The sequence below is a fragment of the Vigna umbellata genome, chromosome 1 (genome assembly GCF_029865625.1).
Source record: "Vigna umbellata cultivar VRB3 chromosome 1, Vumbellata_1.0, whole genome shotgun sequence".
Lineage (NCBI taxonomy): Eukaryota > Viridiplantae > Streptophyta > Magnoliopsida > Fabales > Fabaceae > Vigna > Vigna umbellata.
Genome location: NC_142165.1, coordinates 104,681,269 through 104,824,382, shown reverse-complemented (window position 1 = coordinate 104,824,382; position 143,114 = coordinate 104,681,269). Strand labels below are relative to the sequence as shown.

Sequence of the window (143,114 nt, the reverse complement as noted above, 5' to 3'; positions counted from 1 at the left end):
CCGGGGCAATTCCAATGCTTTTAAGCTCCAAGAGAATCTTATCATTTATACCCAAACTATCATATTGCATCTCTGAACCGGTAAAGCTAGACATTGATGCTTTATCGTGGAGAAAACCATTTACAGATTTACCAAAGCTTGAATTCAACCCAGTTGGAGGAATACCAATGATATCACTATGAGTTACATCATGTTGTGGCTTGTCTATAATCCTATAACCATTAGAAGCAGAATTACAAGCAAACTGAAAATTTGTTCCCGAGTGGTAATCCAAACCACTCAATTCTGATTGCCCGTCAGGGTCAAATTCAGGATCGAAAGCATCAAACTTGAATTGTTCACTTCCACCACTACACTCCTCCTCTGAGATTAAAGCAGCTATAAGCCTATGACACAGAGGAATCATATTATGACCTCCCTTAGATAGTTGCAACTGTTCTGAAATAACGCCAGCATTCCATTGAGCATCAGATCCAGAATCTCTTTCACAGGCCGTCAACCCATATCCATTGACAATGGTTTCGCAGCCATCTATATTTGAAGGAATGGGAGTTGGCATAGGCGTGCTTGATTCAAGATTTATCTGAAGGAAAGTAAAGTATCAATAAATGTTTAAATAATCTATTCCTATTCTAGGCAGGTGAAATTTTCAAATTAATTTCCTTTTTGCTTTAAATAATTTTTTTTTCAAATTAACTTTTATAGAAGCTCTTATCTTATCCGAGAGCTAAGATGTATAAGTTGATATTTTAGCTTATGGAAAAGCTCAATGCGTTCTACCTTCTTTTTTTCTACAAGTGTTTATGAAAGTACTTATTTAAATAATATTTTATATATGCAGAAAAATTTAAAAAAAAAAAAAAAAAAAAAAAACTCCCCACCGGTTCTCAGATATGAGCCTAATCAGCCAACTACAACAAGCATTTTCATATTCTGGCTTAGCTTAACCTGAACAAAACAGTAAGTGCAGCCAGCTAATATAGTTATTGTTAGGAAGTCCGATATCGTGTGCCTCAATTCTTAGAGTGCAAATTAATATCTGTTGAGTAACTAGACTTAATGTCAATTGGTTCTAAAATGAAATTTATCATATGAAGATGACAATGTCAGACTTCATTGTCTGCCTTAATTCTTGAATTGTGGCTTTATGTATTTATTGCACAACTTCACTTGTTGTCAATTGGTTTCAAGATGACATATGACAGTTATGAAATTACCTTTGGATGCATACAGAACTGATCAGTGTCAATGTCACATTAAACTATAACAGTAAATGACTGCACTGTATTTCATCTTCTATATCATACCTATGACACCACATAAATATCTATACCAAAAGGAAACATTGCATGCTTCATCTGGTCGACATTTGATATTTCTTAGTAATAATACTGATGTATTCTATAGGCATCATTGCATATAATAGAACTAATAAAAAGATCTAACAAAATAAATAAACCTGCAAGTATTCAACAATAGCACACAGGTATGGTATCCTGATTAATAAGTACTATTGCTGAATAAAAATATATTGCTGAAATGTACTTTTTTCTGAAATTATAGGCTAAAAGAGTCAGCATTACAACAAATCCAACACAGAAGAAAATGTTCAAGTTAAAAACTTGGTCCGTACACTCTGAATATTTTTTGTTTTCATCCGTACATGAATAAACTTCACATATTCATCACTATATTAAAAAATTCACGAAATATGTCTATTGTAACGACCAAAATATAGTATTTTTATACAAGACCAAAATGAACAAAGGAATTGTAAAATTTCTTCATGAAAAACTATAACAGAAACATTGCCAACTGCCATGCACAGGAACCAAATCTAATATCAATTTATCAACAATAGTGATGTCTGCTAAATTTTGAATGTTGATCATTTTGTTAAAAATGTTCACTAAATGTGTCTAGTGTAAGGGAAAAAACATAATGCTTTTTTCTTTTCATTTGAAGACAAAATCAAGTAATGAAGAGTTAAATTTCTTCATCTAAGAACTAAAGCGGAAAACATTGTCAACTGAGAAGTATAGGGACCAAATCTGACACCGGTAATGAACAATAAGAACTTATCCACATGCAGTTGATTTCATATAAGGACCAAAGTATAGAGTTTTTCATGTGGGAGTAACAACAAAAGAGGTGTCACTAGGGACCGATTAATTAATTTCACAAAAATAGTTGTCATTTGTAACCGTTAAGAAGGTAAAGATTACCTTTTGCTTCCAGTAAGAAATATCCTCCTCAGTTATCAAACTGAAGAAAGGCTCCATCTGCCTCCAGAAGGGGCTGGAAAAAGTATGAGCTGCAGTAACAAGAAAATACAAAAGAACTCCATGAGGGAGAAATTTTTAGGCTGCAAATATATAAAAAAGTATTCAATGAGATTCATACCAGAGTTGATAAGACCCTTTACAGCAGCCAGCAGCTCTTCATGTCCATCTTCTGACCCAACTAAACCAAATAAACCAAAAGTGAATAACAATATACTTGTACTGCAGTTAAAAATTTAGTCCATTAATCTCTCCTAGAAGAATGAACTAGTACCAAAAAAATCTGTGGCTGCATTAATAGTAGGCTTTTGACGTGCATAGGCCTTGCGATCAGAAAGTTTCCTGGATGGTGGACGACCTGCCTTGCTGCAAGGATTTCATCAAGTCATGGACTTTAATCCATCTGCCCAAATAAATTGTCAAACAACTTAAACAAATTTCTCAGATAGAAGGATGGAACCTTTCATTCTTATCAGATAGTCTTGCACTTCTAAGTTGCTTTGCAGTTCCAATATTCCCAAGCTTCTCAGATGTCATTGGCATTAGTGACCTTGTGGCAGTAAGACTGCGTCCAGTCCTCCCTTGCCTCCTAACACCATCTCCATGTTCTTCAGAAACAAGCTTATTCTTTCTTGTCGGTAATACCAAGTTAGACACCTTTTGAACGTTTTGTCCAGATTTCTGATCTATCTCTTCCGGCTTCCTACCCTTTTCTTTTGGTTTAGTGTCAGCCACCCCTGACTCTTCACTTTCAGATAAGGCAGCTGAAGATGAAGGATCAGCTTTTAATTTAATTTGCTGGGTAGAACTGCCAGCCAAGCGTCTGGAAAATCCTAACCCCAGATCATTACCAGCCACATCAGATGCAGTATCTAAAGCTGGAGCTTCATCATTGTTTGAAACAATAGACATGAAATTTGTTCTTCTGGCAGTGCGAGAGCTCTTTTGTGGCCTCTGCCAGGGTACAACAGGTGGAGAAGATGACCTTGCAGAAGCCACACGCTTGCGATTGTTAGCAGCAGCAGGTGGCTTCGTAGCACAGTGAGAGAGTTCCCAATCGTTAGGAACAGCTGCTCTATGGACAACTGGTGACAACTTGGGGGCAACTCCTGAACCAGACCGTGGAGCCCGAATAGCCGTATTCATTTTTGCACTAGCAGTAGGACTGGCTGAATTAAACTCATCACGTGCAGTTGCCCTGGGCATCCATATAACATAAATACTTAATAAATCATCCATTACATAAAAAATATCACTCAGACAAAGAGACATTTGAACTATAATCAATTGAACAACCACACCTAACAAAATGAAAATAAGGAGACAATGAGAAAGCGACATGAAGCAAAATTGTAAAGGACAATTATTATTCCTAAAAGCAAGAAAGAAAATAAAGAAGATATAGGATCCACGGCTTGTGTTTACTTGTTTACAGCTCTGAAATTCACCCTTTCCTTGTCTGAACCAACAGGGCGACCTCGCCTATCATTGACAGGGGAATTGTTATCTTGGTTGTTTCTGGGGGTAGAGGCTCGTATGCCCAACCCAGCTTGTTGAGAGACACCATCTGATTTTCCAGCCCCAACAGTTCCATTGGAAACTCCTGACCTGTAAGAAAATAGTGAAATTATTATATTTATAAGCTAGGTTAGAGCACTATAATCAGTTAGAATTGCTTATAAATATAAATATAAACTGTTATATCATACATGTTATCATCCATCAGAGATTTTAAAGACATTGTTCTTAAATCAATAAAATCCCTCACAACTGTATTCTCTTTCTTAGACAAAAGTCATTTCACTATTAATACTCGGACAGTTATTGTCTATAATTTATTTTCATTCTCCATTTAAAGCATATAGCAGGAAACAGGAGGCCAGAATTCATGAAACTGAGCAATTTATACAATTATCAGGTAGTTGATTAAAGAGATTCAACATCATTGTTTTATATGATTCGCTCTTGGGATATAACATTTCTTTCATATTTTCCCTTTTGTGAGGGAAAACTGTTGTAGGCTCAGATTTGAATATTTGTTCTTTCTTTTATATAGAGTAACCTTTCAGATCAATATGGCATACAATAAAACCTTTTGAGCAACACTAACATGTCTTTTTTTAAAGGATGTTTTCATTATCTTCAATTCTCCCACATATAACAAAATAAAAATATGTAACACGTTCGTACCTAAAAGAATGAGAATCATTACTCAATTTTGACCGAGAATCAGTAACAAGTCTTTGTTGCATTCCCTGTTTAGTTTCTTGGAAGGTGTTAACAGGTTTAGTCAATGTTGTACTTGGAGAACCATCTAGTTTGATGCAGGAACGCTTCTTCTTCATTTTTGTCTTTTCCCAACCATCACCAACAATAGGTAAGGTTCGTTCTTCACTCTGAACTGCACCATTGCTGGTAATCCGTGACTTTTCCTTGTCTCTGTCAACTGGGCCTGATGGCCTGACAAGAGAATTAGTCCTCACATCCATCTGAAATTTATCAAGACATGTTAGTGTTGCTCAAAAGGTTTTATTGCATGCCATATTGATCTGAAAGGTTACTCTATATAAAAGAAAGAACAAATATTCAAATCTGAGCCTACAACAGTTTTCCCTCACAAAAACCTAAAAACTAAAATGTAGAATATACTATATTTCACTCCTTTCACAGAAAAAAAAATGAGAAGGCATAAGCAAACATAATGCTGTTGGAAACCTACTTACAAACTTCAGGAAGAACACATAATGTATACAGATAAATAAATACATATATATATATATATATATATGTGTGTGTGTGTGTGTGTGTGTGTGTGTGTGTGTAGTTTTATAATTCCAGACATAAAGTGATATCCACAAAAATGTCACTGGAGAAATGTTCTAGCAGGCACATTTAAGCTAAAGCAGTTTCAAGGTAAATCACAGTTAGGAACAAATGTTGCAAAATAAAAAATATACAACTGGTAGATATATAACATTGTATGTGACTACAGTATTTATTTTAAATATCCAGACAGTATGAAAATGAATATGCAATTATAGGAAGAATTAAAGAAGAGTGAAATTGAGCATGTTAACACTTGCAAACAAGAATGGGGAAAATCACCTAAGACACATACCCTAACATCAACCATAGAAGTTCGAGTACGCTTGTTTGGAACAACACTTTTGGTTCGTTCTTCTGACTTTTGCTGCTCAAGTTCAAAACCACCTGTCACAGGATGACCTTGAACACCACCCTTACCCATGTTTGACCCCAAGACTGGGCGATCACTTGACATGACATTAGAACGGTCATTAGAGAAACTTTCAGCTCGAGATCTTTTCTTTAAAGTTATAGTTGGGAAAACTTCATGAAATACTGATAAAGCTTCGCTAAACATTTTCACACGATCCCTGTTGAATACAGCATATAATGAAATGTTATAAACTTAATTACACACATCCAACTACAATGTATGTAACAAAACCTACAAAGAACTACCTCGCCCTCATTGCGCTTGCTCCCAAAATATCCTTGAGTCGTTTCATGTCTTCTGGTACTGGCGATGGCAGTAGCTTGCCTTTTGAAGAACTAGATGGAGATTCATCGGGTGAAATTCCAAGAGCAGCATTGACATGTCGCTTATATTCCACTTGACGATTAGACTTATGATCTAGTGTTAAGTACTTTGGATCAAAATGCACATAATTGAAGAAGTTCTCTACTTCCCCACGTGTTGCTGGAGAACTGCTTCTTAACATGTTAGGAAGAGAAGACAGAGCTGAATTTTCCATGCTTTCCCGAAAGCTACCTGATCTATCTAATGAAGCAGTTATGTGGGATCCACGTTGCCCAGGGTACAATGGTCTATCTGGGCTACTAGAAGGTGGATCAAACTTGCCAGATGCCATTGCCCTAGTTCCCATACATCCTTTGAGTTAAAAATAGAGAACAGAGAGTGGTGCATGACAAAGATGCGGCACTATGGCACATAAAGGGCAAATTTGAATAACAAAAGAACAACTGGCCAAAGCACCTGAAAGGGCAAAATAATCACAGAAAAGTTAAATTCTTCTTTGGCAAAGATATGGGACATTTATGTAAACCCCAATTCATCATAGGTATGATTTGGGATAGCAAATAAGTACTCATACTCAAGTGCAACACAATCAGGTATGACAAAAAAAAACTTAAAGGAATTCATAGGTAAAAGTTTGTAATATGTACAAGGCTTATCTGAATGGTTAAGATTGTATTATATTCTCATTACAAATCTCTCAGGATTCTGTAGTAAAAAAGACAAAATATATGATACATATTCGAATAATTTCCACATATGATGCAAAAAATCAACTTAAATGTCAAAAATTGATATACATAAAATCAACTGCCAGTGCCAGCACTCTAATAGAAAGCTACTCAAAGAGATACTCTCAAAAAATCATAGCTATTCGTATCTAAAACTCCATTCTACTAGACAAATCTCATAAAAAGTGGATTAAATTGCATCATATATTTGACAGAATCTACTCTGTATAAGACTAGGTCCTCATCCTTATATTACTAATTAATCATTTTTCCATATAGTATACCATTTCAACAAATAAAAACAAAATAGAAGGCCTGTTTGTTGGTGAATTTATTAAAGAAAAATATTTTAAAAATACAATATTAATATTCTTTTGAAAAGGAAAAATAAACAAAATAAGTCATTTTAGTGGTTTCTTTAGGAGAAATAATTACTCCAGGAAAAAAAATACTTAAAAAACTATAGTATAGAATCACTTTATTTTATACCATAAATCTGAAAAATAAAATCTCACTTTATTTAGTAATATACATACACCACCACAACAAGTCCTTGCAGCACTTGAATCTCCTCCTAAATAAATTTAACAATCAATGTTACGGTTGAAGTGAGACTAAGGGTTGAAAATTGTTTAAAAAAGGTTTGTACAGTCAGGTGTGTTTTGGTGGTGCAAATTACAGAACAAAGGAATATTACCATGAAGTGTACGTTTGTATTTCGGTTCAGTTGATGAACATGGATCCCACACACTATCTCTTTCTCAGTTTACTATCAGAAAGTGGGAAACTACTTCCGTTCAACTGAGTTGTAGCGGATTTCCCAACAAACCCTAAGTTGTTAACAGACACTCGCATTCAATAATGGGGTAAAACGATCCATATGAGAATGAATACGAATTTTTCCAACTCCACAACAGTCAACACTAATTCCGACCGTAGAACATACTAGCAAGCTCAAAATATGCAGGTCAGACTGCACATACTTTACCAAGCAACGTGACCATATAAAAAATATATATTTAACTTTACAGAAATAAATGTTTAATTGGCTTCATGGTGAATTCTTACAAGTTACAACAAATGCTACGAAGATTTGTCAACAATACCCTACACACGTAAACCACTAGCCAGAACAATTTATGCTGACTAGACTTCAAACACCAATCTAAGCCATTAATTAGACTGTTTTTATCCCACTCACGAGACAAAACAGAATGTCAATCTTTACAAATAATGGACATAGTTTCCGAATAAAACAGTTTCAAGTCCCGCCCACCAAATGTGCCAAGCAGAAGCAAACATCAGACAAACACTTTAGTTTACAATCTTTCCTTCCTATACTCCTGCCCATCTTCTCTCGCTCTTAAGTATACTTCCCCAGTTCAATGTACTACCTATCTATAAGCAATGACGGCGCATTAAAATTTATCGTGTAGTCTTTACTTTTGAATATATGATAAAAACACAATGCAATAAAAAAGGCAATTTTGGTCAATTAATATCCCCAGTGGTAAACTATTTGTCATAGAAAACAACAGAAAAAAAAAATGCATGAATCAACAAGATAGCTCGCGTTGCCTATGCGGGAGCAAGTCCATTCAAGTAGATACCCCTTCTGTAGCTCTCCCCTGTTGCCTCCATCTAAATTCGGTCGAAAGCACGATTTTAATTTCAATTATCTTTTCAAGCAAGAAGACGAAACCCTAGCGTTGAATCAACGGAAAACGACAAAAGGAGAATAACGAACTACCTTGGTTTTGCAGTAAAAGCATTACGAATTGCATAAAAGGAAAACCCTAGAAGTTGAATCAAGAGAATTGAAAAGAAGAAAAAAAAAATAGAGCGAAGTTCAAATTTGAAGACCTTGAATGTGGCAACGAGGAGAGAGTGGAATTGACGATTGAAGGAATCGAAGAGAAGTTGGAATTAGGAGGATTTGAGTTGCCCGACGCTGAGTTGGAGCTCCAAATTCGTACGAGGCGAAGCCATGGAGTCCGGTGTTTTGATCATGATCGCCAACAATTGGACCGACTTCAAATTACCCTTTTCTCCATCTTTTCTCCTTTTCCCAAACTAGGATCTTCGCTAAAGTAAGGGTATTTTAGTAATATCATTCTTCAACATCGTATAACTGGCATTGTGTTACAATACATGTGCCATGATTATTATGGCATCATGTAAATTATTGTAATCAGCTATATTACAATTAGTTAAGATTCAGCTCTTTTTTATTCCAAAACAAAATCACTGCCCAGAATAATAAATTACAAGATCAACATAAAAATTACAATAAACTTTTGTATCACCTCTTACATATGATGAGTAATACATAATATTATAAATAATATATATATATGATATATATTTGTTTAAATTATTAAGAAGCAGTGTATATATATTGTCTCATCTTATAATTAAAAGTAGATATGATAATATATTGGCTAAGACTCTTCAAAATTAACTTTTGATGTGTTCTTGCTTTGATATATTGTTTTTTTTAATTATTACAAGTAGAAAAGTAATAAATCAGATATATAATTAATATTAAATGTTTTATAATAAGAAATATGAACACACACATCTATATATATTATATAAAATATTTTCATATCTTATTGAACTAAACTATTTTGAAATTCTCTTCTTGTCTATTGGAAGACTTTTAGATTGTGTAATTTAGGTTGATTATTTGTAGACCAACATATGATTGACTATTTTTGTTCCATATACATAGTATGAATGGTCTTTTTCTATCCTTAAGACTATTGAAGAGTTTAATTTTAAAAATTATAACGTTTTTACTATTATTTTCTCTCCAATTATTAATTATCTAGACATAATTTTGAAAAAATATATAATTACAAGCAAATTTAAGGTTATTAATTTAGTTAATCTTTTCTTAACAAAGTGTAATTTAATTATAAGTGTCTTATGTTTAATAACGGAATAAGTAATGTCATTTATTAATCTAACTAATTTTGCAAGGATTGTATATTAGACTAATGTGATAAGATAAACACTCAAATAAAATAATAATGCTCATATGTTTTATTTTAACAAAATAAGTCCATTTGAGTGTTTAAACTTGAGTAATGATGTAACATATGTCAATCCTGAATATGTAATTGTAAATCATTTTTGAAGAAGAAACGAAAAGAAATTAAAGTAGAATAAAAAATTATATATAAATTTCAGGGCTTAACTCTTCTAAAAGGAAGATGATGCACTTTAAAATAAAGTGCAACGATAGTCGACTATTGTAAATATCATTAGTTTTAGATTTTGCTTTAATCGTGTAATAATTTTGAACTGTATACTTCATAATCAGTTACTATTATTGCATTTTGGCTGTCTTTCGATTTTTTCATATTCTTTTAAATATTTGGTAATTACATAATTTACACTGTATGAATTTAGTTGATAACGAATATTGTATAATTATAACTTGTACTCGAGTTTGTATGGACATTTTGTCTTAATTTTAAATTTTAATAAAATCACTATTAATAGGATGATTTCTAGGGGTTCTTTTTATATTCTTTTATCTTATTTATGGGATTTTTTATTTTTCAAAAATATTTCTTATTTTAATCTTTGAATTTTATCATCATATTTTCTTATTTTTGAATGTTATGTAGTGAGGGTCGAGTTCACAGTCCATGTATGATCATGAACACGAAAGAAATTAATCTGAACAGGTGATGATAATCTTTTAAGGGCTTTAGTTTTAAAGAGCTTAGAAATTACTTATTTATATTTTTTTTATAATGATTATTTTATTAATATGAACATATCAATGTACAATTTTATACAATTTTATAGATATATTTAGAGGACGAGAACCATAAATTACAATAGTAGGAAGTTTTTGAAAATATTAGTAATAATTAATCTTTATATAGAGTTTTGTTAGTTTAATATGATTATATAAAAATCATATTTTTATAGTATCAAGCTTTTAAAATAAACTAACATTTTAAAGGATAATTTTCTAAACTCGTACTAATTAAGTTGTAGCACTCCAAATTAGATTGTTAGAAGCAAAAACAATTTTTTTTCTTTCTGTTTCCATACACAGTTAAAGTGTTTAAATTAAATGTTTGGAACTCCAATTATGTGTTACACAAGTAGGCAAGTAAAAAAGAAATCATATAAAAAAAATAGTGCATATCTGCAGCTTCAATAGCCTTTTTGACCCATATGTACTTTAAAGTTTTGCGAAAGAAAAAGAAAATGAAGATATTAACACGTTACGATGAATGGTAGTTTTTTTCTTTTTTCAAAATAATCTTTCTATTAACTCAGTACCATATTATATTTTTTTTTTGTTTATTTTCTTCTCCATTTCAAACTATATGAAAATCATTCTTCAACGCTTTAGAGAGGGAAGTAGAATTCGAGATTTTTGTTTTATAGAACATTTCTGCAATGAAAGTTAAATTTCTATTTTGAGTTTCGTATATTTATTTTTACTTTAATTTTTTGTGATGGTATCATGAGTTTAAGTTTTACCTATTAAATAAAAATAATAATAATAATAATAATAACTCATAAATTAAAGACTTACCGGTAAAGATTCTAGAAATGTCTCTAGCAGCATTGTCCTATCAATTTTTGTGTTTGATTGTTAACATTTTTATACCAGAATCTAAATTATTTGTTGTTGTTTTTATTGTACTGTGTTGAACATTAAAAATATATTAATATTGATATATTAACTTTTTAAAAATATCAAAATTAATGTCCATATTGATGTATTTTAAATTAATAAAAATATAATAAAGAATTGAAATTACACTCGAATCCACTGTTTCAAGTCCCCTAATGTTAATATTTCCTAAATCTTTTAATTAGACCAAATTATATACTAGAAAAAAAAAACATACAATGAGAAACCATTTCTCAAGATGTTACCAAGATCTTTCTAGAAGGTAAATAACTTAAAGGCAAAATCTTTTAGTTTTTTAAGGTTATGTTCAATATAGAGGTCCAATTTGAAAGAAAAAAATGGATGAATTTGAGGAGATTTAAAAGTGAATTAATGATTTTTTAAAGCATTTAAAAATGAATGAGAATAAATTCTTAAATAAAGTTTGTGAAAATTAGTGTTAGATTTGATCGATATAATAAATAAAGAAAATGATTTAATTGATATAAATTAAATATTAGCAAAATACTCTGAGTAGTAAAAGTAATATTAAATGATAATTGTTAATGATATATATAATTGTTAAAATTATTATAAGGAGAAAAAAAATATTTTTTTAAATGAAAAAGAAATTGTATTAAGTAACGTGGTAATCAAATAAGGGAGCTTTGAACCTAATAACTACTTTTGGAACCGAATAAGGGACATTGTATTTTAATACACCCCTTATAAGAGAGGCTCTAATCAAATACACCCCTGTAAGAGAGGCTCTGATTGGATACACCCCGTGTGAAATCGAATATAAGTGCTTCATTCCTTGCTAGAACGGAATACACTTGCTTGTGGAATCAGATACAACTCCTTCCTTTTATGCAAATGGCTTGGAATCAAATAAGCCTCCATGGAAGCGATTCCAACAACAACATTTACATCCTCCCACCCACGTTCATCTGCAACCTCCGTCAAAACAACATTTATCATAATATATGAAATTTTGTCATTTCATCTTTAATCAACGTAAATTCGAGTAACATGCAAAGATATTCAAATCTATGCAATTTCTCAAATTTGCACTCTCACTTGTTTTTAAATCAATATAAGTGAATACAGTAAACCTCACAAATCAATAATCACGGATCACGTTAATAAGAACATCCACAACACAACATAAAAGTTTTAACTGCTTTTACATAAATTATACTATAATTGAATTCTTAACTGTTTCACGGACAATAATTTGGTTAACTTAATTAAGAAAAACACTTAAAAGTCTATAAATTTTACAACTAGCAGTAAGAACGAGATACATATATCACATCAATAGAGTAATTGCTTTACATTTAGCTTGAAAAATCATCTAGAGATTGTATCAAGCTAGACTAAAAATAAAATTGCATAAAGTGAATGGTAATGTTATGTCATGTAAACTAACCTTATTATTAAATTGGTTTATTTAATTTTTCTGTTTAATTTAAAATATTAAAACATACATATTTGAATGTACAATAAATCAATGAATGAAATATATTTTAAGATACTGATAGCTTATTTCTTTTAATAATTTAAAAATCTTATAGTTTTAATTCATTGGAAAGTATTTTAGTAATTATATTTGAATTTCATACATGTAGAGATCCTTTCTACAAGAGTTGGATTTGGATGGAGAGATTAATAATCTCTAAAGTTTGAATTACTCGTATAGAAACCTAACACCAATTTTTATATAAAATCTTAAAACTAAATGTATATGAACTTTATTTTTTAAAAACATGACACTCGTTTTTTTTATGCTCAAAAACTTAAAGTTTTAATTATCTTATATTATATTAAAAATGGTTTCAATATTTCATTTTCATGCAAGTTTTGCATGGAAGAGAATATATATATATATATATATATATATATATATATATATATATAGGGGTTTGTTAACGCACGTCCGCCTATTTTTCAGTTGGTACATTTTAGCAATGTGTACCGGATTTTAATAGACAAAAATACCCTTATATATCATGGATTTTACGTTTTAAGGTTAAGGGTATTTTAATAATTTTCATTCTCAAAACTTAAAAAAAAAAAGAAACCCCCAAACCCTTAGTCACCTCTCTCATTCCTCTCAATCCTTTCTCTTTCATCTCTCTCACTCCAACCTTTTCTCTGTTATCCCTACTGTAGGCCCAATTGAAAAAATCAGAAACACTTGCCTTTAAACAATTTGTCTTTCTAAAGAGTTAAGTTGAGTCATTGACATATTCACCTTGAAGCAAAGGTTCATTCAAGATTTCTTCAATTTCACCATCTTCACTAATTTATCTAATTTCATCATCTGCATATGTTGAATCATCATCTCTAAAAAAACCCTCCAGGCCAATTACCAATTCTTTCGGATGTCATTATGCTTGTGAAAATTAGATAAAATTAGATAAGACAAAAATTATAAAATAAAAACTCATTATAAAATCATTTTTTGTAAGAAATTGTTTAACAATAAGTATTTCTGATTTTTTTCCAGGTCAATTATCAATTCCTTTATACTTGTGAAAATTGGATAAAATTAGATAAGACAAAAATTATAAGATCAAAACTCATTATAAAATCATTTTTTTGTAAGATTGTTTAACGGCTGATTTTTTCAATTGGGGCTACAGTAGGGATGATAAAGAAAAGATTGGAGTGAGAAAGATGAAAGAGAAAGGGTTAACAAGAACGAGAGAGGTCAGTAAGGGTTTGAGGGTTTCTTTTTTTTTTTTTAGTTTTGAGAATGAAAATTATTAAAATACCCTTAACCTTAGAACTTATAATCCATGGTATATAAGGATATTTTTGTCTACTAAAATCCGATACACATTGCTAAAATGTACCAACTGAAAAACAGGCGTACGCGCGTTAGCAAACCCCTATATTTATATATATATATATATATATATATATATATATATATATATATATATATATATATATATATATATATATATATATATATATATATATATATATATATATATATATATATATAAATATAGGGGTTTGCTAACGCGCGTACGCCTGTTTTTCAGTTGGTACATTTTAGCAATGTGTACCGGATTCTAGTAGACAAAAATACCCTTATATATCATGGATTCTAAGTTTTAAGGAAGGGTATTTTAATAATTTTTATTCTCAAAACTTAAAAAAAAAAAAAGAAACCCCGAAACCCTTACTCACCTCTCTCATTCCTCTCAATCCTTTCTCTTTCATCTCTCCCACTCCAACTTTTTCTCTGTCATCCCTACTGTAACTCCAATTGAAAAAATTAGAAACACTTGCCTTTAAACAATTTAATATCTCTTCAATTTCACCATCTTCACTAATTTCTCTAATTTCATCATCTGCATATGTTGAATCATCATCTCTAAAAAAACCCTCGAGGCCAATTACCAATTCTTTCGGATGTCATTATGCTTGTGAAAATTAGATAAAATTATATACGACAAAAATTATAAAACAAAAACTCATTATAAAGTCATTTTTTTGTAAGAAATTGTTTAACAACGAATGTTTCTGATTTTTTCCAGGCCAATTACCAATTCCTCTGATGTCATTATGCTTGTGAAAATTACATAAAATTAGATAAGACAAAAATTATAAAATAAAAAATCATTATAAAATTATTTTTTGTAAGAAATTGTTTAACTTTATGTTTGTGAAAATTGGATAAAATTAGATGAGACAGAAATTATAAGATCAAAACTCATTATAAAATCATTTTTTTGTAAGATTGTTTAACGGCAAGTGTTTCTGATTTTTTCAATTGGGGCTACAGGGTGTTTCTGATTTTTTTCAATTGAGACTACAGTAGGGATGACAGAGAAAAGATTGGAGTGAAAAAGATCAAAGAAAAAGGGTTGAGAGGAATGAGAGAGGTGAGTAAGGGTTCGGGGGGTTTCTTTTTTTTTTTTTAGTTTTGATTATGAAAATTATTAAAATACCCTTAACCTTAAAACTTAGAATCCATGGTATATAAGGATATTTTTGTCTACTAAAATCCGGTACACATTGCTAAAATGTACCAACTGAAAAACAGACGTACGCGCGTTAGCAAACCCCATATATATATATATATATATATATATATATATATATATATATATATATATATATATATATATATATATATATATATATATATATATATATATATATATATATATATAAGGTAAAGATGGTAAAAAAGCTCATACATTTATTATTTTAATGTTTGTTGGATCAGAATAGTTGTCATATCTTTAATTTATAGGAAATTAGTGAAATTAATCTTTATTTTTTAGATGACAATAAAAGTTATTTTGATATTGAAAATTTATAATACCGTACTTGAATAAACGTAATCAATTGTAATTATCGTGGAGAACCAATTTTCCCAAAAGCGTAAATTGTTAAAGTGAAAGCTCGCGATGGTTAATTCTATATTCGACAACCCAGGTCTACTTTACATTGTTCTCAAATTTACCAAAATTTAAATATTTTTAGTAGAGCTATTAATGAGGTAGAATCTCTAGTTGACTTTCAAGTTAACAAGTAAATAAGAGAATAAGAAAATGAATTGAAGTCCGAATTTATGTTTGAAATGTGTCTTTATATAAATTTTATTATCTTTATCAATGATAAGATTATATTTATTTATAGGAGTTTGTTAATTTGTCTATGTTTATATCGGATTTTAGTAGACAAAAATATATTCATATATTATATATTCTGAGTTTTAAGGTCAATGGTATTTGAATAATTTTCATTCTCAAAACGACAAAAAAACAAACATTTACTCACCTCCCTCCTTCCTCTCAACCTTTTCTCTTTCATCTCTCTCACTCCAACATTTTGTCTGTCATCCTATGTTAACCCTAACTGAAAAAAATCAGAAACACGGGTGGTTTAAACAATCTTACAAAAAATAATTTTATAATGAGTTTTCATTTTATAATTTTTGTCTTATCTAATTTTAACAAGCATAATGACATATGAAGGAATTGGTAATTGACCTAAAAAAAATCAGAAATACTTGTTGTTAAACAATTTCTTACAAAAAATGATTTTATAATGAGTTTTCATTTTATAATTTTTGTCTTATCTAATTTAATCTAATTTTCACAAGCATAACGACATCAAAGGAATTGGTAATTGACTTGGAAAAAATCAGAAACACTTTGTTAAACAATTTCTTACAAAACATGATTTTATAATAAGTTTTCGTTTTATAATCTTTGTCTCGTGTGATTTTATCTAATTTTCACAAACATAATGACATCCAAAGGAATTGGTAATTGGCCTTGATGGTTTTTTTTAGAAATGATGATTTAATATCTGCAGATGATGAAATTAGAGAGATTAGTGAAGATGATGAAATTGAAGAGATCTTGAATAACCTTTATCTGAAGGTGAATATGTGAATGACTAAACTCTTTAAAAAGACAAATTGTTTAACGACGAATGTTTCTGATTTTTTCACTTGGGGCTATAGTAGGGATGACAGAGAAAATGTTAGAGTGAGAGATGAAATAGAAAGGGTTGAGAGAAATGAGGGAGGTGAGTAAGAGGTGAGTAAGAGTTTGGGGGTTTCTTGTTTTTTTTTTTAATTTTGAAAATAAAATTATTCAAATATTCTTGATCTTAAAACTTAAAATCCATAATATACGAGGGTATTTTTGTCTACTAAAACCCGATACACATTGCTAAAATGTACCAACTGAAAAACAAGCGTATGCAAGTTAGCAAACTCCTTATTTATTGTTATATTAATGTTGTATTGAAATAATACAATATATGTACTTTACGGTCTCTGAGCACCACCAAGTCGATCATCCAGGCCAACCACCTAGGGCCAACCATTAGGCTAATAATCTAGGCCAATTGTTCGGTCGACCATCTAGGCCAACAACCTAGGGCTAACCACCAGGCCAATCATCCAAGTTGACCACCTAGGCCAACCACCCAACCGATCATCCAGGCTTACCACCCAGGTGGACCACATGGTTAGATCATAAACAATACTAACTCATTAGCCCTTAATGCAAATTAAGGTGTGATTGGACCATCATTAGGTCGGCGAAAGATAAAATCCCATCACAACTAGTATAAATGAAGGTCTCAGGTATGATTTTATGATCATGATGCATAATATATGCATTACTTGTTGTGCCAACCGCTCGGTTACGTTACTAACTTGAGCGTCAGAGTGACTTTGACAAATACCCGTCCACACGGCTTAGACAAGAAGGAGGAAGAACAGACAACATAACATAAAGGATCACTAGAGAGCCAGTCCGGCCTACAAAACAACTGGAGTATCACTAGGGAGTCCGATATTTACAAGACAACTTAGAGTGCTTTAATTAGGAGACTTCCGCTCCATACCCGAAACAATATATATTAAAAGATAATTGAATTGTTAGGTAATATACTAGCGATGTTGGCTTTAGGTTTCATCTTTTTCGCTTACCATTACGTTGACTTCTTATTTATCAGTATAAGAGATATAGGAAAGTGAGAGTTGTAAAAGGAGACATCATGTGAGACATACTAAGTAAAGTAATGCGCGACAAAGAAAAAAAAACGCATGAATGTTACTAAAATCTAGCAGTAAAACAAAATGGATGCCGCAATAAATATGGAAAAGAAAAGACCTTGAAAACATCGAAGTACATAGAAACCCAACAACAGAATCTGAAGGAAAAATTAGAACTTTTATGATCCTCCATTCTCTTTTTCTCGCCCAACAAACAAAAAGAGAGGTAGCTATGTCGTTTTCTAACGTTCCCACTGCTGCTCGATATGCGGTTGTTAACATAAAGTTCGCGAACAGTGTATAGTTTGAAAACCGGGACATGTCGAGGTAGAAGGAAACATCAGCTATTTTTCTGTATATAATATTCTTCACCATCCTAAATGTGAGAAGAGTGAAAGTATAGTTTCGGGGTGGGATTTCAGGGCATGAAGCAGAGAAGAGGAAAAAATAATTACAGGGCTTAAACAGACAAAAAGTATTTCAAAATCCATTGAATCACCAGTAGCGTTAGAAGGAAAAACAACCAAAATATTCCACTGCTATTCTCTGTAAGCAGAAGCTCGGAGGCAGACACGTATGCCCTTGTCCTATATGTGCAGTATTTAAGTCCTTTTTTCAATAGAGAAGAAAAAAAAGTGATTCACTTCTCCGAGTACGACCGCGTAGATACAAGTCAAAACTGACAAAACGCAAAAGCACACTAATGATATTTCTGGGTTGCAGAGCTAATATTTTAGGGTCAAAATTTGTGGGACAGGATGAACGTAATTACATTACGTCACTATACACAGAAAAATGAAATCAAATAAGAAAAACAAGCCGCGGTTTCAGGCTGACGTTAATTTCAATCAAACTCGAATCCCAGCCCTTTGTTTCAACTAGAAGCGGGAACTAACACAATTTCTGAAATCTCAAGGACACACTCGAAAGCCTTCTTTATATAAGAAAATCAAAATAAATTTCATTCCTTTTTTCAACTGGGCAGAAGATATATCTACACAACAATTTGATATATACCCACACCCATATCGTCACTGCTAACATCGATCACAACTTATTATAATTATTGGCTATAATATATAATAATAATAATAATGATTATTATTATTGAGCCATATATAGCCAAAAGAATTTGACAAAATGAGAAAACAAAGTACAAGACATCATCATCATCAGCATGCCTGAAAAGATAGAGATTTGATCCGTGTCTACAAAAAATTGGTGCCGGCGCGGCCATGGTGCAGCAAATAATGCGCTATCTGATCTCTGGCCTGCTCTGCAGCACTTGAGCGAATGCCATTCTCCGCCACCATTTCATCATCAAAGATCTCAAATTTCCAGTTGGGGTCAATTTCCTCATTCCTCATCTCGCAAATATTATGCAAAACACAACAGGCACCGAGAAGCACCGGCAAATCCTCAAGCTTCACTTCGGTTCTCTTCTGCAAGCAAGACCACCTCCCTTTGAGTCTCGCAAATGCCTCCTTAGCGATTCCCTGAATCTCCCCCACCTTCTGATTAAACGCATGCTGGGTCCAAGTAAGGTTCTGGTGCGTGTAGGGTACCAAAACACCCTCCATCAGAGGGTGCCCCGAATTTCCCACCACCCACACGTCCTTCAAGCTTCCCCTACTCGCTCTCTGGTACAACGCGCTCTTCTCCAAGACCTGATCATCGGAGAGAGAACCGGGCCAGCCGATACAAACGTCGTTGAAGACCCCTTTGGGATCAACCACGCCCTGAACCGTTATTGAGTAACACGTCTTCTGGTTCCGCTCGGTGTGACGCTTGTTGAAGTAAGCGTTCACGTTGGACTTGGGTGCAATGATGGGAATGTGAGTGGTGTACATTGACCCTCCAACGTTGGGGATTCCGGAGAGAGACTCAAACTCTTCTTTCACGACATTCATTTCGGCTTCATTCGGCCAATGAAGGAACTTGGGCATCAGGACGGTTTTGATGGCGGCGCAGACCTCGAGAACGAGCTTGTGACAGGTGGAGATTCCCAACCCGAAGCGCTTCGAAACCTCGCGGAGAGGGTCACCGGTGGCCAGCCGCCAGATGCAGACGGCCACGCGCTGCCGCACCGGGATGGCATCGCGGAGCATGGTGTTTTTTTTGGTGACGGCGGAGTCGAGATGCTGGCAGATGGTGTCGAAGGTGGCCTTGCTCATTCGGAAGCAGCGGCGGAATTCATTCTCCGGGAAGTCCGGTCGGTTGCAGCGCTCCCACCAGTCCTTGGAACGGTCCTTGACCCAGAGGCGGCGCTGCTGCGGTGGTGCGGTGGAAGAGGTAGCAGTGTCGACATCTTCTACGGCAGCACGGCGAGGTCTTTTGGTGGGAGAGGAGTCGAAATCGAGTTGGAATTGGATTGATTTAGGTTGTTGGAATTGGTTAGAATCCATGATGGGTTGGACGAGGGAATTGAGAAGGTCGTTGAATGCGGTATCGTTTAAGTCGCATTGGGATCGCTTCTTGGGGTTGGGAACGAAGGTGGAATTAGGGTCCATATTGGTTGTATCAGGAAGGAAGAAGGAAGAATAGTCTTCGAGGGTAAGGAAGGAAGGGGAACCAATTTCCATGTGAAATGAACAATGTGTGAAAAGCTTGTGTGAACGGTGAAGAATTTGGGAAAGAGAGACCAGTGTTGTGGCCTTTATAGTTTTGTCCAACGAAACAACTGAAGGAGAAAGAAGCGTAGGCGTGTGCACAAATGAGAACGCGGTACCTTTGACCCTGACTATGACTAATCACTGCTCTATTATATCTTTTTTTTCTTCTTCTTTTTTTAACTAAAGCAAAACGTGGGAATTTTGTTGAACGCGGTCCCAGATGTAAAACGTTCCAATTGTTGTGGAAAATTGCCAGAAGTTTCCCTAAACATGGAATCATCTTCGGGATTAGGTTAGGACACAGGTGAAGCCGAAAAGCGAATAGGAATTTTTTTCATATCTTTCTCGTCCCCTCTTTTACTCACACGTTAATTTTTCTCTCCCTTCTCAATCTTGTTCATTAAGAAAAATATTAAAAACTTTCAAATCAAGTACAAATTAATTGTGTTGATTAAGTTAATTCTTTATAACCTTTTCCTTAATGAGAAAGTTAAATTAATATGCTTCTTTACTATGGAAAGTAAAAGAGACTTTATTGTTTTTAACTCTTTCAACACAGGTCAGTGTGTTCGTGAGTGCATTCGTGATTTCGCATACTATTAAATTATCGTGTTAATAGTCTATTGCCAAGTGAAGTTTCTATATTTTTTAATTATTTTATTTAGTGAATACTCAACTCAACAATGCAATTTTTTTTATCGCATAAAGATTTGAGAATCAAATAATTTGGTTTAAAAAATTAAAAAACCTTAATTTTTATTTTTTTAGATGGTTGAATTATTTAAAAGCAATGATTTGAAAAATTTTGTGATTAGTAAAACTATAAATTAAATTAACCAATTTTTAACAAATATACTTTAATTATTAATGTTTTGAATTTTGGGAGGAGTGAAGTATGGGGGAAATTAGGAACGTCGCTATCAGAGGGGAACTTACATAGTCTTAACATTAATTAGCTACAGTAAATAAGTTCATTGAATGAGACTCCATTTACACCAATGGTGTTAACATTAATTAGCTACTCACCTTTTAGGTACATCTATTAAATATTTTTAATTTTTAATACTAAAACAGAATATATTTGTATTGTACTCGCTTATGTCTTTAATATAAAATATTTTAACATAATAATTATTTCAATTTACTTTATTTTAAAAAAATGTTACTAGCATATTAAACTTATCTTTGCTATTATAATATTTTTAATAAGAAAATATGTTTATAATATTTGATAAAAAAACAAAATTTAGTTATTCACATAAACGACAGTGTCTGATAAAAAAAATTCAAAAATTCTTTTAAACTATGTATTATATTAAAGACCAGAGGAAGTATTTTATTATATATCGTATTAGATATTTACTTTTCTATATCATATTGTATTATATAGAATATAGAATCTTTTATCTTTTATTTTATAGAATAGAATATTGCATGCATTACCTGCCATGTTATATTATACTATGTATTAAATATTTTACTTTTTAATATGATATATACAATACAATATTCCATGCATTAATTAATTATATTATATTACTGGAAATATATGTCTCTTGGGTATATTTTTTGTAATAATAATAAATAAAAATATAATTAAAAATTATAATAATTATTAAAAAAATTACGAGAACTGCATGATATTATAATTATACAGTATTTGAAAATAACTATTAAAATGAGTTATATTTGAAAAAGTAAATTTGAGAATTAATTATGGGTAAAAGTTGATAATAAATTATGTACACTAAAAACATAGAGATCATAAAGAAAAATTTTCTATCTTAATTAATAGTTACATATTTCATGTATTCAATATTTATATTTATATAATACACATGCCGGCTCAAAGTTTAGGTAAAGTCCTTATTATATGACTCAGAAAGAGATTTCAAATATATTTTTTAGTTGTAATTGTTTTAAGATTCAAAGACAAAAAAAAATGTTTCAAATAATTTTATTTAGTACTGATTACTTTAAACCTTTAAGAAAAAAAACTTTTAAAAAATATCATTTTTGTTTTAGGACTTTGAACATTTTTTCTTCTTATTTTAGTTTCTAAATTCTTACTTTTTTTTTCTCTGTTTTTAATTTTTAAAACTTAAATCTTTCAACTTAGAAAGAATGACTCATGTGTATTCTCTTCATTATATAGAAAAAACTTTGACCTTTTGTCGAAGCTTTCTTGATCATTTTCATAGTATTGATTGAACCAGTCTTCTTGTTAATACTCAAAATATCTTTTTTTTTATATAAAACTTAAAATAATATTATATATTTTATCAAATATTTATGATCTAATTCATATTAAATTTAGACTTAATACCTCTTTTTGGTCCCTTGAGGAAATGTTCAAATTCGTCCTACATTTTTTAAAAAGTTTAAAATATCAACTTGTGAAAAGACTGTTCAAGTTAATTTTTAACGATGCAGTTGCCACCCTGGACAAAACATAATGATGTATTTAGTTTATGTCATTGTGTGGCAGTGTGAGGTTAAATGACGTGTAAAATTTAAATTTAAAAAAATATTTTGACAGAGGGTAGGGCCTGCTTTGTCTGCGTTAAAGAAGATGCAGATGTTGATGGCGTGAGAAGACTGGCGATGAAGGGTTTGCTTGCAGGTTCAAAGAGTTTGATGTGCTGATGGCGAATCTTGGTTGGGTGATTTTCGCAAGAGGGTTTGACGTTTTTTATTCGCGATGAACTCGCAATTAGGGTTCCTAATTTGGGATTTTCTGTCCTGCAAAATTTCTTAAAGTTTATTTTCTATCTATTCTCGGTGTAATTAGAAATTCTTGTAAAAAAGGATTAATTTATCATACGATTTTCATAGTGCATAACCTGTTTATTTACTTCAGCCACCATTAAGGAGGTTTGCAATTTGAAATTTGCTGAAAAAGTAGAATTGATTGGTTATTTGTTTGACTTGCCAGTCTTCATCGCGCCATCAACATCTGCATTCTCTTCAACGCAAAGCAGCCCTTACCCTCCATCAATTTTTTTTAATTTAAATTTTACACGTCATTTAACCTCACACTGCCACGCAATGACATAAACTAGACACGTCATTATGTTTTATCTAGAGTGGCAGCTGCACCGTTAAAAATTTGACGTCGAAACAAAATATGATTAACTTCAACATTTTTATCATAAGTTGGGATCCTTTTTAACTTTTTAAAAAAGTAGGACGAATTTGAATATTTTCTCTCTTTCGAGGATAAAAGAGGTATTAAACCTTAAATTTATTATTTATACGTATAAAAAAATTAATTAAACTATTAACATATTAATTATTTAGAAATCATTTCAATTAAATTATCATTTACTTGCATTCTTTATTTTAACTAAATTATTATTTAGTTGAATAAAACGGTTTTGATAAATTTTTATCTAGTTAAGTCTCTTATGTTTAGATATTATTTAGTCAAACAAACTATTTGACTAAATCATTAACATATTTTCTATCAAATATAACCTTATGACAAAATTATTAAGTTTCATCTCGACTAAGCTATAAAGCTGTAGACAAATTTATTGCTTAGAATTTAACATATGGTTAGATACTTTAATTGTTTAAAGGAATGAATTTTAGAAAAAATACAAAAAACATAATGAAAAATTTATTAAATGAGTGCATTTCTTTAAAGACGTATATACAGTAAAATGAAAAAGGAAGAAGAAAATCATTAATAGGAACGTTATTGTCTACAGTCACACACGGTTTGGTTGGTAACCGTCCATTAGCTTTCACGTTATTTCAGTTTAATTCAGTTTCTACGTCTTATTATATCTTTTACGTATTAACACATCAAATTTAAATACTAACAATTTCAAAAATATTATTTGACACGTCTAAATTCACTTTTACTTTTTTTTTAAATATAAAATTTTATATTTTTATTATCATTTTATTCTTATATCCCTTAATGAATGTAAAAGTGTGTTGTACCATTCCATTAACAACTTATAACAATTGCTCACGTATTATATTTTTTTATATAAATTAAATGAAAAACAAATTACAATTACGGCGGTAGAAGATATATTTTTACAATGAAGCAAAACATTTGATTGATTGAAAATTTATAATTGGAATACATGCTTGAACTATTCTCAATTTTTTTTAAACTGTAAATATTTTAAAATTTGCGGATAATAAAAATAAGAATTTACTTTTTATGTTTAAACAGAAAACGTTATGGTAATATTAATCTATTATAAACGTTAAAAAAAAAACCTTTAAAAGCACTCATTATCGAAACTACCAGTGGTATAGGAATACACACACACACACACACATATATATATATATATATATATATATATATATATATATATATATATATATATATATATATATATATATGTATGTATGTAAAAATTTTATACTATTGTCCACTTAAAAAGATACAACAATGAAGTATTTTTTACTTTATTTTTTCAATAAAATAATTAGGAAAAAACGGAGAAACTTGAATGTATATTTTTTTGGGAGTTATGTCGAGTATGATAAAGACACATGTATATATTTGATTGTTAGAAGAAATGACAGTTATATATACATAAACTTATAAATTATGTTAGAATGAATAATTTTTTTAAATAATATACGAGTGATAGAAAACATGATTTCAGATTAAAGAAATAAAAATATAATTAAATGGTAAAATGTATTTAAAGGTGTAAGGTGGGTACATACTTAATTTTCTTAATTGAAACATTCATTTCAGAATTTTAGACTGAATAATAAAACTTTATGAACACATTATTTTATATAATCAAACTTATCTTTAAGTTGTAAATGGTACTTCATTTAATATTAAACCAGTTGGAAATACATGTCCACCTTTATTTTAAAAATAAATAAAAATGAATTATTTTAATTATTAAAATAAAAATATTATTAAAGATTAAAGCAATTATAAATTTAAAAATATAAAATAATTAATATTGATAAGAGTAAAATTGATAATAAGACGTATAAACCAAAAGCACAGACTAAGCATATATTTAAAATAATCATCTTTGTCAATGATTATAGATTATATATAATACATTATTAAAATATTAGATAATATATTGTCTTCAAATGACATATAATTTAATGTTGAATCATATCAACAATGTTCGTAGTATATTTTGAAACATATTTATATATACAAAATATATTTCTTACAAGCATATATATTGAATTATAAAGCATGCATTACATTGGTTATTCATTAAAGTGTTGTGAAAAAATTACAATGATAAAAGACAATCGAATGAAACATATTTTATATATTTTGAAAGTATATAAATTCTTTTAAAATTAGAAAGTATATTGAAATTAGAATATGATTTTTTTATCTAAATGGACTTTATAAAAAATTGAAAACTTCTTTTATAAATGTGAGATATTTAGTTTAATTTAGTTTCACCCACTTGTTAGTTGCGTGTAGAGAGGTGAATCGAAGGGTAGTTAAAGTTTGAATGTCATTCCAAAAAATAGTTTGAACTTTGAATTGTTTCAAATACTCTGTATTATATGAATAACCCCTTTCCCACTACATAGTTGTGAAAACATTTGACTTTGACAAAAATAAAACATGTCCGTTGAGGTATTCACAAATCATGTTCAACCTTCAAAAACTATTTTCTTTAAGCTTATAATAAGCAAATCAAATTACTTACGAAAAAAATAAAATATTTGGTCAAGAATTGAACATGACGCGTAACACGTGATAATATGATTATACTACAAAAACCGTACACAAAATAATGTATTGTTCTTCCTCAGTAATAAAATATTAAAGATAAGTCAAACCATTATTCAAATTAATTTCATTTTGTAAGGACGTTGTTAAGTCACATGCATACTTTTGGTGTGCTTATCATTGGGGTGGTTGACCACGTATATCTATCACCAAAGCTAACTTTTTGTTACTTATATTCATGTGTTTTTTTTCTTTGAAAAAAAATGTTAACTTTTGGTTTTTTCTTATGTTTTTATTCATTATTTTATGTTTATATATGTAGAAGTGTGTATTTTAGTTCACCACTTTTAATATTTTCAAATCGTTTTTCTTTTTTTATCATTGAGTGTGAGTATTTTATATGAAATTGAAATAAGGAATTTCATGTAATACAAAATTAATAATAATAAATTAATTAATTAATATACAATGAATAATCTTACAAAAAAGTTAAATAAACTGCAAACTAAAGTAAATAGGTAGCTTATAACTAATTATAAATTAAAAACTCTTAGAATAAATTGTTCTAATTTACCAACCAAATAATTTTGTGTTCGCGAAATTAACTTAAAACTAACAATATAAATTAATAATTAACCTATTAATCTTACTTAATACTCATAATATAAAGTTTTAATAATTTTTTTTATTAGCAAGCTCTTTAGTTTAATTTATAAGATATTAAAGTCTCGTCTTATTTAAATATTTTATACTTCTAAAAAACATTTAACTCCATCTTTACAAAAAAGATGATAAAAAAATTATTGACATTATATAAACTTCAAAAATAAAATTTGAATATAAATTTTAAAAAATATATAAACAGAAAGAATATATAATTAAAATTAAGGCCTATAAAATAATAAATTTATTTATAAAACAAAGCCTCATTATTACTGATAATTATGTTTTTTTTTTTTAATAATGAACCCCTAACTTTTTTTTCACCAAATAAAATTGTACTAGTATATAGTAAGAAGAAGAAACAAAAAACTTAAAATCAGTACTTTTGCAAATTGTGAATATTCTCCCTATTCTATCTTATTTACAGAAGGGTCTACACAGTGTTGGATTTTGCAACAGTGATCCTTCCCAAATTAGTGGTTCAGTGTTTACCCTGAAATTTGTGGAGCAACTGAAGCTTGGAAGTCCACTCGTTTTGGATATGTGAAATTAGGAGACAGCCCAGATGATGAATTCTTGCTCTGCAATGGCGACCCTTCTCCAAGCACCTTCCTCTCTCTCCCCTCTCAACCAAAAGGTGATTTTGGAATTCATGATGTTCAGAAATCTCTGTCTCCTTTATATTGGGATTTTCTGTTTTTTTTTGCAAGATGTCTGTCCAGTAATCGTCGAAAGGGGTTTTAGTTTGCTGTTCCAAATTGAGAAGTTAGTGAGGTTGTCTTTAGATTCTTTGGTTGCAAAATATTTACAAGCTGACACCTTTTCAGATTGGGAATAAATCATCACTGATTCGGATATCGGTAGCATCTGACTCCCCCTTACTCCTAATTGTTTGACACGTTTCAGTTTCTTAGGTGCTTTTCCGTTATTGGAGGTAACTTAGTTATTAGAATCTTGTGGTTCTCATTTCCCAATATGAATCACACAATATGATACAATTTATCATGTCAAAGTCCCATACACTTTGAATCTTATGATACTTGGGTAATTTACTGTGATGCAATATCACAAGATTCAACAATATGCTGGTTTTCTATGTTTTCTTTCACCATTTCTTATCAAGAAAACTGACAAGTCTGATGACCGTAAATTATCAAATAAAAACGTTACTGACAAACCTTGATTATTCATATGCTTTTGTTCTTCTGAAACAAGGTTTCGCATCATCATCCACTCCTTCTAGGCACAGTATTCTATTGTTGCATAGGTTTATAGGTTCTCCTCCGAAACAGAGGCCTCATCATCCACTTAGTTATTCATTATGTTTTATTTATGTTCGTTTTCTTGTCTAAAATTATTCCGCCAAGAAATATACATAATTTATATAATATTAGTTATATATTATATGGAGAGAGATCACTCGAGATTTCGAGAGAGGATTCATGATTTGAATTGCCATTTTGTTGGTAAAACACCAATACACAAATCCAACCTACATGACACCACCTTCATCCAAAAAGACAATATAAGTTTTTATCTTTACATGATGTTTAACTTTCTTATTTTTATTCAATGTTAAACTTAAATTTATACTTAGATTTTCAATAATCTATCCCTCAAGTAAGTCCCTTCATGATATTTGTGGTTAAAAAATTAGCATGAGGATTCATGATTTGAATTGCCATTCTATAATCTTTGTGGTAAACACAATCAATTGTCTGTTAAGAAAAAACAAGCATAATATTTTTGTTGGTAATTCTGGATCAGAAAGCCCAGCCAGCTATTGAAGGGAATGTACTTGACAAAGAATCAGTCTCTATCAATGAAGAAAATGGTATATAGTTGGTTATTGTTCATTTTTATGCTTTGTTCACGTGTTTCGGAGTTGCTTTTATTTTGACATTGCTGTTAATTTTGCAGATTATGGGGTCGTTGGTATGCACCATGTTGGAATTTTATGTGAAAATCTTGAAAGATCCCTTGACTTTTATCAAAAGGTTCTTGGTATGCGAGCTTCACAAACTTAAATGTGCTGTGTACATTGTGTTTACCTAGAAGCAAGTAAATGAATAACTAAAATGAGTGAAATTTAGGGCTGAAGATAAATGAAGCAAGACCAAACGATGAGGTTCCATTCAGGGGTGCTTGGTTGTGGGTAGGGTCTGAGATGATTCATTTGATCGAGCTTCCAAATCCTGACCCTTTAACTGGACGACCGGAACATGGTGGTCGAGATCGTCACACATGTATTGCAATAAGGGATGTTTCCAAGCTGAAGGCAATCCTTGATAAAGCTGGTACAACTTCTTTGAATAACATAACTTGTGGTTCAACATTATTTACACTATGCCTTATGTTAATTATTTTCTGCTTTCTAGGTATCCCCTACACGCTTTGTCCTTCTGGAAGGCCAAGAATCTTTACACGTGATCCTGATGCAAATGCTCTAGAATTTACACAAGTAGATGTTTGATGCTTATGGATATTAAGTGTGTAACATCCCAAATTTTCACATTAATGTAACATTCCAAATTCTCACACTAGAAGATTCATAATTTATATATATAAACATTACATGTTTTGGGCTCAGATTTAAACTATAAAACTATAACTTGAGTTCTTCTATCCCTCCCTTCCTTGGCACTGAATGAGACGACATTCCTTCATCTGCTCCCGTATAAGGAATTATACGATCATCGCGCATACCCAAACACAAACACAAACAAGTAGGGTGAGCTAAACATAAAAAACATGTTGTTCAACCTCACATGACATGCAAAAATCACTCAAACATGGTAAAATGACATCACAGGACTTGTTACTTTATAAATTGACTCGTCCGAACTAGAATGATAGTCGAGCTATGGCGGGTCTTGCACTCGTGGTGGCTTATGAAACTTGGGCTCCCCCACCCTACCACACTCACGAGGTTAGTCCGTTATCACTCACCTTGAGTCATACTGGAAGCACTCAAGACTAGGACCTTCAGCTACTCCTCACCACATGGTTCAATCCTCTCTACATGAGAAGAAAGACCATTGGAGTTTCAGGATGACCCCCAAGACTGAGCTCCTACTTTCATTCTAAACACTACTAGGGCACTACCATGTATCCTCTCCTTGAGGATCATGAAATTACGTCCATGAACCATACTGTCACTTTGAAACTTAACCCAAGACATGAATAACCAGATACCATCACATACCTTATACATTCACATACTTCCCACATAAATCACATCATGTTCAGACGCATAAATTCAAATCCAATATAATAAAATACAATCCTCACATAAATCGTACAATATGAATATATCACAAAATAAATTAACAATACATAATCTGTTCAATAGGATTTAAGTTAAAAACTTGTCGAGTAGACTTCCACGAAAGAGAGGTGCGTCACAATGGACAACTTAAGTACCAAGTCTTTCCTTAGCCAAAGTGTTCCTCAACTAGTTTTTAACAAATTTCTTATTTACAGATTCAAAACAACAACATATAATATTTACACCGAATTTCAACATAGATAGATATACAGTAAGCATTAACAATATTCACACAAAATTTCAAGATATGAATAGAAATAAAATAATACTAAATCATAATATAAAAGCATAGAAAGGTTAGCTCCCCTTACCTCTATTCCAGACTTCTCTTACTCCGAATTTGTTTCCCCGAAAACTCTTCAGAACCTCTACTCTAGAATTTCTTCCTACTCCAAAAACTTCTTAATTTCTTCTTTTCTCATAATTCTCTCTACTTCTTGGTGCAAAAACTTCATTCCTCTGATTTTTATTTATAGGCCAAAATTTTGGTACTATTTTTTTTTACTATTCCTTATTTTATTAAAAATATTATTTTAATTCAAATTCTATTTGATCCTCTTTGCACCAACGTGGCTTACTTATCACTTTGGCACTATTCATTTTTTTTAATTAATTTTTTTTTTCACTTTTTACTGTTCAGTATCCACTATTCACTTTTTACTATTCAATTTTCTTAAAAAAAATCCTAAATAAGTTATCAAAAATTTGAACCTCTCCTTCTAGAATTACTATAATTTTATATCCAAAATTTACATTTTTCTATCTATTAAAATTATTATTACTAATAAAATACTAAAATTTACTATTATAAATATTTTTTATGTTCTTACAAAGTGTCTCCAGGAGGAAGAAATAAATTTAGAAATGACTACTACATGCATGTAAAGGCTGAAGGGATTAATAGGCCATGCTAAAGTTGTCTGCTATGCGGCGACAATATTTTTAACGTTGTTAGGATGATCTAATTAATCATTTTTTAAAAATTGAAACTTGTTTGAAACATAAACAAAAATAGAGGCTAATTATTATAACTTTTCAACTAAAATTAAAATGAAATAAGTAATTAAGCCTTTGTTTCGTATGATTTCATATTTTGATGGAAAGAACAGATGTATTTTTCTTTAGAAGAAAAGCTGAATATTTGTTTAAGCTAAGTAATTAAATTATTTTTTAATATAAAAAATATGTAATACATCATTTTTGAATTAGAAAAAATAAAAAATTACTTGAATTATTTCAAAAGAGAACATAAACTAGGAAGCTAGTGAGTTGCACTCAATTATACTGCTTCACACGAGAGAATAATTAATAAATATAAAGTTAATTATAGTTTTAGTCTTAAACTATAACATGTATAGAATGACAAATAAATCCATTTTAGTGGTTGTAGTGGTTATTATTTGAATTTATTTTCGTTTTGATGGGAATGTCTAGTTATAAATATGAGTAATATGCGATTTTTTAAATTAGGTATGAGTGGAGAGTTTTGAAAAATCTAAAACAAACTTAAAAATGTGATATTTTTTATTAATAAAATAATTTGTTAAAATGTATCCTAAATTTTTCTAAAATTTATTTTCCGAGTTTTTTTGTGATGTAAAATTACATATTAAATTATAGTAATAAATTTGATTTAACATTTATTTTTTAATAAATAATATTATTTCTTTTTTAATAAATAATAAGGTCAATAAAATTTGTTAAATTAAAATTGCCATATTAGGAATGTTTTGAAAATATAAAGCTCTTATCAAATTATGAATAATTGGTTCGTCTCAAGACTTCAATTGACACAATTTGTTTTTTACTTCAAGATTGTGCTTTTAGAAGTCATGATAATTTTAGAGAGATATGATTTGTTTGAAAAAGAAAATGAACCTAACATAGTTCTCATCATAATAATTAAGCATGAAGGAATGTTATATAATACAAATATTCTAGAATTAGATCATTATTGGGATTCATTATAATAAAACAACTAAATAGTAAACAATTTGAGAAATTAAGAATAATTAGTTATTATAGTGATTAATTTAAATATCAATTCATAAATTAAAAATTATTAATATGTAAAATAGTTTTTATTATAAATAAAATATTATAATTCGTTTGTAAATTAGATTCTAAATTAGTCTTTAACATTTGTTATAAATATTTTGATTATAAAAAATTAATGTTTGAATTGGTTAGTAAACTATAATGGTGACTAATTTAAATACTAATTTTTGTAATAATAATAATTTTGATAATTAATTTAGATCCTCTATTGTTCTTTGTCTCTCTAGCTTTATTAATCATGTTGTTGCTTAATAAATAAAATACTCGTTCAATAAGTAAAATGTCATTTATAAAGTCTTTATAAGTAAATTCAAATTTGATCTTATTTAAATATGTTATACTTCTAAAAAGATTTAACCCCATGTTGTAAAGAAAATGATAAAAAGGTCATTAATATTATCCTAAACTTAAAAATAATATTTGAATAAAATAATTTTTAAAAATATATAAACAGAAAGAACATAAAACTGAACTTCTATAAAATAATAACAATAAAATAATAAGTTTATTTATAAAACAATGCTTCATTATTACTGATAATTATGTTCTTTTTTCAATAATGAAACCCTCACATTTTATTAACCAAATAAATTTGTACTAGTATATGTACATACTTTGGTAAGAAGAAGAAAAAGAAAGCTTAAAATCAGTAATTTTGCAAATTGTGAATATACTCCCTATTCTAGCTTATTTGCAGAAGTGTCCATACTATGTTGGATTTTGCAATAGTGTTCCATTCCCAAATTAGTGGTTCAATATTTACCCTGAAATTTGTGGAGCAACTGAAGCTTGGAAGTCCACTCATTACTCAGTATACTCATATGAGGTTCCAAATGATACGTGAAATTAGAAGACAGCCCAGATGATGAATTCTTGCTCTGCAATGGCGACCATTCTCAACACACCTTCCTTTCTCTCCCCTCTCAACCAAAAGGTGATTTTGGAATTCACGATGTTCAGGAATCTGTCTCCTTTATATTGGGATTTTTTGTTTTGCTTACAAGATGTCAAGTTTGGTGTCCATTAATCATCACAAGGGGTTTTAATTTAAACTTTTTCCAAATTGGGAAGTTGGTGAGATTGTCTTTAAATTCTTTGGTTGCAAAATATTTACAAGCTGACACCTTTTCAGATTGGGAATCTGATTAGAATATCGGTAACATCTGACTTCCCATTACTCCTAATTTTTTGACACGTTTCAGTTTCTTAGTGCTTTTCCGTTATTGGAGGTAACCCAGTTATTAGAATCTTGTGATTCTCATTTCCCAATTTGAATCACATAATCTGATACAATTTAGCTTGCCAATGATTCATATCATGTGAAAGTCAGATAGACTTTGAATCTAATGATACTTGGGTAATTTACCGTGATTCAATATCACAAGATTTAGCAATTTGCTGGTTTTTTATGTTTTATTTCACCATTTCTTATCAAGAAAACTGACAAGTCTGATGAGCGTAAATTATTAAATAAAAAGGAAGTACTGGATCATTACTGACAAACCTTGATTATTCATATCATATGCCTTTGTTCTTTGGAAACAAGGTTTCGCATCATCATCCACTCCTTCTATGCACTACATTCTGTTGTTGCATTTGTTTGCAGGTTCTTTTCTGAAATAGAGCTTTCATCATCCACTTAGTTATTTATTATGTTTTATTTCATGATATTTACGATCACTTTCTTGTCTAAAATCATTCGGCTGAGAATTATACATACTTTATACAATATATTTGTGGTTCAAAAATTAGCACGAGGATTCATGATTAGAATTGCCGTTCCATAATCTTGGCGGTAAACACAATCAAATTGTCTGTTATGAAAAACAAGAATAATATTTTTGTTGGTAATTCTCCATCAGATCAGGGAAAAGAAAGATTCACTTAGTTCCAAATGAATTTCAGATATCTCATCAGGGAACTTTGTTAATTTACACTTCAGTTGAATGTTATTATGTACTGTTGTCATTCTACGCACCCAATTTTAATCCTCTAGCTTGGTAACCCATTTTTGCTGCAGTTGAATTATGTTAGCCTTTCTCCCACAACTACGAACATGCAGTCCAAATTTTGTCATGGTAGTGTCAGAAATGGGAGATGGCATGTTCCTAGCGTTGCTATAAAAGCTCAGGCCGCTGTTGAAGGGGATGTACTTGACAAAGAATCAGTCTCTATCAATGAAGAAAGTGGTAATAAGTTGGTTATTGTTCATTTTTCTAATTTGTTGTGTTTGAGAGTTGCTTTTATTTTGACGTTGCTGCTATTTTTTTAGATTATGGGGTCGTTGGTATGCACCATGTTGGAATTTTATGTGAAAGTCTTGAAAGATCCCTTGACTTTTATCAAAACGTTCTTGGTATGGCAGCTTCACAAACTTAAATCTGCTGTGTACATTGTGTTTGCCTAGAAGCAAGTAAATGAATAACTAAAATGAATGAAATTTAGGCCTCAAGATAAATGAAGCAAGGCCAAATGATAAGCTTCCATACAGGGGTGCTTGGTTGTGGGTAGGCTCTGAGATGATTCATTTGATGGAGCTTCCAAATCCTGACCCTTTAACTGGACGACCGGAACATGGTGGTCGAGATCGTCACGCATGTATTGCAATAAGGGATGTTTACAAGCTGAAGGCAATCCTTGATAAAGCTGGTACAACTTCTTTGAATAACATAACTTGTTTTTCAACATTTTATTTATGCTTTGTGTTATTTTCTACTTTGTAGGTATTCCCTACACGCTTAGTCGTTCTGGAAGACCAGCAATCTTTACACGTGATCCTGATGCAAATGCTCTAGAATTTACACAAGTTGATGTTTGATGCTTATGGATATTACATGCCAAATCATACCTCTTTGGCGCCACAAGTCCCCAGAAGGTAGAAATAAATGTAGAAATGATTACACGTATGTAAAGGCTGAAGGGACTAATAGGCCATGGTAAAGTTGTCTGCTATGCAGTGGCTTTATAGCAGCAATACAGTACTGGTCATAATATATATTGCACACCTGTAAGGATAAATGGAACGTGACTGCTGAGAATTAAAGTTGAAATTATACGAGATAAGATTGTGGATACTGGCAAGTGAATTTTCACTCAGAGCACTAGAGTTTTTTTATTTGAAAATTAAAAAAATAGAATTATATATTTAATTTGGAGACATTCGAAGGCAAGAGTTTTATTATTTGAAAATTAAAAAAAAAAATTACAACGCCCGTCAAATTGTATGTACCACCACTGTCGAATGAATTTACGGGAGAGAGAGAAATTATGGGTGTTAAATGAAGTGTGTGGTAATTAGGTCTTTATGAATATCACATCTTGTTTTTATCTCTGACTGTGTCTTGTCACCAACCAGAAAATTTTTTGTTTTTTATTATGCTTCTTAATTAAACACTTTAAATTAAAATGTCATTCTACTTTGATCTTCACCGAACATTTTCTTTAAAAGATTGCAACACATTTCAATTGCGCAAATACAAAATATTTAGACCATCACAAGAATAATATCATCACATCGTAAAGCCTAAAATGTAATTGCAAATACAAAATATTTCCAATGACATAATTAACATCTTTAGCATAAAGTAAATAGCAATTCCATTATATTGTGATCATTAGATTTATAACAAGCTTCAATGCTTTCATAACGAAACAACGTGTCAATGAATATTTACATATTTCGTGAGCAACAAATTTTCACTCTCGTCCAACATGCCCGTATAAGAAAGAAGTCTGCACGAGCAGCTAACATTTTCTGTTTGGGCTAAACACAATGGCTATAGAAAGTTCATATACAGGGTTAAATGAAAAATTAAAAACAATTAGCCCTTTAGCAGCACGTGCAGCTAAATTCTCCAAGAGTATATACTTTTCATATGTACCTTTTACAATATTTTTCTCTCTATCTGATCCCATCTTACAAACTTCTGGAAAATTCAAATTCTGACGGTTTTAAGCTGCAAGTAAAAGTGGGTTGGATTGAGATCAAAGTAACCTGTAGGATCTTCATTGCTTGGTGATTACTAATCAAAAGGTGACTCCTGACTTCCACTCCTGAATGGCAGAACGTAGAGTATGGTTCGGAGTCAACACAGAATGCTGAAGTTTAAGCTTTGTCATCGGTGACACATTGTGTCTGCTGAGCCATGCCTTGATTGCTCTGTACTCATAAGTGAACCCATCCGCAGCAATATATGGATCATCCATGATTTCCTACAGTTCTCAAAAGTCAGCCAAGTGTATAATGATATCCGAAAAAGATGTGTATCACATAGAGATGAAAAACAGAACAACCAAATTTTCATCAGATAAGTGCAGATTTATACCTGAAGGATTGGACAATAATACTGGCTTGGTGCACTTACACTATTTCTTCCTATCCTTGCACTGGCATTTGCCGCATTAGAAAATCTTTCGAGTAGTGGAAGAATTTCAGTATCAAGTTCTGGTCTATCTCTGCATCTAAGTGCTGTGCATTTAAGGGCAACTTGAGCCAATTCCATTGTCTCATCCAATGGCCAATCTCCAGCTGATGTATCTAAAAAGTCACGGAAGGAGCCATTTCTAATTGCATCTTCAACAATCATAATGAGTCCACGTGCATGGCGACCAGTTATTAATTGGAGAGTTATAACTCCAAATGCATATATATCTGATTTTGGTCGGACAGTGCCAGTTCTCTGATATTCTGGGTCCATGTAATGCAGAGTACCGGCAAGGACTGATTCTCGATACTCTGTAATATTGTCAGGAGCAACTTCTGCAATGAGTTTAGCCAGCCCAACATCAGAAATTTTGCTCACATAATTTCTGTCTAACAAAATGTTGGCAGGTTTTATATCTCGGTGTACAATCGGTTCTGGCTTCGAATTATGCAAGAATGAAAGCCCACAGGCCATCTCAAAAACTATGCGAAATCGAAAAAACCATGGAATTGATGGTTTTCTATTTTTGTTGAGAAGATAGTCTTCTAGACTTCCATTTTCCAGGTATTCATAAACTAGGCAACCATTCTCAGGACAGGCTCCAAGTAACAAAACCATATTAGGATGATGCAGTTGACTAAGAATCTCAACCTGAAACAAATGGGAGACTACGGATACTCAGAAATGAATGCTTTCTCTTGTTATTGCAGCATAGTAATATCGAATTCTTTTAAGATATTTAAAAGGCACCTATAATGAGGAAGCATTGAAAAAAGAGATGGAGTGTACTTTGGAAATTCAATCTACATTCAGATCAGAAAATTTCACGAGTTCAATTGCAAAACACAAAGAACAAAATGTAAATCCTTAGGAAGCTTGATCTATCAAGGATTAGTAACTGTTGACAGTCAACTTTTCCTGTAGTATAGGGAGTGGGATAGGCAATTTTAAATATTTACAATGGACTTGGATACTTGAGCATGCACTTGTAAGTTTTATAAACCAAATCCTGCTCTAGATTCATTGGCATTTAAAATATGTAAGAAGAAGTTCACCAGAAGGAGACACCAAAGAATTCATTAAGTATCAGAATTTCACTCTAATATAAACGCTTTCAAAGGGAAGAAAAAACCAAGCACAAGGAAGACCTCTTTTAGAAACTCCTCTTTCTTGTTGATTGCATCCTGATGCAGAACCTTTACAGCTACTGGTGTGTGATCAAGATCACACTTGTAAACTTTGCCATATCCTCCTTCACCAATCATCAAGTCCTCAGAAAAGAATTTTGTGGCTATCTTGATGTCATCCATGGTGTACTTTCTGTATCTCCTGTCATTTGAGAGTAATGTATCAACAATTCTCTGTTTCTCTATTGATTCTTTAAGGACATCAAGTTCAGCCATCTGTCTTTCATATGACTCTTTGGAAAACTTATTTTTTGCCTCCTCAAGTTCCTTCATGACTTTTAAATACTTAGTTTTCTCTTCAGAAGCAATCTTTCTCAAAACCTCCTCTCTTTTTAGGGAAGCATTCACTCTTTTAGTTTCTTCAAGAGATTCAGAAGAAAGTATGAGGGCCTGCAAGTGAAGGCATGCAAGTAAAAAGGGTTAAGTCGTTAAGGCATAAATTTCTCTGATTGGAGAATAAGTACCATGGAATGCCAAGCTCCAAACCACTGATTCAATTTAAGTCCAATTTTTGTAACTGTGCCACAAGGAAACAGTCGTAGCCGTGGCTTTAAAAAAAAAGTTTTGAATAAAAAGTTTATTGAAATTAAAGAGGGCATAAGCTTTGTGTTTGAATACAATTGAAACCAATAACTTTTCTTTTGGTTTTTGTTCATTTTTGAATTTGAATTTGGATGACTTAAAGGCTCTTGATCAGGCTTTAGTCATCCAAAATTCATGTTTAAAAATAATTGATAAGCAGCACTATATCCTCTTAGGGAACATAATTTACGTTTTCTTTTAACAGATTATTCAAGTTGATTTTTTTGTAGGCATTGGCATAGGTATTGAGAACGTGGGGGACTGGATAAAAGAAAACAGCTTAGCTGAACCCGGATATGCATTCCCTTCTACAAACAAGAGAAATAAAATATTTTCAAACTCTCACCTGGTTTTGAGCTTGAACCAGCTCTTCACAAACCTGTTTGTACATGGCGATAGTATTTTGCAACTCCAGTTGCAGCCGTTCTACTTCTTCTTGCATGGCTAACTACATAAGTACACAACATATGAACACCACAGGCATGTTGGAAGATAAAAATATATATAGCATTTTAACGAAATAAGTTATTTATGGGTGACACCCTCCAGAGGATTCTGTTGAATAAAAAGAAGAAAATTACCTGTTTACGTTGTGCAGAAGCAATGGAATCAAAAGAGTGGAGGCTAATCATTTCAATATCATTTCCACAGTTTTCTGGATTATCACTTTTGGAAGAATTTTCAAAAGAATCCCTGCGACTAATTGTTTGCAGACCAATGTAGCCATGGTCGGATATTGATAAAAATCTGAAATTCTTTAGGAATTTAGACTCTGTTGTGGATGAACTGATTCCCGACATTTCTCTGTCAATGCCAGCGTCATTGTCTACTTTATTCACTTTAGTAGACATGAAGTAACTTGGGCTAGCCTCTGTTGGAGGGAAAAATAAAAATCAGAAACTAGACAACTTCTTTCATTAAGATTTTTATGCAGGACCCTACTGTGAAATCCTTATCAGAAACCAATATAAGAAGGCCACGCAATTAGAGCACAGGTGCAGACAACAAAAATCTCAAAATGCAAGAACTTCAATCATACCACGAGCATGTGAATATGACAGATCGGCCAACTTCGAAACAATTCTGTCTCTAGCTACAACATACACATCACAACTGTCTGGAGCACATCTTAGGCTGGTAGTTGGTATTCCAGGTCCTTTTAGCTTCCTGGAAGAAGAAAAACTGAAATTTAACGACATTATTCAGAATTACTTTATGATCCATCCTGTCTTTGATTAACTGTTTGAGGCTGACGTGACAGATTTAGCATGCAAATGCCAAACTTTAAATTGCAAAAAGATAATAGGTGCATTCGGGGTGTTATAATCAAGTTCATCTGTTATAAAAACAACAAAAGAAACTCAAAAATATTTATAGTTTCCACCACGTTATTGTAAGATTAGTTTACATCGACTAATGTCGGCAAAACAGAAAAATCACAAATTTTGGTTTAGCGCTTTGAATATTTAGAAGATAAAGTCTAACGAGATACTCTTCTAAGAGCAGTCTCTACTATTAACTAAAAATTGGTTAAACTCACTTCTTCGTTATGAGTTTTTTCTAATAAATTTTAGCTAATTGTAAAGAGTGTGTCAAAAAGTGTATGTTATATTTTTCATATTTAGAAACGAATACCTTGTTATAAAATTTGAGGAGTCAGAACCCAGCACTAATGTTTGGACCCCGGACTCCGAAATAAAGCTAAGAAGTGCTTCTGCCACATTGTCATCTTCTAGCAGTACTGTTTCCATCTACAAAATTTCCACATTAACCTTCGCTTAACACCTTTTGAATGTCAAGTTGAAACTAGCGCAGTCCAGAAAACCAAGTTATGATGCACAGATACTCCGAGAGAAATTAATGTACAGGGTTTAAATATTGATACGTGATCAATGCTAACATTTACAAAATTCATTTATTTTTGTGACCTTAACATTTCTGTGACAGTGTAAACAACAAGTAGTAAACCTATAAATTACAAGAAAAATGTTCTTTTGACACACCTACATTTTTTATATTCATTTGAAATTACCTTTACTTACTTTCTCATCTCTTCTTACTTTCTCATCTCTTCTTTCTTGGAAAAATACAAAATTTTTCACTTTTATTTTATCCTTATATCCTTTGTGAAATGAATGTAAAAGTGTATACCATCTCTCCAATTATAAGAAACAACTCATCTAACTATCTATACATTGTAGATATTCTTGAACATAATTATTTATTCAATAAGATCTTCGACAATTTTGTAATAAATACTTAAATAACAATTTTAAACACAAATAAATAAAATAAGTTTGAGATTAGATAAAATCATCTGATACACTTTAACATATTGGAAAATTTGTTTATGCCATCCACTTCTTAAGAAATTGTGCTTTTGCATATGATATAAAGCACTCACAGTGTTTGAGCCGCAGAGTTTCTTGAACGGGACGAAGATTTGTTCAGATTTTTGCTTCACATCATCTACATAAGCTGCAAAAACATCGGCGTCTGCTTCCGAAACAGGAATATACTCTTCAGCTGCGAATTAGGAATTCGAAAACAACAACGACGCATTTTAGTTACCAAAGCGAGTTTCCAATGGTATGTCATAAAATGAGGGGGTGCGAGGAACGTACTTGGTGTGACAATTGAGGTGATTGGAGGGATAACGTGAACTAAGATGAACCTGTCGGCTTGAGGGACCAGATTATCCACCGCCCACTGCACGGCTCGCCGGCTACCCTTGCTGGAGCCGCCGCTCACAGCGACGGCAACCGATCTCAGCAACGGTGGTGTGGACATTATTCCGTTGGTCAATGGTCAACGAGATTTTTAATTGCTCCTTCAACCATCCCAACAACAGTTGAATTTATAGTTCTCTTCTCTGTTTAAGCTCATTCCTTTGACTATTAGCATTTCTTGTGCTAAAAAAATATAAAATTCGTCTTTCTAATTTATGGGTTGTTTTAAATAAATAATTTATTTGATTATATTTATAATGGTGAAGACACCATTAGTTATTGAAGATATAGATTGAGAATTTTTTCAAAAGTTATTTTTTTTAAATCAGTTTATTTATTGTAATATAAACAGTTTTAGTTAATGTATTTATAATTTTATAGATTTGTTCAATTATTATCGTCAGATGTAACATAGTCTAAATGATAAATGATAGATTTTTTAAAATTTTGAAAGTTATTGTTTATTAATACAGTATAATTCTATTCATGTAACATTTGTCCGTTTTGATAAGTTTATGATAATGAAAAAGTAAAATTATTAAAAGATATATTTAGGATATAAATATATATAATAAAGCTGTTTATTTGATAAAAATATAGTTAATGTTTTACATTATTTTATCCAACCATGTAAAAATCTAATCAATTGATATGTTAGCTTCATTCTTCACTTTGTATTCCTCAATTCTTCAAAATTTATTTTTAATCGTTAATACATTCAGTATTTCTTTATATATTGCTTGTGTCAGTATTTAAACAATTGAAAATAAAAAGGTTTGATAGGAAAATAATAGCACATTCTTTTGGATAATAATTTTTTAAAATAAAATAATATGTATAAAAAAATAAATAAAATATTAATAGTCTAAATATATGTTAATTAAATTCTTTTATTTTAAAAAAATTGTGTCCAAAATCCAAGGTTTAGTGACATTTTCAAATCCAAGATCCAATTCAAATTTAATAAATAAAATATAAAATATAAAATGAATTTAACTAACTCAAATTTGAATTGATTTTTTAATTTAATTTAAATTGGATTAAATTTATTTTCATAATGTTTTCAAATTAGATTTAAATTTAGACATTTATTAGCCCAATTTGAATTTGTTATGGTGAAACTTAATTTAAAATAAATTTGATCTTGTAAAATTTAATTAGAGTGTAATCCGTTCAATTTCAATAGGATTTTGACTTAACTCGGTTAAATTTCACCTAAATTTAGATTCAACTTATTTTTAGTGAGATTTAATATGATATTATATGACGTTAAGTCAACTCAACTTAATTTTATGTGAGTAATGCTATCTAAACCATGTCTTACCTTTTTCTATATTTATCAGACTTAACATCTCATAACTTAAAATAACTCATATATTCATCTTGATTTTGAATTTTTAAAATTTTTAAAATTATTTCATTTATATACAATTAAAATAAAATCAAATGGATTAGATTTATCATCCAAAATTTGTTTTCAGAAAAACCTAATTATACAAGAAATTAACGTATTTAAGATTTATCATTAACCCATAAACATGAAAACTAAGACATAGATCTCCAATGTTAATTTATAAGAGATTGGAAATAATAACAAATAAATGCTTAAATAATTAAAAATTAAAAATTAAAAAAAAACATACTTAAGAAAATTATATCTTTTTTAAGATTAGAGGTGTTAAAATGTATTGAAACTTATAAGTTAATCTAATTCATTATATATATGTTTAAAGAGAATTAAACTAAAGTTATAACTTTTTAAAACACATGTCAAATCATTTAAATCACAAATTAAAGGAGTTTAAGTCTGATTGAAGAACAGTCTTTTATAATTTTTTCATAAATAAATGTATGAAATAAATTAGGAGAAGAATTGTTTAAATAAAACAAACGATATAATTTGATGGGTGAAACCAATTATAAACTTTTTGGCTTACCAAAAAATAGTAAAATTAATTTGACTTAAACTTATCTTTACTTCAGTTTAAATAAACTAGATTCACTTGCCTTAACATCCACAGTGAAATATTTATTTTAATTAAAATTTCAATGTTGTTGTGTAATAGCTCACAAATTCAGTCAGAAATGTCCACCACTAAACAACAGCGAAAACAAAGTACAACCACACAAAAGTTTAATGTGGTTTGATTTAAGTGTTAAGAAAATCGTCCACAAAAGAATTCATTATAACAGACAACTCATCAAGGTTTCTCTCTTAGCAAACAGTCGCTAAAGACAATGAAAGAATGAAAGCAAGTTTCTTATAATTGAAGATAGTGATATAAAGGCAAAGTAAGTGGAAATAAGAGGTTAAAGAAAGTGGTGACAGATAGAGAGTAAGCACAGAGATTTTAGCACGAAACTAAGGTGCATGCTAGGAAAGAGCCATGTGCTCACTCTCTTCTGTCGCCTCCATGAACAAACCTCAACCATTGATGGACCTTCTGTGTTTCTGCAACTTCATTGGGTGCTTTGCCTCTCCTAAAGGATGAATCTATATATAGAAGGAAGAAGTATCTATGTACCTCAGCTCACCCAATGATTCAATTCTAATTGCTTCTTTTTCTGCGAATCTAATAACTCTACACAATCAAAATAAAGGTAAAGGACAATGGTATAATTCCTTACATGAATAATTTTATACAAACGGTTTTATTATTCTATTCTTTAAATTCCTATTTCACCATGTTAAATTTTCTCAAGAACCAACTAATCAAATAATTCATATTATAATATATTTTAAAAAATATATATGATCTCAATTGATTTATAGTGTTAGTTAAAATGAGTTATGTTATTGTAATTGATGAAATTTATTGTATGAAAATTATTATCGTAATTAATTAGAATTATATGAATTTGTGATAATACGTATGAGATAATATGTGAATTGTTATTTAAGTTGCATATTAAGTATTGTTATCTATATATGTTGTAAAAAAAATCTCTTTGTTTAAATCACATAGACTAATATATATATGAGGTGGTGAGACTTAAATCCAATAATAATAATAATAATAGATGTACGATGTAAATTGTAATAAATTTACTTTGAATTCATGAGTTTGTTTTAAATTTACGACTTAAATTATCAAATATTAATTTCTAATAAAACTTACTTAATATATACCTCAGAAAGGAAGACGTCAATTGAAATTTTGTTTGTTTATGATTATTGAATAGACTCACGTGTGTGATATATATGATTGGTATATGTTAAATTTTGAAATGCAAGTAAAATATTGTGATTTATTAATTAAAATGTTTATTTTTGTATATATTTTCTTAAAACCTTGTTTGGTAATTGGTGATTCAGGTGATAGATAATCTGGTCAAGTCTGACAACTTTAAATATTTGTATATACCTTTAAAATTAGGTATGTGTCATAAAAAAATCAGTTGATCAAAATTTTGTTTGTGAAAATTGTATATGGGTGGTGGTTTGTCATATGAAATTTGACACATGATTTGCATATTTCATTCTGTGGCTCTGCATCATGGAATCGAAGCTTATGCTTTTGGCATTTAGCTGCAAAGTGTCCATTCTATGTAAGTGAAATTTATCAAGTTATTTCACCATTGGAGAATTGTGGAGTCTGGTGAATGGTGGGTTAAGTTGACCATCTGCATTATTTATGACATGTGGTTAACGTTACATGCTTTTGCATGGTGGAAGCTCACTGATAAATATTAAAGGTTTTTACGTGGATATCCTTTATCAGTTAATTTTTAATGAAGGAATAAAGACAAGGGATCAAATGTACAGTGAAAACATAAATATTTATCATTGTAAGAAAGGGATGTTTTGTTTTGCAGATACAAAAAATCTATATTCGCATAAAGTTTGTATATTTGTTCATGAATTAAACAAAAACAACCGAAGCAAAAGAATCGTTCTTGAGGAATTTTACACAAAAATAATTAGCAAATATTCATAGATTTTAGACGTGTCGATCAGTGTATGACCCGTTCCCATTTGAGTGTCAACTAACCAATAATTTATATTGAAAGTCATGCTCAAGGAAAACCATTCTATTTGCTAAGCAAAAGGTTTCAAAGCAACGATTTAAGTTTATCAACAGTTGTTTATTCCTCAAATCAATACTTAGCAGTAATTAAATATATATATATATATATATATATATATATATATATATATATATATATATATACTTAGTAGATAAAAATATCCTTATATACCATGGATTCTAAGTTTTAAGGTTAAGGATATTTTAATAATTTTCATTCTCAAAACTTAAAATAAAAAAGAAACCCCCAAACCCTTACTCACCTCTCTCATTCCTCTTAACCATTTCTCTTTCATCTTTCTCACTCCAATATTTTATCTATCATCCTAATGTAGCCCCAATTGAAAAAATCAGAAACACTTGTCGTTAAACAATCTTACAAAAAAATGATTTTATAATGAGTTTTGATCTTATAATTTTTGTCTTATCTAATTTTATCCAATTTTCACAAGCATAAAGGAATTGGTAATTGACTTGGAAAAAATCAGAAATACTTGTTGTTAAACAATTTCTTACAAAAAATGATTTTATAATGAGTTTTTATTTTATAATTTTTGTCTTATCTAATTTTATCTTAACAATTTCTTAAAAAAAATGAGTTTTCATTTTATAATTGTAATTGGCCTCTAGGGTTTTTTTAGAAATGATGATTCAACATATGCAGATGATGAAATTAGAGAGATTAGTGAAGATGGTGAATATGTCAATAATTCAACTATTTACAAAGGCAAATTGTTTAAAGGCAAGTGTTTCTGATTTTTTCAATTGGGGCTAGAGTAGGAATGACAGAGAAAATGTTGGAGTGAGAGAGATGAAAGAGAAATGATTGAGAGGAATGAGAGAGGTGAGTAAGGGTTTTGGGATTTCTTTTTTTTTTTTAAGTTTTGAGAATGAAAATTATTAAAATACCCTTAACCTTAAAACTTAGAATCCATGATATATAAAAGTATTTTTGTCTACTAAAATCCGGTACACATTGCTAAAATGTACCAACTGAAAAACAGGCATAAGCGCCTTAGCAAACCCCGTATATATATATATATATATATATATATTTGAATTATTGTCTGCTACTCCTTAGAATATGTGGAAGTTGTCCCAATGAGCCAAAGGAATGCATTTGTCTTGTGTGTGTAGCCACAGATGATGAACGAAAACTGTCACTCAATTCCAAACACGCCGTGGAAGATTCTAATTTCCAAGTTCACCTTTTGAGCTTCATGAGAATTTCAAACCACCACCAGCATAATTTTGTACCGTATGATCATCCAGGGTAGCAGTTGTCTGGACTGTTAACCTCGTACTCCGAGGTAATTCCAGAAACCAGACAACTTTCACAGGAGAATCATTGACCGATTGGTAACTTCCTTAATAAATGATCAGACTCACCAATGAAGTCAAGCTCATAATTTTATTATGTATTTTTCTACTTCCTATTATCTTAAAATTTAAAAATATATGATATATTATTTCTCTTATATAACTCATCAAATGTGTAAACCATATCTGCCCCGTTATATATAAACTCTGACCTGTATTTCCACTTGCAGGTTTCATGGTATGAATTTTATGTAAGTCAGAGTTAGTGGTGACAAGGTCGGCTATAAATTAAAAAATTGGCGATTATTTGGGAGCAGTAACAAGTGGTGGACATGGAGTCGGATCAGGAACTTTAAAAAACGTAAGGTGCTCTATTTGTTAGCACAGTACTATCTGCATAATCTTCCACCAAAAAGGGAAAGGGTATAATTTTAAATGAATGCAGCTTTATTCATCATATCAACATTATATTCTAATATAATTTCTATAATATTATCTCACAGCTAGATAACTTCTTGGAAGCACGAGTACGAGAGTAAACAACTAACAAGAAAATATTGATAATTAGGAAGCAGCGTTGATATGGTTTTTGCCCAATGAAAACATAGTTAAAAAATAGAAATCGTGTACTTATTGTGATGAGAATCTATCATATTAATAAATTATTTCATTTTATGAGAAATGAATACATACATTACAGTATTAACAAATGTAGGATTCATTATTATATATAACAAATACCTGGCTTAATGGATTTCCTACGTACATCTCTTAAAGTTGTCAATTAATTAACCTGAAGAGGTAATTGTAGAGAAGTTGATCTTCTCCTTCTGAAAGTGGTGTGCAAATGTCCCTCACAAAAAGAGTCATCCACCATGCTCCTGCATTAGTCTTTTCTCGCATGCATAGCAATGTTTTATATGTTATTTCAAAAAGTAAAAGTCACACATATCAAGGTATATTTATAAATTTTTTAAAATTAGTAAGAATCTTGAGACTCGCAAGTGAACTTTAGACATAAAATTATTAATTATCGATCGAGTTCACCTAATACTTTTACATCACTTATAAGTCAAAACTAGGCCGAGAGGATCTCGTCACCCTATAGTACATTAGTTTTGGTAGCGTATATATTCTTTTCTCTTGTTGTATTTGGAAATTGCTGTTATATATTGTAATCAGTACATGAATAGATAAGAATGCAGATAACTCAACAGGACCATTATGTATATTTTTGGATGAACATTACACACACACACACACATTCCTTTTACAGCACTTTTTAACATTGAAAATCCTTGTTGTTTGATACTACAGTACAAGATAGCTTGATATGTCTGCAGTTTAAAGGCAAAGTGGTGTCTTACGTTGCTTGCCTCCTACAGATCCCTAAAATCGTCTACAACGTTCACTCCTGAAGAATTTGAGTTATTATTGTTTTGGATCATGAAACCGTGTTGGACACATTTGCTTCTCTCCACTTCTTATCCTGGATTTTGCTTTAATTCTTGTTTTAGTCTTCATATATCATACCAGAGATTCCTAGATTTAAGAACAACGATTGTCACCTATTGTCTTTGTCATTAACCATTTATACTACAAGCAATGTGTGGAAGAATTAAAGAATCTAATCGTCATCCACAGTCAGTCCATTGTGATTGGACCGTGATATTAAGTTAGCATTATAAATTAACTTTGTTAATGGAAGAAGCACCATGCATGAGTCCACAGATTAAACAATTTGAGTTATTAAAATACAGAACGCGTGCGAAACTGGAAAATAAGACAAATTGAAGGTTTACATTATATATTTGGCGTCTTAGTTCATGTACTCGAAGAGGAAATATGTCCATTACATATATATAGAATTTGATAACTATTTTGCATCATGCATGCCAGCATAACATCACACTAATTAGCTAACACAAACGTGACACTGGTAATATAAAATTTGAAGATTGTTATTCTGGATCACTTTCATATAACAAAGAGAGTATGTGTTTGAAGAGTAAGATTGATTTAATTAATGTATGCAACCTAAAGGATATAGCACACAAGTGTTGAATTGAGTCAAACACACGAGGCCATGAGCAACATGATCAAGTCACAAGTGGCGTTGCTGTGTGAATATATAAATCTAACATCTCTGGTATCATTGTCTATAAATTAAGCATATTTACGTTTCCACATTCATCGTGGTCTAGCTTGTAGTGTAATTTGTGTCCTTGCTTATTAGGTTTTGCAGTCATAGACCTTGCAAATCATTAACAATGAAGAAGTCCTGTGGTTTGAGAGGTTACTACCTTTGTCTAATCAATATGTTCATGTTGCTTTTGGTAGCAAGATCCCAACTGACATCAGATTTCTATAGCTCATCATGTCCTAACCTTTCAAAAATAGTAAGGAGAGAGGTTCAAAAAGCTCTCATGAATGAGATGCGAATGGCTGCTTCTTTGCTTCGCCTTCACTTTCATGATTGCTTTGTCAACGTGAGTTTAAGTCATATATATGCATGGTTTTTTTTTAACCTTATTTCCATTTATATCTTAAATTCTTTCCCTTGAACATCATCAGGGTTGTGATGGGTCAATACTGCTAGATGGTGGTGATGATGCAGAGAAGTCTGCTATTCCTAATCTGAACTCTGTTAGAGGATATGAGGTTGTAGATACAATCAAAAGTTCAGTGGAGAGTGCATGCAGTGGGGTCGTCTCCTGTGCGGATATATTAGCCATCGCTGCCAGAGATTCTGTTCTCCTAGTAATTATATTCATAATTATTCTCTATTTTATTTTCTTCGTTAGTTTCTCTTTTTATCGTTTTGCATGGGAATGAAATATGAGTTTCCCAAACAAGTTGCAGAAGTTTTTAACTACACCATGTTTCTTAAACCTTGCTATATATATATATATATATATATATATATATATATATATATATATATATATATATATATATATATATATATATATATCACTCATAAAATCATAATGTTTCGTAGAGTGGTGGACCTTCTTGGAAGGTTTTGCTAGGACGAAGAGATGGCACGTTATCAAACGGAACACTGGCAAATACTGCTCTTCCTGCGCCATTTGATCCACTGGATACCATCATTGCAAAGTTTACTGATGTAGGCCTTAATCTCACAGATGTTGTTTCTTTATCAGGTATAACATAGAACTTCAGCACTCGTAATAGTTTAATGAAAAAAACATACGTGAAGTATCTCTTAATTGTTTCATACGTGAAGGTGCCCATACCATTGGCCGAGCAAGGTGTACTTTTTTTAGCAATAGATTGTCCAACTTCTCAGGAACAGGTGCACCAGACACCACATTAGACACTGCCATGCTCTCTGACCTGCAAAGTTTGTGTCAAAATGGAGATGGAAACGCAACTGCAGTTCTTGATAGAAACTCATCTGATCTATTTGACAACCACTACTTCAAGAACTTGGTCAGTGGAAAGGGGCTTCTCAGTTCTGACCAGATTCTATTTTCTAGTGATGAGGCTAATTCAACCTCTAAACCTTTGGTGGAAAGCTATATCAACAATAGTGGCCTCTTCTTCGGGGACTTTGTCAATTCTATGATCAAAATGGGGAACATAAATCCAAAGACTGGTTCCAATGGAGAGATTAGGAAGAACTGCCGAGTGATAAATTCCTAGGGATATGAATCTGGCTTCCAAAGATATATATATGTAATTAATAAGCAGAAAAACAAGTGTTTTCTAGTTATATTTAGGTAACTAAGGTTGTTGTTGTTCTTGTTTTATTGTGTTAAGTTACTAGAAATGGAATTTCAAAATGTGTTTTTCAGGTCCCACACAGTGAAAATGAAAACCTAACCCAACGGGAGACAAATTATGATAACAGGCTAGTCTTCAAACCATATACTTTTTGATTCGGATAACATTAACTTTCTATTACAAATTTTGATGTTTTTCATTAAAAATCTGAAATGTTAAAAATTAAAAATAGTAACTTAGATGAGGAATACAGATGTTATATTTCCATGTGTAATATATGAAAATTATTTTGGCCAGTAAGAGACCAAATTAACAACATGACCTAAGTTAAATTGGCCACAAATTATAATTTATTTTCTTTATTTTGATGTAGTAAAGTTCACCTTTTATATTATTCATTATACTATATTTACTCTTACACTAACAAAAGGATATATAATTTTTTTTACACTATTACAAACTTAAAATTGAAACTGACTCTTCAGCATAGTATCCTTGTACTCTTCAGCAGCTTTGTTAAAAGCAGGTTCTTCATTAAAATCAGAATGAATTGCAGGATAAAATCTGAACCAATGACTTTATTGTCACGAGCAGCAGTTAAATCCTTAAAACTAGTAGCTGCAACAACTAAATAAGAATCTGATTGAAGATCAAAATTAGAACCAGCTGCTGCAATATTACTCAAAACAGAACGAAAATCAGCACTAGCACCATCAGAAACTGGAAAATCAGTGACAACATCATTGGTTAGAAGAAAATCTTTAGCTGCAAGGGAGTTAAAACTGGTTGTGTTGCAGGTTGTAAAAAAAAAAAGGTTGTACTCCAGAGTTACTTTCAACATAAATAGAGCGCAAGCAGAGTCACAAGTGTATTCACTATAGTTTTCTGAAAATTGTGTTAGATCAAAATCTAAGCCTAAATCTCTAAACTGTTTTCATATTTGTCCTGTTTCGCTTATTTCTCCTCTTTTTCAATCTCATGTTGCACAATTTCTGCAGGTTTTTCAAGTTGCTCGACAGCTCTAATTATCTTTTCTCTTCTTGTTCTTCCTTTAGTTTCATCATTATAGCTTCTCCAATACAACATTGTAAAATACAACATACAATGTTTATGTTTAAGATTATGTTTACCTAAAAGTCTTTTGTAATTTTTAAATCCACTGTAATTTTGTTCATTACAAAAAAATTATTTGGCATATGATAAATCAAGTACAATTTGACGATACATTATTCTCTTATTATATATATATATATATATATATATATATATATATATATATATATATATATATATATATATATATAGGTTTTGCTAACTTGTTTAAGTTTTTTTTTTCAGTTGGTACATTTTAGCTATGTGTATTAGGTTTTAGTAGATGAATAATTTTCATTCTCAAAATTAGAAAAAAAAACAAGAAACTCTCATACCCTTACCCACATCCCTCATTCATCTCAACCATTTGTCTTTTCATCTCTCTCACTCCAACCTTTTCTCTGTCATCCCTGGTGTGGTTCCAACTGAAAAAAAAATCAGAAACACTCGTCTAATCTTAATTCACCTTCCTCACTTGTTCCATTTGTTTCTCTCTCATCTCCATACTCTCTCATCTCCATACTCTCTCATCTCCATACTCTCTCTCACCACAATTTAATATGTTTGGTTTTATTTTTAGTTGTTTAATATCATGTTCAATATTTTTAAGTTATTTAATAAATGAACGAACAAAACAAAGCGCAACAAATTGCGGTGTCACGAGTTGCTATGTATGGGAGAGAGAGAGTATGGAGATAAGAGAAAAACAAATAAGTGAGGAATGTAGATAAGGGTTAGGCGAGTGTTTCTAATTTTTTCAGTTGGGAATACGACAGAGAAAAGGTTGAAGATGAAACAGAAAGAGTTGAGAGGAATTAGGGAGATAAATAAGGGTTAAGGGGTTTCTTGTTGTTTTTTAGTTTTGAGAATGAAAATTATTCAAATGCCCTTGACTTTAAAACTTATAATCCATAATATATGAGGGTATTTTTGTTTACTAAAATTCGGTATAGGATACTCATGTTAGCAAACCTATATATATATTATATTATGTAAGTTTGTACTAACGATGAAAATGTAAAAGTTGTAATGTTGAAAGATGTAATAAGAAAAACAATTGCTATTTATATTCTGATTTTATTATATATTTTTTTATTTTATTTTTTCAAACTACCATGTATTCCCTTATTTGTGTTCCATTGTGAGTTGAGAACACATGTTCAAACTCTTGTATTACACCGTTTACAATTTTTTTACTGTGTAACTTGATATGTCTTTTGAGTATGTTGAGATTTTTTCATTACTAAATTGTAATAAAAAGGAATAATATATTGTAATAAAAAGGAATAATATATACAAGATGAAATATAAAATGTGTTTGATTTAGGGAGATATTAATATACATATGATTAATTAATAATAAATTATTAAAAATTGATTTAATTTCATTCAAGTTTAAAACATCAAATAATATACTCCATACAAATCTCGTGTTGAAAGTAATAACAATCCCAATCTTCTTCTCAAAAAATGCAATAACAGTCCTAATCTAAACTAATGAGAGTAATTTGGGTATTTAATTGGGGAGTGAGGTTAGATGGGAAAAATAAAAACTTCAAAAGAATTACTGAGAAAATTAGCATTATCGAATCGACTGGAGCGTTCCTTGGTGTTTCTGAGGAGCTGAAGAACGCATAATACAAGAGAAAGAAAAAAAAAGGAGCGGCGAGAGTGAAGTTGGAGTAACTAACAATGTACGGTGACGCCACCAACTGGGACGAAAATGCATACAGGGAAACGGTTCTCAAGGAGAGGGAAATCCAAACGCGAACCGTTTTCCGAACCGCTTGGGCTCCACCCTACAATCTCGACACTCTCCTTGTTGCCTCTAGCGACGGTTCCGTCGCATCCTACTCCATCTCTTCCTCCATCGCCGCCTCTAAGCTAAAAAACGTTAGCATAATCTCAATTGCTTTTTTCTTTCTTATTTTATTCGATTCAAGTGCATATCAAACCGATTTTGCTTGGCTCGTTTACTTCCACTGCTCGCGATTTCACTTCACTTGACGACGAAACTAACTGTTCTTATTTCGTGATTTTTGCGTTTGTTGCAGCCTTTTGGTTTTGTTAATGCGGATACAGATAAGTATGTATGCGTTCAAAATTTTTGCTTAATCAATTATTTATTTATCGGTCTTAGGTATAACTGTGTTTATTGTGCGTTGCTATTGGTTTAGGTTGTCAGTTGAACCTAATTGCTTCATTCAAGCGCATTATGGACCTGCGTATGATGTCAAATTTTATGGTGACGGTGAAGATGCTTTGTTGCTGAGGTTCAAATTATTACTGAATTCTGATCTTTTCTGTTTCTCTACTCGTACTGTCTTCTCATGGTGCACCGCATTAGGATAAATTTCTGTTTGGTCAGTATAAGAGCACGGCTTTTGTGTTTGCTGTAGATTGCTTCTTATTTTTTGTTCGCCATTTAAGTTTAAAAATGAGAACTTTTGGTTTGTGGTACTAATTATCCTGTGTCATCTAGCTGCAAATAAATAGACCTGGATTCTAGTTGCTATGTTGCCATTATCCTTCAGGTTTTTGTTTGATATTTGAATTTAGTATTCTTATAGCAACTCCTTTCTTGTATAGTTCTATATTAACCCTAAGAACCTGTTTTTGTGTGGCTCAACCGATGGAGTAGATTGATCTGGCAGTCAATTGTAAGAACAATACATAGGAACTGGTTGTTATCATTAAAATATATTTTTGTAGCAAGCAATCTGTGGCAAAAAGGAGGGAATATCACTTTGAATCACAACCAGAAAATACATCAAGTGGTAACTTGAAATGCCCACAAAGTACAGCACCCTGGAGCTTTGGACAAAACTTAGAATCGACATAATACAACTGCTTAAATGGACTTGTGTTAGCAAATATTATAGTTACTAGATGCAAGAATCAAACATATTAACAACCATCACGTGTATTGTCATAACTGTGGATGTTTAATTTATCACTTGGCACAAGTCCTGATAGCATTTTATCTTTCAGCTGTGGTGATGATGGTCGGATTCGAGGATGGAAATGGAAAGAATTTTCAAGCGCTCATTATTCTGTTTCTTCACAAGGTGGTAATGCTTGTTTGGAAATGTTTCATTGCTTTCTTTGTTTTCCCCTAATTATATTGTTTCTGCATCTATGAATCTTTTGGTGTGTTTGGTAGAAAAGAAAGAAATAGGTGAGAGATAAGATGAATGAAATTAGGAGAGAAAGAGAAATAAAGTGAATAAAACTAGGTGAGAAATAGAGTGAAAATAGAGGTGTTAGTTTTAAGAGAAACAAAGAAGAGATAGAAAAAAAAAATTAAAATTAATTTTTTAACAAGAAATTGATTGTTTTTAAGAACAAACTATTGTTTCAAAAATCAATTATGATTCTTCTCCACACATAATGCTATATCAAATTTTATGCTATCAATTACGAAAAACTCAATTGATTATTATTTACATATTTCTGTTTTCATTTTTCATTTCTTTGCTGTTTTGTGGAGAAAATAGGAAGGTGTGCAACACCTTTTTATTTTTCTTTCCTTTTATTTCCACACTACGAACACATACCATTTCCTATCAACTCCCTATTTATACTCTCTCCTTTCTATTATCTACCAAACAAAGAGTTAGTGTTTTATTTTAACTGGCAAGTGTTTCTATTTTATTCAGAAGCATTTTATTCAGTATAAAAATTTCAAAATAGATGCTATCCCACTAGCATTTTTGGGGTCAGCTGGTACATACTGCCTTAAGGGATTGGAAACCATGATTTTAAGTGAGAAGCATTAGAGTGATTTATCTGATGCAGAAAGGGTTTTGACTTTGTTCCCAAACACATGTAAATATAAGTAAATTATTGATCAGCTAAATTTCTCTGGTTGCCTAAAAGCCCATTCTAGCATTGTTCTTTACCCTCTTCCATATATATGCCTAATTGTGTGTTTGATTTGATTGGGGAGTTTCAATCTGTTACTTCTTCGATATCACTTTTTGTACTATTGAATAATGATTTGTTATATTTCTTATGTGTGTCATCCCTTAACATTCTAGGAAATGATACCAAGCCTGTACTTGATGTGGTGAATCCTCAACACAAGTGAGTTTTTTGAGTATTGATGCATATTTCAGCTTTCTTTACAAGATGCTTTGTCGTTCTTGATTTCAATGCTGTTTAGTTCATGTACTTTCTGTACATTCTCTGAATATACTTATGCATTTGGGCTCCATGTTTGCCATCATTGCCTATTGCACTAAAAAAATATTTAATATTATTTGGAATGAACTTAATGTTTAAATTCTTATTTATCTTATTTGCTTTTACAATTGTTGTTAACTTTGTTAGTATTTATCTCACTTGGAACCTGTTTGCAAAAAAAAGATTCTTCTCACTGAGTAGAATTTTTATAGCTTATTATGCAGTATCAGGCTATCAGCAATTCCTTTGTGCCTCCTTTTTTGGTTGTCTAATGGTCCTCTATATGCCCACACTTTGTTTTTCTAGAGGTCCTTGGGGCGCACTTTCACCTATTCCTGAGAATAATGCTCTTGCTGTTAATACTCAGGTTTGCAATTGGTTTTTTCTGTTTGTTAGAATAATTTACTTGTTATTTCACGATTCAATTTGTTCCTATTTTTTTGTTTAATTATAGGAGGGATCAGTTTTTGCTGCATCTGGTGATTCTTGTGCATATTGTTGGGATGTGGTATGTATTCATGGAAGGTGAATATAATTCCTGCATAGGAAGTTTCTTGGATAGCTTGATCTATAATTATACTTGCGTTAATATTGTACTAACATGTGTTAATGTTTCTAGGAAACTGGCAAATTGAAAATGGTATTCAAGGGGCACATGGAGTATTTGCATTGTATAGTTGCACGCAACTCGTCCAATCAGGTCTTGATTCTTGACCTCACTGTTTTTGGACTTGTGGGTAATTATTAAACAAGAAGAAATAAATCCAAAGGTGAAGGAAGAATGGAGGTTGTTCTTGTCTAGACATGGATATGAATTTTATTAAGTAACTTCTACATGACATGAAATCGTAATAGCTATAGCTAAGATACATAACTTGTTAAACTATAGGAAATATAGAGTGACATTAAGCTGAAATCATGTATTCCCAATGCTTTGTTTATATTGAGAAAACAAAACCAATACAATAAATAGAGGAGATTTGATATGAAATCAATATAATAAAACATGTTGTCAGTGGAATTTGTCCATAGATGTCTCTTCAAAAGATGGACCGTACACTAGAATTTTAATACGTTGTATTGATATACGTGAAATGTTGTTGAAGAAAATTTTCTAGGTATGGGAGAGTCAAATGGTGAAGGAGGGTTGACAAAGGTGGGAAACTAACTACATATATATTGGTTAGAAGGAACAAGGGTAATAATATGGGACATACTCGAAGGCAGAGACATCAACTAAAACAAAATATCAATTATGTTTAGGAGAAAAATATCGATACCCATTTTTGAGATAGATGATATCCTAAAGACATATGTTGAATATAGTAAAAGTAGATATAGGGTTAATCTTCCTTGTGTAGAAAATACATATAGGGTAATATATTTATAATGATGATAAAAGATGTTAGGGGTTTGGTAGTACCAATGCCACAATCCTTTGCTTGTAAACCATTGACAATGGTAATGAAGGAAAAATTGTCAAATAAGGGAAGAGAAAAAAGAATGATGACCAAGTATATGATCAGTTGCAATATAGTCAATGACCAAAGGTCCCAAGGAAGAAAATTGAGACATGTAATGTTATTAGTAAATTGACAAGTCTCACTCCATCTGAGAAATCCTCATATGTTGTCAAAGTTTTATGAGGCTAGTCAATCGTACCGGAAGACTTTTTTTCCTTTTTTTTAAATATGTTCTAAAATAATAAATAATAAAATAATAACGGGAGAGAGAATCTCGAATCAAATTGCCAAACGAAGTCAGATGGAGTTTCAATTACCATGGTTGTGTTTGGATGAAAGATGTGAGGACGATGATGGTGGCCGGAAGGCAATCATCACCACGTGGCAACATGGGTGGCAAATGTGTGGATGGGAAAGATGCATGTCCAGACACTTCATATAATGCCCTTGGTTGGTGTTTGGATGATCTTGAAGTTGACGTTGGGCAAGTCTGATACTGATGTTGCCGAAGCAAATGGAGGTTGTCAAAAATCGTTAGAGATGCCACTGAGCAGTGAGCAAGCGTGGAAAAAGGGTTTGAGAAAAGAAAACTCTTTACCTGAGACAATGGGTCACCAACCCAATTTTCAAGAGGCTTTGTGATACCTTGTTAAGCTACAGGAAACAGAGATGTTGAATTGGAACCTTGTATTCCTAAGACAACACGAGTGTTTTATTTAAATTGAGAAAACGAAATCAATACAATACAATAAATAAAGGTGATACGGTATCCTCTAATGGTATAGATATGATATGGGAATAAGTAAAAAATTCCCAATATTACATATATAATCTAGATATTTCTGATTGAAAAAAAAATCTGATTATAAAAGAATTGTGCCTTATTTCTACAATTATAACATGACTGAAGTAGTCACCTGTTTGTTTACAATTAAGATTAAAACGACAGATGAACAGGGATAAGTAGTGATCCTAATGGAGAAAATGTTATTAATTTTTAAAAAGAAGAACGAGAGATAACATGGAGTTTTATTCTTTAATAAATTGGCTTTTTTTAAAAAAAATTTTTTGCTCCTTTATCCTTAATGATAATAAAGGTATGTGTTAACACTTTTTTGAAATTGGAACATATATAAGACATAAACAGGGAAATAATTTTATGTACCATATAAAGAGTAACGAAGGGGAAATGAGATAATGGAGAGATGTATACCGTTGAAGCAACTAAAAATCTTTTCTTAAAAAATAATCTATAGTTTCTACAAAGAAATGTTCAAATGCTGCACTAGTAATAGAATTTAAAAGTTCCATTACTCTTCTGTCGCTAGAGAATATGTAGATTAGTATTTTAAATTCCTAACTGCAAAAGCATATTTTCTCTGTTGACATTTCTCTTTTTCTTAGTGATTATTTTTCCTTCCCACATTATGCCTAGGTTTTTAACTGTTGCTTCTTTCTGATCAATGTTCAGATCATAACAGGTTCGGAGGATGGGACAACACGAATTTGGGGTAATATTTTTTTTTTTTCAGCTCAAGTTACTAAAGTTTAACGGACTGCATGAAACAGATTACTTTTTTATGCAAATTCATTGGTTATTAAAATTTATTGATATAGATTTATTGGGTAGTTAAGTTTTTGTGGCTTATTTGCAATGTTTAATAGATTGCAAAAGTGGAAAGTGTACCCAAGTAATTGATCCAGTAAAACATTTGAAGTTGAAGGGATCTGCTTCATGGGTTGGCTGTGTTGCTTTAGATGCAAGTGAGAGTTGGTTGGTAAGAGCATATCTCTTATTTTATAATTTCCTTGCCTTCCCTTCCCTTCATATTAGTGGATTCATGCTAATTTGGTAAAAGAAATTGAATATTTAGACAAAATGTTGATCGCCTCGGTAATTGCAGATGCAGTGGATGTGACGTTATGAGAGGATGATTCCAGTTTAACCATTATTTCTCAGGGTTGAGAATAGTGCTATAAAGCTGTGCTGGAGTGCCCCTGCCCATGACAGGGGTCTCTGTAAAGGCACAGTCCAGTGTTGTGGCTGTAGTGGCCTTTATAGTAGTTGGGATATCTCTGTAAACACTCTCTAAAAATATGTCATTTGAAGCTTTTCTCTTGCATATCTCTTCTGACCATCTCCGGAAGCATGTGCGTGGCCAATTTTACAATTTTCTGACCTCTCTGTTGTTTGGGTAACTTCTGCCCTTTCCCCTTTGTTCGCTGTTCTGCGCTTGCTAAGGGTAGCAGAACAGTGGATGCATTTTGGTTTTTCTGAAAAGAGAAGATGATTTACTTGATTTAAGTGGGGACTGAATGACTGATGGGAGAAAGAGGCTAAGATTTCATTTGTGTCTAGAATCAGAGGTGGTACTGGGGCTGCACCCTAATTGGTCCATTCTATTTCCTAAGTAGTCCTACAATTGGGAAAGGTGTTCTTTTGCTTCTACTATATAACTTGAATGATAGAAAAGATTTTATTGAATTGATTCAATAACAGTACATAAGCCTACATAAATAAATCCTAAAATAATGATTACAAAAAGATCTCTAGAATTTTCCAACTGCTGACATGTAATGATAACAATATCCTATCAAAATATTTTCTCCTGAATCATCAATACACACATATATATATATATATATATATATATATATATGTATATATATGTATATATATGTATATATATATGTATATATATGTCTGTATGTATATATATGTCTGTATGAATATGAATATAAACAAATTACAATACCATTTATCCTACCTTTTGGGGTCAGGCACTTTCTGGGATTTAAAACATTGTTATTTCTAAGAACGAATATATTTTCTCTGTCAGGAATTATAGGTGTTAAATGAAAAAACTATTTTTGTTAACAAGTCCTTTTGTTTCATCAATACAAATAACATGTTTCCAGCCAAAATAGCCTCACATTTTTAAGGTTTTCTTTTCTCTGTAGGCAAACTAATAGAACCAACACATGCATGAGAAATATGTTATGTATGTTGTTCTTGAATAGTTGGTTGCTTTATAAATACTAAAGGGACCACCGTCAACTTTATTCAGGCTTGCAGTAGTGGACGAAATATATCACTTTGGAACCTGCCTGCTTCCGAATGCGTATCAAAAATTCCAACGCGTGCTACTGTACAGGACATGTTATTTGACAATAATCAAGTGAGTTGGTTATATCTCTATTTTCTCTTCACTTGTTTCAAACACGGTCATAATATATGATCATGTTAACCTCTAGAGCGACAGACAAGTTGTCAGTGTCATGCTCCAGAAAGTTGAAGGTGTTTTACATCATATACAAAAAATATTTGTACTCACTATCATTAGCCACAAAAAAAGGTCTTTTATGTACTGTATTGAGTTAGCTTCCCCCTTTAGCCTTTATTCTTCATTTTTTGTGTTCTTAATATCTTTATAGACACTAATAATTCTTTAAATTTCAGAAAAATTTCATGTGAAGATATCTTGGATTTCTCAGGTTGATAAAAAACGACGTTATATCCTTTAGATGCAGAAACTTTTCCCCACCCATCTTAATTTCTTCCGTTCTCCTTTTTCAAACGTTATTTTTTTCAAAATGTCATTAGTAGTATTAACGTTGCAATCATATTTTATCCTAATGATACGTACCTGATGACTGGTACGGTGATGCTGTCAAAATTGATTGGGCTATTTGTAGTCTTCTAACAGCGAGAATAGATGCTCTGGTGAAAATATAAAGTACGCGAAAGTGCCATAAATTTATAGTTCAGAGCCTGTGGTATATGTCCTTGTATTTTTATTTCTCAGCTCCTCCATTTTTCTGGTGCAAAATTTTCTGCGTATTTTGCTCTTGCTCTTGTCAATTATAAGTATTGCAATTACCCTTATCTGAATATTGATTAACTCATTTGTTGTTCTTATAATATCAGTAACTCTCATGATAATTGTAGCTCTGCTAACTCTTGTTAATTGTTTGTATTTTACTTTCAGATTTTGACAGTTGGTACAGATCCTCTGCTCAATCGCTTTGACATGAATGGCACGATCCTTTCACAAATACAGTGTGCTCCTTCGTCATCTTTTTCTATCTCCTTACATCCTGCAGGGGTATGTTCTGCTTCAAAATCATTGCTATTGTGTTTAGTACCGGTTGTCCGCTCAAACATGCTGACGGACTCCTTGTTACTCTCTACTTTATGTGATATATAGTTGCATTACTGCGAAACTCATTTCAGGTTATGGCAGTTGGAGGTTATGGTGGCCTTGTTGATGTTATATCACAATTTGGCAGTCACATGTGCACATTTCATTGTTAAGCAAAGTTCTCAGATAGTTTGAAAATTCTGATTCCTCAGGATCAAGAACCCAAACAATTTCTAAGTCAGCTGTGACAAGCTTTGGGATTAAGATAGTTTTTGGCCTAACTTATTTTTAATTTTCTTCTCCTTATAAGAAGAAACACTATATATAAAAGTTAAAAAAAAGAAAAGTAGTATGAATTTAAACTTATATTTGTATAATTAGATTATATTCATTTTATTATTGTTTTTCAGTCACAAATGTTTTTTTAGAATATAACCTCCACACCTAATGATTGTATCTGATATATAATAACTATTAAATTTTAAAACTATATAATTTAATTACAACACATACATATTTTCTTCAATCATATATTTTAATATATCTGAAAATAGTTGTGTAGATCTATAAGTTTAATTATTGTTACAAACTTTATTGTTAAATATTTTAATAAATATTATAAATTTGATTAATTATTTAAATTTTTTATTCATATTATTAAACTTTATTTAAATATTATATTTACAGATTATACATCATTTTAACTTTTAAATTTAATTATGGAAATAAATTGTGTATATGGATATAATAATAATTAAATAAGTTTTTAATAAATTAAAAAGTTAAATAAAAAACAACTGAGCCATGAATACCCGGCGATATAGGATTAGCTTTCTTAAAAAATCTTTCAAGTGAAAAAGAAAAAGAAAAACTGACAACTTGCTAAACATATCTGTTATAAAAAAAAATCGTTATTCCATACTAATTTTTGTAATTTTTTATTGAACGAATTATGAAACTCTTATTTTGTTTTTCTTGAGAGTAAGACTTTTAGAATGATATTTTTCTTTATAAAAGAAAAAAGAAAAAAAAAAGGGAGGGCTGAAATTCAAGCAATAGGAAAAACTTGGATAATTAAGTTTTTCTTTTAAATAATAAATTTTGTAATCTTATGTCATTTGTCCCTTGAAATTATTACTTCCTGCGTTAATTAATATTTTCGTCTACAAATAATGCATTTAATTATTCTCATAATTCATAAATATTCTACCAGACGTATTTATGAAAGACTTTTATCAGTTCATTTGTATGTTTATGAAGTTTATATAGTAAAATAAGTGAATAGTGAAGATAAATGCATTATTTTGTTCAGTTTTTCTTTTTTAAGTAGGAAAATGTTAATATGTATGTAGTAATTCCTAATTACACGAGGAATAGTATAATCTCCAACCTGAATTTTATAATTAATTGTTAGAAGGCTCTTACCTTTTTAATTTTTACTTACAGTTTGTAAAATGTAATGGTATTTGAAGTTGACTGAATTATAATTGAAATTACGTGTATTTATTTTTCTTTAGGATGATAAAAAATAATAAATTTATTATTATAAAATTAAATATAATCATTTCTATAATTTTATTAGAAATAGTTTTTATTGATTCTGAATGTAATTTTTTAATTGAAAAAATATTAAGTTTTAAAAATTACCAAAGGTTAAAATTAAAAACGGATAAAATTGATAAAATAATTAGAAAAAAAACTTGGGATTTAAAGGATAGAATGAGAAACCAAATGAAGAGAAAAAAAATATTTATATGTATAGAGAGAGATATAGATATATAAGTAGAAGATAAGTTTTAATCTTGAACTCTTTTTTAGAATAAAGTTAAACATTAAGTCATATCCTAAAATGTATCCTAATAATTGTTGTTCGGTTAATGAAACTAGTTTTTAAGATGATATATATATATATATATATATATATATATATATATATATATATATATATATTTTATTTTATTTTTTTTCATATAAAATTTATATTTAAAATATTCAACTTATTAATAAGCAAAAAAAAAAAATAATAATAATATATACAAATGAGAGATAATGTTTGTCTTCTTGGGAAAGATTTTACTGTGTACCTCAATTTTTAACCCTATACTTTTTTATTTTGTACTCAATAACAAATATATTCCTACGACAAGGGTTTATGAATACGAACAGTATCTACTTATTTAAAAAATTTATTCGTTATCCACATGTATATATATCTATTTAAAATATATTTGTTAATATTTTAAAATTCAATAGATACCTATAAATATTTTTAAAAAAATTATAAAATTTTAAAATGAAATTACAAAAAAATATTAAATATAATATAAATTAAATTTTAATTTTAATTAAATTTAACTTAACAAAATATAAATCAATTTTATTTTTAATTAAATTAAATTTAATAAAATATAAACATTTGTTTCGGAATAGTATAATAATATAATATTACACTCAACTTATTTCTTTTTATTATTCTTGAACTTAATATTTCAAATAGTACAAAAATTAATTTTCATACTGTGAAGTCCACCTGATGTATTTTTTTTACATGCATATTAATTCTGGGCAGTTACTCCTCCACCACCACCGAATACTCCTTACATCACTCCATACCAATTTTACTCTTCTCTAAAACGAATGTTAACATTCGTTTCACCTTCAACGGAGGTTGACATCCGTCTATTCACATATTTTATATTTTAATTTATTGTTTTTATTTAAAAAAATAATATTAATCTTCAACGGATGTGGCGAGATCCGTTAACGGATTGCCACATCCGTTTCAATAAAAAATTTTAAAAATATTTTGATTATTACTTAAATAATAATATATAAATTAAATTAATAATTATTATTTTATTAAATAAAATAAAATTAATTCATAAAAAATTAAGTAATAATTTTAAATTAATTAAATAATATTTTTATATTAATTTAAAAACTTAAAAAACTAAAAACTTAAAAAAAAAAAACTTCAACGAATGTGGCGAGATCCGTTAACGGATTGCCACGTCCGTTTCAATAAAAAATTTTAAAAGTATAATGATTATTATTTAAATAATAATATATAAATTAAATTAATAATAATTATTTTATTAAATAAAATAAAATAAATTTATAAATAATTAAGTAATAATTTTAAATTAATTAAATAATATTTATATATTAATTTAAAATATAATAAATTAAAAACTAAAAATTTAAAAAGAAAAAACTTCATGAATGTTGCCCACATCCATTTTAATAAATTTTTAAAAACTATTTTTATTATTTAAATAATAATACATAAATTAAATTAATAATAATTATTTTATTAAATAAAATAAAATTAATTTATAATTAATTAAATAATAATTTTAAAAAAATTAAATAATATTTATATATTAATTTAAAATATAATATAATAAAAAACTAAAAACTTTAAAAAGAAAAAAATTTTAAGGATGTGGTAACATCCGTATCCATTTTAATAAAATTTTAAAAGTATTTTAATTATTATTTAAAATAATAATATATAAATTAAATTATAATAATTATTTTATTAAATAAAATAAAATAAATTTATAAATAGTTAAGTAATAATTTTAAAAAAAATTAAATAATATTTATATATTAAATTAAAAACTTAAAAAAACTAAAAACTTAAAAAAAAAAACTAAACGGATGTGCGGATGTCCCACATCCGTTGAAGAATTTTTTCTTCAACGGATGTCGACATCCGTTCAAGAGAAAAGGAGGGGTGTAGAATATTTTAAGATATAAAAGATAATTTTGGAATTTAGAAAAAGTGTGGTGGTACAAGGAGCAATGTGTGGTGGTGTAGGGAGTAACACCCTTAATTCTGTAGTGTAAAGTTGAGTTTATGAAACTAAAAGTAAACTTTGTAATGACAGCTGTCAACAATAAGCAATAAATATTATGGGCTTGTATATTTTTGGGCTGAGCCCAAAGAAAATAGAAGATGAAATGTTGCGGCGTGAGAGTTGAGTGGGGGTACAGGGGGCAAAATAGGAAGCAGAAAAAAGAGTAGAGCAGGGATGATCTAGGAACCCTGGTTTTATTTGTCACTTCACACAAACCCACTCTCACTTACTCCCTTCTCTGTCGTGGCCACCTTCTGTTATCTTTTTCTCGACTCCGCGGCGTAGATCCGAGGAGTTCGGGAAACCCTAACTCTACTCTCTCCACAACCCACACAGTTCCTTTTCTCTCTTTATCATCTCCACACTAAGGTCTCTCTCATCCTTTCTCCCTGTTTCTCTGTCACAACACAATATTTTTGCTGTTTATTTATCTGTGTTTTGCTTTTGTTTGATTATTAATTATTATTAATTATCTGGGTCATGCTCGTTGGTATTCAAAAGTTTTATCTTTGATTCTGTGGTTTCGGAATTAGGAGGCCCAATTTTATTCTCTCTGGGGATTCTACTGAACCATCTGCCCTTTTTATGGGTTCCGAGTTTGTTAATAAATTTTGTGGCCATAACAATTTTTCTTTTTCTTTTTTTGTTTTTGCAGTCATGGCTGGACTTGCGCCTGAGGGGTCACAGTTCGATGCGAACAAATTTGATTCCAAAATGAATGACTTGTACGATTTTTATTTTCCTTTATTCGGCTGCAATCCGGTTTTCTTGATGATTTTAATTGCTGTTTTTGTTCTTGTTTTGTGTTAGATTCGATTGTCGTAAGATTTTAATGTTCTTGTTGTTTTTTTTTCTTTCAGGCTAACTTCTGATGGACAGGATTTCTTCACATCCTATGATGAGGTTTATGAGAGTTTTGATGCTATGGGACTGCAGGAGAATCTTCTGAGAGGCATTTACGCATATGGTAATTTAATATATTTTCTGTTTTATCCTTTCCCATTCCTACTTTCAACCCTAAAAGAAATGTTCTTCCTAGTGATTGTCATTGGTTTGTCTTTGTTTTATTTAATGAAGAAGCCACTAATTTTGTCCGTGAACTATATTGCATTCTCTCTCCGTAGTCCCTAAAGTAATAAAATTATTTAAGTAATCCTTGAAATATTGGTATCTACCTGTTTAGTCCCTAAGCTGATGCATGTCTACAAAGTTCAGTGACTAGTTTAAAGGATTTTTTTATATTTAAGGGACTACTTTATACTTGTCAGTATTTTAAGGATCAAAGGTAGCTAGGTCAATTGTTCAAAACATATGGTATCACCATAACATTAGACATTGGGTCTGTCTTACACAGTTGTATTATTTTATTAAACCATTATTTTTTGGTTGACCTGCTATTGTTTAGTAGTATCTTGCAATCCTTAATCAAGTATGATTTGTGTTTTAGGTTTCGAAAAGCCATCAGCCATTCAGCAAAGGGGGATAGTTCCCTTCTGCAAGGGACTTGATGTTATTCAACAGGCTCAGTCTGGAACTGGGAAGACAGCCACTTTCTGCTCCGGTATTCTGGAGCAACTTGACTATAGCTTGACGCAATGCCAGGCCTTGGTTTTAGCACCAACTCGTGAGCTTGCTCAGCAGATTGAAAAGGTTATGCGGGCTCTTGGAGATTATCTTGGTGTTAAGGTTCATGCTTGTGTGGGAGGTACCAGTGTCCGTGAAGATCAACGCATATTATCTAGCGGTGTTCATGTCGTGGTTGGTACCCCTGGTCGTGTGTTTGATATGCTTCGTAGGCAATCACTCCAACCAGATCACATCAAGATGTTTGTATTGGATGAGGCTGATGAGATGCTTTCCCGAGGTTTTAAGGATCAGGTGCTTTCAATTCTCTACTCATGATGTGCCTTTTTTCTCTATGCTGATATTTTATGTTGTTTTTTTGAATAGTACTCCTGCACTTGTTTATGTATTGTTATACATAGATGTGTAAACCCTCCTATGTCAATTATGTTATACTTTATATCATTAAAATATTTATACTTCCAACTCTGTTTCTAGGTATGTTTCTTTCGTCTGAACTTTCTCATGTAGTAGTAACTTCTGATGGAATTTGAACTCAAATGCCTTTCAGTTGACTCTTAGAGCCTAGTATATGTGTTATATGTAGTAATAAAAGAATTTATTTGTGTAAATGTTCTAACCTTTTGCTTTATTATTATCAGATATATGATATATTCCAGCTGCTGCCATCTAAGATTCAAGTGGGTGTTTTCTCAGCCACAATGCCTCCTGAGGCCCTTGAGATCACGAGGAAGTTCATGAACAAACCTGTGAGGATCCTTGTGAAACGGGATGAGCTCACCTTGGAGGGTATAAAGCAGTTTTATGTCAATGTTGAGAAAGAGGAATGGAAGCTGGACACCCTCTGTGATCTTTATGAGACGTTAGCAATCACCCAGAGTGTCATTTTTGTGAACACCAGAAGGAAAGTTGATTGGTTGACTGACAAAATGAGAAGCCGTGACCACACTGTTTCAGCAACCCATGGAGACATGGACCAGAATACCAGGGACATTATTATGCGTGAATTCCGATCTGGTTCTTCCCGTGTCTTGATTACTACTGATCTTTTGGCCCGTGGTATCGATGTCCAACAAGTGTCACTAGTTATAAATTATGATCTCCCTACACAGCCTGAGAACTATCTGCATCGTATTGGTCGTAGTGGAAGGTTTGGCAGGAAGGGTGTGGCTATCAACTTTGTCACAAAGGATGACGATAAAATGCTGTTTGACATCCAGAAGTTTTATAACGTGGTTGTTGAGGAGCTGCCTTCAAATGTTGCTGAGCTCCTTTAATCAGATTTTGTCCTCCATGGTATTTAGATGAAATTAGTTTGCGTTTGGAAAAATGTTATGTAATGTTTCTCTACCCCCTCCCCTCCCAACTCCTTTCGTGGCACTTCTTCTCTGAAACTTTGTTTAATAGGCTTAGTTTTTAATTTATGACTTGCTTTGTGGAAACCCATTATTGGCCCAATTGGTGTATTGGATGTTTTTGCACATTTTTCTAGGCAACTTTTCTGTCTTTTAGTTTTTACTAAATTTTAGAATTGCTTGATGATATTTTCTTTTCAGATTATGTTTTGATCTTACATTGTGAACGAAATGGGTGAAATGGAATTGAAAAGTTAATTACTGTGCTGTATTTTTCACTGTAAAGGGTTTATTATTATAACCTTTCGTTGAGGGAGGTAGGGGAGATAAATGGGGAGAAAAAAATGGTTTCAGAAGAGAAGTGGGGGAATTTGACATTGCTTGGAAGTGACGGAAATAAACAAAATAATGAAAAAATGGAATGAGTTTCTTTGTGACCCTCGTTCCCTTTTCAGGTTGCTAAAATGTTGTTATTATCAAGTGATTAAATGATATGTATCTTCTTTATATATATATATATATATATATATATATATATATATATATATATATATATATATAATTTTTTTTCCTTGTCTTTTTTAATAAGATTTTCCAGAAGTGTTTTATTTCATTAGTTTGCAACCTAGTACGATAGTATTAACTTGCACGTCTCTTTACACTAGGTTTCTTTTCACACCTATTCTTCATATACACAATATATTTGAAAACAAAATTATAAAAGTGCCTAAAAGTTTAGGTAAGTGAATGAACCTCCTATTTATCATACAAGTCGCGTTGTTGACACTTTATGGCAAGGATAACGATGATACTTGGTTGAATCGTAGGTGTATTAAACTTAGCTTGAAAGGAGAGGGAAATCTTAATGGCAAGGATTACAAAGAGACTTGGTTGAATTGTAAGCGTAGTTTCTTCAAATTTGACCAAAGGAAGCAAGGTTTGTTTCTTATGCAACTAAACCACTTGGATTCCGAGTTGCATGAAATTCTCCACATACTTATAGGAATTAGGACTTGCTTTAAGAAGATTTTGACTTTGACCTGGCTATTGCCAAAACTAGACGTGTGTTAGTGTGAAACCATAATCCTTTTACATGCTTCCCCCGTTTTGAAAACTTTGGATTTCAGTTTCCTAAGCTCACAATGTATTTGTATTATCATCACTGCCACTGGGGATTGAATTAGTTGCACAAGTAGAACAAGACAGACACATCCATTCTTTTCTTTTTAGATTTTTTTAGATAAATTTAATACCCTTAAAAGCTATTAAATAATTTCCAAACACTTAAGTCGATCAAAGTATAAATTCATACAAGTTTAACTACTCGGAGAATTTATTTTATGCATTTAGTTTATAATAAAAAATGTTATAAATTCAGGAGGAAAATATATAATTTAGTTACTTATAAATATATTAAATAATTCTTTTACTTATAAATGTATAAATTTGTTAAATAAATTGTTTATGCTTCTTACAATGTTATAACTATACAAAAAAATGGAAGTTTAGTTATTGTTGCAAAAAATCTATTTTTATATTCTTTAATCTTCAAATGGAGAGATATTAAGAGTTTGCTTAACAAAGATTATGTAATTGTGTAATTTATAAGCTTTTGAATGAACTTGAAAATATTATTTATTTATTTATTTGAAAATAAAGTTATATAAGAAATAGAAATGGAGAAACAAGTAATGCAATTAGACAAAATTCACTTTAAAATAAACCTACAGAGAAGTAAATCAATTTGTTTTTTGAAAAATCACATAATTACAAATAATTAATTTCCGGTTAATTTGTTAGCATGTTATTATAATTTAATTTATTAAACGGCTAAGTATTCATTTATCTGTGTCGTTATTATCATTACATTAGTTTATTATTAGTTTGTGTGTAAGGGTGAAAAGAAATCTTGTGGACATATATATATATGGCTACAATTTGTAACGCATGTTAAATAAATATTTTTAAAAATATTTATGAGTAAGGGGTACGGGTACAAGTATTTAATTATTTGTCTTTTAATGGGTGAGTGCAAGTGCAAGTATTATGATATTTGAACCAATGATGATACCCACTATCAATTAAAAATTATTCGCGAATTTTATTTGAATATTTTTTTCAAATTCAATTTATCAAAATAAATTTATTATTAAAAATATATTAATTATCGAATAATTATTTAAAATCTGGCTTCGTATGTTTCTATTTTTTATTTAAATCCAATAAATTGAAGTTATTTTGTATTTTTTTAAATTTATATTTTGATGCAAATTTTTTAAATTTTTTTATAAAAAGACAAAAAATATTTGTATTAATATTTTATTCAGTAATTTAATTTAAATTGTACTTAAAAATTATTTTTTTATCTAAATTTATATTTTAAAAAATTGTTTAAATACGGAATGAATAAATTATTTTAAGTATATAATTAATTTTGTTAAGATAATAATTATTTATTTTTTATATAATGACATAATACAATTTAATGTCTTGTATAAAAAATCACACAAAATCACAACAATTTAAGAAACAGAATTATGCTCAAATACATCATCCTACAAGGAATTTTATGGAGCCCCATTTATTAATAGTCTTCGCATTCAAATTTCATCTCTGTTCTTCTAATCTTAGGTACAATTAGAGTGAAATTACCTTGTTTTATAATGAGTAGATAGGTAAGAGAAATTAACTTTATAACAATTATTTAGAAGTTGTGTAAAGTTCTCTGTTCTTGCAAATCTACTTGCTTCTCATTATTTGAACTTTAATTAAGATAGTTGAAGTCGGATAATGTAGTTAGAGATTATCTGGTTTAGATGTATGTATTATATTTTTTAGAAGAAGTCGAGATAAATATGTCATATTTTTAAATTTTTGTAGATATGTGGATTTGTACTTATACTAAATTTAAGGAATCATTTATGCTTTATAATAATTTTTAATTATAATAATTTTTAATGACCGATTTTAAAAACTTTGTTTAGAGTGTGATTTTATTTTAATTTATAATGTTTTTTTTTGGATTAGAAAATATTTTTTTGGAGAGTTAAATGAGAATGATGTTAATGTTTTTATTTTCCTAAACTTATCATGTTTTATCAGGAAAAAAATCATTATACTAACAAATTAGTTAATTAATTTAGAATTTTATTAATAAACAATAATATAAGTAATTTAATGTTTACCTTAATTTATTTATTATTTTATGTAATCATCATGCTTTATATTTTTTTATTTTAATAAAATTTTACATGATGACAAATTATTTATAATTTTGAAATACAATACACTTCGAGATGTCAAAGTTTACACTAATATTTATCATAAATATTTTTAGAAGCATGAAAAAAAAACAAGTTAAAGAATCAATAAATCAACCCAAATTATAAAAAATAAAACGTGTTTAATAAATGAATTCGTACTCTAAAATAAGTATTAATTTATTTCAATGAGTTTGTAGAACAATTTATGAAGAAAATGTAAAATTAGTTTTTCTTAATTATAGAAAAAAACTAATATTAAGACCAACCTCAACCTTAGGGTAAGTTTTATTTTATTTTCTTCCTGCATATCTTTTCACCCAATTAAAGGTGGGATTATGAAGTATAAATCTCTTTAAAGTAGCAATAGTATCACAACTAGTTTTCATTTTATGTTTTTTCTATATTTAATAATATATATATATATATATATATATATATATATATATATATATATCAAAATCTGATTTTAGTAAAATAGAGTGGTCATTTATAGCATTGCTGTAGACTTCTACTTACCATTCTTTTCTTTTCTTTCCCAATCAAGAGGGTTGTTATGTTGATTGAATTTCCATGGATGGAGATGGTGATCGGAAGCCAAAGATATTGCACTCGTCGCTTTTTCTTAGCTTTCCTTTTCTCATTTTTAATGCTTATTTTGCTTGTCATGTGAAAGAGGATAATTCCTTCTATGAATGGATACACAACTTTTCAATATTCAATTTCAAAGGATAATTATGAAATGAAGAATACAAAATATATTCCAATCTCAAACATCAAATCACAAAAGATTAATTATTTTAGACTTAATGAATTTTTAAGCATGCAGTTTTGCTCTCAAAATTACAACACATCATGCACAGTTGTATATAATAATGTTTTATAAATATTTGTGTTTATCTTTACCTTTACTCTATTGTTTATTATACTTTATGTTCATGCATGCTGATATAGATGAGAATAATCGTCTCTGTAAGTTGTTTTGTGCTGATCATTTTCTTGGTCTCTTGCTTCAAGAATATTTCTATGTAGGCCTTTTGTATTTAATAGTGAGTAAAAAAGTAAGTTTATCTCGAAATTAAATCCTTATTTATAGAGTTTAGAAGAATCTGATTAATTAATTTACTTTTTAATGGTAATTAATGCAAACCTTAACTACTTATCAATATTCGTTGTAATATTAATTGCACATTAATTATTGTCAGTTGTTGTCAGGACTGATCGGCTAGCCTTTTCAACTTTGCATCCAGTCATCTAACCTTATAGTAACACTTTATATTTATATCTTCTTTAGCCGCGTGTGTATATATATATATATATATATATATATATATAACTTTTATAACAATTCTCGACCAATTTAAAATATTTTTATACGAGACACACTATAATTGAATTATAACATATAAATATAAATTTTATTTTATAAAGGTTAAATTAAATTTATAATATATTTTTAAGATATTTTATTAATATTTATTCTAAAATAAATTGTTGAATTTATTAAAAATTATTTATTATTAACTTTTTTTAAAATATTTTATGTTTGAAGAGAATATTAAAGATGTCTGTATTATAATAAAATTTTGCATAAAATATATGTAAATAAAAGAAAGATGATTTTTTTTCACTTAAACAACACATGAGTCTAAACGTATTTAAATAACATAGCGTGTTAAATATTTTGGAAAATCGAAGTCTAAACTATAATTAAAAAAAAACTAATTGAAAAATAAATATGAACTTATTTTTTATTTTTCGTTAAAGAAATATAGAGATTTTGAAAAAAGTTATAAAAATTAATACAATTCAAAATTTATTTTCTCATGAACCAAATTTTGATATAAAAATAATTTATATTATTTATATAAATAATTGACACCATATATTATTCTAGTAAAATTTAAATCAAAATATGCTATACGGATAAAAATTACTCTAGATTATTCTCAAAAAGGAAAAAAAAAGAGATGAAAGAAAAGATGGAGATAAAGATGTGTTAAAGAAAATAGACAGTAGCAATTTAAAAATTGAACTTAAAGCTATACATTATGATATCTTTTTTGTCTCCCACATTTAAATCATTAAATTAGCCTTTCCAAATATTATTTCCTTTAATATTTCACGAGTCCTATATATGTTAAGAAGTAAATAATATTAAAGAATTACTCATTATTTCAACGAACTACTTTTTATTTTAGCTTGCAAGTTTTGTTAAGATATCAAAGCATGTGAATTTTATGTTAAGTCAAATCTAAAATCTTATTTATATAGAAACGTAATAGAAAGAAAGTAGAACAAAAATATTTTTTATTTTTTTCCATATCTTAAAAGTTGTAGGAAAAAACCTTAAGAACTCGTCGTACTTTCATATTCTGTTTTGTTTTTCCACCATAGAAAAAAGCGAGAAATTGGTCTCATACTCTAAATGACAAAATATATAAAGATATATATTTTAGGTTTATTATTAATAAAATTTTATAAAATCATAATTTTCTTAAAGAAAAAAATATTATTTTTTCAATGAAAAGTTTCTTAAGGAAAGAATCTTTCTTTTTGTCATAAATTAGCATCTCTCACATTAGCATGTCTCACCACCTCTTTCAGAGATTTATGGGAATAACCATATTCCTTTCTATCTTTATCTAATCATAACCCAACAAACATCACCATCACCACTGCCCTCATATATTCCTTTTTAAAACTTTCTTTCTAAGTCAATTTCAATATTTTAATAAATTTAATTAAAATTTAATGTATGCTCAAAATATCTATATAATTGATAATTAAAATATAATTTATATATTTAAAAATATTCACACGTATACTGGTATTTTAATCTGTATAACACACATGAAAGGATATCTGAAAATATATTAATTTAAAGATGTTATTTTAATTTACTAAGATAGTTTAATATATTATTATCACAAACGAATCAATATTAATTTGGGAAAATTTCATATTGATACCGGTCAATGAGTGGTAAACCCTTATATATAGGAGGAAATTTTGTTTCTTCTCTTCAGATTTTAATTTTAATTATTATTAAAACAATAGACGGGAAACCTGTTTCTTTCTCGAGAAGACTGAGGAAGTAATCCCACTCTCTTTTTCTTCTTCAATGGCGATTGCTGATCAGCCTGAGACCATAGCCACTGCTATCGAGCATTCTACCGTGCGCCGGAGGCCCACCGCCACCTCCGCTGGTGGTCTCTACAATTCGCCGGAGTCCACCGACAGCTCCGGCGAAGACTTGGTCAAGGATTCCGGTTCCGATGACTTCATGGACACCGTGGACAGCGGGGTCGGCTATTCACAACCACCGCAAAAGCATGAGGATAAAACCTCCGTCCTCGACTTCGCTTACCGGCCTTCGGTCCCCGCTCACCGTAAAGTCAAGGAAAGTCCTCTCAGTTCCGACAGCATTTTCCATCAGGTTTTGGCCGTCAACTCGTTGTTAACGATGCTTAAACTCCGAAGCTAATTGAAAATGAACAGAACCTTGCTGTTTTGCTCCCGTTGGGCATATATAACAACTCAAAGAAATAAAAAACACGGTCATGAATGAGAGCGTCTTTGAGGTGTTTTAAATAGTTTATGAAACTGATAGTGGGAGTTTGATTGATTCATTTATCTGTACCAGAAACTAGTTGGTATCAATTTATGATTTGAATTTAATACATTTGGTGGATCAGGGATTTTTCTTACCTACTCTGTAATTGTATTTGTTTACTAATTATTCAATCAGCTGCAGAGTCATGCGGGCCTCTTCAACCTCTGTATCGTAGTACTTGTTGCAGTAAATAGCAGACTCATCATCGAGAATCTAATGAAGGTTTTGCTCTTTCCTCTTTAATTGTCCATTCACCTGCAACAATTTTCTTTATTCTATTTATGGCCTTAATTTTGACTGTTCGGTATTTATTGTCTCTCTTATTGTGTGTTTTATTGCAGTATGGCTTTTTGATCAAGTCTGGCTTTTGGTTTAGTTCATATTCATTGAGTGACTGGCCCCTTTTCATGTGTTGGTAATGCCCTTCATGAATTTTCTCATGAGGATAAACTACGTGCTGTGTAATTATTTTTAGGTTTGTTTCTTGAAATGTTTTGTAACAGTATGTGATTGTGCGCATTTACAGCCTTTCTCTTGTGATATTTCCTTTTACTGCGTTTTTAGTGGAGAAGTTGGCACAACGGAAGTGTATACCTGAATCAGTAAGTGATCAAGCCATGCGAGCTTTTGTTAAATTTCATTTACTGTATATGATTAGTAGTAATGTGCTATTCTTAACCGAATAATCTTCAATATCTCTATACACAGGAATATTATATCGACTTTAATGTTGCAGGTCGTTGTTCTACTTCATATAATCATTACCTCAGCTTCAGTTTTGTATCCAATTTTAGTAATTCTCAGGTTAGTTTAGCTATTTGGCATAAATTCTTCAAAATCTATTCTAGGTCTGCAGTCTTGGCTCCTTTTTTGTTATGACATTTGTTGTTACACCATCCATTTTGAAAGAATTTTGTTATAGAATATGACTTTAAGTTGATACTTGATAATGGTGTTACATTACATTACAAACACTGTCACTCTCCTGCACTGATGATGAAATTGAATTACCTTTCTAATTATTATTGGATTGCTATATGAACATTGAGCAATGAAGATGATTGCTGAGGGATAAAATATTCTCATGGTTGTGCGTTAGTCATTTCATGGATAAGGATGGGGCAGATGGATTATTATACTGACTTGTAACATTCCTTTGCAGGTGTGATTCTGCTTTTCTATCGGGTGTCACTTTAATGCTACTTTCTTGCGTTGTCTGGTTAAAATTGGTGTCTTATGCACATACGAACTATGATATGAGACAACTTACCAAATCAATTGAAAAGGTAATATTATACCCTCGGTAGAGAGAATTTTATTTTTTTTCTAAGTCAACTTTTCTCTCTTTTTTGTTTTCTTTCATTGTTTTGTTTTTTCTTTCTGATTTTTCTTTCATCTAATTTTTCCTTGACCAAACATGGTCTAATGTAACATTGTAAAACTCTAGAGTTTACGTCAGGGTTGGCTCAAGACCCAAGCAAGTAAAACCCTTGCTTTAAGCTTCTAAGAAAAAAGGTCTCAAAATTTTTTAGTACTAATTGTTTTAGGCCTCCAAGAAAAAAAAGGCCTCAATTTTATTTTAGTACTAATACTTTAGGCCTCCAGAAAAAAATAAAAAACTTGAAAAGACATTTTTCTTAAGTTTGCTTTAGGCCTTCCGAACTCTTGAGCCGTCCTTGATTTATTAAACTAGAAAAGCTTTGTAAACTCGATTCTCAAATTTGTAAGAGTTTACTTTGTATAAAAAATATTTAAATACCTATAAATGACATAACAAAGTAACTAAGTCAAGTAGCACAATACTATTAAATAAGTTCAAAATACACCAAACAAAACATAAGTTCATGCAAGACATAAGTTATTAACATGATAACATTTATGTGAATATTTCTCTATGGATAATGCTGAAGCATATATTTTATCATGCATATCAGTATTAAATACACTAAAAAACTCTTTCTCCTTAATTTTAGGAGTTATTGTTGATAAGGGAAATCAAAGTTAAAAAAAATATCTTAAAAACGGAAACTTACTAAACCACTAACAACATGATGGCAGATTCTTATCAATTTATCAATTGACTTATTCAAACAAAAACCTTTTTGGCAGCATCTGAAGCAAGTTCCAAACACTCCTCCTTGCCTTGGAGGTGGCAAACTTCTAACTTCCTCAAAAGTTCAACCTGCTGAATAAGTTCTCAATCAGAGTCTTTTAAACACTTCCCACCATGTTCCACTTTTGCAGCTTTCTCCTTTATTTTGTCTTCTTTTTTAGACTCCAAACAAATTTTCTTAGAGCATTTTCACTCAACTATATTAGCTTGTTTGTGCATTTTTGCTCAATAGCTTTAGTTTTTTTGTTTAGTAACACCACTGCCAACTTTGGGACTTATTCTGAAATTAGCTTAATCTTCAGATTTTTGTCCCTTGCTCTGCAGTTCAATGATATTCTCTTTCATTGGAAAAGAATTTTGCTCCTCCATCAATGCGTTTTAAAACAAAGCTTTTTCCCTTCCAGTTTTACTTTGAGAATATATTTGTCATCTAAATCTTTAATCAAACAACTTTTGTTTTCAAAGAAAACTTTTTTAACCTTTCTCAAGTTGTTATCTGACACTCAACAATTCTGTCAATTTTAAGAACATACACTGTACCGGAAATTAACTTTGTAACTGAGTAGGTTGTTGTTGTTACAATTTCTTTTCCATTCAGACAATATATTGTCATTTCCAACCTGAACTTTTAACGTGCTTGCATTATTAGTTCCTTGAATAGATCCTTGTTGTTTGTCATGTGGTTCGCAGAACCACTATCAGGAAGCCAATTCTAACTTGATTCTATTTTAGCGAAACATGTAGCAGCAAACAAGTACTTTTCCTCCTCTTGATCAATAGCTTTTTCCACTTTACCAGGTAGTTCTTCGTGTTTTTGCATATAATTAAGTCCAAATCCCTTTTTATTATACTCAATGGTTGCATCAGCTGTTCTCCTACATTTAAATGGTTGATGACCCATTTTGCCTTAGTTCTGACAAGGTGGATACTTTTCCTTTAACCATTACATCTCTTGGACTTGAAAGGCACGCAATACTTTGACCAAAGTGATATTGGATAAATCCTTTTGTATTTTCCAAAGCAGCTATTGACACTTCATATTGCTCTAGCACTATAACCAGACTTTTTTCTACAGTTATGCAATCACCAAATGTATTACCCAATAATTTATCCTCATTGTCAATGCTAAGTAATTTGTTTGAGTAATCCTTAATTGTTTCAAACGATTACATTCTTTGCAACAATAATTCCATCATTAAGTTCAACACTTTCATCTCTTGAATCCTTTCGTCTCCTGGGTACTCTTCCTTCCAATAGACCTAAATTAAGTTTGATGCTTTAAGGATTATGACTCTAGTATGGAAAACATCGACTAAAAGGCATGACTTTGCCTTGATTTTTCTCTCCGTGTGATGCTTTATTAAAGCCACGGTGGGATTTTTTGGGCAGCATGTGTCAAATTTCATCTTAAAATTAATTGGTCTCAATCAAAGTTGCCCAATAAATATAAAATTTGCACTACAATAATTGAGTAGGTAGCGTGGGACTTCCCAATAGATGACTTATCAAGACGGGCTGTAGGCTATGATGCCATGTCAAATTTTAACCCAACCAATTGGCAGTAAGCAAGTTTATAAGCTGCATTCCAACAATGGAGGCGAGTAATGAGGGCCTTCCGAACACCCCACCTTTGCATATGTTTTCCAAACCAAGCGAGCCTACCAAAATAGGCCTTGATATGAAGTTAGATTTCATCCTAAAACCAATTGAATTTAAGTGAAATTTCCTAACAAATAAGTCCCACTCCAAGAATTGTTTACTTAATCCTTTTCTGCAGTGTCCCACAAATCCAAAGGTCACAGTTCTCCCCACAAAGATAGGAGGAGTAACATGTGAGAAACATTATTCAGTATCCATTTCACAGGTCCCTTAAAAAGAAAACTCTTGTACCAATTGTTGGCTTTTAATTGAGATAAAAAAAATGTTGGAAGATAAAAGTTGCAGAGAAGTAGTGTGAATTTTTCTATTTGGGAAATGCTGAAGCATATATTTTATTGTGTATTTCAGTGTATATACACTGAAAAAAGATGTTGCTCCTTGATTTTAGGAATTCTTTATTAATGTTTATGGGAAAACAAAATCAGAACTATCTTGAAACAGAAACTGACTAAACCACTAAATTAAAACTGCTTGATAGTATCAAAGACACGTTCCTGACAATTTAAATAACTAAATAAGGACAAACGTTCCCACTTATAAGTTGGTAGATATTGATTACAAAATTTCATTTCTACTTATTTGTATACTTTAAAGAGGACTATATGTTTATGATGTATTTGATGACTAGTTTTCAAACAAGAATATTGTGCTTGACTAAGCTGTAGTTTACAGATTATGTTCTCTTAAAACTTCATAATATTCTAAAGTACAGTTTATTTTATCTTTATTCAAATTCTGTTTTCCCTTTTATGACTTCCTTATATCTGGATGAGTAGCTTTTCACTTGTGTGAATGTGTGATATATACACACTTGTTTACCCCACATATTCAAACATGTTTCCTGTGTTACAGGGAGAAGCAGTACCCAATACTGTGAATATGGACTATCCTTACAGTGTGAGCTTCAAGAGCTTGGCATACTTCATGGTTGCTCCTACATTATGTTACCAGGTAGCAGTACTTTCAAGTAATTTAGTAAGATTTATTGGTAACGGTTGTGGAGCTGCCTCATTAGATTCACCTATTTTACAGTTTGTATTCATTTTTCTCTTATTAGATTGCTTAGAGGCACAACTATGTGGACTTCACCCACATGTCTTTGTTGCGAATATGTCTGAGGTTTTTAGTCGGTGCCCGACATACTGTTGGGAACCAAGAGACAGAACATGAGAAAATGAATGCTTCTTGTACTGAATATTGAAATTGAATGAGGACAATGAAAAGAGGATAATTCTGTGGCAAGTGTTTCTCCTTTCAAAATAGAGCAAATCCTCAGATAAAATCATCTCACTAATCCTCTTTAACATATTATCAAATTAATTGCTCTAACCATCCCCACTAATTTACAAGCAAGGAATTAAGTTCTGGCCTAACAAGATTAATTGATCCAGTGAGTTTTATGTGTGATCATTTGATACGATTTTCCATATGAATTCTTTTCTATTTCTTTGTCATGCCTATAGACAACCCAACATTTTGTAGCACCAAATATTGCATTACAAAATCTATGGCAGCAATCTCAAAATCCTTTCTCTAGCTCTCCCTATACTTCCAATTGTACAAAATTCCTCACGTACTTCCCAATTGCAATCTGCTAGTTTCTAGACACAATGTGCCTGTCAATGTCTTCCTCATGCTCCTCGCGAGAGGAAAGGGGAGGGGGTTGGATTTCTGTTTGTCAATCTGCATATTATAGTGCTTGCTTCTCACTTTAATATATTTAAAGCTAAGTCTCTTTGAAGAGAATGGATATTATATGACTCCCTGGCATAAAGTATACCATACATTTCTGATACTTTGTGAGATTAGTAGATTGGCTTTGGCATCATCATTTTAACGTAATTTGCCAAAATTTTGCTTGGTTGCTCTTTAAGTAGGTTTATACAGTTCACTTGTCTTTGCTTTTTCATGCACACATGTATCTCCATGTGTGTTGCACTTTTTTAATTTTCTTGAGAGCAAAGTTTCTCACATATTTACATTTGTATTTTGTTTTATGATCTAATTTTTTAGCAAAGCTATCCTCGCACACCTTATATTCGAAAGGGTTGGGTGTTTCGTCAAGTTGTCAAGCTGATAATATTTACAGGAGTTATGGGTTTTATTATTGAACAAGTAAGCAATACTGGATAATAAATTTTGTTCATTTCTACATTTTCTCTCTTTTTATTTGTGCATTTTTTTTTCTCCAGTTCTGTTTTGTTGTTTCTACTGGTATTCTGATGTTGTGTTGATTATGCTCTTTTGCAGTACATTAATCCTATTGTACAGAATTCACAGCATCCTTTTAAGGGAGACCTTCTTTATGCCATCGAAAGGGTTCTGAAGCTTTCTGTTCCAAATTTATATGTGTGGCTCTGCATGTTCTATTGCTTTTTTCACCTTTGGTATACGATCCCTTATTTTGTTCAACATGCATATATGTGTGCATTTTTCTTGCAATATATTAATATGAAGTTATCTTCACTTGCCGTAAATTGAATAATTGTTTTAATTTCTTGAGTTTAATGCCTTGACTTCTGTACTCTGGCAATTTTCTGATGATGATGATGTTATAAGTCTGTAATTATTTAATCTTTCTAAGTATCCTGGTAGTAATATCCACCTTACTGAAAACCCTCAATAGTAATTATTGCATCATCAGTGGTAAGATCTAACCGATTTAAAGATTTGCATGTAGATATTATTGCTGTCAGGAATATGAACTTATTAAGATCTAAAATTAGCTTTATAGCCTTTTGTCAGCCACTAATGGTCAATTTAAGTGAAACTCTGACGGATATAAGGGATTTATGACCCTAGTTTTATTTTTGGGTTTGTATATATTTCCTGTGGCCAATGAGGATAGTTTACTCTTCATTTATGCTCATTTTTTGTGCAAGCATAATTGCTGATCTGCTTGTCGTTGTTGTAGGTATTAGAAAAGGTTAGCTATGATTGTTTTTTGAAGATTCAGTTCATATTTGAGGCAGCTTATCCTTCTAGTGACTGTTTCAATGTAGGTTAAATATACTGGCAGAGCTTCTTCGATTTGGTGATCGTGAATTCTACAAGGACTGGTGGAATGCCAAAACTGTTGAAGATGTAAGTTTATTTGTTCTTATTAGGTGTTTACTTACATTATTCTCAATTTTAATCAAAGAGATTTTTGACCCATTCTCTTCGCTTTCTGTATTTTTGGTGTTCTGCTGCTTCCATCAGTATTGGAGAATGTGGAATATGGTATGTTTCTTTTCCAGATTGAATTTTGATCAACATCTTTTTTGTCTGCAAAATGATTTTATGTCTCTTATTACCATGAAATTCATGTCAACATACAAACATGTATATTTTCTTTAACTTTCCCTTTCTTGTATAATGAGGGGCTGACATCTCAGACTATTTTAACAGAAGGGAGAAAGGGAAGTTACAGCGTTTTACCATCTGTTATTGAAGAAATGGTTCTGAATCTCAGAACATATAGTTGATTGTTTATCACATGTAATTCTAAACCATTTGCATACAATTGAGTGGATTCTTTCACATTGCAGCCTGTTCACAAATGGATGATCCGCCACCTATATTTCCCGTGTTTAAGGCATGGTATACCAAAGGTAATCAAGCATCCTCCTGTTTTACCGATGGATCCTAAACTAATTTGGTCTAAACTTTACATCACTTTTTAGGATATGCCTTTGTTTACCATCTCAGGTCGCCAGTAAGATACCACATTTAACATAGTTGAAGTGAAATGGACGTCTTAGTTTTACTCTAATCGTGAATAAGTCTATTACATAAGTTCTTTTAAAGTATGTATATATTTTTATGGACTAATGTTATGGTTTGATATGTTTGATGCACTTGGGGCTGAGTAGAAAGTTGTCAACCGATAGACAATAATCCAACTTCATCTACTGTTCCTGTTGTTTTAGATAAATGACTCTGGAATGCATAACGATGACTCACATGAACAAGAATTTCAAAGGAACTCCATTAAATATAATCATGTTTAATATATCTTTTGTGATTTTTTCCCTTGGACTTTGGTGTAAAAAATATCTTATTAACATAGTTGCTTCTCATTGGTCAATATTTGGATTGACTCTTTTGTCAAACATTAGTGGTATTTTATTTATTTGAGCTCTGGATATATTTATGATTTGATCTTTCATCATTGTACAGGCCGTTGCTCTTTTAATTGCCTTCCTGGTTTCTGCTTTATTCCATGAGGTGTGTTGTTGATTTATTTGCACATTCTTCTCTCCTTTTTTTGGTACCATGGCAAAATTGATGTTCTGCTTGTGTGCTTGTCTGCATGCTACACAATAGAAATCTCAAAGAAACTTTCTTCAATTTATACTTGGAGTATCTTTGTTTCTACCCTTTCGATTGTTGGAACTTTGTGGAAGACGATTGAAAGTTAGAAACGAGGCCTGTGACTGCTTTGTTAAATATATTACTTGTCTTTGAACTATCTACAACCTGATGTAGCCTCAGGAATCTAGCTGCCAAAATCTCAAGTACCTTGTATCCTTTACCTTGGCATGCTTAGATACTGCGATTTGCATATCTTGAAAATGGATCAAACGGAATATTTAATGGACTGATACATTTTCTAGTTTCTACTCGGGTTATCACAGTATTAAGTTTGGCACCAATATTTCCTATTTCCTTTATCCATGAATTATTTTTTGCACGTGTTGTAATTTGTTTTCGACGTTTTCTTTCAGAGTTGTGGAGTTTTTCTTACGATTTCTCTTTCTTCTGAGTGCAGCTGTGCATTGCTGTTCCTTGCCACATATTCAAATTGTGGGCTTTCGGTGGAATTATGTTTCAGGTAAAATCAAGTTACTGTATCATTCTGCTGTTTGCTGACCTTCTATTATTAAACTAAAGTATTTGACAGTAAAATTAACACAAATTTGCCGACACTTCCCGACAAAGGTGAAGCCAGCGTATAAAAAAGTCCCTGCTTTTTTATGCCCAACGGAAAGAAAGTGTTCTCTGGAGTAATGAATTCATGCCATGTTTTGGATCCATATTTTTGGTTCAATTGACATGATGATGAATACCTTTTCTTATAGGTTCCTTTGGTCTTGATCACTCATCATCTGCAAAATAAATTCAGAAACTCAATGGTATGTGTATAAGCATATCGATTCATAATGTCTTAAAAACTCCATATCTGGAATTTGATTCGTTGGTTCGATAATTTGTTATCTTCCACATGCCAGGTTGGAAATATGATTTTTTGGTTCATATTCAGTATCCTTGGACAACCTATGTGTGTACTGCTCTACTACCACGACTTGATGAATAGGAAAATCAAACTTGACCAGAGCTAGGCATTACATTATTAACGAGTTTTTTTCAGTTTTCGGCGTGTATATTTGATGTGGTTATGTTGCTCAATATTGTTTTCTTCGAGTACTTACATCTATACTACCTTGGCAGTGGCTACTCTGCCCTGAATGAATATGCACGTGATATGCCAGTTCGCGAGGCTAATTCATCTTCATCTATGTACTTACCCCCTTCCCTCAGGCAATTGTATCAATATATGCATTTTTGAGAGTCATGCTCTGGCATTCATAACTGCCAAGGGACACTGTAACTAGTTTCTGTTAAATGATATTTACTAGAGAGATAGATGTAAATGGTTTTTGCTAAATATATTTCTTCCTTCTCTCCCATGTTCCACGGACGAATAATGTCCTTCAATATCGCATTTTTTGAGCTGCATTAGTTAGCATGTTAAACTTAACCAATAATCTCCGGAATGTTCAAAAGAAATACTTTGTGTGTAATAGAAAATTTTACTAAACTTCCGGGGCCCTTTTGTTTGATTTCTATTGACGAAAATCAGTTTAATGATTCTAGCATATATAAACTTCTCAATTGAAAAAGTGCCATTATTGATGTATAAATGAATAAATATGTTTTTAAGACTCACTTAGTGTTCAAAATAGGATAACATCAAATATAAGAATAAGATAATAAAATAAACATTAATTTTGTTATGTGTAATTGGTGTTGGTTACCATAATGAGAGTAATACGAACTGGAATAGTTATGTTAACAATGAATTATCGTAATTTCGAAAGTTAAAACGTATTTAATCCATATTTATAATGTGGTTAAGTGATCACTAAATGTTAGTTATATATATAATAATAAGTTATTGAGCAGAAAAATACAACAGGGTCTGTGAATGAAAAATACTTGTTTTGTCAAACTCTTTAATGGGAAGTAAGTAATGATGAGGAGCTATAAATTGGCATGGAAAAAGGGTACACAATTAAGCAGCAAGAGCACATGATCCAATTTGGCAACCCAACTGCAAAATTTCAACGGCGTGCCTGTAACGTGACATTTATTGCGTGTCACGTTCCGATTGGCTCCATGATCCACGCTCAAAAAACCAAAGCCAAAACCCTTTTATTTTATTAATTTTATTACAAATAAAAAAGTTAGCACCGACGCCAAAACGGCATAGTAGTCAGCGCCCCCAACAGTAGTTGATTAAGAAAACGCAAAAAATCATCGGTGAAAAACAAAAGAAAACATGTTCTGGTCTGCCTAACTTCCTGTTCGCGAAAAACACCCTTCCCTTTCTCCGCAATCTCCACCGACGATGGAAGACTTCAGATCCAAATCCTACGGTGACGGCAGGATGCAGATTGAGCCCTACCATGGAACTGGCATGCAAGATCTCCGCTGCTACAGCGCCTCCTACGCCTCTTCCGTGCACCCAACCCAAACCCAAACCCAAACCCAAACGACAAACAACAACATCAACGATGCCAAGTTCAAGAAGGGGAAATCCACAAACGGGTCCACATCGAAAAGTTGGAGCTTCAGTGACCCCGAGTTGCAGCGTAAAAAGAGGGTCGCCAGCTACAAGGTGTATTCTGTGGAAGGAAAACTGAAAGGGTCTCTTAGGAAGAGTTTTAAGTGGCTCAAGGACAGGTGCAACAGAGTCGTCTATGGCTGGTAATGACAATTACCACTTCTTTTCTCAGCTGGGTGGGTGGGGTGTTTCATATTATATATAACAATAATTTATATTTTCTATCATATAATTTATAATTTATTTGCTGTTTAGTCTTTATTTATGTGCCTGCTAAAAGTACACATAAAGAATGTAATATGGAAGAGAAATTGTGATTCTTGTCTTCATTTAGTCCATTTTGTAAAGAGTGCATTCTTCTAGCTTGGTTACTTTTCCTCTGCTCTGTTTCCAGGAGAGTTTTAATAGTCTCAGTGCATCAATGTTTAATACTTTCAATCCTTGCCCCTTCCTTTTGGTTTGAATCTCTAGCATAGAAGTGAATGCGTTTCACTGGTTTTCCTTTTTCCCTTTTTCCAAATGATGAATTTTTTAATTTTAGTCATAGGAGTAGCCTTCTGTGATGTACCTTTTGGATTGAATTACTTGAATGGTTGTGTTTTGGGGTCCACATGGACATCCTTTTTATTTTGCTTTTTCTGCGTGATGATCATTGTACCGTTCAGGAGAAACATTTGGATGCTGCATCCTGCTTTTAGTGGTATCATTTTGTCAAGGCTTCTCAAAGAAGTCTTCAGTCAGGTGCATATTAAGGGAGTGATAGGGTTTGCAATAGTATTTTTCTACCTAGGACCTGGAGGGAAATTTGGCAGGTGAATTTAATTTGGTACTGAAGTGTTTTTTATGCATGTTATAGTTTTATATTACAGTTTTTCAACAAAACTAAATTCCTTGTTATACTCTTCAATGATTCTTCCATTGTTTGCATAATTAAGCATAATTGTTTCTTATGTCTACTCTCTCTCTCTCTCTCTCTCTCTCTCTCTCTCTCTCTCTCTCTCTCTCTCTCTCTTGAAAAGTTAATCCTAGTTAAACATCAGGATTTGATAAACAACTAGTGTATTAACCAAGCTATTGGACTTATTAAGAATGCCTTAGGTACAAATACTCTCATAACTTGCCTTCCGTCAGGGTGTTTCACCGGTGAAACCAACTGATTTAGCTCTTCTGGCCAACGAATGAAACAATCTCACTTGAAACTAGATTTATTTCATATTTCATTAGCTTAATTAAAGATGAAATATGGAATAATAAAAAAGCTACCTAAAATATTATTCAAAATTTAAATGAGGCAAGATCCCATAACTGTTACTCTCTCTTTGAGATTTGTCTTCCAAATATCAAGCTTTATCCTCAAATTTGATTCCAGGAATGTTTTACTCATTTTGTATCTATGGTCTAATCACCGTCACCATAGCTATTTAGTTTAACTCCTATCTTTAAACACCAATGCCAACAATGTTCTTCTCAAATTTATCTTCTGTGAGCTTTTTAACATCTTCGACATCAAGTAACATTCTCTTCAATTTGGGCAGTAAAATCATGGCCTTGAATAAAACTTAAAATAAATTCTTTTATAATCATTTCAACCTTCATCGTATTTGATCAGTATTCATCAACGATAAAGCAATTTTTTTTAACAAATTGGATATCCATTTATGTCTAGTTTCTGTCTTATTTAAGAAATTGGATATCCATTTATCGTATTTGATCAGTATTTCATGCAACACTGAAAAGTTTCTGTCTAGTTCTTGAATCTTGAAAGTAAAGAATCTTTGGCATTTATCATTCCTTTCTTGGGTGATATAGAATTTCTTTTCCCTCTTTGGTCGTGTGATTGGTGCAGTGCCGCCAATGTCAATAAGTAAAGTTTTGTAGGTTGTTCCAGTTACTCTCACTTCTTTCTCCTCAATTGCAATATTGTTCATTGTGATCAAAGTTTATAATAATAGTTACATTCAAAAAGGACATTTAGCTTTGTACCAACAATCTTTTTATCACAGTTGGCTCTCTTGCAACGAAAACAAGGATAAAATATTTTCTTTTCTTGAAGAACCTCAAGATTCCTTTGTTGTTATTGCTTGAATGTTGATGTTGAAAATGTCTAATAATGTGTTTTATTTGGATATACTTTCTATAACTTCGTCACTTCCTATTTTCTTGTGCATGAAGTTTGCTTGTTAGCTCTGTAATTGTGAGAGTTTGTAAACTACTAGACTTTTCAATAGCCAAGATCTTGACTTCAAACCCAATAGCCAAGATCTTGACTTCAAACCTTTTAGGTATCGATATCAAATTTTTTTTTCTACAACCATCTGATAAGTAAATCAAAATATTTTTCTATAGTGATGTGTAAGTTGTCTTGTCTAGAAACCACATTTTATTCATAGCTTCCATTAGCTTTAAAAAATATTTTTTTATAAATTTGTTATCATCTTTCTTCGTCAATTCAAATTATTTTATTAATGTGTGAAACCTCGTACATTTAAGGTTTAATAGCCAATTTAGTCCCCACTTTGGTTGAAAAATCTCAATTTAGTCCCTCGTTATAAAAGTGTTTTACATTAGTCCTAACTTTTAAAATAGTGGGTCAGATTGGTCCCTTTCGTTAAATATAAGTTAACGAAATTAATGGATGATGATGTGACACAGCTTAAAGCTGATGTGTTAGATTGGTCCCTCGTTAGCTTTAAGTTGTGTCACATCATCATCCATTAATTTTGTTAACTTATATTTAACAGAAAGGACCAATGTGACCCACTATTTTAAAAGTTAGGACTAATTCAAAACACTTTTATAACGAGGGACTAAATTGAGATTTTTCAACCAAAGTGAGGACTAAATTGGCTATTAAACCTACATTTAACTTTGTTAGGTATCTTAAATTTATCTCGGGTCTTGTCAACATATATTTCGGCGTTTTTAAGTCTGATTTTGAGGAAAAATGTTATATGCAACTGATAATGATATTTTGACAATATTTTTTTGACAACATTTTAACATCATCTACGTGTCATTATGTGATTGGTCCAAAATTACTCCACCATCAATAATAATAATCATAAACACTAATATGGACCAATCACATAATGACACGTAGATGATATTAAAATGTTGTCAAAAAAATGTTGTCAAAATATCATTATCCTTTCTAAATCCAAGCTAGGAATGATTTAATGATGATAAAGACTATAACATTCTATCCACTTTGATGTCTTAGAAAATTAATTTTATTGTAAGAGTGTATTGGGTGGGACCAAAAAGTTAATTCCTATCTTATTTAATTAATTTATAAGTTATGATTAACATTACTTAGGTAGTATTTCAAAGTAGTTTATTTAATTTTCTTCAAATAGTATCCTTTATACCATTTTATTAAATTTATTATTATCTTTATTTCTTTTTACCAACTATGGAGATAATCAATTATTGATCTGTTTTTAATATTTGTTGGATTGGTTTTTAATTGATTGTGGTTCAAATTATAAAAAAAAAACTTATAAATTCAAATAATAAATGTTTCATTATATACAAATAAAAATTATAAAAATTGATGTAATAGTAGTTAAAATGAAAAAAAAAACAGTAAATAAAATATTAACTTGATTAATACATATTAGATAAACTTATTTAATAACATGACTTTTACAAATGAAAAAACATATACAACTTTAGAAAAATGAGTTAAAAATTAAAATTATAATTAATCAATAATATATCTTTGTTTAAAGTCAACAATTTCATTAATGTAATAAAATTTATATAATGTATCTTTACGTTGTTTTATATTTATCAACTGATTTATTAATTAATAAATCAAACACTTCTATCCAATAAATTAACTTATTAGTTTAAAAATTATAAGTTAAAAACTTACTAATGACTAATTTATATGCTAGTAACTAACTTATTAACTAGAGATTAACCTATTAATTATGAGCTAATTTATAAGTTAGTATTGTTAACTTAGTATTATTAAACAAATATAATCTAATAAGCTGGTTTATTTGGTTATAACTTGTCAACTGCAAGATTAAATATTATAATTACAATTAAAACATTCTTAAAAGATGGTATGCACCACAATTACTTTGAAAGTAAATCAATTATGTTTTCTATCAATCTAATTGTGTTAAGTTTTCAACAAATATCTACCTCTACGTAAAAGTTAAGTTCTTATACTACCATAGGAGATATTTTGAGAAATAAAAGTACATTTCTTTAAGCTTGTAAGGAAACTAAAAATGAAAATTGAAGTTTACAATCAATATCATTTGGCATTATATTTGAAAAATTATAAAAAACAAAATCCACAACGATAACAAACATTTAAATTAAAATTCAAAATGACGCAAATTTTAATTAGAGACCAACGGATGGATACAAATTATTGGCAGAAGGTTAGGGTTTTTAGCCATCACAGTGGGTAATAATTAAGCAAAATATTCGTCTGGTATGCATTTCGATAAATATTGTTAACATATTCAATGAAATCATGGTTTTATTGTATTCCCTCACAGTAAAAATATTTCTATTGTATATTTTAACAAGAACTTTCGGTGATACTCAACGATAATTTTTCATTACCTGTTTCATTTAAATACTGTCAAGTTATACAATGGAAATGTACTTTTATTGCATAACATCCATCAAGATATATACCGAAATGTGGCTTTATAATGTATCAAAACAGGTTATGTTCAAAATAAAAGTAACTGCAAAAACAATAAGGATGCGTTATTGTTTAAAATAAAATATTTTCTTCAAAAATCACTATATCGCTCTGAAATGCTAGATGCTATACTGACAATACACATTTTTAGAGTTCTTTGCAATACTTTGACAAGGTTAAAGTACTAATAGTTTGCAACATTTTACTAATAAAGATACACGTTATAATTAAAGCGAAACCAATATCTACAAGGACGCAAGTCACCGTTTTTGTTTCTTTTGAACGTATGCTCGATGTTGAATTATATCATAATTTTTAAATTAATAAAACTCGTGCATCTAAATCAAGCCTACGAAAGCTTTGGGTTATCTTAAATTCTTTAGTTTGTAACAGCGCAAATAAGGATGTAGAATTGGCTAAGCAAGTCTGGTTTCTTAAACCAAATAAAAGTACTTAATTACTACCGGACATGACAAATAAAGCGAACATTTCAATGCAATTTAATGAAAACCTTTTTCACAGATCAAAAGAAAATACTTACAAGAAAAACTGGAGATTGTGACTTAGGCTTTTGTAAGAACCTCTCAAAGTAAGAACATTCAAGTTCCTAATACCAAAACAATTGCAAGACAATTACATCGTGGAAACCAGGGGAAACTTATCCCAGAATGAGTACAATGGCTAATTACACTTTTCGCTGGTATTTGATAGTTGACCTTTGTAATCCACGTGAAACTGTAAAACATCTGGTAAACCAATATAATAACTCACAGAAAAAGATGTTATAAAACTTAGGAGTTCCAGCCAGAAGTGCCAATTAAAACTGAGCTATACAGCAAGCACAATCCCTGATTTAGCTCACAAATTATTTCAGCTTCTCAGCATCATCCATTTGAGCAGATGAGTTAACACAATACAAAGCCAGAATTTCAAGTTCAGATCCAAATTTCCTCACAGCTCAACTTAGCAACATAAGCAACTTTGGCAGTGCCTATCAAATCACAATTTCACTAGGTGAGACATTAATAATGGGTCCTCTCATCATTCTCTAACTGCAAACCTTCCATGCCCCTGAGTACAGAGTCATAATTTTTCACATGAGAAGCGTTTCTCCCGGATGATACAACTCTCTTGGGATCAGAAGATCCAATTGGTGAACTTCTTTGCCCACTCAAACCTCTGTGTGCTACTCCAGAGCTAGCTTCAGCTGTGCGAGTACGGATATCCGACTCAGTACCAACAAATGCATCACGGCTACCAGAAACAGCAACCCGCCTCGATGATCCACTTGACTGACCCAAGACATTGGCACTTGATAACTGCATGGTTTGATTAGGCAATTATAGAGTGGACAAAAGAAAAGCCAAGAGTTGAAAGAAAAGTAAAGCTTATACTGCACATTCTAATTCTATAGCATCACATCAAACACAGATTTGATTTACAGATCAGTGACAATAATCTGAATTTTGAAAATGAACCACGCGTAAACCATGTCAAGGAACCACAAGTAAACCGTGCCCCCTAAAAGATCAGAACAAGATCCTTAATGACAGTAGTTGATTTGGACATTTTGGCTGAGAGACTTACAGTATTTAAAATGGGCCCTGACATTCTGCGCCTTGAGGAATCCACTGAAACCACAGCAGGTGGTCGCCCTTCTTCCCCTCCTTTGAGACACAATATAGAAAATCACCATACAGATCAAAAGATAAATTAAAAGCCATATAAAATAAACATTCAAAGGGTATTATATTGCAAAACCTAAACCAACGGGGGAAAACCAAAATTAGTTAAAAAAGGTAAATTAATAAATAAGAGATGCCTAAAAATCAATAATTTCAGAAAGGAAGAATCAATGAAAGGAATATCATCCAAATTAATCAAAAATCAGAAAGAAAAGATTGTTCATTTCTGACAGTACGGGAAAAAGCATAGTTACATGAACATAAAGGAAATCATACAAGAAATAAGGTTACTAAACTACAACGTGATAAAGGAATATACAGATCAAAATACAAATGCCTATTACTCTACAAGTGAACTTGGATAACTACCTGTATGCCTATCAGCATTAGTAACAGCTGGGGGCATTCCAGAACTGGTTCCAGCACTAGGACCCTAAATAAAACAAGTGTCAGGAGGTTTTTCATCAATTGCACAATGTCAAAAATGATCCCAAAGAAGCAATAAGAAAATTACTTACAATGGCTCGTGTTGGAGGAGTGGCTAACTGTGATTGCTGATACTTCAAAATGGTCCAATCAAAGACATAATCAAACTGGAATCCTGTTTAAATACTAACTTGATAAGAAAAGAAAATACAAAACATGGTCTTCTTTTATTGAAACAGAAAAATATACAAGGAACTCAAGAAGTGGGACAAAAAGGATCCATTCTACACTATATAATAATTACAAACCTTCACGTATAAAAAGGTCCCGAAATATCCTTTTGAGGTATGCATAATCTGGCTTATCATCAAACCTTAATGATCGGCAGTAATGAAAGTAAGATGCAAATTCTGTTGGATAGCCACGACACAGGGCCTGGAATAAGCAAAATATTCTCAGGGTGTATCAAGAAAAGGGACATATACGTACATTAGAAAAGGACTTATAATTTAACTTACCTCAATCGAGGTAGAAACCTTCTTTTCACTGATTTTTTCATACTTCTGTTTCTTTGTTCCTGCTTTAAGTCCCTGCCAAGGAAGACTACAAAGAAAAAGGAAATCAGACAAAGTTTACCATTGTTATAGCCAACAAAGTAGGGTTGATAGCAACAATCACCTTCCTCTCAAGAAGTACATCAAAACATAACCAAGAGACTCAAGATCATCTCTTCTGCTTTGCTCTAAGCATCAATCACCACAGAAGTAGAAGCAACATGTATCTATTAGATAACAAAATTTAACAATTTATTATTCATATGTTAGTAAAGAACCATGAAGTAACACATACCAATGCCAAGGTGAGTATTCATGCTAGCATATCTTGCAGTTCCAGTCAAATTCTTATTTTCCCTGCATTATTCATGATTGAACATATCACAAAATAAATTGGTATTCAGACAGCAGCACTCTATGTTTTTCAGCATTTGCTCAGAATTGAGATTTTTTAGGTTATTAACAAGAATTATGATAGAAAACTTCGAAATCAATATTCTATATCCTTTATTCTCTTTCCATCCTTCAGCTGTTCCTTATTATTTTTCTAATTAATGTTCACAGTCAAATAGACTTTGCTCCATTAAACAAAATTAACAAAACAATATCTGGCATTAAACTAAACAATACCAAATTATATATAAAACTATGCACCAATGAAATCAATGCAATTTCAGATAGATTTCTAACAATAAGTTTAAATTCAAACAGCTCTGAAATTGTTTGTCATACTACCTAAAGTCCTAAAATATTCAAATCCCTAGCATTGTTATATCAAGTTACAAATGACCAGGAAAATGGCATCAAGTATCAAAACATTATATCCAATATGATGGACATCACGAGGTATGCTAAGTGATAACGCAAACTTTATTGATTACATTCTCTATAAAACCCATAACATCGTACACCCTCCCTAATCCTCCTTTTAATTTTCTTAATATGGCAGTTGCTCAGTATACGACAACTTGACATGTTACAACTATGGCACAGGGCAAGCGTAACTCAAATTATGATATCCTATGATGCCATCAAGACCTTACATTACAAGAGTAATAACTAGGTCCTAGATAAGTACTAAGTTCAATTTAGTGGATGCCAATAAATATCCATACCTGTAAGGAATATGTTGATGTGTTGAACTATCTCTGTATTTCTTAGCCAAACCAAAATCAATAGCATAAACCTACATACACATTGATGCATTAAATACCTCCATACATGAGAAAAAACAAGATATCCAATGTCCACATTTTAACAAGACTACTCACCTGGTTTGCACGCCTTCCTAATCCCATTAGAAAGTTATCTGGTTTGATATCTCGATGCAGAAATGATTTAGAATGAATGAACTCAACACGGTTGATCTGTATCATTAAAAAAAGTTCTTTTGAACTTTACAAAAAAAGCGCATGCAAAAGTTTACAAAATTAATTATGGCCTACCATTTGATCAGCAAGCATGAGAACTGTCTTCAGTGATAGCTTTCTACTACAGAAGTTAAATAGATCTTCAAGACTAGGTCCCAGCAGATCCATCACCAAAACATTGTAATCTCCCTCGACTCCAAACCATCTGACATTTGGGATTCCAGCTACCAAAACCAAAATTGGGTTACAGCTAGATATAAATTATAAAGGAGAAAAATTTACAGAGGGAGGCAGTAGTATGCTACTTGAAGGAAACGCAAACAAAAACAAAATAGGATACAACAATTAATGTAAGAAAGGTCCTTACTTCCTCCCTGAAGGATTCTGTACAGCTTGGACTCATACAGCAACTGAGGATGCTTTGTCTTGACATTTTCCTAATTTAAAAGCACAAAAGGGATAAGAAATAAAGTGCAAGTAAATAAATCTAGTGCACTAGAAGATGTAAAGAATCCAGCGAATACTTAATAAAAACAAATGCTAAAATTAGCACCAAAGTTAATCTTCAAACACCAGCTAAACAGGTTACACATGACACAATTTTAATTGTTAACCCATACTAGTATAAAGAAATAATGCTACTGAATTCCAATCCATTCTCCAACCTAAACCATTCAAAATAATACATCGCCTATCGTAAATAGGAAGGGAAATGTCAATATTAAGTGAGGAGCGGGGGAATTTGATTGAATAAACAAGAAACTTTCTATTCTCATTTATCCCCCTCCTCCAATCTATTGAGCTAACTCCTTTCCCAGTATATATCAAAGATAATGAGACCCATTGTTTAGCACTGCGTCCAAGCATCAATATAGTAGTTCCAGCTCAATAAACACTGTACTTGATCAACATAGCATTTTACCAAGTACAACCTACCTTTAGCATGATTATGTCTCTAAATTACGTAAAATTTCCTGAAAATTTTATGCTGGCTAATGATTCCCTCCCTGTCACAACCCTACTCCTGTTTACAAGTTTACTTACATCCTAGCATCTCTTGAAAGCATTAAAATCGAAAAAACGTCAGAGGACTTTCACAGGTATGCTCTAAGAGATGACTCTGTCACCCTCCAAGAAATAAGAAGTAGGAATAAGCTAAGTCGTGATGCCAAACATCTAGAATACCATCATACACCAAATGTAATTAAGAAGGCCAGACAAAACTACAGCTCCAAACCGAATTTCGCAATTCAAAGCACCATTTCTACATGAAACCCTCCTTCCCAAAAATCCATTTCAAAATTCGGATAAACAAAATTCACAATCTGTACCCCATCTCACACTTCAAAGTAACAAACGACGATCAAAACAAAACGAAAAAAATAGGGTACAAAAACGGGGAGATTACTGAAAAAAGGAATAAAATCCGAAACCCAATTGATGAAGAAGACTCACAAGCTTAATTGCGACCTCTTCGTTTGTTTGAATATTAGTACCTGCAAGAGAAACAACCAAAGTCGTGAGAACATAGCAAAATTACAAAAAAAGTAGAGAAAAGAAAAGCGTAAGAAAAGAAAAACCTAAATAGATCTCCCCAAAGGAGCCGCTTCCGATCTTCCGACCCAGGCGAAACTTATTCCCAACACGAGGTTCCATTCAAAGCGACAAAGTTGGGAGCCCTAAGCGAGACGCAGCCAAAAGAACCAACCAACCAACCACCCACCCACCCCTAATCCTAAAAAGGGAAAATACTAAGTGCCATACATAGCAGGGAACCAGAAGTGGAATTCCCGAATGCACGAAAGCGGTAGAAGGAGGAAGAGATCGATCTACGCTAGGGTGAGGAAATTGGGGTAATTGCGATTTTCTGTGTTAATGGGATTTGGGGGCATAATTGTAGGGTTAGGTTAAAAAGAAAGAGAGAATTTGGAAGAAAAGGAAAGAAAGAGAGAAAGCGTAAGAGTGATGATGAATTGGAATTGGATATGATACGGTGCGGTGTTCGCCTTTCTCTCTCTCTCCATTATGCGATGGAAACACCGTTTTTGCTCTTTTTTTGTTTGCTTTGGGCTCCAATGGCATGTCCACGCGTGTTCTTTACGCGTGGCGCTACTTCCTTCGCTGTAGGTGGTGGTGGGACACACGCTCTGGACCCACCGTCACGTGACTTATCCATCATCCTCTGTCATCATTCGCCGTAATCCACACGTGATCCAATTGCGCGTCCTAACTCCGCCATTTTCCCTTCACTCAATCATTTCTTGTCTTCGAGTTTTGTTCCAAAAATCACATCAATAATTCACCAACAATATTTATTCCATTAAGAATAATAACTCCAGCAAGATTATCTTCTACTTAGTATATACACTTCTAAGTATAATTATACAAACACACAAAACTAATTAATTTACTTACAATTTATAAAAGTAATATATTGATTTTCATTAGTAATTATTTCCTAAATTAATAATAGTGTTATTTCTACTTTTTCAAATTTTACAATATAAGTAAGAATAAGAAAACGCAAAACAAATAAAATAAAATAGAGAATTCATTACATATAGTTATATATACATACGTACGAGGATATTCTTTTGTACACATTTTTTTAAAATAATTTTTATTTTAAACTAAAATAATTATATTTTTAATTTTATTTGTAAATTATCGTTATTTTAAATTTAATTAATTTATAAATTAAAATAGTCATTTTACTATTTTAGTTTTTAAATCATTATTTATTTTACAATAAAAGAGAACACGTACGAGTAGCATTAGTTGATTAATAAAAGATAATAAAACTCATAAAATTTAATAAAAAAGTATAAAAACTATATTTTGTCTTCTTCTAAAATGATATTTCTCATTATACATGAAATGTTTGGTAGAAGATAAATTTTAAATTTTTGTAAAAATAGCATTATTAGACGTTAAGATTTTTCTTAATGTGTTTTTTGACTTACGCTTTCAGAAAGAACGTTCTCATGAGGAGTGAGAAACAAGTTAACCAATTAAAATTAAAAGTTTACTGGCTGTAATTTTATAAAACTATCATATGTGATAACAAGTTAAAGATTTGATAAAAAAATATTTTCGGTTATTAAATTTAGATATAAAATTGAAATTTTTCTACAAAACTTTAATATAGACTCGTCTTCAAATTCGAAAAAATTTAAAAGTAAAAGAAATTAATTTTAACTTAAACAATAACGTTTTATGAATATATATTTATTGTAATAATGCTTCTACATTACCTAAATAACATAATTGATACATATGTTTCTATCTGAAAGTAATTAAAATCTCAATAATTAGCTTAATATAATTAGAATTTTTAAATTTATTTTATTTTTTAAAATCATACCAAACTATTTTCAATGACTCCAAGAGCAGTCACCTAAAGTTGACTCAGTGATTCCCAGTAAAATAAAAAACAAAAGATAAAAAATGAAGTCAATGACAGAGACGAGATTAACTTAATCAAGAAGTCACGAGAATTTGACTGATTGGAATGATCTCTGTCATTTAATTGAAGAAAATGTTTTTTTTCCTGCATCATGAATTTATAATATATCAATCCCGTATGTTTATCATCCTAATTATTGAGTAAAACAAACCTAATTATTAGTTACATGGATTTCAAAGTATAATAAAGGTTTAAAACAATAATTGCTCACATAATTAAGTTCATCATATCGTACATAGAGATTTCCAATATCCAATGCTAAACACTTGGTTGTAGTTGATAATAATGATAATAATAATGATGATTTTAGTATTTCAGTTTGATACAGGCTTCTTTACTATATATCCTTAAAGTTTTTATATTAAAACCTTTTCTACAACTTCCTTAAATAACTTAGAGAATATTCATATATGGAATATTTTTAACAAACGTTCTTCTATTCTAACTTGTCTGTTTATTGGTCAAACACAATATCGTAACCCTCTTAAAACAAGTCTATGCATTTTAGCTTGTATATAGAAGTAAATCATGGGTAATTAAAAATAAAAGACCCAAAATTAAATTAAGCAAATCAGAATTATAATTAACTAAAATTGTATAATTTATTCGTATAAAATGATAGTTATGTGTCACTGATACAACTTTTGTCAGCATTGTTAGTCCTATGATCTTATCATTTACTGATATTGAAAGAAAAAATGGTAAAAGACAGAAAAGTTGTTGTTAGTCCTATGCCGAAGTTGAATAATTTTGGTCAACCTTAGACCTAATTCAAACCACTCATTCTTTTAACTGGCTGGAATTGGGTTTCTTGGACTGGGCAAGCCCATAAATGCAAGCCTGGGGGACATCCTCACTTTTGGGCTGGGCCTGGGAGAAGGAACTGGGCCATAGTTGCTCAAGCGCGAAGAAGTGGGCCTCGGGGACAAATTGACTTGCTCCAGCGCTCTCGATTGCAAGTGTCCAGGGTAGTCACGGACACACCCAATACGAGGCCCAGTCCCGGTGGTCCACTTACAAGACAACCTCTTGGAAAGGTTGAATGCTGCTGCGTCATCCTTTTTGTCCACAATGCTTTTATTCACATCGATTGCACTTGATGGGCCCGTGTGAGAAATTAGATCAGGGCCCATAGTTTGTTGTGGTTCATCAGTAAAGGAGTTAGTCCCAGAAAGGGAAGGAGTATCATCATCTATTGCACATCTCTGCATGAAACAAGCAGAAACAAGGAACAATTAGATATTCATAATTTGCTTCAGTAAGCTGGTAGAGTGTATAGTTTCGTTTGCGATTATAGAAGGGACAAAGCACTTACCTTTACATTGGTGAGGTCTACTTTGTGCTCCTCTAGAAAGCTTACAAATTCTTTGAAATTCTCTTCTGTTGGGTGATAATGACCACTGTATGGCCAAATAGCCTGCATTATTGTGCATGCAACAAAATTTAATAATTACGATAATGACTTTGGTTTGGTTATGATTATGTTGTGTCATGCACTGTTGTATATTGTACCTCAAGATCACCTTGATGGGCCACTAATCTGCCAGCTGCTGTGGTTGCACCACCAGAAAGAAAACTCGAGTGTTGAAATGTACCCTTTTGTTTTCTCCCCACATACAAGGCCCTTGTGGTGCTAAGAACAAATATCCATTTCGATCTCTCATCGGTGTTCACGAGTTTGTTATCCTTTTTGTAAACTAGCTTTCCATTTTTAGCTATCACTTCATATTCTTCCCTTTCTTTCTGAAATGGTAACGACAGAGATAAACAACGTTATTATATTACTAAAGTTAAGCTGGTTTAAGGCTGTCTTTTGTTGTGAAAGCCAACGCCGGTTTGTTCAGAGGTAACTTACTGGTCCAAGATATCTAATGCATTGGCCTTGTAGAGTGCTCCTTGGGCACTTCTTAAGATTTATTTCTTTGCCATCTCCAACATCCAACCTATGTATATTATAAAACATCAAGTTAAATCATCATCGAAAACCTTTGTCTTTTACCATCTTCGTTATTATAATTACAAATTACAATCTTGGAGAAACAGACATCTCAGAGCAAGAGCTAACCAATAGAAAAATGGTTGAGTGCTTTGACTTTCAAACCAAATGTCATAATACAGGTGCAAATTATGTCCATAGCGATGACGTGGGTCAATCTGTACAAAAAAACAAGAAGGAATTAACTGTTAACATCGACCAGACTACAAGTTGAAAAGCGTACTTCATTTCCACAGTTAAATAATGGGCAAGAAGGATCAGATTGAAGAACTTACAGCTTCAAGCCAATGTTGAAGGGCTAGTTTTTGTGCCTTGTCATCTTTGGATAAACCTTTGCCGACCTTTACAAAAAAGAAACACCTAGCAATTAGCACCGACTAGTTCAACCAAAAATAACATCAAGACAATGACTAAAGTTAACTTGAATTATGAGAAAACTGAAAACATTGGAATATTGAACCGATACCTTAGCTGCTCTTGTTCTTGCCCTTGCCCACCTTGACACTGCAGTTTCTGGTTTTTTGACATCAAAGAATGACACAGAACTCCTTTTAAGAGCTGCGAAATCCAATGCCTTCCACCTACAACATTTAAAATATGTAAACTAATAACACATTTAACTAGCCTAGACTATTAATTTTTCTAACAAATATACATAATGCTAAATAAAACAAGAGCTCAACTTCTATAATTACTTGCAAAATTGTTTTTGCCTTTTTTTGGAGACTTACCATAGCTCTTCCACGACTACTGCACAATCCGCAAGGTTTCTTCGAGTACGGTAACCCTTGTAGACTTTTTGGAGTTTGGTTGCAGCTGCATCAAGCTCGTTGGCAGGTCTAGAGGGAGAGAAAACTGCTGCTTTTGGGAGAGAAAGCAAAGGCACTGGTTTATGTTTCAATTGATCTTTGCTTGCAAGATTATTCCAATCCATGTCGTCCTCATCTTGAACAAACGAAAATTTTCTTTCGAGGATCACACATTGGGGTCTGTTATCCCTTAACCGGTTTGAACTTCTGGATCCGTTTGACAAAACATTAGCAGTTTTTGATTCTCCTTTCTTAAAGCTAGATGCCCTTAAAATCAAGGTTCCATCTTTGGAAGCAAAGCTGACATTGAAAGGCATATAAAAGAGAAGCTGTCTGGAAATTCCTTCCAACGCAGATTCGAGCAAGGAAAGTGATAATCCCATAGAGCTACGCACTTCAATTTCTCTGCACACAAAAAAATCATACCCTCGTGAATTTTACAGTAATTTTAATTTGTAATTTGAAATCATTTTGAAAGAGGAGAAAAAGCAAAGCAATGAATCAAACAATGATGTCTTAGTTCTGATGTGCAAATTAATGAACCTGTGCTGAAAAAAAAGTTTGAACAATTAGACATTCAAAAGTTCATAAGAAGAATGATTTACCGTTCTTGTTCTTGATGCTTTATGTATGTTATTTGTTGCTGAATATAAATGAAGAAGATGGGTCTATCACAGTGGCTCTTACTGGCTTTTATAACGACAGGTACTCCTCGGAAAACGTGCCTTCAAAGTTCAAACGTGTCAGATTGAAAGTGAGAAATGAGGGCAGTCTTTGAATTCCAAAGACGAATCTTCCAACACACCTTCGATAGGAAAATAAATCTTGAGTATGCATATGCAAGGTTACTTTTTTTGTTTTCCCAATATACATATCCACCACACACGACCATGACCCACGAGTTGGTGGTGGAATTTAAAGCTTTTTGGTTTGATTTGTTCTTTCTTTTTTTCAGTTTAGTGGGAAATCGGAAGTTCTTAGCAAAGATTGTGTTTGCGTTTCTTTTCTCATCCTACATCAGAGCATAAAAGTAAGAACAAGCCCTCAGTAAAAGTGGTGGTCAAAGAAAGTAAGCAGCTTCCATGAAACGCAAACCACTCTAAACAATAACAAAGATATTATAAAGTTTGTTTTAATCAGTATTTTAGTTTTAAGATTTGTGGGTTTAATTCAATCTAATTTTTTAATTTTTTTCGTCCTTAATTTAGTTTCGATTTTATTATTCAATGTTGTCTTTTATGTTAGTGCAATTATTGACTTCTTTTTCTTTTAATTTCTTGAGTTTTTTTTTTTTTGCTTTCTGAGTTTGTTTTTTTTTTGTATTTTTTGGATTTTTTTGTTTGTTTATGAATCACGCAGAGGACGGAAGGTGGCACGTTTATGTCACGTTTTTTTTTCACCGTTCGAAGAAACTGGAAAGGGCTTCGAGTTTTTGGGTGGATAACGACTTCAGGTTGTGGAACTCTGAGACGGAGGAGGGCGGCGCGTGAGATGACGGAACTGTTTTTTTTTTGTACAGTGACTTCGTTGATGTAAGTTTAGTGAGATCTTACTTGGCTGAGTAACAAGTACAATGTGTGAGGCAGTGAGGAATGATCACCAGGAATGATTCATGTATCTACATAGGTTCAAGTGTCAAACCATTTTAATAATGCACTTTTATTTATGTGCTTATTCTGTTTAAAATAAATTATTTTTCTATTGGTGATTTCCAAGTTTGCACCTTCATAATTTTGAAAATTAGACAAAAAGAGTTATTACCAAATATTATAATTAAAAGCTATAAAATAAAAGTTTTAGAATATGTTTTAATTGCCTTGTATGTTTTGTTTGATTTTTGTGATATTGAAAGATAAAAATTATATCAAACATACGAGAAAATTCAAGAGTTATATGTTGGAGATCTACTTAACCTTACTTATTGATATGATATTTGCTAAAAATGTATAGGTTTTTATAAATAGAAAAAATTTATGAATATATACAAATTAAAAATATAATATAATATGTAAAATAAATTGTAAATATAATGTTTTTTTATTAATTATTAGAATTGTACAGTAATTTTTTTTATCATAATTAGTTTTACATAGATGATAAAAACTAAGAGATGTTTGTCAATATTAAAAGAGGTAAAAATATATTAAAAAATTAGTTTAAAAACATATTCATTATTAATTGTTATATTTATAAGATCTTTGTATTTTATAAGATGTTTGTATCTCATTATTAATTGTATTTTGTATACTCATAATTTTGAGAGAAATGAGTCCTGAATATGACTATATTTATAATATGTTTATTACTCATCCCTTATCATGTATATTCGAATGTCTTCTAACATGTTTGTTTATGATAGACTTAGTATTTGTTTGAAGCAATATATTGTTGAAGGTCTTAAACATATTGTTAATTAACATATCATACTGAACTCTTATAGTGAACTTTGATCTTTATCAATATATTTGAAACAGTAAATAATATATTACACAATAAGTTTATGAAATATTAACATTCATGATAATATAAATTGTTGTTAAGTTGTAAATAATAATTATAAATAAATGTTTTGATTGTAATCTTTAACTCGACTCCATACCTAAAATAATTTACGATTCAAAATAATTTACCGAATTAATATTTGATATGATTTTTCAATAATTACACAATATATCACATCCACAATAACGAAGGAAAGAAGAGACATTTTGCAAAATCTCATGATTTAGAATCATAATAAAAATGGTTTAAGTTAAAAATGTTAAAATATCCTCTTCTGTAATTGTAAACCTTAATTTACAAATAATTATTTGTGATATTATTTTATTTCATACGTATTTTCTTATCAGTGAAATTTATAATAAATTAGACTTTTTTTTTAGTAAGTTTAGCTTATAAAATAGAATAATGTAAAATTGTTTGATAAGTATATCTAAGTAATTTTTTTAAAGAGCTTCTGATTTATAGTAAAATACTTATTTCATTTTTTTATTTCTTATATTTTATATTTTAATATGTTTATTTATTTCCTTCAATTTCATTTTACTTATTATTACTTATTTTCATTTTATAAACACAATTAATTTTTATAATAATTTAGTAATGGAATACATTTTTTATTTTTTGTACGGTTTAAGTTGAAAAATATTTAACGTTATAAATTTAAATAATATAATTTTAATACATAATGTTATATGAAAATGTAAAAAAGACATATAAAACAATAGTAATTTAATTAAGAGATAAAAAATTCAATATTTAATGGTAAATAAAAATAAAAATTTATCAATAATTATTCAAACAATTAAATAAAATGACTTACTGTAACATCCCAAAATATAGTAATACCATAATTCAGAATTAATTACAATTAACAGTGAACAGTAAACAGTCTTAATATTAACAGGAAACCAAGTTTCAAAGCCTAACGGCTGGTGTACAAATAACGTGCGTATTCATGTACAGAGAAAATAAAACAGAACAACTTAAGGTTCCAGAATACAAATTTCAGCTCAAAATAACGAGCACTAATAACGAACGGTTTTACAAAATGATAACCGAACGTTCCAAAATGAATTAATATATATATACAGTACTAAACTAAGGAGCGCTCTAAGGCTCGGTTTTAACTTCAACTTCCACCAGATTTGCATCCTCCAAATTTTCTTCTTCCAGCATGACTTCAAGGGATGCATCACCATCTGCTCACATCCACAACGGATGATCATTGCATTTTGACAAGACGGAGATACATGGACAGTAGACAACACAAAGGAAATGCAAGGGTAAGCTTATACTGTTTAATTAATACAATACACATACCGTTCGTAATTCGATTCACACACACATCAAGTAAATTGTTCATGTAAATTAACACAGAAAGATATATAAGACAGACCGTCCGGACTGTATGAACCGTGTAGCTACAGGCGTCCTTGCACCCGAGTGATGTAGTAACTGGGATACCCTCAACAGCTGCCACTCGAGGTTAATCCTTCGCCCCTGCTAAGTGAGGGATACGAAAGACCTCCTGCCATTCCCACACATGACTACTCCCTTCTACGTGAAGATGAGCATCACGGAATATCAGGATGGACCAAGCCAGCATTAGCTAACCATAGTCATACTTTACCAATTCAATCTTTCAATATATATATATATATGAGACGTTCCTCCCTGGAACGCTCGTCCAAAATCCAACATCATAATTTCAGTTCTCATAGTGTTCACACTTTAACTTATCATATTCCATCATCTTTTACATCATTAAGTTTAGAAGTCAAAAATAACGAACGCTCAATCCATTGAAGAAGTAGGACGAACGTCCAAATAAAGTTACTGGATACTCAGTGAAATATACAACAAACGTAATTTTCCATTTGGCCAGTTAGATGAACTGACTCGACTTGAAGTGTACTGGTACTTAGAAAATAATCATGATAGGAAATTGAACCAGATTTAATGTACAAAGGAGGATCAAGAACACTTAGAATTATTTTTCAAGAGATTTACATATGAATCCAATTCCAGGAATGGAACGAACGCAAAGAAAATGAACATTTAAATACTTTGAACGAACGCTATTTTATCAATTGAATATTCACTTAGTACGAACGCGAGGTAAGAGACCTAGCGAGATTCAGAACGGACGCTCGTGATAAGACCGAGCGCTTATAGAGAACGGACGCTCGACATAAGGCCGAAAGCTACGAATAACGAACGCTCGACATAAGGCCGAACGATTATGAAAAACTAACGCTCGACATAAGGACGAGCGCTATCAAAGACGAACGTTCAACATAAGGTCGAACGCTAATTAGGACGAACGCTCCGGTATAAGACCGAGCGTTACTTATTCATAAAGTTTTAAATATTTAAATATTGCTGAACTAGACGAACGCTCAGACATTCAATTTGGGACGCTCGTTCATGAGCAGAATTCTTTCCAAATGAAAGAATCCCGATCTAAGTTACTTTACTGAAATGCCGAACAGTTTAAGACCGTACAGGGACGAACGTCATTTATCAGTGGGAAAGAATGAAATTTCAGATTTCTCAGACTTAGAAAAATTGTCCAGGTTTACCATTTATAACTTTATAACTTTCATTCCAGATTTAATTCACCTTAAACATCATCATCATACAGATTTCAACATTTGAATCATTCCAACCATACAATCACCATAATTTCATTTATACATGATCAGATCAACATGCATTTAATCAACATCAAAAACAACATACATAATGCATACAAGCAGTATTTGTCCATGACAGATTAAACCAACACCAGAAATCATATCAGATATCAAAAATCGTTCATAACAGTTCCAACATCAGACTTTACATACATGCAACTCAGATCACAAAATCAAGCAGTATGAATTAAACTTATAAGCTTCCCTTACCTGATCTAGCAGTGTACTTCCAATTGCTTAAGATTTTCTCTCGGTCAATAGCAGCTTTCTACCCAATGAATCACTCCACGATTTTCACTAAATCTAAGATACCAAAAATGACATAAGATTCAAACCTATAACCCATGCATGCAACCAGGATTTGGTTCGCATGACCTAAAACAGACAAGTGCAGGGACGAGAACTTACCAATCCAGATTTTTGGTTTTTGTTCGGTTCAAAACAATGCTCACAGTGCAGGGAAGGCTTCTACGGTGTCTGAAATGATATTGGAAGAGATGATGGTGAGTTATTTCGAAGAGGAGATGAAAGAGTGCAGAGAAAATGCAGAGAAGATGGAAGATCAGAATTCGAGAGGAAGATGATGATTGCATGGAAGGAAGAGAAGTGTTTTCAGAGAAATTGTTTTTCTCTTCCTCGTCAAACGGTTGAGCAGTTACACACTGCCACCTGGTTTCCACTACAGCTTTTAGAAGCTTCCAAGATGACATATGGCATTCAGTGCATGCTGAGAGAAAGTGAGTGGATTTTGACGTGGCAAGGTGCAGTAAAAATGTGATTAGAGAATGAATTAGTGTGCATTAGTTTATCAGGTTCTCACACTTACACACACAGATATATATTTTAATAACTAAACGTACTAAAAATTATAATTAAATAAAATTTATATATAATTTTCAAACAATAAATAAATGTACTAAAAATTTTAATAATTTAAATATTTTTAAAATAATTATAGAAATTAAACTCTTGTTTTATTTAGTATTATATACATATATTTATTTAAAAAATTAAAAAGAAGACTAATAAGAAAAAAACTTACATTTTCCTGCAGTTTAATAAATAAAAATTTATTTAAAATTATATTAATAACGACTAAATAATTGGTTATCTTCATTCAACCATATGAAGTTGTTGTGAAGGTCAAGATAATTAGTATGGTTAGTTTGAGTGTGAACAAAAACGACAATTGTAAAATAAACCGTCTACGTTTTTGTGTCTTTAAAAGAAACAACTTTTTCTACTCGTTATTACAGTTGAGTATGAAAACACGTGTCAATAAACAGTTGTAAGTCATCTTATAACTTTGAGATGTTAAGTGAAACATGTAACACTTTAACACGTGGGTCAAGCTGATCTCACAGTCAAAATTCAAGAACATTTATTCAATGGTCTGTGTGGTTATATCTTTCAACTTTGTCTTTTTTTTTCAAGACACGGTTCCGAGTTAAAAAACGAAACAATCTTGTGTTTCAATTCAAAATTTGGATGTTGTGAATGTGAATGACCACACCAATTTGATTTCAATTGTTTGTGATATAAATTTTCTATTCACATTCCTCAGGAGTGTCTTGAACTGGTTCAGATTTACATAATTTTATATTATCGATTTTTCAAAAATGATGAAAATTTAAAATATAATAATAACTTGCAATTTTAAATTTCATTTTCTTTAATGACTTGAGCATCATAAATGTTTTCTTATCATGTTTCTAAAGAATTTTTTATCAGGACACTTCAACCACTTATTAGCACATATGTAAAATATTTTTTAAATGCTTTAAAGAATAAATATTAATTGTGTTTTACATTTTCTATATAGTTGGACTCCTTTTCTAAATATGTTTTCCTCTTATTTTTTTTATTTAATTTAAAATTAAGCTTTTCATTATGATATTTAGAAACAAAACTATTTTCACCATTATATTTATTTATGTTAGCATGCCTTATTAAAAGAAAATTTCACCTCAAGAGTATGTGTAATATTAGTCTCGTGTAGCTCCACAATATTATGTTAAATAAATAATTTTTTTTATATATTTGAGAACTAAAGCTGAATTATTTTAATATGCTTGAAGTAAATTAGGATTACAATTTTACAAATTTAAAAAGATAAAAATATGTTATTATATTGCAAATAACAATTTAGCTAGGTGAATTTTTGAGTTTTGAACCCATAATCACTAGTGCAGAATTGGCCTTTAACATCACCCAATAGACGTCCGTCCACAAAAACCCCAACGTAAATAATTGATCGGTGACATATCCGTAAATAAGTGGGATTGTAAACGTCCGTTCTTGCAGGGCCCCGACGTCTATAATATTATAGACGTTCGGCCCCCTATAACGGACGTTTAAGAGGCTGAAACAATGAACTCTTCAACTACCTGTTAGACATCCGTTCTTTATTTTTAGGTTTGTTATCAATTTATGAGTATTTTTTTTAATTTTTCCCAAGTGATTTATATATATAACATCTTTTTCGTTTATCAAGGGTTCTAATAATTGATATGTTTCGGCAAATAATTGAAATTCAATTTCTTGATCTGTATCCTCAATTTTTGGAAACTTAAAAAGCCCTTCTGTTAAGCCCCGATCAATGAACCTACAAAACCCTTCAAATTGTATCTGATTCAATCCAGGTAGTGTAGACATTTCTTCATTTCCACTCCCAAACATTTTAAACTCCCGTGAATTTTATCGAAAAATATTCCACAATTTGCTGTCATGCTTCATCAAATCACATTAATCCACTTAGCAATACTGAAATTTCTATTCTTTAGACTGAATTACATGAAATCTTTCCTAGTCTAGTGTATCAAATATTTATTAGTGGAAATATCTATCATGAAAAGATAAAGAAAGACTATGTGTAATAAAGTAACGGCTGCAAGTTTGACTTTTAACGGTAAAAGATTGCTAAGAACAATCATCCAAAATATTGAGTTATTATAAAGTTTTTTACATTTTTTAGCGTACAAATCTCTAAAATATAATATACAAAACTCTAAAAATATAACAAACCGTGTAAAATTATGAAAATATAACCAAGTGTGTAAAACTCTTAAAATATTATTAGATTAGACTTCATAAATATATATTTTAATGAATAATTTTTTTTTTCAATGTAAAGAGTGAGTGTAATAATCAGCGGATGCAAGTTTGACTTTTAGTGATAAAAAATTACTAAGAAGAGAGGAGCTTCCTGCAACTCCACGAATTCTTCCTGCACCTCCAAATTTTCCACACTACCCTTCTAACCATTGCAGACCTACACAGGAAAAGAGAGAGATAATTTTTTAATGTTTCAGAGCAAACCTTGCACCTCCAACCCATACTCTCTACACCTTTCCTCCAAGAAAATGTTCTCCTCCTCCTTCAATTCCAGTAAGGTGGAGAAGCTCTTTTAATTCCATCTCTTGCTCCATAGTTTCTGTACTCCCTCTCTCTCCTCTCTCCCTTTCTCGCTGCACTTCTATGTGTCTCTCACCATCTGTGTGATCTTTTCTCTCGCGGGCAAGGGTAGCTATGTTCGGTAAGACTTGAGACCTTAACAACATTCCGAAGCACGATTAAGATCCTGTCCAATTTGAACGCCTGTACAATTTGAATGCCGGTAGAGATCTGCGCATTTTGAATTACGGTTGTGTTTTTATTTTTATTTTTTATTTTTATTTTTTGTGTTTATTATGTTTATTTTTATTTTTGATTTTGATTTGTTTTTAATTTATTATTTGTTATTTATCTATGTTTTTCAGTTATATTTATTTTGTTATGCTCGAACAAAAATATTGTCTTTATATTTATTATTTTTATGTTATTTATTTATTTCTTATTTTATTTTAAATTGTTATTTTTTTTATATTTTATGTTTATTTAAATATTATTTCTGACATGATTTTTTTTGTTATTTTTAACATTTTATTTGTTTGTTAATTTATTTTTAATTTGTAAGGTTTTATTATATTTGTATTTATTTAAATATTAGTTATCATCGAAATAAATCTTGTTATTTTTAACTTTTCATTTGATTTGTAATTTATTTATAATTTGTAATATTTTTTGAAAATTTTAATCATTGGCATATTAATTATTATTTAATTATTTGTTGTATTTTTTGAAAATACAAAAAGTTAATATTTAAAAAACAAAAATAAACAATAGAAATTGTAAGCATCAGTGTCAAAATTAGAGAAAAGTCCAACATAAAAATATATTAAAATAAAATAAATATGAGTAATGATTTTTTACATTAGTAATGATTATTTATCTTGCAAAAGCATAAGCCATCAAACAAGGGAGACCACATAATAGTTAAAGTATCAAACATTCAGAGATAAACTATTGCTTTTAAAATTTAAAAACAAAATTTAATAACAATCAGAATATGAGTAATGATTTTTTACACTAGTAATGATTATTTATCTTGCAAATCAGAATGATTTTAACTCAAAGCATAAGCCATCAGTCAAAGTACCAAACATTCCCAGAGATAAACTACTCTTTTTAAAATTTAAAAACAAAACTTAATAACAATCCGTCTGCAATAAAAAAATCAACTTCAATCAATTATTTTATTATTAAAGTGGCAAACAAATAAACGAACAAACAAAAACAACAAATTGAGTGTCGCGAGTTGACATGTGTGGGAGAATATGGAGATTAAAGAGAAACAAATTGGATAAGTGAGGACGGTGCATTAGAATTAAGTGAGTGTTTCTGATTTTTTATTTTATTTTTTATTTTAAATTAAAAATAAAAATCATTAAAATAACCTATGTTTAAAGTATGACTTTCTTTTAATACATAAAGATTTTTTTTCTACTAAAACTTAATACACTTTATTAATATATACTAACTAAAAAAGAGCTTTAATAGTTAATCCTATATATATATATATATATATATATATATATATATATATATATATATATATATATATATACACGTTAAACATTATATAAAATAAAAGAAAAATACACACGTTAAACATCATACAAAATAAAAGAAATATATATATTTATTGAAAAGAAGTTATCCCACCTTGTCATAAAATTGACAGGACACACTGATTTGGATCCCGCAAAAGAAATGGACCCTCTCACAAAAAGAGTTTCACAATAATTGGATCCAACAAAGGAAATGTTCCTCTCACAGAAGAATTTGACAATAGAATGCCCCAATTATTGCATTAATTTGTAGGTATCAAGTTTAAAATGATCTATCCATTCAGGGATCAAGTGAAGAGATCCACTTACCTTACAACTTGCAATTGTCATGCAATAATAAAGAAAAAACACATCAAATTGGATAGGAATAATTTTATTAACTATTAAATAGTTAATATTTCTTTATTAAATATTTTTTTTAAAAATTCATTCTTAAATTGAAAATTACTTTTACACAAATTATGTTTACAATAATCTAAAGTTATTTCATATTTCATTTATTTAAATCTATCTCTATATATATATATATACATTGTTTAAATATATTAAAATAAAAAACAATTTATTTACCTTATTTTATTTTAATAAAAGTAATAATGAACTTATAAAATTATAATGCAATAGTTGAATAAAAAACATATACAATTGTTAATAGTATAATATTCAATAAAATTTATACTAATATAATTATATTACCTTAAATAGTTGACATAATACAGGATGAAATATAGAGAGAATAACTCATTTTTGCATGTTATTTACATTATTTTATTATAATCAAAGGCTATGGGTCATATTTTTTTTTTGTTCTGCATGGTATTAGAACATACTGAAGAATGGAAATAAGGTTCACTATTTGAAGTATCACCATCTTTTAATAACTGAACTTAAACATAAATCAGTCAACTCTTTTGGTAGTAAACACATAGAACTGAAGACTTAATCTTTACACACACTAGCATAATCTAGGTAACTACAGAGAAAAAGTAAGAATGTGTGAATAATAGATAAATGTGAGAAAGAGTTATTTTAATACTTATATTTTAGATAAAAGACTATCTAACACAGTAAATTATAAATTTTGATGTTTGTCTTGTCCTCTTATATGAAAGTTTAATATCAATGAATAAATAAGTTTATTTTACTATGTTAGAAGACTTATAAGAAAATATAAGAACAATAAACATAGAGAAGAGATAAAAAAGAAGAATGAATACATTTACATTCGTCCATATTTGTACATAAATAAAATTGATTTTTTTTTACAAAGGTTCTAACAAAATATAAAGCTAACTATTTTTTTACAAAATTAATTATAGTTTCTTTATATATAAATATTTTTAAATTCATGTTAATTTTGAAGGAGAAAGATTTTTAGAATTTTAGCAACTTCAAATTTTGTTGGAGTTGAATAACTTGAATTTCATAATCTATTATTTTGTGTAAAAAAATATAGACTAAGTTCAGAATGATTATTACCTCATGAACATATAATATGATTAATAATCAGTAAAACCGCACTCACATTGTAACGATATGTTTCTTAGCAATACGAACAACAATTTAGAGTTTATCGAGAAATTATTTTAACCAAATTAGTTATGTACTTGTTATTATTATAAATATTCATTTTGTTAATATTTTTCTCTTTCTTATACTTTAACATGATATATATTTTCAAAGTTGTATTTTCACAGTTCTATAAATGAGTTTAACTATTCAACTTCCATTGTTTAGTCATTTATTATTCCTGTATTTTTAGTTGATTCATTTATAGTCACATTTGATAACTTTCTTAAACGGTGTGCAACACGTCCATCCCTTAATAACATTATTTTAGTGGGGAAAGTTGGTAATTCATATTTAGATAATAAATTTGTTAAACTTATAAGTACTATTCAATTTTCTTGGTATTGACTTTATGTTCTAAGTTTAATTATCTTTTTAGTTTAATGTTTGTTGTTCAATTAACTCAATCTTGAGATATTATTCACACATTCACCAAAAAATAATATTTTGTAGAATCAAATATCAAGTTAGACTATTGACAAGTGAGTTATATGCATCATCTTCAATGTGTGCATTAATCACCTTTTAACCATTGTCAATCTTTCTTCATTAATGTTAAATAAATCATCCATAACTAGATATGTTTCTCCTGCAACACACCAAGTATATCAACATTGTTCATGGCCTAATGATATAATAGAGTTCATGCTTGATCCTTTCTTGAAGTTGACACATCATATTGAATCTGATGTCATTTGAAAATTATCATGTTATTTAAAAATATACTTGTTTTACTTGTTAACTGAGTTTTCTTAGTTAGAAAATCAATTGTAAGGTGTTAGTGGTTATATGCTTTCAAAGCCGAACCTGATGGTAACATTGATCATAATAGAGCTCTACTAATTATAAAAAAAATATACATAAATATATGGTTAAGATTACAATAACATTTTCTCTTCCATTACAAAAATAACATGTTTTACTTTTTATTTTGATCTAAATTAAAATAACATGTTTTACTTTTTATTTTGATCTAAATTAAGATAAAAAAGAGCTTGTTGAAGATGAAAGAGAAAAAAAAACAAGAAAAAAAGAGATAATTATAATATAGTTTTATAAGAAAAGAAAAGAAAAAAGTTGAAAAAATATAAAGAAATAATATAAATTAAAATATTTAGAAAATATAAAATATTCCATAATATTTTAGAGTTATATAGATGATTTGATTGAGACATAAAGAACACATAAAAATAACACTTTCATTTCCATATATTACTTTTAAATACACTTTCATTTTCATATATAACTAGTTTCACATGTTACTTTCAATACATGATAACTATTTCATATATATCTCTCAATAAATTTGTGATAACTATTTCATATATATCTCTCAATAAATTTTAATTTTAACATTAATATATCTCTTTCAAATTATTATAACTTCCTCACATACAACTACCCACTACCTACATGTTTCTTCTAAAATAAAAAAGTGTTAACCAAGATTAAACATGACGTAAATCTTAAATAATATTCGTAAGATATACGTGTAATTTTTAGCTTAATTAAACTTGTTATTATTAATTTTATATTCACATTTAAAATCGCGCGTTTTTCTTGAATGAAATTGTTAATTTACTTTTGAAGATTGAAAACAATTATCTGGAAGACACTTATATTCATTATTTTCTTTAATCTTAAATGAAATTATTGACTTTTACTTTCGAAGATTGAAAAAAAAAATATTTCTTATAAGAGATTTTTAAAAGTATTAAGAATGTTAATTTTGTTATTTATTCTTAAGTGAAATTATTGAGTTTACTTTGAAATCTTAAGACATTTTTAAAAGTATTAGGAGTATTCGGCTTTAGTTTTTCTCTATACTTATTCTTTAAAATTTATTAGACAAAAATAATGATATTCTGTTCCATTCATTTCTTAATTCATTTTCTGATGATAAATGGTCTCTTAACGTATTCTAATTTCATTAATTTCCTTAATCCATTTTTTCTATTTTTAATCTCATTAATTTCCTTAATCACTTTTTATATTTCTAATTTCACTAATTTTCTTAACCTATTTTTGTATTTCCTGTGCCACTTGTTCTTCACAAACTTCTTCTCACTTTTCATCAACTTCTTCTCCAGAACTTCACTTACTGAGATCTATTCACCAATATATTCCAAATGGTTTGAAGGATTTTATAACTACAAAAGTTCTGTGCAATATACCCTTTTAATCATGTATTGATAGTATCTGAATAACCTCATCGTTATAATTTTCCAATTATCCAAACAACATTTCTCATTTTCCAAGCCGAAAAGTGTGATTCAGGAAAATCTGAGACAAGGAAAAAGACAGATTATATAACAGCTCTGAAGACAGAGACGTCTCCAAAATTATCATGAAAGCCTAAACCTGAAAGTGATTCAGGAAGCTGATGACTACAAATTCTAGGAGACAAAGGAAAGGACAGGCTACATTAGACAAAGGCTGAAACGGAACAGTAACGTAATTATACACCCCAAGTATTGAACTATAAACCATGTTCTGTAATACAAATTTACAACCTACATAGTTAATTACTACACCAAGGACCATGCTGATATGACTTAAGACCCTAAGTTAAGGAAAGGAACGCCAAGGGAGGAAAGGGATGTACAACATATGAACAATTTTGACACAAACAAACTGAAATATGAAAACTCTCGCTTCGTCATATAAAAAGCTGGGGCGAGCAACTAGGTCCTGCACTTTCAAAGCTGGTAATTGAAGAGCCATATAATATTCAGCTCTTCATCTTACTAGCAGCAGAGCGTCGCACACACACTCCTGCAACCTGAAATTGCACCCTGCATAAATTGCCAAATGCAACATTAAGGACCAGATTGTTCAAAACTAAACATTTTGAGAGTTGGAGAGGAAGATTACCACTACAAGGGACAACAACACTAGTGAGATCACTTCAACTAGTTTGTTCCACCAATCCATTTGCAGATCCAAGAGACCAATCCGACGGCTTAGTGATCAAATCCTCTAATTCAAGATAGATATTAGAGTCATTCACATCTAGTTCTTCATCAACTACAGAATTTTCCCGCATTAGTTTTTCTGACATAACATGATAGGCAGAAGAAGCATCTGGCGCATTTGCACTAGAACAACCATTGGCCCTTGACCCTTGCACAGGGTTACACAATTCATCTTCCAAGGGAGTGGGAGTTGGGTGCTCCATCTTGCTGGTGTTCACAGTTTCAGACAGAAATCCACCGAGCTCGGTTTGCATAGAAGGGAATTGTTTATGATTTTGGGGTCTATAATCAACATCAGGGGTTGTCTCCATGGTCTTTGGGAAGGGTACATAGCAGGGGTTTCCCATTAATCTAGGCCTCTTAACCATGTCGTTACCATCAAGCTCTCTTTTCCTCCTAACCTTTTGGATTAACTGCTCAACAAACGCGGGCCTTCTAGCCATTCTTGTGAGGAAAAACATCATCTGATACTGCTTCATCTCTGCATGCCGAACTCTCTCCTGAGCATTAGTGAGCTGAACATTCGAATTCTCCTGCTGCTGCCTCAGTTTCAGAATTTCCACCTTCAAAATGTTATGGTCCTTCTTCAGTTTCTCCACTTCAGCCTCCACGCCTGGCTTTATCATATTGAAAGCTCCCTGATGCAGTCTGTTGTACTTACCCCTCCTCCTTATGTTCTTCAGCAAATGCCTCTTCCCTCCTTGGAATCCTTCATTCGCAAACTCCCAGCGGTCTGAATCAACCTTCCTGAAGCCCTGTTTCCGTTACACCATAAACACTCCGTTTACATCGCAAAAATGATATTATATATAAAAACAAATAAATCCAATTACACCCTTTACTGTATACGCAAGCAGACTGAAAGCTAAACTATTATTAAATGTTGCAAGAAATTTATCAAAATGGTAAGTAAAATTCTGAAATCAGAATTTATTAATCAAATGTTCAATTTATACAGATTACGGAAGAATAAATGGCTTCAGTGGATCTAAATCAAAGGTTATTTTATAGATTTGAATATTTGGTCCTAATTCATAAAATTATTAAAAAATTAGAATTTTGATGTATCAGTATTTTTGAGAAAGAAGAGGACAGAGAGGTACAATAGAAGGGTAAGGTGAGAGAAAATTAAGGAGACACAGAAGGAAAGGTGAGAATGCAGAAAATTTGACTGACATAGGTGTTGAGCTGGCGAACGAAGCTGGAGAAATTGCTGTGCTTGAAGTATTTGGGAAGAAGGGTTTTGGAGAATTCATGGGAGTCCCAAACGACGAAACTATCGCGAGTTTGACTCCATGACACAATGGGGTCAGTCTTAGGGTCCTCCACCATATCGAAGGTCTTCTTCAGGAACGGTGGGGGCCCCATCTCGTGCAAGCCTTCCATCGGTTTCGGCATCTTATCCATGAAACCGTTAACGGCGCCGTCATCCAGCTCTTCTTTGATGTGAACCGCCGTTGGCTCTTCAGTCAGTCCGGAGTCCTTGCTGTCGCTGAAAACGTCGTCGTGGCGATGACTTTCGCTGTCGTCAAACATCTCTGCTTTGAGTGGCGGCAGTTGTTCTCCCATGGCAGTGATTTGAAGTTTGAAGCGTTGAATAGTTGCGAAGCAGTGTGAGGAATGGGAGTGTTGTGTTTTGACACAAGTGTGTTGTGTTGTGTTGTGTTGTGTGTTCCATTTATAGAGAGTGTGAAAAGAAGGAAAAAGAGTATTTTAATGGGAAGAAGAGAAGAAGATGATGGATAGCGTATCTTTGTGAGTGTCCATTTTAGGAAACTCCTTTGGACAGCCACGTTTTCATGACTCTTACTTTCTTGCCACTTGTACGGAAATAGTCTTCCTCAGGTCCATATCAAATCTAATTTTCCAACACCAAAATCATCTCACTCCTTATCTCTTACGGTTTCTTTTCTAACAACAAAAATAAATACATCAACCAAACCAATTCATAACTAAGCAATTGCAAGTTATATTTTATAGGGATTTTTTTTATCACAAAATATGTATACCCTGAAAAGCTTCTATACTTAATTGTCAACTTAATTCATATTTCCCCTCCTTTCATAGTTTATCAATTAAACTCAAGCCTATAATTTTATTGATAAAATCTAAATTCCATTTGCACCAATTTTAGACTTTCTAAATATATATATCCGGGTGATTTTTTAATTATATATCGGAATTAATCACACTATGTACCATTTAGAGTTTTTGAGAGCTATAAACTTGGTGAGAATAGAATGGAGAATACTTATCAAATACCAAGTGAAAACCAAAAATTATGTCAACCATGAGATCAATCCCATTGAACTCCTATAAGACCAACACTTTTTAAATTCTCAACTTCACATAGTTATTACAAATCTTGCCAAAATTCTATCTCATCCCAATATATACCATCATTATGATAACTCTTTATCTATTGTTCTTCTTCAAATTTGAGAGACTGGTGTTCTAATAAGATTAACTAAAGAAGTTTTCTCAATCGTTTCTCTAATTTTTTTTATGTATATATGCTTGGTATTAGTTTAACTTTAAAATACTTTCTTAAGTAACGTTACGGCACGTGCTTATTTATTAAAGAAGAGAACAAAAATAGCAAAAGAATGCAAACCGATAAATGCTACTGTTACGGTCCATGCGGTTCGGTTACTGCGTCAGTGTTGTCGGTCATCAGCTGCATGCATTACAAGTGTTGGCACGGCTAATTGGTGCAACAAATTTATGCAGTTTGATAAATATTCGTTAGACAAAAGAAAAACAGTACCTATCCACACCTTTTTTTTATACAAAAATTGAGAACTGTCTTTATGTAAAATGTTCCAAAAAAAAAGGCCTGACTTAAAAAAAACATTGAATGTGAGAGATATTTTAAACGGTGCACTAAAACTCTATTCATGAATCTAAAATACTTATCTCATGACAACGTAGTACAAAATACTATGTTATAATATTAATTTTAGAAGGAAAATAGCTAGGGATTGTGTGGTTAGAAAAAATGGGACTTAGAAAGGTGATCGGTGGTGGTGGTGACCGGCCACATGTAAGTAAACAAGAGACATGTCGTTTGATGTTACTGTCAATGTTATAATTTATGATTGTAATAGTAATCAGTTGGACTACGTGGCAAGTATCCGAGTTACGAGTTTTGACTTTTTTTTGCTACATAACAACATCACTCAAAGTTAGCCTTATAAGAAATTTGTCACTGCACATATACTCTCAGACTCTCAGACTGGAATGAGAGAGTGGGCCCAATTTTTCTTGCTTTCCCAGTGTTGATCAGATTTCACAGACTATTGATAAACATTACCAATCGGTCATAAACCAAAAGTAACAGGTGTGAATAAAGTGAGACATGTTAGCTACATTCTACCACATCAGGATACAGGATTTAAATATTAAGAAGATGCCAGATTTTATGAGTTAAAGACAAAATTGATTAATATTTTATTTAATTCAGGATAAATTAAGTTTAACCTCATTTTCTACTGTATATGAAGGATGTTTATTTTGATAACATTTATGATTGTATCATATCTTTTCATATATTAAATTTGTTCTTATAAATGTTTATTAGGACCATCCCTATCTCTTAATATAACTTTATTATTTTATTGTGGGGTTGTTTTGGTTAGATTATTAGGTGTATTGCATTTGTTCGTTTGGGTAAGCATGTTTGATCTTCATGGGGTCTGATACATGTAAAAACATTCTCAGATTCAAGTCGGCTGAGGTTAAAGATAATAATAAATGTTGTTTTTAACTATTTTATAACTGACCTAGGTTGTTTAAGTCTATAGTATTTTCTATGAACTTTTACTTTACCCTTGGACCTATACCTAGTTTAATTATTGTTGGCTCATATTACCACTGTCCTAATTTTGGATTATTATCTTGATTTCGTTTAATTGTCATGTTAATTGCTTTATTTTCTGTTAATGAGAGTTTGTGGTAGTGTTAAGAGTTATAGGCTCTTAGTTTAAATATTATCGCAAACACGATTTAATTTGTTGGTTTTATGTGTATTGTGTTATTGTGTTTGAGTAATCAATAACTTACTGAGATAAATGATCAGATTTGGATGATATATGTATTAATTTTTCGAGCTCGATCATTTATATGATGTGTTGAGATATTATTTTGTGGTGGTATTTTGGCATTGCTTATTAGTATCTTAGTTAATTGGTTTCTGAGTTAATAAGGGGACAAATTTAACTATTGGAAGTAAAATAAAATAAAATTATATAGAATATATATAAAAAAAATGTAATTACTTAAAAAAGACTTTCTCTAATACATGTACAAGAATGCCAAACACACATATTCTACAATAATCAATATTATAAAAAGTAATATTTAGTTAGAATAGCATTATGCTTTTTCAAAATTTATAAACTTCAAAATTTGTAAATTGTTAACATTTTTTAAATATGACTAATTATTGTATATTAGAAATGTTGCTAAACTCATTTAAGATGTGTTAACTTATAAAGAGATATTAGATGAATTTGAAGAGATTTGAGAGTATATTGTGTGTTGTTATTTTAAGGAATTTGAAGGTGATTGAGAGTAAATTTAGAAGTAAAATTTGTGTAAAATTTCACTCATGTAATAAATAAAAAAATGTTTTAATACATAGAAATAGAAGATTACGAAAACATTTTTAATGATAAAAGAAATGTAAAAGTTATATTTATTAATAACATATTTATTGGTAAAAAAAATTAACTAGTAAAATAAAATTAAAATTAATAAAAAAATTAAAATAAAATTTATTTAAGTAAAGTCAAATTATTATTACTTTAAAAATATGTGAACAATTTTTTTAAAAAACTACATAATCAACTATGGTATTATTTTAACATGAAATATAAGTAAAAAATACAACTAAATTTTTTTCCTTTTTTTTTTCTTACTTCTTTCAACTAATTCTTACAATGAAACTTTTTTACATGAGCTTTTCTTTAGTCTATCAACTTTTGACATTTAAAAAAGTCATGGATGTTTATTTATTTTGTGGCATAATTTTGTTAGAAAATAATGATAAATATAAAAAGATGAACTAAAATAGATAATAAATAGTAAAAAAAGAAAAATGAGTCTTTTTATTATTTTTATTTTCTCTCACGACCAAATAATTTAAATATAATATCTGCAAACAATAATTGGTTAAATGAAAACCAATGGTTATACAGGGAATAGACTACTCAAGAATCTTACTTTTCTTTTCTATCTTCAATTAGAATTGGATAAATAATTAAGAAAATCAATAAGAAAAAAATCATCCGTTAATGAAATGTTAATTGGTATTTATTGAGAACTTGAGTAAAGAGTAAACCTTTTTTATTTTAGATTAGAATTTTTTTATCGAATTTGATAGAATTTGAAAATGAAAAACCTTTGTTTTTTTTATTTTGTATAAATACTTGAGCCGGATGAGAGGTGAATCCTATCTAAATTTTTCGTTTGCTAGACCCGTAGTTAAAAAACCCACTTTCTTACGATTACGAGGTTCATTCGAATATGAAATCCAATCTTGGAAACACAGCATACCACTTTTTTTTACTACCCGAGGTTTTGATATATTTCGAAATCGAGAAATTTCAAGCGGAGCTGTTGCTATCCGAGAACAATTAGCCGATCTGGATTTGAGAATTATTATGGATTATTCGTTGATAGAATGGAAAGAATTAGAGAATTAGTCGATCTGGATTTGAGAATTATTATGGATTATTCGTTGATAGAATGGAAAGAATTAGGGAAAGAGAGGTCCAGACAATGAAAATGAATACTCTATATATATTTTGTCTAAATGAAATAGAATAGGATAGGTTAACGTTGGAATCGATTTCGATTAGAAGTGGAATCGGTTTTCAATGTATAATAAAAAAAACAATGGATATTGCAATTCAACGCTTTTCATGGGAACATGATTTTAATAATTCGTCTGCACCTTTCCTCTTCCTCTTAAATAATAAATTTTGTATAATCTAACAACATTTCTAAGTGTTGCTACATGAATTATGTATGTTGTGTTGAAACTAACACTGCTATGTAGTAAAAATAAATAATTTGACACAGTTTCTTTAGTAAATAAGTAATGCGTGAGCAATTTTGTATCTTTTCTAAAATAAAATAGTCATACTATATGTTATCATAAGTTTTGTGTTCAAATTTAAAACTTTTTCTTGTGTTCACATTTTATTTTTTGTAAAATACGCTTTTGAAGATTAAATAAAATCTTCTTTTATGTTGAAAGTGTTCTCTTGAGTCTTGAACTATTTCTTTGTTTTTTATCCCAGAAAATATTTCGAACAATGACTTGATATCAGTATAGAAAACTTCAACATATTTCCAATATCTTCTGTTTTATGGACTTCTTAAGACATTTAAGTTAATTAAAATCCTCCTATCCTTACGAAAACATTAAAGTGATTGACGAGGCTGATGACTACAAATTCTAGGAGATGAAGAAGATTACATTAAATAAAAGCTGAAACGGAACAGGAATGTAATTACAAACCGGAAGTACTGAACTACAAACGATGTTAATACAAATTTACAACCTACACAATTCATTACTGCATCATAAAAGTCTTAGCTATGGCCATGCTGATGTATGACTTAAGAGCCTATGTCAAGGAAAGGAACACGAAGGGAGGAAAGGGCTGTACAACATATGAAAAATTTGGACCCGACCAAACAGAACATGAAAATTCTCGCTTCATCATATAAAAAGCTGGGGCGAGCAACTGGGTCCTGCACTTTCAGAGCTGGTAATTGAAGAGCCATATAATATTCAGTTCTTCATCTTACGTAGCAGCAGAGCATCTTCTCATACATCCTGCAACCTGAAATTGCACCCTACAATATTAAGGACCAGATCGTTCAAAACTAAACATTTAAAGAGTTGGAGAGGAAGATTACCATTACAAGGAAAACCAGACTAGTGAGATCACTTCAACTACTTTGTTCCACCAATCCACTAGCAGATCCAAGAGACCAATCCGATGGCTTAGTGATCAAATCCTCTAATTCAAGATAGATATTAGAGTCATTCACATCTAGTTCTTCATCAACTACAGAATTTTCCCGCATTAGTTTTTCTGACATAACATGATAAGCAGAAGAAGCATCTGGCGCATTTGCGCTGGAACAACCATGGGCCCTTGACCCTTGCACAGGTTTACACAATTCATCTTCCAAGGGAGAGGGAGTTGGGTGCTCCATCTTGTTGATGTCCACAGTTTCAGACAGAAATCCGTCGAGCTCGGATTGCATTGAAGCGAATTGTTTATGACTTTGATGTCTGTAATCAACATCAGGGGTTGTCTCCGTGGTCTTTGGGAAGGGTACATAGCAGGGGTTCACCATCAATCTAGGCCTCTTAACCATGTCGTTAGCATCAAACTCTCTTTTCCTCCTAATCTTTTGGATTAACTGCTCAACAAACTCGGGTCTTCTAGCCATTCTAGTGAGGAAAAACATCATCTGATACTGCTTCATTTCTGCACACCGAACTCTCTCCTGAGCATTAGTGAGCTGAACATGCGAATTCTCCTGTTGCTGCCTCAGTTTCAGAATTTCCACCTTCAAAATGTTCTGGTCCTTCGTAAGTTTCTCCACTTCAGCCTCCAAGCCTGGCTTCATCATATTGAAAGCTCCCTGATGCAGTCTGTTGTACTTACCCCTCCTCCTAATGTTCTTCAGCAAATGCCTCTTCCCTCCTTGGAATCCTTCATTCGCAAACTCCCAACGGTCTGAATCAACCTTCCTGAAGCCCTGTACCCGTTACACCATAAATCCTTCATTTACATCGCAATAATGATATTATATATAAAAACAGATGAATCCAATTACTTCACACACAACCTTTACTGTATACGCAATCAGACTAAAAGCTAAAATATTATTAAATGTTACAAAAAATTCATCAAACTGGTTAGTAAAATTCTGAAATCAGAATATATTAATAAAATGTTCAATTTATACAGATTAGAAAAATTTCGTTTAACAGATTAATCAGGAAGAATAACTGGCGTTGGTTGATATAAATGAAAGGTTATCTTTTAGATTTGAATATTTGATCCTAATCCATAAAATTGTTAAGAAAATAGAATTTTGATTTATGATGGTGTGAGCAGTATTTTTAAGAAAGAAGAAGACAGAGAGATAGAACAGAAGGTTAATGTCAGAGAAAATTAAGGAGACATGGAAGAAAAGGTTGAGATTGTGGAAGATTTGACTGACATAGGTGTTGAGCTGGCGAATGAAGCTGGAGAAATTGCTGTGCTTGAAGTATTTGGGAAGAAGGGTTTTGGAGAATTGATGAGAGTCCCAAACTACGAAACTATTGCGAGTTTGACTCCATGACACAACGGGGTCAGTCTTAGGGTCCTCCACCATATCGAAGGTCTTCTTGAGGAACGGAGGGGGACCCATCTCATGCAAGCCTTCCATCGGTTTCGGGTTGTTATCCATGAAACCGTTAAAGGCACCGTCATCCATCTCTTCTTTGACGTGAACCGCCGTTGCTTCTTCCGTCACTCCGGAGTCCTTGCTCTCGCTGAAAACGTCGTGGTGGTGATGGCTTTCGCTGTCGTCGAACATCTCTGCTTTGAGTGGTGGCAGTTGTTCACTCTTGGGAGATTTGAAGTTTGAGGCGTGAGTTTGCTTTGGCAAGCGTTGAATAGTTGCGAAGGAGTATGAGGAATTGAAGTGTTTGCTTTGACACAAGTGTTGTGTGTTCCATTTATAGAGAGTGGGAAAAGAGTGCTAGAGTATTTTAATCAGAAGAGAAGAGGGTGATGGAGTAGCGTATCTCTATCACTGTCCATTTTAGGAAACTCCGTTCGACAGCCACGTTTTCATGACTCTTACTTTCTTGCCACTTGTACGGAAATAGTCCTGCTTACGTCCAAATAAATTATAATTTTCGAAAACTAAAATCATCTTATCGCCTTATCGTCGTCTTACGTGTCTCACACCGTTTCTTCAGTACGTCCTTTAAAAGAATACACCTATCTTGTAATTCATCATAATAATGTAGGTATTTCTTAGAATTTTTGCTTAAAAATAAAATAATACCACTAAAAATATTATTTTAAATTCTTAAGTATTTATACTTTAATTTATAGGTACTATTCTAAAGCTATGAACACATTAAGATCCCTTAATCCTTTTGATAAGATGAAATCCATTTTCGCTTGCGGACAAATCTTGTCACTAATGAATTGATATATATAAAAATTAATGAAATATAATAATATCATAAGCAGCATTGTTAAATTTAAGTTATTTTACAAAGATAGATTCCAATTTTTATATTTTACCTTTTTCTCGTATTGCAGGTGCTTCTTTATTAAAGAGAACAAAAATACCTGAAGAGTGTAGTGTATATAGATAAATGTAACGGTTACGATTACGGTCCATGCGGTTCGTTCGGTTACTGCGTCAGTGTTGTCGGTGATCATCTGCATGCATGACAAATGTTCGCACGGTAATTGGTGTAACAGCTTTTTGTTATAATATTACTTCATTATCTGTACCGAGTGCAAAATAAGAGAAGGGCCTTTTAAACAAATAGAGACTACCAAGATTTAGGGAGGAAAATCAATTAAACATTAAAAAAGTATTAAACCCACTTTCACATCAGATATTCTCCAACACCAACAAAACTCAACATCGTAAATAAATCTCCACAGAAATATGCGTCTACTGCTGCTTGCACTCTGGAGGTCGCTCACCCTGCTGACCCTCACCAAGCTGTGCTCTTCCACTCTTCTGAAGTAAACACGGAACTGTCATGTAAGTTGCAGGAGTTCGAAGGGAAAAAACAATCTATATCTCAACTTATATCACAAGTTCCGTACCTTGGATGCTGATGACTGCAGCGAGATTACACGAAAAGATAAGTTGACACCATAGGGGGAGATCCCACAAAAACAATATTTCGTAAGATTCAAAATTCAACACAGAAAACAAACCCAGTACACTTTAATGAAATCACAAATTATACCCTCTTTTTAGTCTTGCTTTCTTCCTCATCATCTTCATCATCGTCCTCCTCTTCATCGTCTTCCTCATCGTCGTCCTCTTCGATATCTTCATCATCCTCGTCCTCCTCTAGTTCTCCAAATTCATCTCCCTGGATGGCCTCCCCAGTAAACCATGACACAGCATGGGGAATAATCTTGTCTCTTATTGTTGACCTAAACATGAATGACAACGAGATTCAAGACAAGAATAATTCAGAAATCAAGATTTCAATAAACCAAAGAACTTAGTCATGTTCCATCAAGATTACAAAATACAAAAAGATTCACGTTTTGCACCCAAAGTCAACAATTACACTCTATCGGAAGATGTGTAACATGTTGGAAACCTGATACATACAAACACGTCTAAAAGGCAATCACGCTCACCCAATGTCATAGTCTTGTTCCATCTGATTTTGAAGCTCCTCAGCCTGTGAACAAAAAAAAGCATTAATCAAAACTAAAAAGAGTCGCGTCGCACATAGCCACGTCATAAAAATTCAAATTAACTGGTTTTTGTTTCTACTTCTGCATTTATCTAAATTCAACATCAATACCGCATCTTCATCGATGTCTTCATCATCTTCAGGAACTTGAGGTGGATTGAAGAAATTGAAGAAACTTTCACAATTTTCAGTTTTGGTAATTGGTTTAGCATTCTTTGAACCCTTCTTGGGCTTTTTCTTGAGAATCTTCTGTGTCAGGCATTTTCCTGGGTGCCATTGAATTTCAGTCCTATAAATTAAAAAACAAAAATCAGCAAGCAAAACTTATTCAAGAATAGACCTACTAGCTAGGTACAAGTGACGTAGCATTATACTTTACAGTAATAGTAACAGCAGCAGTGATAATATAATATGAACAAATCTTACCCAATTGCTTTCTCCAAAATTGGTTCATCCTCATCAATCATATGATATGTTTTGGTCAAGACAGTATTGGTAAAATAAGGATTGGTATCAAAGAAAAACTCAAGCTTGAATCCTTTAGGATTTTCTATCCTGCTCCACTTGATATCTTTGAGAAACTTGAGAGCACCTTCATCACGCTCTGAAATCTACTTTTTCACAAGGGAACAAAGAGAAGACTACTAAAATGAAACTTAGTCGCAAAAATGTATATTATAAAAAAGTCAACTGCTGAACCAAATGAACTAACCTCCTCAGCTAACACTTCATTGTTTTTCATTGCAGTGAGCCAAAACGCAGGCACTCCTTTCTCTGCATAGGCAAATACTTCTATCAAGTATCAAGGAGTTGAGACACGATTAGAAGGAAAAATTCATGCATTTGTATTATTCACCTTCATCGTCCCCACCATCGGGTGTTGTTTCATTCACTGCCGCGTCTTCCACTTCGGTAACACCATTTACTATGTCATACCGCTGGAGTCAACCAAGATAAGGGGAGAGATAAATATTTTTATAATTACATCAACAGTCTTAGAGCTCAGAAATAATGATTTTCAATTATAAATTTGATTAGAAGACAGTTGCGCAGTTTAAGTGGCAGATTATGAAACGCATTCAAGCTACACGTCAACGCACATGATAACACCCTAAATGCAACTCTTGGTAAATTTCACCTTTGTGTACAATGGTTGATACAATTTTTGGTATTTGGCTTCGAGAGCTGCTCTCTCCTCAAAAAATTTAGCCTCTAATTCATCATGTTGACCCTGTAAAATTCAGAAAAAATAATAATCCCAAATAAAAAATCAAGCACACACAATAAGGAGGAAACTCCAAAACACCGAAAAGTTATCTCGTCAATCAATACAAAACCTTAAATGCAAATAACAACACTTCCCACCAACCCCAGGCAAGGACATTTCGATCAAGAACTACAATTAACATATAACAGGAACAAAAAATTCAAACAACCTATGCCTCGAGCAAGCTATTATACCTGGATTTCTCTAAGAACCTCAACACGCTTCCTGACGTTAGGTGACAACGACTCGAGAATGTCGGAGTGCTGCCCAGCCAAACTCTGTATCTTGCTCTGAGCAAAATTAAACATTAAAAATTTCAGAAACAATAAAAATAGCCATATTCAGCATGTAAAACTCGAGAAATTCAAACCTTAATTTCAGTTTGAGATATAATAATATGATTATTAGTAGCAACTGCAGTAGTGAGAAAAAGGATAATACTAACCTTAAGAGCATTGACAAGGTCTGCTCGATTTTCCTCGTTGAGAACTTCGGGGGGAAATTAAGAACAATAAAATATCAAACGCGTGAACCACGAATAAATTAAAAAATAAAAAGGAGAGAAATGGATGGAGTACCAGAGGAGAGATCGGCGACGTTGAAGGTATCTTTGTCGTTGCTCATTGCAGAGACGAAACAAAAGCGTAGTTGAATGAGAAGAAGCTAAAACCCTAGAGAAGAAACTGATGAAGAAGAAGAAAAAGCAGAGAGGGTTTGGTTGTTGCTAAACGTGGCCACCCTCCAATCCTCTTTTCCTCTCCTTCTTTTCTCAACTTGAATATGCTCTCTATTTATTGCCTAGGGCTTCCTCTTTTCTTTTTTTTTTCTTTTCTCGCTTTGTCGGAACGCTTTATGGGGGCCCAACCAGCTTCATCTGCTTCCTGAGGTATAATAGGCCCAGCTTACAAAACCTAATCAATATACTTTTTTTTTATTTGTTTCTGGACCCAAAAAATAAAATATTTATTTTTTATTTCTCTATTATTATGCAATAAAATAATGGAGGTCCATTATTGCGGTTTTCTATTTTCTCCAAGCTGAATAATTTTATATATGCATGTTCGATGAAGAGTTAGGCTGTTTAGGCTACTATTCTTATTACTAATTCCTAATAAGAGAAAAGAGGGAATAAAAAAAAATACAATTAATACTGATATCTTTAATAATTTTACTGGTTTTTGTCAAAAGAAATGCTTCTATATAATTTAAGTGTTAATTAATAGATAATAGTCATTTATGTGTCAATATCATAGTACTATTTTAAGATATAAACTGAAAACTATGATTTATAGTAGAGTTAATTATACTCAATATAATATTTTAATTATCTTAATTTTGAAATATTTTTAGACTTTTTCAGATTCCTCTACCGTATTATAAAGTTGTGTTGAAGTAAATAATATCTTTAATTGTGGATTTAATTGATATGTACTTACTCCTATTTTGGGAGATCCTATATATTGAATTTTATGTAATAATCATACAGTAAAAATGAGGTTTAAAGATGAATTTTTATTTAAAAAAAATAGAGAAATGATTTTAAAAATGAATCATCAATATCATTTGTGAGACCGAAAACTACTATAAAGATGAAAAGCTTATTCCAAAATGCTGTATTAATTTTTGAAAACTACTATCATATATTTTAAAAAAACTTGTTATAAAAATCATATTTTGAAAAGCTTATTCCAAAACGCTGTATTAATTTTTCCTCCCACTGTTCCACTGTGTTTATATATAATTCTTGAATTATAAAAACACTTCCCAACTAAACTTTTCTAAAAGAAAAGAAAGTTTCGGATTAATTTAAAGTGAAAAAACTTAATCTTGGATTATAATAAAACATAAATTAATTTTTTTGTTACATTTTAAATTACGTAATTTAATATTATTTACTTTCAACAATAATTAATATTTTAGATTATAAAATTCAAAATATTAAAAATAAATAAAAAGAGATTATACAGTCTAAAATGTAACACCAAAACTTTTAACTAAATTTGGAGTTTTCCAACAAAATTGCGTGGAGAGGTACTTTTAAATTTTTCTATACCTTAGGAAGTGCATTAGGAAACCATGGGGTGCAGGAAGAAAGAGCCCTACTAAAAAGATTTGGAAGTGCGGGGAAAAATGGTTGGAGGTGCAGGGAGAAATGCCCTTTCTTCTTTCTTCTCAGCTCTGCCTCAACAACACCAACGATCCTCACTCTTCTGACTGTGGTGGAATGGAATGGAACCAAAAAGGGAGGGAAATCAAACAAAACAAATAAAACCCTAAAAACAGATAAAAACTTTTGTGTTGTGCTGTGTGACTCACTTTCGTTCCATGACGTCCCATTCCATTTTTATTGGAATTCCTCTCTTCCTTTGAACCTCCCAAAGTTGCTTCCATGGCGAGGCTGCTTCGTAACACTTCCCTTCTCACACGCTCGCTATTCGTCCCTAAGGTTTGTTCCTACGCGCCTTTTTTTTTAGCTATCTCATGATTTTGTTTATGCTCTTTGATCGTTTGTTTTTGATAAATTGTTGTCACCAAAGACATGTTACAGTTTTATCTTTTTTCTTTTGTTTTATGCATTATTCTCGTTTTATGGATTCTGATGACCTTTTTTTGTCACTTTTTAATTTCTTTTGTTATTTATGCATTTTTAAAGTAATACGTGCATTCATGGGGACCGAAGTCAGAGGAATATTTGCCCTCTAACAAAAGGTAAGGAAAAAGAACTAGCATTGGCCGTTTTGTCAGTCATGTTCATGACTATGCATATAACCAACCGTTTCCCTCGCTTTTTGCATCTTCTTCCTACGTTTCTGATTGACGCTATTTTGCCGAATAATCAGTTCTTGCTTTCATTTGCAGAGATTTGAGCCGGGATTATTTGGCACTTCTCAGATTTTGAGCTTTTCATCTAAAGGTCTGTCCAAGTTCTCTTGCTTTCTTTCCTTCCCTTCATCTGAATCCAAAAGTTAATCAGTTGCAGTAGTTTATTTATGCTGAAAGGTTATGTACGCCAATCAACGCCGAAAATAGATTATCACATTCTTTTGAAAATTTTAGATATATTCTTGAAACCAAGTCTTTATTGCTGGGGTAATCGCCTTATAAGGCTTATACTGTAAACAAATTATAGCAATCATGCTATGGACTGGGCTCGGTAAGTCCAGTTAAGCTCATGATACTTTTGGTGAATCCTCATAATGAGGCTCGACGAGGGAATTGTTTAGGTTCTTTATAATTTTTGCATTCAAGTTCTTTGTATTCATGTGCTGAATCAAACCAAAACGAAAGTTTATACCTGTTCGCTGCATATAAGTTACAATTGATAGAAAATAGTATAGTGTTTCAGATCATTATCCTCCAGTTTCCTATTATCTCTGATGTTTGAAGTTCGAATATATTTGAACTTGACAACATTTTTCATTCCTATATACCTAAAGGTAGAAGGCGCTCCAAATCTGATGGAAGTGACTCTGGTGAAGAAAACATGTCCAAGAAAGAGTTGGCCCTTCAGCAAGCTCTGGACCAAATCACTTCTGCATTTGGAAAGGGATCCATCATGTGGCTTGGTCGCTCTGTCTCACCAAAAAATGTGCCTGTTGTGTCTACAGGTTCTTTTGCTCTTGATATAGCACTAGGAATTGGTGGTCTTCCGAAGGTATGCTTTGATCCTTGCATGAAGAGGTTTCTTACTTATTTGTTATATGTGAATAAACCCTGAACCATTTCTAATACACAAACTTCTGGATACTGATGACAAACTTTCCTGTTTTCCCCCAATTTATGTCCATAGGGACGTGTTGTGGAAATATACGGGCCAGAGGCTTCTGGAAAAACAACCCTTGCTTTACATGTGATTGCAGAAGCACAGAAGCAAGGAGGTTATATTCATATAATACTTCAACAATGACAATTGTAATGTCTATTTCTTTTGGTTGTAATAGATTCACACTTCTAATATCTGTAGATGTGACCATGACCTCATCATAATTATGGCTGTTACAGAATCAGATCAGATGATTTAATATCTCTGCCCCTTCTCTTTATGTTTGCTAGTGATAATTGTGTTGTTTTTTTCCTTGATTTCGTAATGAATGAATTTGTTTCTTAGAGTACCCTTTGACGAATATTTTTTGGAAATGACAAATTGGATGTTTGATTCTACACATGGTTTCTCATTGTCTGAAATCCCTGCTTCAATCTCAATACTCCGCCAACAACTTTTTGGTGCTAGACTGCTAGTTTTAGCAGTTTCCCAGCTGCAAATCTAATTTGGTTTCTCAATGTCTAAATTTGGTGCTAGTAGTTTCCCTGTTTCAGATGTGTTCTTCCATTCCATTAGTTTTATTTGAACTATAATTATAAAAAAATTAATAATCAAGTTGAGGAGGTCTACCCACACAATTATATGATTTACTTGTTTATACTTTTGTAGCTTGTTGCTTATCTAGACGTTGATATGGTTATTTGATACAGGTTATTGTGTCTTTGTTGATGCTGAGCATGCCCTTGACAAGAGACTTGCAGAGTCTATTGGGGTGAATACAGAAAACTTGCTTCTCTCCCAACCTGATTGTGGTGAACAAGCTCTCAGTCTTGTGGATACCTTAATCCGTAGTGGTTCAGTTGATGTAATTGTTGTTGACAGTGTAAGTGTGAAGCATGATTGCTTTTGTTTCTCTCAATGCTTTCCCTGTTTCCATAGTAACTCATTTAAGATTATATAGTAAGTGGTAATTCTACTGATATGTTTATCTCTTATTAGATTCATTAAACCGGTGTATCAAGTGGCATACTTTCACGGCCATCTAATAACTTATCGTAGGAAAGTGATTTTAACCAATCACCCTTGAATTAGATCTAGTCATTGTAAAATACTCATCCTATAAAAGTTATTTATTGGTGTAAGTATTATGTTTTTGTGCGTAGGTAGATCCTTGTATATAAATCTTCTTTTGGTGATGCTTATCACCTAGAGATATTTCTGGCTTCCAATATTATGTAGGAATCGGTGTGATTGGTTTTAATATAAGTTCAGGGGAGGGTGAGATATGTAATGTGGAAACTGGAATTGTTCCGGAAGGGATGCATTTGTTACAGTGTTATAGGAACTTGGTTATTATGGGGTGCCTAAGTCTTAGATTGAGTTGTATGCAATGTTCGGTGGAGTATATAAGTGTTTGATTCTCTTTCTTAGCTTTTGAGGGTGGGTTCTCCAAGTGTTTAGGTACTTATCAATTTATATTAGAGCTGGTTGTCAATGTCTCAGAAAGGGCTACCTATTAAGGATTCTAACCAACGAGGGAGTTGATTGAAGTGGATTATTTAAGCATTTGGTTTCCCCCCTCAATAGCTAGCTTTTGAGAGTGAGTTTCCCTAGTGCTTGAGTATTTCTCACATTGACTCATCCAATATTTAGAAGCTTTTCAGTAAAATTATTTTTAATGTTTGGATTTTATCATCTTAAACCCTCATTTGTAGACTTGTTGAGTTTGGTTTTCCAATGGAAAGAATGAAAGGAATTTTAGTGTTCCTCTTTGAACTTTCTCTGTATTTCTCCCTTTTTGTTTAGTTTTTTCTTCTGTATGGTTTATACAATGTCATCAAAATCTTGTTTAATTAGTTTAAATGCACGTCAATTGCCAACTAACATTTTGCAGTCTCTTCATAATAGGTGGCTGCACTTGTTCCTAAAGGTGAGCTTGATGGTGAAATGGGTGATGCTCACATGGCAATGCAGGCTAGGTTGATGAGTCAGGCACTTCGAAAATTGAGCCACGCCTTATCACTTTCTCAAAGTATATTAATTTTTATAAATCAGGTATCAGCTAAATTGTTATTAGCTATGTTGTCTGTTGTCAATTTGTTTTTGATAGGCAAACAAGAGTTTTCATTGCTAAAGGTACCAGTGATACCATAATACACGTACAACAAAACCTTTAACCAGGATTGTAAAACTCCTCACAACTAAACCTCGTACCAGTTGGTTAGTAAGTATTTATGCCCCAACTCTTAAAAATACTTTATAACTTTAATAAATCACCAAAATTAGAATTGCACTCCACAACTTAGTTACTTGTGTATCTAATACCCTCTTTTGCAGAACCAACAATCATAAATACTGATATATCATAAAGAAATAGCCCCAAGTTTAATAATAACCACTGCACAGACATACCATATCTCTCTACCTCCTTCAGAAAATGGTAGTAATTATCATAATTATTGAGCCTCGTTAGATAGACTGTGCGACCTTGGATTTGTTTGCTATCTAGAAAAAGAATATAGAAATTCCTTCATGAACACTTTAATCCATGCTCAATAATGAAGAGTAATTTCCCTTAGGATCATATCTCTTTTAGCTTTATACCCCTGGAGTACGCACAAATACCTTGCTGTCCATACATTCCAAACAGCCTCCCCTCAAAACAGCAGCTATGTTCTTAATTTTACTTTGGTCATATTATGAATATATTTTAGTTTGAACCTGAGAAAGTTAGTGTGTATATGAAACTTTTGTTTGGATTAGTCTGTCTGGTGCTAATTTGATCCTTTCAGCCTCTCTGACCTTGTTCTGCTGCTGTCTTCGGCTTTAGTGTAATCATTCAGAGTCAATTCGCTGTCTTTTTTATGCATGTAAAGCTGCTTGAGTGCAAAAATTAGGGTATAATTTCATGTGTGAATCTTAAATACGAAAAGCTATTAATTTCTGGAAATACATCAGTATTCTTTTCAGATTATGAAGAAAATAATAACAAATAGATGTGTTAGCAGCATTGGGGGTGGGTCCCCATCCTTAATTTGATGAATTCACTTATCATTTCGTAGTTTTAAATAAATTTTGACAATAGAGGAGTATGGTATAGTTTATGTTACTTGCACTGTTATAAATAATATCAAGGGACAACATAATCGGGGTTCATTGCTGGGGTAAATATCAGAGCCATAGGCTCTAAACTGAAAAGATTAAAGGTCTGTTGGGATATAAAGATAGAAGAGCATCTGAGAGCTTCTCTATGGGGAATATATATAGTTTTATTTTCCGGTAGAGAAGCCCTCAAAAGATTATTTAGCAATTTATCAGGACAGGTTGAACGGAATATGTTGATGTTATTTTGCTTTCCAAATTCTTTCAATTTATTGAAATTTCTAATTATGCGTTGGCCATACATATGTCAGACTTGTATCAATGGGCCTATTTTTAAACTTATGGGTGGGTTGATCTTGCTGTTTGATGTGTTTTGTATATAGTTTTATATCCAAAGGAATGTTAAATGGCTTGGAAGGTATTGTTTTTTACTACATTCTGTAACGTATCCTTTTTCTTTTGGGTGGATGTGGAAGTACTTTCTTCAAATTACCTTGGGATGTGTTTGTCTTTTAGTAACAAGAATTCTGTTGTATCCTCCAGGTGAGGTCAAAGATTTCAACCTTTGGTGGATTTAGTGGACCTACTGAAGTTACTTGTGGTGGTAATGCATTGAAATTCTATGCTTCCGTGCGTCTAAATATCAAGAGAACAGGGTTTGTCAAGAAGGGTGAAGAGGTAATCATATATTGATTCTTTTTCTGCCATGTTTCCTGCTGTAGTATTGGGATCCCTGTTCAAATGTTTGTTTCAAAAGATAAAATCTGCTTCAGTTTAATGGAATCAACAATGTTCTTTTCTGAAGTAGGCCTTCCTTTAAATCTAGATTCCAAGTTTCTTCCTTTCTTAATATACTTTGGACGTGAGTGGTGTAGGTGTAAAGCTTTTGAACTCATTGCACTTATTGCAGTCTTGATAAACAGCAGTTCTGATCCGTGCCGAATAAAACAGAAGATATAAATTAATTGAAGTTGCTTGCTTATTTATGGTTAATAGTCAGTGTATTCCATATCCTGTAGCAAAGTAGATGTTGGCCTTTAGTATGGAGTATAATTAAAAAGAAAAAGAGAAATGCTCTAACACACTAATTAATTGAAATTAATTGGAAATCACATAATTTTATTATACCCACTTCCAGCTAATAAATTTCATTCATGATTACGTAATTTCCAATAAATTTTAACCAATAGTGAAGACTGTGTTAAAACGGTTCGTGTTAGAGTGTATTATAATGTACAAGAGGTGTACTGCCAGCACTCAAGAAAATATATTAGCATTAGCATTATTAATTCGAGACCAAGCTTGTTAATTTTGAGGTGAAGGCATTTGTCATCATGAATTCACTTTTCATACAAAACTGGTTGTGAAAAGTACTGGTTTTTTGTTGTTTTTCTTTGAGTAAGCGTTATTTGTCGATGACAATGCATTGAATATGTTTGTGGTATTTTTGTCATCCCTGCAGTACCTACCTTTAGGATGGTGAATATATGTGTGTAGATAAAAAGAACATGTTACTTGTTTGTTCAGTGGATTCTAGATGTGATGACTTCCTTTATAGAAGTTAGAGATTTTCATTTTCTATCTCGGATAAACTTTTTTCTTCTTGCATTTAATCCTCTGTACGTTACCTGTTTGTTCAATATTTTTAGGATCTTAATATTGCACTGATTTCATTTGGTCTAGTTTCTGGTATGAATATTTATCCTTTAAGCCTTTTTATTGGTACAGATTTTAGGAAGTCAGGTTCTTGTCAAGGTTGTGAAGAACAAGCTTGCCCCTCCATTTAAAACTGCTGAGTTTGAGCTTGAATTTGGCAAGGGGATATGTAAAGAAACAGAGGTTATAGATCTAAGTGTACAACACAGACTAATCTTAAAGGCTGGTGCAATGTATTACTATAACGAACAGAATTTCCGTGGTAAGGATGCCCTGAAGAATTTCCTAGCTGAGAATTGTAGCGCATTAGAAGAACTTGAAACTAAGCTCAGAGAAAAGGTTCTTAATGTTGAAACAGAACAGACACAAGAACCAGATGTAATTAATGGAGATGTTACCGAAGAAATTGCCTCAGTTGATTCTACTGTTGAAGAAACAGCTGTTGTAGGAGCATGATTTTGTGAATGATCACTCGTTTTTCCCTGCCTCAATCTCTACCCTGTCATTTATGCATGTAGCTTGGTGAATTGACCCTAAAATGGTCACTTGTAATGATTTTACTATGCTACATGTATGATAATGCATATATTTTTTCTTGTTAGATATATTATCTTTATTTTATATTTATCTTTTATTTTTAGTTTGTTTGTTATTATTTTTTATTTGTATTTTGGACTTAGTCTATATTTCTTCTATTATAAATAGAGGACTCTATGTGTATATTCAACATAAGGGAAATTAATTCTATACATAGTTTTTTTTATCTTTAACATGATATATCTAGAGCTAAGTTCTTTTGAGGAAAAAGTTTTTGGTGTCTTTGTCACTACATCTGTTGCTATGGCAATGGCGCCATCTATTGTTGCTAGCACCGTCATCTATCACTATTGTCTATTGTTGTCATTATTGGAGTTTTATTTTCGATCGACGATTACATGATTTTGATTGTCTCGGTCAAGTGACCATTATGCCATCAATGATGCCTTTATCAGAGCTCATTTGCGCTCTTAGCGTCTTTTAAAGTTGTGGATCTACTTCTTTTACATGGAATAATCTCTCATATTTGTTGCTTAGGGGAGTCTTCTAGATTGGTATTACGTCTTGCAAATCATTAGTAGTTTGGTGTTACTCAAGTGCAAAAAAAGATATTTTTACTGATTCTTTATGAATTATATTAGTAACAAACTTAATACATTAGATTTGTATGCACTAGCTTCATGGGGAGTGTTAGATATATTATCTTTATTTTATATTTATATTTATCTTTAGTTAATTTGTTATTATTTCTTATTTGTATTTTAGGCTTAGTCCATATTTCTTCTATTATAAATAGAGGACCCTGTGTGTATATTCTACACAAGAGAAATTAATCTCATTCATAGTTTTCATTATCTTCAACACTCATGATATTTATCGTGTTTTTTGCATTTCACCCTCCATCTTTTAATTATATTTTAAAGGGTTAAATATGTTTTTAGTCCCTGAAGTTTCACTGATTTTTGGTTTTAGTCCCTGCATGAAACATTGATGGCATTTAATCCTTATTGTTTTGAAACTGTTATAAATAGTCCCTAATTTTAAACGGCGTTAATTTTTGTTTCACGTGGCTAACGACCAATCCACGTTTCATGCCAGCTATGATTTATTATGTGCCATATTTTGTTTTCTTTTTATTCCAAATTTGCACAGAAGCCCTTAATTTCTTCTATGTTTGCACTTTGATTATTTTCTTTTCTTTTCTCTGTTTCTACTTTGTGCCTTCACCTGGAACCTTCCATTAGCCAGAACTGAATTGGTGGACACTGAAGGTAAACTTCTTGGAAGTTATGGCATATACGGTTATAATATCTGGCAATGGGGGTGGAGTACAATATGCAGCAATCCGAAACTTGTCCTTTGCCCGTTGTCCAAAATCCCATTCCTTTTCTCTATTGGTTGAATTTTAAAAGCATAAAAATCCTCACCCCAGACAGAGCAATGTTTCCGTAGTAGCAAACAAAGGGTAAAGAAAAGAAAACTAGACCTACCAACCAACTTCATTTTGAGACAAAAGGTGGAAGGAATGGGAGGAGCATCTGGGAAGATGTCGGTGAGATGGGGAAGTCTGAAACGAGCCTCCCAATCTTGCTGGAACTTTGTTTTCCAATCGGGGTCGCTGAAATCAATGCCGGAAATGGTGCGACTCAGGCTGCTCACCTCCGCAAAGACGCCAACGCGACACTGTTGACTCTGGTTTTCTCTGTCAACGGTGGCGGCACAATTTGAAGGAGATGACGGTGACGCTTCTGCTCGGAGTTTGCAGGTGGTTGGTTAAGGTTTTTGTGGCGACATGGAGGCTAGGTGGCGGCGACCTTGCGTTGGAGGTTCGACAGCGATCTGCGTTTCCCCTTATGTGTTTCTGTACTGTCAGATGGCTGCCCCTTCTGAACCCTAATTGCAGTGTTAATGCTAAAATGTAAACATCGTAGAAATTAGGGACTTCATTGCAAATTTAGAATAAAAAAAAAAAGAAAACGTGGAGAGAATAAAATCACACTTGGCATTAGACGTTAGCCACGTGAAACAAAAATTAACGCCGTTTAAAATTAGGGACTATTTATAACAGTTTCAAAACAATAAGGATTAAATGCCATCAATGTTTCATGCAGGGACTAAAACCAAAAATCAGTGAAACTTCAGGGACTAAAAACATATTTAACCCTATTTTAAAATTGCATAAGAGAAATTAATCTCATACATAATTTTTATTATCTTAAACACTTATGATATTAATCGTGTTTTTTGCATTTCACCCTCCATCTTTTAATTATATTTTAAAATTAAAATATAAAAATATATTGTTTAAATACTAAAGTTATGATATATTTTAATAATTAACAACCCACTACAAATTATTTATCACTTTTGCGTAATTATTATTATTAATTTTATTTTCTTAAATAATATAGAGACACTCGGGAGATCTTCTCACGTCTACTATATATACAGTGGCATGTTGAAATATAATTTTGCTATTCTAGGGATTGTCAGTGAGAGCATGAATTCAACAGCTTGAAATTTATACAAGGATTTCCTTATTCATTTTTCTTTGAAAAAATCGATATGATAAATTTCTGTAATTAACTTTTGACAGAATCCCTCTCATACAGTGAGTATCCACCTTTGAAAAATCTAATTTTCTTGAAGATAACTTTAGCTTTGGATTCCTTGTTTGAAATCCTCTAATATGTGAACACAATAAAAAAAAAGAGTACAAGAGGCCACTTATTGTTTGAAGTCTTCTAATAACGTGAACAAAATAAAGAGTAAAACATTATATAAAAAAATTATTAAATAAAACAAATGGCTGCAAACAAGTTTTAAACGAAAAGGGGAATCGAACATGAAGATAAGCTGTTCTGCATATTTTCGTACTATTTAAATATTTTACAATTTTTATTTACATATTTCCCAATAAACTTTGGTATAAGATGATTTCGTAAACGTCTTATGCTAGACTTAGTTTTTTAATTTATAAAAATAATTAAGTTTGTTTTCGTTTTTACCCATTCCATCTTTAGTTAATAAAATATAAAATTCTCTCTTATTATTAAAACGTGTTACTATAAAATAATGGTTGTATACAATATAAGAAACCCAGAAAAGAAAAAAAAAAGTCTTTATACTTTTCGCAAACTGGGAGAAATACGTCAACTAATTTATATTTTACTTTTTTTATAATAAGAACATTCCTCTTACTAATTCTTCCAAAGGTTTATCCACTCAAAATTTTTATGAAGAAAAATACAAAAACAACTTGGTTTATTTTATAACATGTCACTTTCCACAAAAATATGTTTAAATACAAGTTTAAAGAGCTTTTTAAAAATTATTAAAAATATAGAAATATTTCTACGAAAAATAAAAAATTCTCAAAAGCAGTTTTAACATGTATTCGAGCAGACATAAAACTTAGTTACAAAGTTTGACTTACATTTCTTGAGAAAAGTAGCCAATGGCGTTAAAATAAAGAAAAAAAACCTAAGTTACGTGTTAGCATAACGAGAGATAGTCAAAGTAATAGTATCCTTGTAAAAAACAAAAGAGGGGACTATTATTCCATGTGGTCCCAAAAATGAGACTAGTCAAGAGAGAAATTTTCAAGGAATGATTTGAAGATTTGATGACTATAAAGACTTTTTCTTTTCTTTTCTGGGTTTCTTGTATTGTATATAACCATTATTTAGTAGTAGTAACACGTTTTAATAATAAGAACGATTTTTGTTGGATTATTCCAAGTCCAAAAAGGAGTATAGATCAAGAGAAAAACTCCAAAGGAAATTCATGTCTAGAACAAGTGGTACGGAAAATATGGTCAACTATGTCTATGTCTTTTCATTTTTTACTAAAAAACCTCCTTTTTTTTTTTAAATTGACGTTTGAATTTGATTTATTAAATATTTTTCTTAAATTTAGATATGTAAATTTGTGGATGATATGCTTTTATAAATATCTTTCTTTATTCTTTGTAAAATCATTTTTGATAAATTGAAATTAAAGAATAATCTTGACCATGAGTATGTGAAGAAAATAACATGTCATTGTTCCATTATTCCTAGGTGTTCTCTTTTTTTTTTTATTATTATTTCTTTCTTAGTTCAATCGATCAAAACTTGCGTTTTTCTTATTCTGACGTAATTTAATATTTTATTGTGTTGTTCTTATTTTACACTGATAATAATTCACTCTGAACATATTTCATGTGATTATTTCTTGAAAAGATTGAAATCTTATTTAATTCATGTTCATATGCTTATATCTTTCTTATTGAAATATACTACTCATCAAATGTTTTTGTCTACGTAATTAATTTCTTACTCAACTCCCAAAATCTCCTTAGAAATTTCAAATTTTGTAGTGTAGAACTTGAAAGAGAAAGTTTAACTGCTATCCATTTTGTACCCACCATCCTATATTTTTGTGCAGAAAGTGCAACAATGAACATTGAATAAACTCCTTATTTTTCTAAACAAAATTTATATAAAAAATAAGTCAAAAGTAGAGAAAAAAAGTCATAAATTTTAATTGAAAGAAAATCATAAATGTACATATAAAAAATAACGTAAATGTATGCATACAAAAATTCCATAATTGTACTCTACAAAGATATTATATTTACGATAATAATAATAATAATAAAATAGTAAGCCTTAAATACTATCATTATTATTTATTGAACTTTTGTAAAGGTCTAATTTTTATTTGTCAATATGTGTTGTTCTTGTTGTAGACCTGTTTTTTTTTATTATATCAGAATTGTCTTTTAGAAAATTTATGGAGGAGAACTGTGAGCCCGTCCACTTCAATCTGAACTTATATAATAATAAATATAGAATTAATTGACTATGTATAACTTAATATCTTTATTTATTTATAATCTTTTTATATAAATTTTGATTGTGTCTAACCTTAAATTTTAATTAATACTTATTTTTTCTGACTAATTATTTAATGAAAGATTGCATTATCTCTTACCAAAATCAATCCATAAATTTGAGATACTATGTCCAATTTTCTCTTCAATTTAATTTAAAATTATGACCCCTTCTCTCATATCACAACATCATAATAAAAAATAAATCTTTGCAAAAAAGAAAAAAAGAAAAAAAGAAATACTGTGTAGTATTATTACACACAGCGAATTGCTCAACTTGAATGCAGTTTATTGTAAAAGTAAACTCATTTTAAAAAAAATATTCGTTGTAAATACCATTAATGAATAGTTTTGAAACTCTATTTTTTAAATGAAACCATAGAATGAATTATGGCTTGGTTTTATAAAGTTTTAATAAATTTAATATTTTAACTAATATTAAAACGAAAAATATGTATTATAAAAATGTGTTAAAAAAATATCATCTTGAAACTTTCCTAGAATTACTTAACTAACAAATGGTGGCCACTTGTTAGTTTACTTTTGACTTATTCAACTCCAGTTTCGAATCCCATTTAATAGTTTGACCTTGTTAATTTGTGACATCACTACCACATACGTAAGCATTTTCCACAGAAAAATAGTTTAGTTGCAAGTTATCTTAGAATATTCTACCACTCTACAAAGTTATCAAAATATTTATTCAAACTTCGATACAAAATTACAAGATTGAATACATGAATTAAGCACAAAACATTTTATATTTTTAAATAAATATATTCTTAAATTCTCTCAATCCTAATTCAAAATTTTTGATAATAATAAGCATAAATCTGTAAATTTATCTGAACAATAATTTTTTATAGATATTTTAAAAATGTTAAATTAACTTATCCACAAGCCACTTATAAAAAAATTAATTTCGTACTTTATCTATATTTTTATCTTTTATAATTTTTTTTATTAAAATCTTATGTTTGGTTTGTTTGAACATATTTTCCTTTAGATAAAAATTTGAGAAGATGGAAAAATGAGAATTTTTTTTTATGTTCATTTAAGATGATATGGAATGATGTTAGGAATGGAAAAGAAAGATTATTCATCTACTCTTATCTCTCACACGAGAGATTTGAAGGATAAATGTTAGTTTTATTATAGGCTTAAATGCTTACTTAGTCCTCATGATAACAGGTGAATTTCTGTTTAGTACCCAGTTTTGAAAATAAAGACATCGAGTTCTTATGTTATGAAAAGTGTATGAATAAGGTCTTATCCGTTAAGTTGACAGCAATGACGTTAAGTCCATGCTGATGTGGCTGTACTTTTTCTCTTCTCTCTTCTGCTGTCCAGTTTTTTTTCTCTTTTGTTCAACTTTTTCTTTGATGATTTGTTTAACTTATTCTTTCTTTGTACACCTTATTCATATATTTTCATAACATAGGGACCCAATGTCTTTACCGGATAGTAAACAGAAGTTCACCTCTTAACATGGACACGAAGTAAGCATTTAAACCTTTATTATATTACCCTCCAATTTTAATAATAATTAATAATAATAATAATAGTTAATAATTAATAATTAATAATTAATAATAATAATTAATAATTAATAATTAATAATAATAATAATAATAATAATAATAATTTCTCTTCTTATATAATTTTTATATAATTTTATATTACTTTTACTACTATTTTAGTAATTTTTTATCCATCTTTACTAATAAAACAAATTTTTTTATTTGTTACATCATTTATATTCTATACTAATTTTCATAAATTTTACATCTAAGTTCATTCTCATTCGTCTCCAAATCTCTTAAAAAACAACAATAAATTCATTCTCAAAATTTTCAAAATTCATTTCTTAAAGATGAAATGATGACGTGGATTTATTGGTGGAGTTGACAATGTATTAGGTCAGATACAAGTCTTCTAATTACTTCCTCGAACTCACTTTCATCCCATTTGTTATCCTGCAAATAAATAATAGACACCATTAATTATTCCTCCTCTTTTTTAAATGGGAAAAAGTTTAGTGGTGATTTTCATACCTTTATTTCACATTTAGTATATATATTTTTAAATTTAAGTTAATTATTTATTTTAAATTATTTTATAATTAAATTCATAATTTATACAGTATCAGTCCTTAAATATGAAATTGATAAAATAGTCTCGTAATGTTTTAAAAAATATATAATTAATACCTTTTCCACTTTAAAGATTAAAGAAAAAATAGTAATTTAAAATAAAAATACTATATATTAACATCCATTTGCTTATAAACCAAATCATTATTTATTGAATGATAATAATAATACAAAATATAAATATAAGTAATCTAACCGTTAATTAATAATAAGTCTGTATATAATAGATATAAAATTTCATACAAAGCTAGTTGCATTACTGCATCCCAGCTTTATTTTAAAGCATAATGTATTATTTAAAAAA

At 31.0% G+C, this 143,114-nt stretch overlaps 15 protein-coding genes across 24 annotated transcripts in view; 8 read left to right on the top strand and 7 right to left on the bottom strand.

The window, feature by feature from the left end:
* Positions 1-8,594, bottom strand: part of LOC124823560 (serine/arginine repetitive matrix protein) — an 11,330-nt gene extending 2,736 nt beyond the window's left edge. For both annotated transcript variants that reach the window (XM_047295783.2, XM_047295784.2), the window contains exons 1-10: positions 8,436-8,594; positions 5,766-6,300; positions 5,401-5,677; positions 4,473-4,771; positions 3,708-3,890; positions 2,743-3,480; positions 2,557-2,648; positions 2,404-2,463; positions 2,226-2,314; positions 1-583 (exon numbers count right to left, since the gene is read on the bottom strand). The exon at positions 1-583 is cut by the window's left edge and continues 8 nt beyond it. In XM_047295783.2, the coding sequence (XP_047151739.1) occupies positions 1-583; positions 2,226-2,314; positions 2,404-2,463; positions 2,557-2,648; positions 2,743-3,480; positions 3,708-3,890; positions 4,473-4,771; positions 5,401-5,677; positions 5,766-6,190 (2,746 nt within the window). In that variant the 5' untranslated portion in view covers positions 6,191-6,300; positions 8,436-8,594. The remainder of the gene's footprint in view (positions 584-2,225; positions 2,315-2,403; positions 2,464-2,556; positions 2,649-2,742; positions 3,481-3,707; positions 3,891-4,472; positions 4,772-5,400; positions 5,678-5,765; positions 6,301-8,435) is intronic.
* An 18,617-nt stretch (positions 8,595-27,211) lies between these two features.
* Positions 27,212-29,323, top strand: LOC124823530 (glyoxylase I 4-like). Of its 2 annotated transcripts, XM_088105344.1 has the most exons (6): positions 27,240-27,371; positions 27,562-27,594; positions 28,502-28,568; positions 28,655-28,738; positions 28,828-29,031; positions 29,113-29,323. In XM_088105344.1, exons 1-6 carry the CDS (start codon positions 27,300-27,302, stop codon positions 29,205-29,207), a joined length of 555 nt encoding a protein of 184 aa, XP_087961470.1. In that variant the 5' UTR covers positions 27,240-27,299; the 3' UTR covers positions 29,208-29,323. The 2 variants fall into 2 exon arrangements, with proteins under 2 accessions (XP_047151696.1, XP_087961470.1); XM_047295740.2 differs by lacking the exon at positions 27,562-27,594 and having other exon boundaries at positions 27,212-27,371.
* Positions 29,324-32,894: 3,571 nt separating this feature from the next.
* On the top strand, positions 32,895-35,194 carry LOC124823562 (uncharacterized). The gene is made up of 5 exons (XM_047295786.2): positions 32,895-33,054; positions 34,141-34,309; positions 34,393-34,476; positions 34,566-34,769; positions 34,844-35,194. Exons 1-5 carry the CDS (start codon positions 32,983-32,985, stop codon positions 34,936-34,938), a joined length of 624 nt encoding a protein of 207 aa, XP_047151742.1. The 5' UTR covers positions 32,895-32,982; the 3' UTR covers positions 34,939-35,194.
* A 506-nt stretch (positions 35,195-35,700) lies between these two features.
* On the bottom strand, positions 35,701-41,170 carry LOC124823563 (U-box domain-containing protein 34-like). Of its 2 annotated transcripts, none has more exons than XM_088105343.1 (9): positions 40,938-41,170; positions 40,718-40,839; positions 39,949-40,064; positions 39,353-39,495; positions 38,895-39,184; positions 38,660-38,761; positions 37,693-38,121; positions 36,446-37,195; positions 35,701-36,332 (listed from the first exon to the last, which is right to left on the bottom strand). In XM_088105343.1, the coding sequence occupies exons 1-9, from the start codon at positions 41,101-41,103 to the stop codon at positions 36,147-36,149; spliced, it is 2,304 nt and encodes a 767-aa protein (XP_087961469.1). In that variant the 5' UTR covers positions 41,104-41,170; the 3' UTR covers positions 35,701-36,146. The 2 variants fall into 2 exon arrangements, with proteins under 2 accessions (XP_087961469.1, XP_047151743.1); XM_047295787.2 differs by having other exon boundaries at positions 39,353-39,480.
* A 7,406-nt stretch (positions 41,171-48,576) lies between these two features.
* Positions 48,577-50,239, top strand: LOC124823531 (Peroxidase superfamily protein). Its single transcript, XM_047295742.2, has 4 exons — positions 48,577-48,879; positions 48,965-49,150; positions 49,392-49,557; positions 49,641-50,239. Exons 1-4 carry the CDS (start codon positions 48,661-48,663, stop codon positions 50,057-50,059), a joined length of 990 nt encoding a protein of 329 aa, XP_047151698.1. The 5' UTR covers positions 48,577-48,660; the 3' UTR covers positions 50,060-50,239.
* Positions 50,240-52,775: 2,536 nt separating this feature from the next.
* Positions 52,776-61,431, top strand: DWA1 (DWD (DDB1-binding WD40 protein) hypersensitive to ABA 1). Its single transcript, XM_047295790.2, has 13 exons — positions 52,776-53,125; positions 53,287-53,318; positions 53,410-53,505; positions 54,224-54,300; positions 55,273-55,318; positions 55,724-55,784; positions 55,872-55,925; positions 56,037-56,117; positions 58,352-58,391; positions 58,546-58,658; positions 59,949-60,059; positions 60,870-60,986; positions 61,115-61,431. Exons 1-13 carry the CDS (start codon positions 52,925-52,927, stop codon positions 61,193-61,195), a joined length of 1,110 nt encoding a protein of 369 aa, XP_047151746.1. The 5' UTR covers positions 52,776-52,924; the 3' UTR covers positions 61,196-61,431.
* A 3,655-nt stretch (positions 61,432-65,086) lies between these two features.
* On the top strand, positions 65,087-68,013 carry LOC148207036 (eukaryotic initiation factor 4A-15). Its single transcript, XM_047295789.2, has 5 exons — positions 65,087-65,254; positions 65,541-65,610; positions 65,746-65,852; positions 66,333-66,763; positions 67,111-68,013. The coding sequence occupies exons 2-5, from the start codon at positions 65,543-65,545 to the stop codon at positions 67,744-67,746; spliced, it is 1,242 nt and encodes a 413-aa protein (XP_047151745.1). The 5' UTR covers positions 65,087-65,254; positions 65,541-65,542; the 3' UTR covers positions 67,747-68,013.
* A 6,097-nt stretch (positions 68,014-74,110) lies between these two features.
* On the top strand, positions 74,111-84,137 carry TAG1 (membrane bound O-acyl transferase (MBOAT) family protein). Of its 6 annotated transcripts, none has more exons than XM_047295793.2 (16): positions 74,115-74,523; positions 74,842-74,922; positions 75,042-75,115; positions 75,227-75,302; positions 75,437-75,504; positions 75,863-75,986; positions 79,325-79,423; positions 80,486-80,587; positions 80,723-80,859; positions 81,475-81,556; positions 81,674-81,694; positions 82,003-82,065; positions 82,634-82,681; positions 83,226-83,288; positions 83,536-83,589; positions 83,686-84,137. In XM_047295793.2, exons 1-16 carry the CDS (start codon positions 74,209-74,211, stop codon positions 83,794-83,796), a joined length of 1,518 nt encoding a protein of 505 aa, XP_047151749.1. In that variant the 5' UTR covers positions 74,115-74,208; the 3' UTR covers positions 83,797-84,137. The 6 variants fall into 6 exon arrangements, with proteins under 6 accessions (XP_087961465.1, XP_087961466.1, XP_047151753.1 ...); XM_047295792.2 differs by having other exon boundaries at positions 74,836-74,922; XM_047295797.2 differs by lacking the exons at positions 83,536-83,589; positions 83,686-84,137 and adding an exon at positions 83,358-83,529 and having other exon boundaries at positions 74,112-74,523; positions 74,836-74,922.
* A 791-nt stretch (positions 84,138-84,928) lies between these two features.
* LOC124823568 (uncharacterized) lies at positions 84,929-85,630 on the top strand. Its single transcript, XM_047295799.2, has one exon. The coding sequence runs from the start codon at positions 85,086-85,088 to the stop codon at positions 85,446-85,448; it is 363 nt and encodes a 120-aa protein (XP_047151755.1). The 5' UTR covers positions 84,929-85,085; the 3' UTR covers positions 85,449-85,630.
* A 4,820-nt stretch (positions 85,631-90,450) lies between these two features.
* LOC124823569 (casein kinase 1-like protein 1) lies at positions 90,451-96,028 on the bottom strand. Its single transcript, XM_047295800.2, has 14 exons — positions 95,589-96,028; positions 95,464-95,504; positions 94,376-94,445; positions 94,084-94,232; positions 93,910-94,005; positions 93,754-93,824; positions 92,934-92,995; positions 92,763-92,826; positions 92,603-92,687; positions 92,393-92,519; positions 92,177-92,259; positions 92,028-92,091; positions 91,561-91,640; positions 90,451-91,292 (listed from the first exon to the last, which is right to left on the bottom strand). Exons 1-14 carry the CDS (start codon positions 95,662-95,664, stop codon positions 90,996-90,998), a joined length of 1,365 nt encoding a protein of 454 aa, XP_047151756.1. The 5' UTR covers positions 95,665-96,028; the 3' UTR covers positions 90,451-90,995.
* Positions 96,029-98,057: 2,029 nt separating this feature from the next.
* Positions 98,058-101,444, bottom strand: LOC124823570 (IQ domain-containing protein IQM1-like). The gene is made up of 9 exons (XM_047295801.2): positions 100,885-101,444; positions 100,202-100,684; positions 99,937-100,051; positions 99,746-99,811; positions 99,540-99,628; positions 99,330-99,417; positions 98,987-99,217; positions 98,790-98,891; positions 98,058-98,679 (listed from the first exon to the last, which is right to left on the bottom strand). The coding sequence occupies exons 2-9, from the start codon at positions 100,660-100,662 to the stop codon at positions 98,263-98,265; spliced, it is 1,569 nt and encodes a 522-aa protein (XP_047151757.1). The 5' UTR covers positions 100,663-100,684; positions 100,885-101,444; the 3' UTR covers positions 98,058-98,262.
* Positions 101,445-114,279: 12,835 nt separating this feature from the next.
* On the bottom strand, positions 114,280-116,639 carry LOC148207035 (heat stress transcription factor A-2-like). The gene is made up of 3 exons (XM_088115804.1): positions 116,147-116,639; positions 114,870-115,725; positions 114,280-114,790 (listed from the first exon to the last, which is right to left on the bottom strand). Exons 1-2 carry the CDS (start codon positions 116,537-116,539, stop codon positions 114,904-114,906), a joined length of 1,215 nt encoding a protein of 404 aa, XP_087971930.1. The 5' UTR covers positions 116,540-116,639; the 3' UTR covers positions 114,280-114,790; positions 114,870-114,903.
* Positions 116,640-121,421: 4,782 nt separating this feature from the next.
* Positions 121,422-124,426, bottom strand: LOC124823571 (heat stress transcription factor A-7a-like). Its single transcript, XM_088105336.1, has 3 exons — positions 123,224-124,426; positions 121,901-122,755; positions 121,422-121,824 (listed from the first exon to the last, which is right to left on the bottom strand). Exons 1-2 carry the CDS (start codon positions 123,581-123,583, stop codon positions 121,934-121,936), a joined length of 1,182 nt encoding a protein of 393 aa, XP_087961462.1. The 5' UTR covers positions 123,584-124,426; the 3' UTR covers positions 121,422-121,824; positions 121,901-121,933.
* A 145-nt stretch (positions 124,427-124,571) lies between these two features.
* On the bottom strand, positions 124,572-127,496 carry NAP1;2 (nucleosome assembly protein 1;2). The gene is made up of 12 exons (XM_088105337.1): positions 127,302-127,496; positions 127,169-127,212; positions 126,918-127,013; positions 126,595-126,687; positions 126,313-126,394; positions 126,169-126,230; positions 125,883-126,067; positions 125,568-125,745; positions 125,398-125,441; positions 124,992-125,184; positions 124,846-124,860; positions 124,572-124,756 (listed from the first exon to the last, which is right to left on the bottom strand). The coding sequence occupies exons 1-12, from the start codon at positions 127,345-127,347 to the stop codon at positions 124,688-124,690; spliced, it is 1,107 nt and encodes a 368-aa protein (XP_087961463.1). The 5' UTR covers positions 127,348-127,496; the 3' UTR covers positions 124,572-124,687.
* Positions 127,497-128,867: 1,371 nt separating this feature from the next.
* Positions 128,868-135,883, top strand: RECA2 (recA DNA recombination family protein). 2 transcript variants are annotated; one of them, XM_047296323.2, is made up of 9 exons: positions 128,870-129,169; positions 129,377-129,432; positions 129,583-129,637; positions 130,161-130,378; positions 130,514-130,601; positions 131,197-131,369; positions 132,395-132,541; positions 134,132-134,266; positions 135,317-135,883. In XM_047296323.2, exons 4-9 carry the CDS (start codon positions 130,208-130,210, stop codon positions 135,698-135,700), a joined length of 1,098 nt encoding a protein of 365 aa, XP_047152279.1. In that variant the 5' UTR covers positions 128,870-129,169; positions 129,377-129,432; positions 129,583-129,637; positions 130,161-130,207; the 3' UTR covers positions 135,701-135,883. The 2 variants fall into 2 exon arrangements, with proteins under 2 accessions (XP_047152271.1, XP_047152279.1); XM_047296315.2 differs by lacking the exon at positions 129,377-129,432 and having other exon boundaries at positions 128,868-129,169.
* The last annotated feature ends 7,231 nt before the right edge of the window (positions 135,884-143,114 follow it).

Excerpts from the sequence above, each read along its gene's own strand:
- LOC124823530 (XM_088105344.1), top strand. The coding sequence starts at position 27,300 with ATGATGAATTCTTGCTCTGCAATGGCGACCCTTCTCCAAGCACCTTCC. Across the intron at positions 28,739-28,827 it reads CTTTTATCAAAAGGTTCTTG|GGCTGAAGATAAATGAAGCA; the intron begins GTATGCGAGCTT and ends AGTGAAATTTAG. Across the intron at positions 29,032-29,112 it reads GGCAATCCTTGATAAAGCTG|GTATCCCCTACACGCTTTGT; the intron begins GTACAACTTCTT and ends TCTGCTTTCTAG.
- LOC124823562 (XM_047295786.2), top strand. The coding sequence starts at position 32,983 with ATGATGAATTCTTGCTCTGCAATGGCGACCATTCTCAACACACCTTCC. Across the intron at positions 34,310-34,392 it reads CTCTATCAATGAAGAAAGTG|ATTATGGGGTCGTTGGTATG; the intron begins GTAATAAGTTGG and ends CTATTTTTTTAG. Across the intron at positions 34,477-34,565 it reads CTTTTATCAAAACGTTCTTG|GCCTCAAGATAAATGAAGCA; the intron begins GTATGGCAGCTT and ends AATGAAATTTAG.
- LOC124823563 (XM_088105343.1), bottom strand. The coding sequence starts at position 41,103 with ATGTCCACACCACCGTTGCTGAGATCGGTTGCCGTCGCTGTGAGCGGC. Across the intron at positions 39,185-39,352 it reads GTCATATTCACATGCTCGTG|AGGCTAGCCCAAGTTACTTC; the intron begins GTATGATTGAAG and ends TCCCTCCAACAG. Across the intron at positions 36,333-36,445 it reads ATTATTGTCCAATCCTTCAG|GAAATCATGGATGATCCATA; the intron begins GTATAAATCTGC and ends TGAGAACTGTAG.
- LOC124823531 (XM_047295742.2), top strand. The coding sequence starts at position 48,661 with ATGAAGAAGTCCTGTGGTTTGAGAGGTTACTACCTTTGTCTAATCAAT. Across the intron at positions 48,880-48,964 it reads TTCATGATTGCTTTGTCAAC|GGTTGTGATGGGTCAATACT; the intron begins GTGAGTTTAAGT and ends GAACATCATCAG. Across the intron at positions 49,558-49,640 it reads AGATGTTGTTTCTTTATCAG|GTGCCCATACCATTGGCCGA; the intron begins GTATAACATAGA and ends TCATACGTGAAG.
- DWA1 (XM_047295790.2), top strand. The coding sequence starts at position 52,925 with ATGTACGGTGACGCCACCAACTGGGACGAAAATGCATACAGGGAAACG. Across the intron at positions 55,785-55,871 it reads CTCTTGCTGTTAATACTCAG|GAGGGATCAGTTTTTGCTGC; the intron begins GTTTGCAATTGG and ends GTTTAATTATAG. Across the intron at positions 55,926-56,036 it reads GTGCATATTGTTGGGATGTG|GAAACTGGCAAATTGAAAAT; the intron begins GTATGTATTCAT and ends TAATGTTTCTAG.
- LOC148207036 (XM_047295789.2), top strand. The coding sequence starts at position 65,543 with ATGGCTGGACTTGCGCCTGAGGGGTCACAGTTCGATGCGAACAAATTT. Across the intron at positions 65,611-65,745 it reads GATTCCAAAATGAATGACTT|GCTAACTTCTGATGGACAGG; the intron begins GTACGATTTTTA and ends TTTTTCTTTCAG. Across the intron at positions 65,853-66,332 it reads GAGAGGCATTTACGCATATG|GTTTCGAAAAGCCATCAGCC; the intron begins GTAATTTAATAT and ends TTTGTGTTTTAG.
- TAG1 (XM_047295792.2), top strand. The coding sequence starts at position 74,209 with ATGGCGATTGCTGATCAGCCTGAGACCATAGCCACTGCTATCGAGCAT. Across the intron at positions 75,987-79,324 it reads TTACCAAATCAATTGAAAAG|GGAGAAGCAGTACCCAATAC; the intron begins GTAATATTATAC and ends CCTGTGTTACAG. Across the intron at positions 80,588-80,722 it reads TGGGTTTTATTATTGAACAA|TACATTAATCCTATTGTACA; the intron begins GTAAGCAATACT and ends GCTCTTTTGCAG.
- LOC124823568 (XM_047295799.2), top strand. The coding sequence starts at position 85,086 with ATGGAAGACTTCAGATCCAAATCCTACGGTGACGGCAGGATGCAGATT.
- LOC124823569 (XM_047295800.2), bottom strand. The coding sequence starts at position 95,664 with ATGGAACCTCGTGTTGGGAATAAGTTTCGCCTGGGTCGGAAGATCGGA. Across the intron at positions 94,446-95,463 it reads AAGAGGTCGCAATTAAGCTT|GAAAATGTCAAGACAAAGCA; the intron begins GTGAGTCTTCTT and ends CTTTTAAATTAG. Across the intron at positions 93,825-93,909 it reads TAGGAAGGCGTGCAAACCAG|GTTTATGCTATTGATTTTGG; the intron begins GTGAGTAGTCTT and ends ATGTGTATGTAG.
- LOC124823570 (XM_047295801.2), bottom strand. The coding sequence starts at position 100,662 with ATGGGATTATCACTTTCCTTGCTCGAATCTGCGTTGGAAGGAATTTCC. Across the intron at positions 99,812-99,936 it reads CAAGAACAAGAGCAGCTAAG|GTCGGCAAAGGTTTATCCAA; the intron begins GTATCGGTTCAA and ends TTTTTTGTAAAG. Across the intron at positions 99,418-99,539 it reads ACTCAACCATTTTTCTATTG|GTTGGATGTTGGAGATGGCA; the intron begins GTTAGCTCTTGC and ends TAATATACATAG.
- LOC148207035 (XM_088115804.1), bottom strand. The coding sequence starts at position 116,539 with ATGGGAGAACAACTGCCGCCACTCAAAGCAGAGATGTTTGACGACAGC. Across the intron at positions 115,726-116,146 it reads TTCGCCAGCTCAACACCTAT|GGCTTCAGGAAGGTTGATTC; the intron begins GTCAGTCAAATT and ends TAACGGAAACAG.
- LOC124823571 (XM_088105336.1), bottom strand. The coding sequence starts at position 123,583 with ATGTTCGACGACAGCGAAAGCCATCACCACCACGACGTTTTCAGCGAG. Across the intron at positions 122,756-123,223 it reads TTCGCCAGCTCAACACCTAT|GGCTTCAGGAAGGTTGATTC; the intron begins GTCAGTCAAATC and ends TAACGGGTACAG.
- RECA2 (XM_047296315.2), top strand. The coding sequence starts at position 129,113 with ATGGCGAGGCTGCTTCGTAACACTTCCCTTCTCACACGCTCGCTATTC. Across the intron at positions 130,602-131,196 it reads AGAAGCACAGAAGCAAGGAG|GTTATTGTGTCTTTGTTGAT; the intron begins GTTATATTCATA and ends TATTTGATACAG. Across the intron at positions 131,370-132,394 it reads ATGTAATTGTTGTTGACAGT|GTGGCTGCACTTGTTCCTAA; the intron begins GTAAGTGTGAAG and ends TCTTCATAATAG.